Raw genomic sequence first — 120,000 nt, forward strand, 5'->3', positions numbered from 1 at the left:
GTGATGTCGTCCCAACCCCCGGGGAGTCGACCCAACCCCTTGCAGGTCCCTCCACCGGGATGTCGTCCCAACCTCGGCAGACCTCCACACCCACGATTAACCCTAACTTTAACCTCTTTGTCTTTTAGGTTATCGCCCCAGCCCTTGCAGGTTCCTTTCTTTTGTTCTCCTTCTTCTTCTTCTTCTTCTTCTTCTTCTTCTTCTTCTTCTTCTTCTTCTTCTTCTTCTTCTTCTTTTTTCGGTTTATTCTTTGTCTTGGGATGCTCGGCTTCAGTGGGGAATAGAAGGGTGGTTCTAAGGTTGAACAAATACAGGTTATATTATTAGTATGATTATTCTTCTTATTCTTATTTTTTTTGACAAAATGCTGTAGGGTCGTATATTTCGGGAGGTAGGGGTTGGTGTACGGGGTGACCGACCGGTTGGTGGAGCGGTAAGATTCGGGCCAAGGAGTCCTACTAGGTTGGGAACGCGGGAGACCGGGGTTCGAATCTCGGGTGGGATGAGGCTTCTTGTGGCTGGAAAAAGTTTTTTTGTAGGAGCTCCCTCCGGGGGGCGGAGTTAGTAGAGGAAAAGGGGAGGAGTCGGCTTTAGCACCGTGGGCGAGAAGGACGGGGTAAGGTGAAGAGTAGAGGGAGAAGGACCACGTGGGGGGTTGGATTTGGAATCGGCTCGGAGAGAAGCGGAGGTGAGATGAGACCAATTGAATGATGTATTATAATACAACGGTTATGTCATGTCATGTCATGTCAAATAGCGGGAGAAGTCGCCTTATAGTGCAACAGGGAGATGTCTATAGAGATATATATAAGGGGGAGGAGTCTGTCGTCACTAGGGCCGGTCAGGGATGGATGGCGCGGTTGTGTGCGGAAGATGTCTGGGGGCAAACGGCCAGGGGCCGGTGGGGAGATTGGCAGACGGGACACAGGCTGAGGTCTGATCAACCTGCGGCCGGCCGCCTCGGGTGAGGGCGTCTAGTGTTTGAAAGGCCGAAACGTCCGAGGATCCTGAGGTACACTACTGACGATGTGTCCTGAAATTGTGGGAGGGGTCGGACGGGAGGATGATAGTATAGTAGTTTTTTTAAAAAAAGAAAGAAAAGAAACAAATTGACGTTTGTACAGGGGACTTGCTGGCTTTGTTTGCCGGCTTGCTTGCTGGCTTGCTGGCTTGCTTGCCGGCTTGCTTGGCTTGACGGTCCTGATTGCTAATTGAAAGCAGGCTGGGCTCGGGGGAGGGGTGGAGCGGTCGCATGGCAGGGCCTCTCTCTTTGTCTCCTTTTCTCCTGGTTTGGTGTGTGTGTGTGTGTGTGTGTGTAGGTGTAGGTATGGGTGCATGTATATAGGTATGTGGGTATGCAGGTGTGTATGTAGGGATGTATGTGTATGTGTATGTGTATGTGTATGTGTGTATATATATGTGTGTATGTAGGTATGTATGTATGTGTGTATGTATGTATGTATGTGTATGTATGTATGTGTATATATATATATATACATATATGTGTGTAGATGTGTATGTGTGTATATAGATGTACATTTGTATAGAGATTTGTTCGGGAGGGGGGAATGACAACTTCTGGGGGAGCATTTAATAAAAGTATGCGTTGGAGGACTATGCTGTTGAGGGCTTCTTTCTTCCTAGACGGGAGTGAGGGAGTGAGGGAGGGAGGGAGCTTGCTGGGGATAGGAGTAGGCCAGAGTACAGGGGGAGATAGGTGACATGCACCTAGATAGACGGGGGGAGGGAGCAGCAGGACTGTAGCCAAGCAGGGAGCGGGTGGAGTAGAGGAGTCCTCTCCGGAGGAGGGCAGGGGGCAGGTATGGGGACCGGCGGGGGAGGAACGGAGACGCGGCAGGAGAGGGGGTGTCTGAGAGACATTCGACGGCCCGTGCCTTGCCCTCAGCTACTCTCTTCCGAAAGGCTTTCGAGCTGTGTAGGGGGAGTAGTTGTTGTATCTTCTACTTTACTTTACCTAACCCTAACCTAACCCTAACCCTAACCCTAACCCTAACCCTAACCCTAACCCTAACCCTAACCCCAACCATGGACAACCCACTACCTAAACCCAACCCTATCTTCCAGTAAGCAAACCCTCTGTCCCTAATACAAATGGTACTACCCTAACCAACATCTTACTCTAACCCCAACCATAGACCCCTCCCTAAACCAAACCCAAACCAAAATTACTCTCTATGACACTAACAGGACCACCCAACCCCACACCTTACCCTAAACCCAACCACAGACAACCCCCTATCAAAACCCAGCCTGCTCCGATTAGTCCAACAGCACATACTCTGAACCAACACCCGACTCCCCGTGATTGGACTTTCATCCAACCGCAACACATCCAGACAGAAACCATGTCACCCAAACCCTCCCTAATACGGTCGGATCTTAACGTTGATAAATGGAGTCCCACCCAGATGGGACATCTGAGTGACATGCGCCGGCCAGTGCCTTGCGAGTGGCTCTCCATCAACTGCAGAGTCGTTGGACAATGTGGGGAGAGTCACGTGATATATAACTAAGACCTAACCCTAACCCTAACCCTCGTTGGACAATGTGGGGAGAGTCACGTGATATATAACTAAGACCTAACCCTAACCCTAAACCCTAACCCTAACCCTAATACGGTCAGATCTTAACGCTGATAAATGATGTCCCACCCAGATGGGGCATCTGAGTGACATGCGCCGGCCACTGCCTTGCGAGTGGCTCTCCATCAACTGCAGAGTCGTTGGACAATGTGGGGAGAGTCACGTGATATATAACTAAGACCTAACCCTAAACCCTAACCCTAACCCTAAACCTAAACCTAACCCTAACCCCAACCGTAGACCCCTCCCTAAACCAAACCCAAACCAAAATTACTCTCTAATGACACTAACAGGACTACCCTACCCCACACCTTACCCTAAACCCAACCACAGACAACCCCCTATCAAAACCCAGCCGGTTCCGATTAGTCCAACAGCACATACTCTGAACCAACACCCGACTCCCCGTGATTGGACTTTCATCCAACCGCAACACATCCAGACAGAGACCCTGTCACCCAAACCCTCCCCTAAAACGGTCAAATCTTAACGCTGATAAATGGAGTCCCACCCAGATGGGGCATCTGAGTGATATGCGCCGGCCAGTGCCTTGCGAGTGGCTCTCCATCAACTGCAGAGTCGTTGGACAATGTGGGGAGAGTCACGTGATATATAACTAAGACCTAACCCTAACCCTAACCCAAGAGCAAAGGAAATTTCAGCTTTTGTAACACTGTCTGGGTTATATTCCTACTCAGTTATGCCTTTTGGGCTAAGGAATGCACCAGCGACATTTCACAGCTTGATGAACCCTATGGTGTTTGGACTTGAAGGTTGTGCAGTATACCTATACAGTGACATGTGGGAACAACATCTCGCTCGCATACATGCTCTGTTTGATCGCCTGACAGAGGCCTTGCTCACTGGAGGCTCGTTAATCTGGGCTCTACAGCACTTTCGAGTGTATGTAGGCTCGTCTGTTGTACCAGTTGAAGTTTATACTGACCATAACCCACTGGCTTTCCTAAACTCTCTACAGAATCCCAATCAATGCCTGATGCGTTGGTGCCTGTTTCTGCAGGCCTATCCACTAGTCATCCACCACATCAAGGGAAAGGACAATGTGGTAGCCGATGCACTGTCAAGAGCCTAAAAAACAGACCTGTAAACATCTTAACGTTCATGTAAGCAGGTGGATCCTTAATTACCATTAGTTTGACTGGGGAATGCTGTGGAGACAAGTAGTGGGGTCACAAAATGAGACATGTTCAAAACAAGATTTGGCTTACCAGTACAGCTGCAAGCCCGGCCGGATCACCTGCTCAAAATGCTTACTCACTCCAACCATCAGTTGCTTAACTCTGTCAGTGGGTTCTGCTCACAGTCAATAAGCCAATCAGTCGGTCGGTGAGCAAACCAGCCAGCCAACTTCAACTTTCAACATTTCTGAAAAAAGACCATGCTCTGCTGGGTCCAGCAGCCTTAACTCAGCTCATCGGGGCTAAGGGGTGAAAACTAAACATACTAAGAAATTCTCACTCATCATTGAATGCTGTAAATGACCTACAGAAATACAGTAAGTGGAACTGACAGTTACATACATGCTAGTGTTATGTTATAGCAAACTGTCTCATATTTGAGTGGGATCTGTCTTTTAGAGCAGATTAGGGGCGTGATTGCCTTCCTTCATTTTGAAGTGTGTTTACTTATATTAGCATTAATATAGACTTGTATTATATATACTTATATTAAATATATACTTATATTATTTAGACCCTGGGCAGCATTCCCTAGCTTGCTTGCTACTTCCTTTTAATTAAATAAATTTTTGCTACGAGTGATAACCAAATTACTTACAATTAAGAAACAACAAACTGTACCATATGAACTATTCTTTATTCACCTTTAGATAAATAATAATGGTATGTACATCACAAAAAAAGTTCTACAGTGAGGGCTAACTGTACCACCACAGGAAGTGACATCATATTCGTTGATCTACTGCACAGTTGGACTACTGAGACCCTATAAACCGACAACATAGATTGCATATCGGATTTCTCACCCCAATACCTTCCCTGTGATCATACACTTAAAAAACATAAAGTTAAAGTTTATTTGATTTTCATGGAAATATAATTTTATATGTGATAGAAGTTATAAGGATATACAGTTGTTTGGTGGTAGGGAGATACGTTTTTGTTTTTTCCATCTTGGAATAGTTGTTTCTGACATTTTTCCAATGTCACTTTCATTAAAGATTTTTTCCATTGTTCATGCTAGAAATCCATTGGTTGTGCGTCCAAATGCTCAGATGGTCAACGTCAATTACCTTTTGGCAAAAACAGCAAATCTTGTCAATGAACAATGTTTTCACCACGTATGCAAACGAAATGCTCACCACAGTCACACACACTCAGCCATGACACTACAGGAGAACACTAACAATGATGCAAGGGAACAATCATGGCTGACATGTCTGAAAAAACAAAAAACACTGAAAAATTTCATGTAACACTCAAGAACGTTTAAATAGATCACAGCACTACAAATTCTGATATATTCCGCAGCAGAGCAACAAAATCAATACAATACACTTGGTGCAGAGAAAATACGGTCATTTTTTTTTCTTCAGGACAAAATCTCCCACTTTTGTTTTTCCTTGAAACAGATGGGGGCAAACGTGGAGATCACCACACTCCCAACAAAGCACACATCATTTTGTTTGTTTACAGATTTTAAACAGAAAAAAACCAATGTCTCAATTCCAAAGGAGGTTAGACCAAACTATCGCATCATGCTTATGTTATTCTGCGGTATGCTGGGAGTAGGAACTAGTATTTATTATCATGTGTTTTGGTTTTTGTAGATCGTGAAGTTTCCTCTATTAGAGACAGCCTCGTTCTGTCGAGCAGACAAGGTTGCAGGCAGGTCACAGATTGTTCAGCAGACGGGTCGCTACATGCTGACTGGAGGACATGGGCACCATGTCTCGTACTTCTCTTTCCTTTTCCACCAGGCCAGACCTTTACTCCAAGCGCTGTGTGAAGTTTTCTGGGAAAAGTCCTCTTTGGGCGCTAACGCCGAGTGTTAACCAGTCGCTTTCTTTGATGCCTGTGAGCCAGCCGGCATCCTGCAGCAACAACAACAACAACAACAAAAATGGCCAATGGATCATGTGCATAAAGATCTCTGCAACCTTGCTTGAAGTAATGCACATTTTCAGACTTGTATGATAGCAAATCATGTGGGACTAACAGCAAATCAGTAAGGAAGCAAACCCGGGAGCTTCATATCTAGTATTGATATAGTTTGCTGGTCATGAATTTTGAATATTTCACATTTTATATCTGTTTTTAATGTCCACTCCAGTCTTTGCTTTGTGACATTTTTATTAAATACATAACTGTGGATGCTATACTGCCTTGGAAGTTAACTAGTGAGTTGATCTGAATGGGTGCAGTCAACAGTAGAATTGGGGCGTCAGCCTGGGAACACCAGAACCTTTACTGACCTGATCCTCTGCTAACGCAGTGGGAACCACCAGAACCACATCGCCTCTCTTCAGCTCCAGTTCATCTGAATTTGCAGCCTCAAAGTCATGCATTGTCTCCACCTATAGGAAAACAAACATAATCACCAGTTTTTAGGTGTTTTCTGCAGTAAAAATAAATAATAATTTACATAGGTAAAATCCTCAAGGCATTTTTTAACAAGATGAATTTGAAGTGTTCCTCTTAGCTTGGTTGGAACTGACCTTTGACCTTGAAGTGAATTAGGGAATGTCTTAGCAGTAATGTTACAGAATATGATGATATATATATGACGAGAATTTGATATAAGCACTGTTGGAAATGGAAACAGCCTTCTGGGAGTAACAAGGGAGTTCCGCCCCAGAAATAATCAGAACTTTGTTTATTTGTCTGGTTATTGAATTAATAAAGCAATTCTAAATTCAGACCAGATGAATGATTGAAATGTTTTGCTATCCAGCTCAGAGGTTCTACAAAAAATAAGGAACAATTTTCTCAGTGGTGAAAATCAAAATAAATCACAATAATCTTTGATCTCAAACAGAAACTCTCTGACATCGTTAAACTGTTGCACAGAATTATTTTCCTTTGCTAAAAACATGAAAAAATAGTTCAAAACCATCATCTCAAATGGAGTGGATGCCTTCCCAACTGTTGCAATAATTTTATATCAAACGTGTGACAGTGTGACGATCTCAGACACACCAGTGTCTGGGTTTATAGCGATTTATTTTACAATCTTTCAGAACCTGAGTTCCATTGAAACCTTGGAGCTCAATGTTTTGTCCACGGAATATAACCCAAATTTAAGACACCAAGAGAGAACGCCATAAGTTTGACTGGTTTCCAAGGCAACGTAACCCAACCTCACTGCTGGCAGCCGGCAGGCGATACCAACACACACAACTTGGACATGGGAGGAATTGCAATGTAATATCACACCCTCCAGTCTCTTTCTCTTTCTCATAACTCACATCAGTCAGTAACTGGACAGAGTTGTATTTCCATTCCGAGGTGAGCCGATAGATAGTATATTAACAGGTGTGTGTGTGTGTGTGACCCATGCACATCAGTGGATAGCCCAAAAGGTGCTAGTGATTTAATGAGAAAAAGTATCACTGCACTGCAAATTCACTCCACGAAAAGTATTTGGAGAAATAGTGAGTTTTCAGAAACAGTGGCTGAGCTCGACTGGTAAAATTCAGTGATGTCTGATGTGGCACAAAAGTAAAAAAGGGCAATACTCATAAAGCCTCTTAAAGAAGTCGGGCAGGACTGGGAACAGATTTCTTTTTGATATAGAATAAGGAGTCTCCCAGGAGTCTGTAAGAATAGATCAGGTATGAAATCAGGCCCAGTGTTTAAACATAATATTCTACAAGAAGAAATCATATGATATATTTTCAGTTACATTATTGCTCATATTGGTTTTCTGGATGATAATCCCGCAGTAAAATGTGTCCATTTCCGGCACTGGATATATGTGATGAGCAGGTGGGTAAACAGTCAGTCAGAAGACAGACAGAATAGAGTTCTGTTCCTATGACGACACTCACCTTGTACATGAAGCTATCAGGAAGCCCTGGCGCTCCAGAAGCCATGTCTTTTGCCACTTGGTTTTCTGGAGTCACTCCATTGTCGCTGATGGCGGTGGGGGAGATGATGTCAGCATCTCGGTCGTCATCGCCCTCGTTGCTGGAGGCGGGCTCAATCACTACCGAGGGGATAGGCATCTTTTCCTAGCGAAGACAACGAGCTATTAGAACTCACAATAATGATGAAAATAATATTAAAATAAACAGTTGTCCCTCCATAACTGTTCATCACAAATAAAACATCCAGAACATAATGATCCAGTTATTAGGTTCTGAAAAGAATCAAAGGCAATGTGCCTTCAAAGACCATGTGTCCATGTTGACATACATACATGGTATCAATATATATATATATATATATATATATGCCACTATATATATATATATATATATATTTATATGTATGTGTGTGTTATATATATATGAGGATATTTATATATCCTCCAAATGGATTAGTCTGCCTGTATCTACATCTATCTATATATCTATAACTCTATATCTCTACTCATGTAAAAACACTATTGTGTCTACATCACATTTGCTAAGGAAGCTGGTAGCTCTTTACTTAATTTAGAGTTTTACATCATAATAAACTACAGCACAGTACCGACTTTACAAAGAGCTTCACAAAAAAACAACAAAAAAACAACATGTGGTTAGGGTTAACCCTAACCCTAACCCTAACCCTAACCCGAACACAAATAAATAAAACAGAATAAATAAAAGGGATAAGAAGGAATAAAAAGAATACAAAACAGATTAAAATAAATCATTACATAAAGGTAAATCTAAATAGTTTTAAGAACAGATTGAAAACATGATAGTGATTTAGCCTGAGTTCGTCAGCTTTGCTTTATTATATCCTCCTTGTATATTATTCTGGGGGGAGGGCACTGAATCCCTGACCTCTGATCTCCAGGGAGCAATAGAAAAGTCCATCTTGCAGGGATCAATTCAGTATTATTACTACTAATACTAATTACCCTACAAAAATTTTTACTACAATATAATGGAATGCAGTGATTTTAACACTGATCAGACAAAACAAAGTTGTAAGAGACAACAAAGGAGTCATCACAGATAAACATGAATACACCAACTGTTGATAAAAATGATGAAAATGAACAACAGTTTATAGATTATATAGATAATTAATAGATTTCATAGGTTATTATAGATGATGGTTATTTTACATGAAGCGGAAAATGTGCCAGTGAATTCTTTGAGAGGTGCAGAAGTGTAATTCTGGCAAAACATGGCATGATTACACTTCTGAGCAACAAAACATATATTTTCCGCCTGTTACTGTGGCCCATGACTTTTTACATAGTTAATCAAATACATGGGAACTGCCCAGTACAAACACTGTTTCACTGTTAGCCTATGAGCAACCAGCTTGACAACTGTCCAGTACTTGTTTTGACTTGAGTATTTGCAGTATTTTGTGCCTTTTTGCAGACAATCCTTTTAATTTCTACGCTACAATTTTAATCTTTTTGGGCTGCATCTACTGAACATTTGCTGTGGCGTAAAGACATTTGTAAGCATAAGAGTGAAGACTGTGATTTACTGTAATGTTGGTGTACAGAATTAGCTTTTAAAACCATACCGATATGGATTTTGAGGTGTTTCAGTGCTAAGGGGACTTCCTCCATGTGGTTTACTAACCCATAAAGCACTAATTTCACATCTGCACGCAACATTTAATGCCAACAGAAAACATTAGTATACAACATGGCATTGCACAGAGAAATAAAGAATGAACAGAGAGGGAACGGGGGGAGGAAGAAGATGATGAAGAGGATGTTCGCTCCAGGATGGGAGTGAAGGGACAGACAGCTTTTCTCATGAAAAATTGTAAAACTTCGGATTCTCTTTACAATCTCACTTTCATTTTAAAATCAATGAAAAATGGGATAAGATATACATACATGAATAAATGAGTAAAAGTGTTTTTCATTACAGGACATGTTAAGTTCTTATCAGTCCCATTTTCTTTTAAGTGGAATGTTTACCAGTCAGTGACACTGATCACATTCAATGCGTTTAGCATTTTTCTATACAGCATTGAATAAATGCTGAAAAACTTTTGTCATTTTTCTGAAAGAAATAATGACACCCCCTCATCGACAGCACATCACCCCACATGGAAACATCCTGCAAACTGCAAGTCAAAGCTTCAGCCAGACAATCTCTTCATGTTAAGTTTCATCCCGCCTCCAAATCATTCATCCTATTGGGTTCAAGTGTCAAAAATCTTGGCTCCATTTTCAAAGATATTTCAAAGAGACGGTGGAGGAAGCGGGTTAGTCAAGCTTTAAGAAAAGCTTCAAACTCACAATTTGATCTGGGCTCTGGGGTTTCATATATTAAAAAAATACTATTTTGGTAAAGTCAGTTGTAGAAGGTCAGAGTTTCCATAATAATCCCATCGTAATAATGAGTTAATATATGAAATACATAAGAACAGGACCCTTAGGAAATTTACTGTACTTCAGTTAACAGAGCAGGAGACACTTTTACTATACATATGATTTACACTTTACACTTTACATCGAATATCATTATTAGCTATGCTATAATTACCTGCGACCACCATTATAGTTCTACACCCCATAGAACTATAATGGTCAGACACTAACCCATTTATTTTATAGGAAAAGGATTATGCACCTTCAAAGGAAGGGTGTGGTGTGGAGGAAATTCACTTGAAGCAATCACAATCCATCATGATAATTGCTTTGAATATTCAAATACCCTTACAACAGTTTATAACAGAACTATTTGTTTTCCTGTTGGTATAAAAGTTACCGGATTCATTCTTTATGATGTTTATGAGCAAAGATTCAAGTGAGGTGCTTCAGTAAATGACTGTGTGACATATGAAGGGAATGGGATCTCAGTCATCCGTTTACCAGAGTCTCTTCCTTAGGAGACTGTGTATCATCTGTCGGGGCCTGAGAACCAGACAAACATGTGTCATCACATGTCCACTAACCCTCTAACACCCCAGAAACTGAGCAGCAGTTAGAATGATAAATGTCAAATTATCATTCTCAGCATAGGAATAGGAACCAAAGTATGCATAATTACACCAAAAACATAATAATGGTTTTTACATTTGCAACTACATTTTTTGACTTTAGAAAATATTTTGAACGTTCCAAACAACTACAGCAAGATGCTACAGTTGCTACAGCAAGGGTTGGGGTTATGTTGGGTTAGAGAAGACATATATATATATATATATATATATATATATATATATAGTCAGCTAATTCTGGACATATACACACACACACACACACACACACACACACACATATATATATATACACATGTATATATTACCGAGGCCTCGTCCACCGGGCTTCCCCTCCTTTCCTCTGGAGTTGAAACTGATTCCTACGTACAAAGAATGGATTGACATGCAAAAGTTTTGAGGAAGAGACACCTGTTCATGCCTTAAAGGCAAGTATGTTCTTTGATCACACAAGTTTCAGTTCAATTTATGTCAAAGTTATGTTATGATACAATTCATATGCAGGCCCTGTAGGATGGTAGCTCAAAGGGGTTGTGGACAAAAGGTTTTTATTTTTTTAATTTATGTATCTATTTGCTGTTTGTGCACAGCAGTGTAAATGTGATGAAGTGTCTTCAGAGGGTGAAATGTTCATCCTGTGATCCAGTTTAAGGGAATCAGGACTTGGTAATAAATCCAAACTCTTACTAACCCTGGAGAACAATTCAGACAAATTACATTTTTGGAAAACACTGTTCCATAAAATGTCAAAATATTCAGTTGGTGAGATTTGTTGTCATAAACATAAACACACAACTTGTGTATTCCAGCTTTGTGTGAATCACACCTTGTGTTTCTTTGAGTGGCACCTAGTAACTACGCTTAGTCAGCTAAGTCTATACCTCTGTATAGTCATCAACAAATGAAATAGGTTTGTGAGCTTGTAAACTGACACATGACACTGGGTCATTATATGTATTTACCAGTGGAGCTGCTTCGCTGGGAGAAGCTTTGGCCTCTTCAGGGGGAATCTGTGCAGAGGGAGAAGTTACTGAAGTTACTGGAGGTAGGCAAAGCTTTTAGAGTCAAGTACTGAGTTAGCATTAAGAGATATTAGTCGTGCATTATCTATTGTGGATTAGTATTTAATATTTCATTAGTCATGGACATAATGGATTAAGATATTTGACACAGTTGGCTCTGCAGTCTGTACAGGGCTGCTAATCCCAAAACCTGTCTCACTGTGTCATCCAGGATTTAGCCTCATGCTGAACTCTGATGGCAAGGCTCTGTAACATTGGAACCACAGTAGTTTAAAATGCCACACATCTTTAAAATGTGGTTACATTAGCAAGTATTATTAAACCATTAAAATGTGGTTTAAACAGATGAGCAGCAAAACAAATACAATCTTGATGATGACCAAATTGTGAGGCTCAGAGCTGCACAAAAAATAAAACTACACATAAATAGACATTTCTTCTATTCAATGCGTCAAACAGTACAAGGCACAAACAATTAGAAAAAAACATGTGTCAACAGAAATGTGAGATAATAATGATTCAAATGAATGCATCTAGATTCTCTGATATGACTCCTGTTGTTATTCAGCATGCAGCCACTCTATCTGGAAACTATGGTGCTTAATGTACAATATACAGGTTACACCTGGACCCTTCTTGAACTAACATATCTTCTTACCCTTCTTAAACTTAAAAAAAAGAAAAATTCAACAAATGCTACTTATTCCTATTAAAAGTCTTAGCTGATGAAGACTGTGATGCACAGTTGGTTTCACTACTGTTGACAAAATGCACTATTACATTACATTATGTCATTTAGCAGACGCTTTTGTCCAAAGCGACTTACATTACTTCATTACTACATTACTTCATTACACATTTTTATGGCTACTCCTGGGCAGGTTTTTCTGTTAAAAATGTCAATTACCAGATGACATTTACTTACAAATTTTCACTCAATAAACTGACACACTGTTCCACTACTATGTTACAAATTAGTTTAGTATTACATGAACACTGAATGAAAGTTGGCACAAAGATTAAATCAGACTTCAGGAATAGGTCATGTAGCTGTTATGAAGCTCTTCATCAGGTGTTAAGAATATATTTTAAACCAAAATCATAAGTAATGCCAAAATAATGATAAAGTCAAAGGAAACATGACTGCTAACAGAAGAACTGCACAACAGAGCAGAACCTTAACGTTAACTTTATATCAGTGCGCTTGTTCAAAGGGGAGGAGCTACGTACCTCGTCGAGCTCCGCCCCCTCAGCGGCTGCGAACTCCACTGGAGACCCAACAGTGGACTTTGGAAAAGATTCACATCACATTTAATCATCTCATCTTGATATGTTTTCAAAATTATTAGTTACAGGAAGAACAATGAAAATTGAATCAAATGGATACCAGGGCATGTATGTGATGTAATGATGCATACGTTCTCAGTTTAAAAAAAACAGATATCACAATAGCCAGTATGATAAAATAAAATAAATGGATATTTAATATGAAGTCAACACAAACCGAAAAAAAAAACATGTCTATGATCAACAAAATCCAAGGATGCAAAGGAGAAACAGAATTATGATGCAGATGATAAGAATGATGGGCACTGTGATGATGAGGATGATGACGATGATGATGATGCCTATGATGTATAAGGCAATAACGACAATTATGATGATGATGATGAAGATGCAGAGATGATCACAGAGCTCTATGACAGCAGTGATCATGTCAGTCTGTGTCACAGTTGGATGTGATCAGGCCGACTCACAGCAGACTTCTCCTCCTTCGGGCTGCTGGGACTCTCTGCTGCCACAGCCTCACCAGCAGGAGGTGCTGCAGACTCTGCCGGGACGTCACCGGGCCCCGCTGGGACGTCCCCGGGCCCCGCTGGGACGTCCCCGGGCCCCGCTGGGACGTCCCAGGGCCCCGCCGGGACGTCCCCGGGCTCCGGGGGGGCAGCTTCTGTCTCTGAGGCTTTGGGGGCTTCGCTTGTTTCGGCTGCAGTGCTACTCTCATTCTTTCGCCACACAGGCAAGGAAAGATGGCAGTCAACCCAACGTTCATGCAGTAGTGTGTTTTGGTGGCAACACTCTCCAGTAAACACATTCAAAACACCTTAACAAGAGCTTCTACATGGCTAAATAGGCCATTCATGAATACTGATTCAGTTTGTTTTATGTTATACTCACGTAATTTATAGCAATATGTCACTTCATTGATTAAAAACAAGAGTTATAAACAGATAATGTCTGACAAAAGCTATAAAACACAAATTTTTATAGCTAATGTGCAGCTGTTTCAGTTAAAAATGGCAAGTGTGAGGAGGACTTTTGCACTGAAATTTTCACACAAATAGACACTGTTCCACTGCTGCCATGTCACAAATGACATAATTATTACATGGACACTTTATGGAAGCTTACATGAGAAATGAATTACCATTCATAAATCGTACCAAATAAATTATGAAGCTCTTTTTCAGTTGTTATGAATATGTGAGCCAAAATCTGACTACTTACATTTATAAAAAAAAAAAAAAAAGATAAAAGATTGACATTTTCTAGAAAACAATTCAGGTAAACGAATCATAGATCAAAGACAAAAATCACAAACATATACATAAAGTACACCTAAACAACCATCACACATCATGTGTTCATGTCAGCCATAATAAACCATCACATATAATGTACTGAAATTGTAAACTCACCATCTTATCAAAATCAGCAAAAAATGATGGAGCAGCTGCATCCTTTAGAGAGCATGTTTAAAAAATACAGGAAGAGAGGTAAAGTCACAAATAACAGTCACAACATAGAATTACATTATATTTGGTAACCACAGGCCAGAGGAAAAAAAAATAGGTGAACAGTAATAATGGGAGATATTGTGAACGTGTGCTAGTGAGGGGCTGAAGATGTGATATACACTTAGCAATAAGCTTTATTCCCACTGTAAGATACTGCATTTCTGAGAAAATGTTATTAATACAGTAGTAAGTAAATTCTTGTTTTCAGCCGTTCAGCCTGTTTGTGAATAAGAAGGAGCTGTGAGAAGAGAGAGTTCCTGCTCAAGTTCAGTCAGTTTCCTCTTTGGCCAATAAGACCATCTGAACTCAGATGAGCCCCGGCTGTTCCCTACCTACTGCAGGCAGGCTGAACAGTAAAACAGCAGCTAATAATATAAAAATTACATTTAACTAAAAAACAAAACTAACAATAATAAAATACGTGGAGGCCAGGTAAGATTGGAGTGATCCTATAGCTAAAAGATGGAGTGAATCTCCTAGCCATTGTAATCAATGCAACTTCATCTTTTGCCCATACCTAAAGCAAAAGTGTTATTAGAATAATAGTGAAAATGTCAACATCTTTAAAACTTACAGGTAACATCAAATGGATTGGAAATTTGTATTAACATTTTATCTTTACAATAGGTGGAAATTCAAATTTTGTATGAACAAATTACCTGCGAAAATCCGTTAAATGCATTGGTCACCTAAATCAAATTGCAGAGACACAAATTAGCATTTGAAGCCTTTCTGCAAGATGAGTCTGAAATGTGTTGCAAAAATGGATTTATGGCATTTATGAAAATGAAACTATGGAATGGACAAGCAGACAAAGCAAGCAAGAGGAGAGACAGGAGGAGAGGGGCTGGGGTTCTGCTGAGTGTCAGGATCCAGGTGGGGTGCAGGATAACTATTTTCATTTTTTTGTTGTTCAATCCGTGGGAGGGTAAAAAAAAGGAAAAGGGGATTTATTTGTTCTAGTCTACTCTATGCTACTCTACTACATAGAAAAGGGGAGGAAGTCAAGTACCTCTTCCTTTTCTGTATCTAGCTCTTGGTACAACTTTCCAAATCTCCGGTTTGCAGCCTCATCTTCGGACATGTCTGAATTTTCAGGGTCTTTGTGAATTCTGCGGATGTTTACTTCTTTCACTCCTTCTGCAGCTGTGCCAGAGAAGGAGGCAAAGTCTCCTTGTCTGACTGAAGAGAAGAAGCCACTGCTGTCACTAACTTCCTGCCAGGACCCAGTGTCGGTGGCAGCAACTGCTGTCTCTGAAGAGGATGCTGGGAAACTGATGGCAAAAGGGTCTGCTCCCCACCCTGTCCCTCCTTCCTCAGTTACTTGAGCAAAGGGATCTGCAGTGAAATCAACCACAAGCCCGCCTTGTCCTGGGGTCTCATCAAATTGATCCAATTTAAAACCACCTCCATCTCCAAGCTGTGTTTCTGCAAAGGGATCTGATAGGACTCCATCCCCCTGGATTTCAACACAAGGACTTGGCTCAAATCTCTTTCCCCCACCTCCCTCTTGTGTTTCAGCAAAGGGATCTGATGTAAATACACTTTCCTCTCCTGCCCCCTGAGCTTCTGCAAAAGGATCTTTCTCAAACCCACCTCCCCCGTGAATGTCCATAAAAGGATCAGTGTCAAATCCTCCTCCCCCAGGAATTTCTGCAGAGCGATTAGATGGGGTCCCTGTTAAGGTGTCAGTTGCACTTTGTTTTCCAGGTGTCTCTTGTTGAGCTGAAGGATTAAGGATTGAGTTATCAGTATTGGTCAGTTGCTCTGGTGCATCCTTCTCTGGTAGGGCTTGCTCTACTATTTGAGACCAACCTGCTGCAAAGGCATCATTTTCAAACTCTGCATCATTAACCCCCAAATCTGCAAAGCCTGCATGGGTAAGTGCACCGTATGACAGCTCAGTAGCAGTTACTGGGGTGTTCTCTTCATAGGCAAGTTCATCATCAGCACTAGCCCAGCCGCCGCCCTGGCCTCCATCACCCCATTCTTCAGCAGTCTCATATTCTGAACCAGAACCATCTGGAGACCTGGAACACTTGTATCCTCTATCCTCTGTAGTGTCCTCAATCTGCTCACCATGCTCATTGGTGAATATTAGCCCTGGAGTGGACTTCCGCCGATCCTCCCACCCTGCCTCATCTCCCTCTGAATCTGCCTGTTCTGTCCAATGTCTACCTGCACCCGCCTCCCCATCCTCTGACACTGCCTCAGCTGGCCACTGTCCTTCCACCTGCTGTATGGCTTTGTCACCCCCCACTGCAGAAGAATCAAGGTTGGGGTTAGTTTGGGAGTTCGGGTCCCAGTCGCTAACCTCATCTCCAGCTGCTGTGGCTGCCTCACTGTCCTGTGGCTGTGGGGCCGTGGTTGCATCCCCTGCTTGCTGCCAACCATCTGCCGGGGTCGAGGCCTGAGCCTCGTCCTGCCCTGCAGGAGGGGCCTCGGTAGCGGCTCCCTCCGGAGCCACTGAGGCAGTGTCTCCATTTGCTGTCCCTGAGCCGAAGTCAGCAGACCAGTCAGCAACGAAGCCAGCGTCTGTGGCCTGCTTGGGAAATGCAGGGAATGTAGGGTTAAAGTTGGGAGCCTCAGCACCGCCGCCCCCTTCCTCAACACCCATAGTACTCAGGGACCCAGAGTCCGACTGGAAGGCCAGTGCATGCAGGTAAGATAAACAAAATTATAGAGTGTTTATTGTGAGACAAAGACAGTAAAATTGACAGGAATGAATTAAGAATACAAGTGTATAAAGAACGGTCAAATGTGACTAATTTGTGGCAAATGAAGTGGACAACTGCTGTGATAGAAGTGTGTTAATACATCATGTACTGTAGAGCATGAACATTCTCATCATGGAAAGTGAGTTCAAAGTAATCAAATGTTCTTAATCAGTATACTACTTAGTCTTTGTGATGGTAGTACTGATAAACTGGTGATTTACAAAGCAGCTGTGCATTGTGATGTTTACTTACAGGCTGTGCTGGTTGAGCATTTGCCTAAAAGCAAAAGACAAAACAAGCTGTGATATAAGATGATTAATATGTGCAGAGGCTAAGCAGTAAAATACAGTATTTAAAAGAATACTAGATAAGTATATAGGCCATTTGATTTACCTCTAATCATTTTCAATAAAAGCAACAAATAGCTTTGTTTTCATTTAGGTAACTTCATTATTTCTGAGGGTGTCAGTAAACTTTGAGTCATCAATATTCAGTGCAAACACAGCAGCATATGATTGCCTCTGTTGTCTGCAATATGTGTCTTATGAAAGGCATTGATCAATCCATGCATCTGATATAGCTATCCCTTGTGCTATTAAGGGTGAGTGCCTATAGAGAGAGCAGGGGCCTCATGTATAAAACCTTGCATGGATTCCACACTAAAAGGCTACGTAAGCAGAAGTCTGAAAACCTGCATACGGAAAAAAATATTGTGATGTATAAAAGTTACGTACGCCCTCCAGTGTGGCAGTTTTCCTTATTAAATCTCAATCAACTTGAAATTGTGCGCATGTGAACGAGCATTTACTCCCACCCTGGTAACTCCCACAGCCATAAATGGTTAATGAAACACCCTCCATGAATATTGATATGCATCTAAATGTACTTGTCATTCCATTCTCTTTGTATGAGAAAATGGCGAAGTCGTAATTAGTGGCATTATGCCAGAAAAAGAGGGTGACACCGATATGACATCAGAGCGAGATGAGACTGCGGGCAGCTTTATCCTAAATGTGCCTTTTCTGTTTTGAAAGAGTGAACATAACCACGCATTCAACATTTCACACTCTTGTTTGACTTATAAAATGCATAACAGACTTAAGAACAGACTTGACAAGTGTTTTATTTTCATTTTCTGACTCGGGGTATCAGACAGATCGGTGCAATCCGTGGTGAAGAGCTGGCTGAAGAGGACGCTGCCATAACGCATCATTACGCACCATCATTGCAAGCCCTTTAATAACCTGTGACAGTCAGTCCAGTTGCTTATCATCTGGAGGTTATCCCAATTAAATGGCACACGAAACTTATGAAATGTGTCGCTATGCACATATGATTCAGTAAAAATCCACCACCAGCACCACCTCTTTCCATTAACAACATCCCCCTGTCTGTCCTGCCTAAAATCAAAGTGCTGGGACTCTCCATCCAGCACGACCTCAGGTGGAGTGACCAGGTAAACACAATGACGGCAAACGCTAGCAGGAAGCTTTTCCTTCTCAAGCGCATCAAGCGTTTCTCCATCTGACCTACGAGCCATTTATATCGGCTACATTAGACCAGTGCTGGAGTATGCAGTCCCTGCTTGGCATCCTGATCTCACCCAAGCCTTGTCCACCCAGTTGCAGCGTGTGCAAAAGAGGGCATGTCGCATCATCCTGGGAGCATCTTACACCAGCTACCAGCAAGCCCTAAACACCCTAGACATCCCCCTTCTTGAGAAGAGGAGGGAGCAGATCTGCCTGAAATTTGCTCTTTCACTGCAGTCCTCCCACTCCTTTGACTGGCTCCCCCCACCTAGAGAACAAATATCTGGACGCACCAAACTTAACACCCCGCTGGCTGGAACAGGATTCTTCCATCCCCTAGCTCACAAGACTCATCAACAACTATACACCATAGTTTTCACTCCTCTCACTTTCCCCTTCTTTTCCCCCAGACTACTGATATTACTACAGCATTCTAGAATCCCTTCTCCATAGGATTTGCTCTAGATCTGGCCTGACCCTGTTTACATTTCATTGTAGATTGCATATGCTACTACTTTCGCAATTACTGAAATGTATTTTTATCTCCCTGCTGTTTTGATATACTATATGTATGTAAATTGGTGTGTAATTTCAGTCTGTAAATGACTGCAAAGCACTAATAAAAAGCTACTACTACTACTACTACTTATGAGGCCGTATTGACAGTTTGTTACAAATAAGGAGGTGTGCTGTTTGGGTTAACTTGACAGTGTGTAGTCTAAGGCAACAAATACATGATTAAGGTCTGATGGTCCTCTGGGATCTTATTACTAGAGGTCTGTAATTTGATCCTATGGAGCATAAAGAGACGATTGAAAGCGTCATAATAACATTTTACTTGATTTCACTGCTTGGCCATCAGAGTCTCCATTTCACAGCGTGTCCAAAATGTGTGTACGGATGGGTCAGATTTACCATAGCGGTGCGCACTTTCTCACGTCAAGTTTATTTTTAATAAATTCCGAAATGTGTGTGGTAAGTGCCGTGCGCAACTTTTGAGCCTGGTGTTGTGCGTATGCAACGTTTATACATGAGGCTCCGGGCTTGGATAGTAGAGGAGAGGAAAGGGAAGGAGGGAGGGAGAGTGAGAGCAGGTGTGTCATCCCTCATCCCCCACAACCTGATTGCATGTTATGTTAAGTCATAATCCAAAGTCTGTCCAAGCCACTTATATGTCAGCCTATGACTTGATCATTGTCATTGTATGTTTCTGATTGATGTTCATGGTGAAATTAGTTGAACATTGACCATATCTGGCACCAATTCTTCTTAGGTTCATTTTATTTAGGAGGGAAGCTGACTTCACAGCCTTGGTCAACTCAACATCTTTATTGATTACTATGCAATTGCAAATGAATAGTTCTGATTGTCTGACCAAGCGGAGTCTTTCCATGCGACTGCTTAGGTAGAATAGGTAGTTTCAAATCGCAATAGCAATGTGTTGTTTGTCTCACAAGCCTATAAATACAACACATATACAACATGCATATACGCATATATATATAGTTTTTCAAGAAACATATTTACTATACTTATATATACAGCACATTTCATATTTAGTAACCCATATTTAAGTAATAAATCAAAACTGATAGTGTTAAGTCTGTAAGTAACAACTTAGTAAATCTATACATGTAAGTAATCCATACTCTCTCATACTTTCCAATTGTTTCTATTTTTCTTGATTTTGTTTTTTATTAGTGGGCTTGCTGCAAGCGAGTAATTACAAATTATAACCACATACACAATCATTGATGGAATGTTCAGAGAGACAGACAGATTCTCACTGACCGAGTCTTTAGCAGATACACACACACACACACACACACACACACAGCTACTGGTACATAAACATCGCACAAAAAGTTCGGAACTTTGTGTTTGGTAGATGATTTCTCTGTTGTAACAATGCTTCTTGGCAATACATTTTATACCGTTGGAAAGCCTGTTTATTTCCCTTTTAAATGGAGCCTCATTTGTAAGGAACATGCATTTGTGGGATGAGCAGCACAGCTGAGTATGTGGGTTGCGCTCATGTAAAATTTGCCAAATCTTCTCTGCCAATGCCAAACAGCTTATTCTGCTGTTGCTATTGACTCTTGTTTGGTGTTGTTTGGTGGATTGGATGATTGAAGTCTATCAGTAACAAGGAAGAAACAAGACATATTGGCAATTTTACAATTTATTCATTTAACAGTCAGGAGCCTCAGTAGCGTGTGGAAGAACCATACACAGCCACAACAGCCTGGCACCTCCTCCTCATGCTGGTCACCAGCCTGGTCACACACTGCTGTGGGATGGCATTCCACTCCTCAACCAGGATTTGTCGCAAGTCAGCCAACGTGGTTGTGTCGGTCACTCTAGCACGAACAGAACGCCCAAGCTGATCCCATAAGTGTTCAATTGGGTTGAGGTCAGGACTGTTGGCAGGCCATTCCATTCTCTCTACTCCCAAATTCTGGAGGTAGTCTCTGATAAACCCCGCTCTGTGGGGGCGAGCGTTGTCGTCTTGGAGGATGGAGTTCGGTCCCAGACTGTGGAGATATGGGATTGCCACTGGTTGCGGAATCTCATCTCGATATCTCTCTGCATTGAGATCGCCTCCAATGATGACAAGCCTCGTTTTTCCAGTGATGGAGATGCCGCCCCACACCATCACACTGCCTCCACCAAAAGGTGTTACTCTATCGGTGCAGCAATCAGCAGAGCGTTCTCCCCGTCTTCTCCACACTGTGACCCTACGATCCAACTTCCGTAGGCAGAATCTAGACTCATCGCTGAACATAACGTTCCTCCACATGTTCAGGTTCCAGTGCAGGTGCCAATCAGGCACCTGATTGTCAGCACCTGGGGGTACCGGAAGCTCAAAACAAGAGTCAATAGCAACAGCAGGATAAGCTGTTTGGCACTGGCAGAGAAGATTTGGCAAATTTTTCATGAGCGCAACCCACATACTCAGCTGTGCTGCTCATCCCACAAATGCATGTTCCTTACAAATGAGGCACCATTTAAAAGGGAAATAAACAGGCTTTCCAACGATATAAAATGTATTGCCAAGAAGCATTGTTACAACAGAGAAATAATCTACCAAACACAAAGTTCCGAACTTTTTGTTTGATGTTTATATAGTACCAGTACCTTTACTAGTACATGTATAATCGTCCACAGACACACACACACAGCTAGAATCGCCCTAGCAACCACTTAGTACACCCTAGCAACCACCTAGAAATGCCCTAGCAACCACCTAGTACACCCTAATAACCACCTAGAAACACCCTAGCAACCAAGTTGAAACACCCTAGCAACCACCTAGAAGTGCCGTAGTAACCACCTAGAAACACCCTAGCAACCACCTAGAACTCCCTAGCAACCAAGTTGAAACATCCTAGCAACCACCTAGAAGTGTCCTAGCAACCACCTAGAAATACCCTGGTGCTCTACAGCAAGCCCACGCATTTTCTCCAGGAAATGTATTCTAGTTATTTTTATTATTACTGTTTTTATTGCTTATTTTAAATTGTTTGTGTGCTTATATTCAATTTTCTTTTCCCCTGCTAAATCCTTTTACTTTGCTGCTACATAATATATCAATAAAGATAAATAAAGTTTAATTTTTATTTTCTCTTATATTTTGCCTTTATTAGTTTCTTTGACTTAGTAAGTAATAATGCTGTAATCCACACTTTTCCCATGTTACCATGTTTTGTTATATTCTTAGTTACTGCATATTCAGTTTTATTTTTCTTTGCTGCATTGTATTACTATTTTCTGCTGGAACAACCCAATTTCTCCAAGGGGAATTAAAGTTTCATCCCTTATATTTGGTTGGACAGTATATTACTACCTATTCCTGCTACTATAGCTATGCCATCATGTAATACATAAACACATATCCTTGTCATGAGATGGATTTCCATACTTGACTGCCAAATTAATTGTGATAATGAATTATAATTCAAGCAATAACACATGACAATTAAAACTACAAACATCAAGCTGCTTTGTGCTTTCATTTAGGATGATTTGAGAGGTTTTGGGAGACAATTTGTGCGAATCCTTAAAGAGGAGAAATATCCCATTTAACAGAAAGCACAACACATGGGGGCTGATGTAGAGGTAACTGCTACATATTTTAGCAGTGTAGTAGAATTATAATTAATGCACTGTTTGACAATCCCAAACATACTACGGCTTGTTTTCAATATTTTATTACCTGCATGGTATTGGCATATAGCTACAATTACTTTTCTTTTCTTCTTTTCTTTTACCACTAACCCAAGACATTGTATTTAAAATGACATGTATGTGAAGGGGAAGGCCTTGAGACTCTCGAGTTGACTTAAATCCTTTTTTGTGCATCAAGACTAATTCCATTTACAATGAGATTTTCAGTTAGGAATGACAGTAAGATATTACACTATACAGAGAGATGAACTGTTTAGTGAATTCCCCAACAAAATTTGGTTTTGTAGTTGAAAAATAGAACATGTCAAGGAACATGACTACTTACCGACCACATATCCCAAGGCAGGGCTGTCTGGAGGGGCAAAGAAAACATGGTAAATATGGTAAAAATAGGAAATTCTATCCCAGGCCCTGGGATTACTGACAAGCTGGTTCTACCTCTAGTCAATGGTCCCACCACTAGCGAGTAGTCCCACTCCTCCTGAATGGTCTCATCTCAAGAGTACAAGAGTAACCCCACCCCCCCACCTATTCAGTGAATGGTGTGTGGTACGTCCCTTAATGATTGCTATGACACCTAGTGAATTTTACCACCCCTAGTGAATGCTGAATGGCCCCACCCCAAATGCATGGTGTATGGTTCAACCCCTGGTAAGTTGTGAATAACCTCATCCCTGGTGAATGGTAACTGACACCACCCCTAGTTAATAGTCCCGCCCCCAGTTAATGCCCCTTGAGCTGACTGGGACCTGTGGTATTGGTGACACACTCTCATCCGGTTGGAAAGCATCAAAGTCCAGGTCGAGGAGAGATTCTCCTGGTCTTTCATTGGGCTACAGACAAAAGATTCCCAAACATGGCTTGGTTACAACATCCTGTACAATTATGCAATGCTGATTAATTTAAGATGAAGCTGATCAAAATAAAAATCAGGAGTCCACTAACCTGTGATGGTGAGGGTGCTGGTAAGAATTCACCTCCAAACAGATCAATGATCTGCTCCTGTGCCACCTCCTTGGTAGGTGTGACCTTGGGTGGTGGAGGCACCGGTGGTCCCTTTTTTAGCTGGATGAAGACAGAAGGATCCATTAGCAAGTAAACTCTCCAAACCAGACCTATCAGATTCTATTAGACAGTTTCTCTAATCTTCAAAATCAAGAACGTGAGTGAACACTCTGTAGGACTGTTCTATTAGTAGAATTAAATTACAAGAGGAGGATACTGTATCTATCAGGGATGTTTTGTATCTCTCACTAACACAGAGGACACTAGCCAATTCATCTACAACTCTACAGGAAGACCAATAACACCTGGTGACACTAGGTCTGATGGGTGGTTTCTAGGGGAAAACAGGAAACATGCTACTGCTGTAAAGGTTGGTTACAATTAATGGTATATATACTGTATATATATATATATATATATATATATATATATGACAACTAGAAACTTTCAATTGTTTCAAGAAATCAGATATTGGCAAGAACACAGCTGGTACTAAAGAGATACAGTACCACAAACCAAATGTGACATGGTTACTTACCATGGTACAACACAACAAATGAGCAGGAAGGGGAAAGACACAGTATGATTTCACTTAACATAAAATGTGTACATACATATTTGTCCAAATTCATTTGACAAACAGGTCAATATCTAAGGCTCACACTGAAAAATGAAGCATCTCGTTAGTTCAGGCAGGGCACGGACGTCACGTTGCTAGTCATCTACCAGCTGATCGCCATGCACACCAATCATAATCCATTCTCATAACAAGGCGGCCTATTTAAATGGCCTCCTCCTACACTGATTCCTGCTTCACAACTGCTGCACACTCTGCTGCTTGGTAAAGCTTTACCTCCACCTCCCCAGCCTCCACCTGTTATAGTCTATGCAGTCGAGCCCATGGTGGCTCTTAACTGTCAACACTGCTGAGTGTTGCTGCTCTGACTCTGCTCTGTATTCTCCAATGGGGGATTTGCATGGCGCCCCTGCTGTACCTTCAGCATGCTGCTTGGTAAGCAGGGAGCTGCTAGAGCAGGGCCATATCCGCCAAACCCTGTATTACCATTAGTTGCAATTAATGGTTTTATCTTGTGACTAAAGTGTTCCTGACTGAACCAAATCTCATGACCTGCAAAATCAAATGGAATGGGCACAAAGCGATATCCCACTCTCAAATATATATTTTACTATGTACAATTATCCACTCAAAAATACTGGTGTTACATACTCACTCACCACATGACAAAGACAAAGAACAAAATATTGGTGTCACATATTCACTCACCAAATAAAACAGACAAAAGAAGTGTGCAGCAAAGAAAAACAGCCATGAAAAGTTAATGTAAAGTTGAAGGAAACTTCCCCACCCCCTTTTAAGTAAGTTCCAATTAAATTGAAACTAAACAGGACACAACTAATTTCATTAGTAGGCTATTAGTCTTTCTCCACCAGGATTAAAAGTGCAGAGTGGGCGGTACAGAATGAACATCCACAACTAGCCCCTTTGTGTCTAATTATGGTATGAGGGAAGATGAAACTTTAGATGTTACAATTACAGTTACAATTACAATTTCCCATTTGGCAGACGCTTTTATCCAAAGCAACGTACACATGAGATTTTCATACAACACAAGCAAGGTTCTAGTCAGGAGAGAACAACGAGAGTAAGTGCCATAAAGCTAAGTTCTGGTCCAACAGGACATAGGTGCTACGAGGCAGTGCTATGAGGCAGTGCTATGAGGCAATGCATAGAGTGCATAGAGGCAAATAAAGATCTGGTTTTTTTGGGGTTTTTTTGTTTGGTTTGGTTACACGGTCCATTAGGTGAGAAGGTGTTCGCTAAAGAGCTGGGTCTTTAGCCTTTTCTTAAAGATTGAGAGGGACTCAATCAGATCGAATGGAGTTTGGTAATTCCTTCCACCACCGGGGAACCACAGAAGAAGAGTCTGGATAGAGACTTAGGGCCTTGCTGTGGTGGCTGTTGTGGGTGAGAATCAAGGACTTGAACTTGATGCGGGTGACTGGGAGCCAGTGGAGGGAGATGAACAGCGGAGTGACATGTGCTCTTTTGGGCCGGGTGAAGACCAGACGCGCCGCCGCGTTCTGGATCATCTGCTAAAACTTTTAAAATCTGCTGGCAATGAATTCAATTCAATTTTATTTTCAATATCCATTTAAAGAACATGCATGTTTGGTAGCAACCTATTGGCTAGGGTTGTGGACAGGGCACAGGGGTTAGGCCTGCGTAGGATGGTTTGGAACAAAAAAAAAAATAGAATCACATACAAAAAATGACTTATTCCAAGATCTAAAGGGGATGAGTTAATTACTACTACTACTGCAAGGTTTACTACTTCTCATACAATGCAAGGTATCCACTGTCATGGGCAAGGAGCATTGTCAAGTGGGCAGTTGGGAGTGGTTGGAGAAGGCAATTCTGGCTCAACATAAGGGCATAACCTTGGCATCACTATGGTACCATCCCAGACTACCTGGTGCCTTGGATTATATTATTATTAGATGTTCATTGCTAGAATTTTACATAAGAGGCTCAATATTATTAATGGGCTCTGTCTTCCATTTTGTTTGGCATAATTCAACTCTTACCACTGGGAGAGGCAAGCTCAGCAATAGACCATGGTAGCATCATAACATTAAGATAATCTGTGAAATTTTTGACAGTAAGATTTTACCATATGAACTGCTTAAGGGCAAATTTGGCCTAACAGATTCTTTCTTTCTAACATATGCACAACTGTCTGCCATCATTAGTAGAAAACACAAAGAGGGTGCTGTGCCTGCCTCTTGCCATGCAACCTCATTACGAAGCACTGTTTCTTGTATTTATAGAGCTATGTGTCTGGATGCACACAAGGCTTAAGCCCAATGTCCACCAGATGCGGTACGGCTCCGGCACGGAAGCCGTGCGTGTGCCGGAACAGACTCGCACCCATGTGAATTAACGCTGCGATGTCCACCGGGTGCCGATGTGTTGCGGTAGCGGCACGGAAGCCGTCCGGAACCTGCACAGCAGTTTCTGCCACTCCGTTCTTTTTCTGCGTCTGGTCTATTTTTGCCAGATCCGCTTGAGTCTGACAAGCATGAAAATGCACTTTATTGACTTGCGGGTGATGCATACAACTCAATCAAACACGTGCGGTGTACATTGCCTTCCGTTCCGGAGCCGTTCCGATCCCGTACCGTATCTGGTGGACATTGGGCTTTATACTTCCATCCAGGTAGCTTGGGAACAGAACCTTAATACATCACTTACCACTTCTCAGTGGACTTCTATATGGAGGTCTGGCTTTTCTTCATCCAAATTTGTTCGATACAAGATCATTCAATATAATATTTTATGTAGAGCATATATTACTCCTGTCAGACTAGCAAAGATGACTGGAAATGCTTCTGATTTGTGCTGGCATAATTGTGGAAGTCATGGTTCATTAATTAATTTGTTATGGGAAGCCCCGCTGTAAAATCTTTATGGTTAGAAGTGCATGGCCTTGATGTCAGAGATTCTAGATGTTGATCTTCCTCTATGCCCTACTGTATGTATTTTGGGTAAAAAACTTGACAGTATAGATAGCCCCATGATTATGCTCCAATGGGCACTAGGTTGCCTCTCAGTCAAGAGAATGATCCTTCTCAACTGGAAGCTATGAAAGCCAGCATGCTTCTTAAGGGACTCATGGCTGGAGGATTACATGGACTTGTTAAACATGGAGAGAGCAGCCTACTTACTGAAAGACTTTGATAAGTCACTGGGACATTATTAGGAGAACCTTGAGCTGAGTCTAATACCCCTCTTGCATTTGGGCCTATTGGGTTGCATGCACGTAGGTATGTGCATGTATGCGTCTATGTGCATGTGCATATGCATATACATATGTGTAGGGGTATGAGTAGGTGTATGTGTAAATGCATATGTCTGTGTATGTGTACATATATGTATGCAGGTGTATGTGTGTATATGTACATGTGGATATCATATTATAGGACAGAAAATATGTCATGTCAAAAACAAAAAAGATTTAAGACTACCTGGGATGGGGATTTGGGCCGTGGTGGGCCTGGTGAAACAGGCCGGAGCATGTGGTTGGAGCTGGCATCTGGACTCTCAGGTGGAGTCTCATCGTCTGGTGGCGATGGGGTTCTAGCAAGCCGCAGCGGTCCAGAATCACTGAGAGATGGGATATAAACAACATGAATAAACTAGAAAAACAGTTCCTACAGAAACTGTGTGGGCTTGCTGTAAGCAGTTGGAAGTATATGAATACTTAAGTTAGACAGGATGTTAGACATGTCAGTCAGTTGGGTAGGTGGTACATTTTTATCATTTTATAGGTTTTAAAACATCTCGCCACAAGGACTATAGTTGAAAATTAGCCAGCTGGCTAACATTAGCACATTTACAGAAATGTTAATTAATGTGTGTTGTCCTTATAAATAAATAAACAAACAAACAAACAGTTAGACAGTTGATCAGTTAGACAATTGGCTAGTTAGTTGGCTAGACAGGTTAGATAGTTAGACATGTGCAGTTAAATAGGTGAGTAATAGACAGCTCAGTCAGTTAGACAGGTGTTCAGTTATACAGGTAAGTATTTAGATAGCTGAATCAGTTAGACAGGTGATGAGTTAGACAGGTAGTTAACTCAGTCAGACAGGGGTCAGTAAGACAGGTGATTTGTTAGACAGGTTGTTGCTAGGATGTAAAAGGTGATTGCTGGGGTGTTTGCATGTGGTTGCTAGAGGGTTTCTATATGGTTACTAGGGTTTAATAGGTGGTAGCTACGGTGGTTCTAGGCAGTTGCGAAGGTGCGCTACGTGGTTGCTAGGGTGTTCCATAGTGGTTGCTAGGGTGTTTCAAGGTGGTTGCTAAGGTGTACTAAGTGGTTGCTAGGGTGTTTGCAAATGGTTGTTAGGGTGTTTTTTTTAAGTGGTTCTAAGGTTTTGCAATCACAGGACAGCCCATAATAACACTGCACAGCCCATAACAACCATAGGACATCCCATAATAATCAGTGTTGGTTAATCAGTTAGACAGGTGGATAGTTAGACAGGTTAGTCAGACAGATGGTCAGTTAGACAAATGGGCAGTTAGACAGGTTGTCAGTTAGACAAGTGGTCAGTTAGACAGAGAGGTTGTCAGTTAGACAGGTGGTCAGTTAGACAGACAGGTTGGCAGTTAGACAGACAGGTGGTCAGTTAGACAGGTGGTCAGTTAGACAGGTTGTCAGTTAGACAGACAGGTTGTCAGTTAGACAGACAGGTGGTCAGTCAGACAGGTGGTCAGTTAGACAGGTGGTCAGTTAGACAGACAGGTGGTCAGCTAGACAGGTGGTCAGTTAGACAGACAGGTGGTCAGTTAGACAGGTGGTCAGTTAGACAGACAGGTGGTCAGTTAGACAGGTGGTCAGTTAGACAGACAGTTTATCAGTTAGACTTGCTTGCAGCAAGCCCACTAATTACATGACATCAATCTCTGGATCATTATTTTCCTCTCTAGTTGAAGATCTGCTGTATGTCTCATACTTCATATCGACTGTATAAATGACAGTCAACATGATTCTTTTCAGATATGGGGGAAACTCAGAAAATGGGGGGAAGATTTTAGAGAAAAAACAGTACAGAAGGAATGGAAGAAGAATAGAAGGGTTCCATTCTGATCCACAGAAGAAGATCATTCCATTGAACTGATGTGTTCTGCAACTCATTCACAGCTCAGAAACAGTGCAGAACAATGCAACAAGCTAGTTTTGGCATGGACAAAAGTACAGTGAATATCCAGTAATTGATTACTTAGAGACATACATTTATGATAATGAGGAGATTGCTGAAGTAAACTACTACATTACTGATGAACCTTCAGGTGAGGTGCTGCTATTGTCGATCTGATGGTCCCACGGAAAAACTACACAGTGACTGTTCCTATCAACAGAGCTAACAGGATTATTAATTGACGATAAACTTCAAACAGTAAGCTATATTTACATGCTAAAGGCTAACTAGCCACTTACCGCTTCATTCTGTCAGAGGAATACATGTAAATGCCGAAGAGACAGAGCCATGCATACATGTATTAACCAATAATATTAGGTATGTATACATTATATCTAAGAAAAAAATGAACATGCTTCAGGCACTTCAAAGATTCCACAGGATTTAATTTCCTTCATCTTGAGAATTTGTAACTAAAGGCTCATTAAACAACAGAAAATATTTTGGAAAACTGTAGAAAAATATTACTCTTCTAATTGGGTTGAATTTCCTGGTGAGATTACAGGCAAGATTTGATTTTAGCAACAGTTTGCAAAGGAAATTGAGAGTGGACTGTAGATTGAAAGGTTAATTCACATAGTGGAGGTACTAACCTCGGTGCTCCTTGGATGGTGAACATTTTGTCAGAATGCTGCTCGCCAAGCTTGGTCATCACTTCATATAGCTGCTTGCAGAGCTAGAAAGGCAGCGGAAAAGAATAGAGAAATAAGGTAATAACTTTCAGAAGCAAGTTGACATGATTTGTGGCACTGTTAATACATAATACAAAAATTGTAAAAAAAAATGTGCATTCTCTGGGTTGTGTCAAACATAGCTCTGTAGTCAGATGTATCAGCAAAATACCACTGGTACTCATTCCACTCATATGATGGTAATGGATGTTCCTGATAAGATTGGCATTAACAGATTCTGACTCTGAAGGCACTGCTACACATTATTTCCAAAATACTGGCCACCAGAGGCAATCCCAGAGGGAATCAACAGAGTAGCTTCAATTGAGTATCTTAGACTTAAAAGTGTGCTAAATGGGGAGCTAATATTTCAGGGCCTTATACACCACTGTCATGGATTAGTTCATGAGAGGAAACTGTCCTAGGCCGATGCTGACACATTGGCCTAGGATTGTCAGGAGGCAAAGATAAGACATCCAGAAACAGTGACTGGTTTCCATGGTTTCCTCAGACCAACAATCAAAGCCTGTAGCCTGGAGTAGGTGACTGTCACTGAACATTGTCTTTCTTCCTGTATGACCTTCCCAATTATTGAGAACAACAAAACTAATTAAAACGGTCACAGACAGTAAAAAGAAATGTGAAAATAGTTGAGCAAATTGAATTGAGCAAAGCATGAATGAGGATTAAGAAATATAAATATTCATCTGTCCTTAGGATTGCTTGTGGAAGTGGCTTTCAGTGACAGTTCATTTAAGAATGAATGTTTTCTTTCCTTTCATGAAATGTCAACAGAAATGGACTAACCCTAACCCAGAACCCTAACCTCCTCACCAGAGAGATCTCACGATGGAACTTGGCTTCCAGGTTTGTGACGTTCTTGAACGTGTTGACGTAGAATCCAACCCGGCTACAGAATGGAGTAGAGAAGGAGGAGTTATTACGGTAACATACTGGGTGTCTTAAAAGCAGGTGTACATTTTTATATGCATTATTAATACTCATTGTATTATTACATTTTTTCCTGTTTTCCAGCTACACCTATCATTTACAGACTATTGAATGTTGAATTATTTTGTTAAAATGAAGTTAAAAATTAAAAGATTAATACAGCTTTGATTTCATTATTAAAAATGTATACCTACTTTTAAAAAAATACTGTACTTTCACCAACAACACTCATTAAGATCATTGTGACTCAAATTAAGAGCAGATTCAGTTTTTAAACGTATGTCAGTGAATATTTGACAAGCTGATAGGCAAAGAATATGAGGCTAAAGTAATAGATAGTTCAGCTCAATATATCAATCATTCATTTGAATGATACCTGACAGTGAATGAATTGAATTAGTTTGACAGTAGAACTGATTTGAAATTTCAAATAATAAATTGCCCTTGGACTGTGCCTTGTGCATCTAAGCAAACAAGCGTGTTAAAGAAAAAATATAATTGAAGACACCAAATCTTACGTTAGGACAAAGACAGTTGTTATCTGCCTAACTTAATCAACCACAGTCACAACAATTTCACATTCTTAAAATTCCTTGTTCATTCATTCTTTGTCGTCATTACAACACCAAACATACCACCTGGAGCAAGTGCGATACTGAACAATTCCTTCAGTGAGTTCGCATAAATTTATTTGCTAGTGTCTCAGTACTGGACATCTTTCATTCGGACTTGTAGCACCCAATAATGTAATAATTTCCTGAAAATGTAATAACGCCTGAAAATGTAATAAAAGTTGCACTTAACTTGATCGAAAATGTAATAAAACCCAATAATGTAATAACTTCACCAATAATGTAATAAAATATCCTGACTGATATTGTAATAACATTTTACCGATAATTTAAAAAAAAATTTTTTTTATTTAACCTTTATTTAACCAGGTCGATCCCATTGAGATACAATGACCTCTTTTTCAAGGGAAGCCTGGCCAAGACAGCAGCCTAAGAAACATTAAAACTGCAACAATTAAAAACAAACAACACCAACTCACACAACAAAATAAATAAAATACATGCTAGATATAAGCAACAGGATTAAGAATTTACATTAAAACAACAAGTGCGATATGTAGCTGCTACAAAATCTCTCATACGGTTTTTAAAAGTTCCAAGAGTGATGAGTTCCTTTAGATTCAATGTGTTCTGCAGTGAGTTCCAGGCATCAGGTGCAGAGTACTTAAAACAGTGCTTCCCAAATTCAAAACGAACCGTTGGCACGTTTAATAAGTACAAATCATTGGAACGTAAACATAACGTAACGAATGTAATGTAATACCTTTCAATATAATAAAGCCCAATAATGTAATAACTTGACCAATAATGTAATAATGATATTGTAATAGCATTTTTATGTTTATTTTTATATTTCATGTTTGTGTAGCTAGTGCTGGAGGTATTTTCAGTTTAGCTCCACTAGAGCTCCACCTAGTGGCCAAAATGTTTGGCTGTTTGTTATATTATTTTGACTTAATGAGGAACACGCAGAACGACAATCTCAATTGTCATAAAATACTATGTCATTTCGAAGCAGAAAGTGTCATAACATATCAGTATGACAGTATATGTCAACTGACCACTATGTCACTTGACATAGAGGATGATGTCAATTTGACATTGAAAGTGACATAATAACCCTTTATGACCATGTGGAACAAACATTTATGACTGGTTATGTATGTTTATGTCAGGTGTCATGTAGTGCGTATGTAGGTGTTATGAATACTTATGTATACCTCCTTCAAAGGAAGTGTTACTGAAAGTTGTATTGTTGGATTGTGGTTGTTTTCATGAGGCAGTGTTTTATTGGAAATCCGTGGTATAGAGAGTGAAAAGGAAGGTTTAGGGAACAGTTACCTGGCTCCCCAGTGCTGCTCAGAAGCTTATCTGACCTGGAATGGTCTCCCAAGGAGGAAGTCCATCACCCACTCAATAAGACCACGATGTAGTTTCTGCCCATGTGCATATGGCTGTATGGAGCTCGAAGTCTGCACTTTAACCTAATAGTCATTCTTTAATTTCAAATCCAATGTATATAACATTCTTAAATTCTTAAAACACAAAATGTAGAACTCTGGACTGAAAATGAACATCATCAGTTTTGAAAAAAAAAAGACCCACCTCAAAGGTATTACATTATCGATAAAAATGTTATTACAATATCAGTCAGGACATTTTATTACATTATTGGTCAAGTTATTACATTATTGGGTTTTATTATATTGAAAGGTATTACATTATCGGTAAAATGTTATTACAATATCAGTCAGGACATTTTATTACATTATTGGTCAAGTTATTACATTATTGGGTTTTATTACATTTTCGATCAAGTTAAGTGCAATTTTTATTACATTTTCAGGCGTTATTACGTTTTCATTATCATTATCATTATTGGGTGCTACAAGCCTATTTAAGAGGGATGCAAAAATGGACTGTGATGTGATTAAGTCTTCCACCCACAGAGGGCGCATGTTTATCAATACCATCAGTACTGATAGGAGAGGAAGCCAGTTGGAGCCACAGATGGCAGGTGGGATGAGCCAAAGTCAAGTGCATACAGAGGAAGCAGCATTATGGATAACTAGATGTGTACTTCTTTCAACCTTTGAAGAAACAACAAGTGGTGAATGATGGCGAAAAGCCAACGTAATGTCAGAAGTGTGCAGTTAACGTTGTAATGTCACAGGCAGGGATCTTTCTAGCTGGTAGTGAGCTATCACTAGACAGTCAGGAGAAAGCACACTGACCTAACACAGCAATGCCCAAATACGCACCATACAAAGGCTACACCATATGACCTTACACATGTCGAGTACAAGGTTTCCTGAAAAATATTGATTCCATTACCTTTATTTTTATTGATTCCATTACTTTTAGTTATTTTTCATATGGAAGAGAGGAGGTGGGAGCAAAGCAAACAAGGACAAATAGAAATGTATTTTTGTTCCTAGACAAGTTTTAACATGAGTGAGTTAACCCATCACAAGATATTGAGGGAAGTCACTTGACATTGTTCCATGTACATGTACCCCATATCTGAGTAAATTGATAGGATTTTGTATGTTCTAGTTACACATCTGAACTCTGTTCATTTATTGGATGTTCTAATTTGACAGCTTTGCCAATGGAGTTGGATGGGGGTGATGTTTTCGCCCCATTCTGTCTGTTTGTCTGTTAGCAGGATAACTCAAAAAGTTATGAATGGATTTGCATGAAACTTTGTGGAAAGATTGGTTATAGGGAAAGGGAGAAGTGATTAATTGTTCATACCAACAGGCCAAACGGGGGTGTGGTAGTGGGCATGGGTTCTCACAAAAAGGAATATAACTTAACAACGAATTCACGTAACACCATCAAACTTTGTGGCCAATCAGCAGACAGAAGATGAGGTAAACCCTCCGTTATTGGACCAATCAAATGACATGGAGGAACTGGAGAGCTCATTTCCAATTTAGACATAGCTGCCAATTTTTCCAAAAGTTGATCCAGTGGTAGAAGGGCAGCCTTAATGGCCATGAACAAATATAGAGCTGATTAGTCACACAGTGTTGCAATAATCAGCTAAAATGCTTAGAAGTGGCTAGAATTTGAACAGGCATGCTTCCCATTTCAGGTACAGTCATGAAAAAGTGTGCATCTCCTGATGTGAAACTTGTTGTTTATGGGACAAGGAAGAAATTGTTCAAATATGTCAAAAGAAAAAAAGAGGGGAAAAAATCTAACATTTTGGAAAAAAAAAAAAACATGTGTACATGTCTGATTTATCATTATTATTTGCCCTTAGGGCAAATGAAAAAAACACGGCTGTGGTAACATGGAGTGGTAACCACGGCAACGTGGTAACCATATAGTACCATAACAGCATTGGATTGAGTGAAATATTTACTTGAACATTCACTCATTTCTCAGAGGACCTGGACTGTTGTGATCAAAAGAATTTATCAAGAGATGGTGCTTAACTAACTTTAAGATAAGATAGCACGTTATTAATCCCCTTGGGGAAATTCAGGATCAATTCAATTAATTTACTCACTACTCAATATAAGAGCAGAAACAGCTAACATTAATGTTATTTTGGTGGTAATGCATTGTACAGGTTGGACTTCAGGCACATACCCACACATCAGTCCGGGCTACAGGTCGTCAGATTGAGTTTATGGTATGTGTGACCAATTTTCATCAGTGTTAATTCTTCAAAACTATATGTAGGATATTGTCTGTGGAGATGAAAATTACCCGCAGGTATGACTCATAGGTTTCAGCTTTTTTAAGTAAATATGTAGCCTGCAGCCAAATATCCTTAGAGGAAATATATAATAATAGAGGAAGACAATGTGTGGTTATTTTTCATCCTAACCTCGGTACATGTATCCCTTTACACAGGATAACTCTTTTCGTTGCAAGTAAGCAAAACACAACCACAGAACCTCAAATTCCAGTACAAAGTCTAAGCTGTAACTTCACAAAATTAAACCATTAGTATAAAACATGCCATTACATCTCAGAATCGAATGGGCAAATGAATCATACATTTTCATGCATGGCTAAGTTTATAGTTCATTCAATGGAAATACAACTGATTGCTCAATTGACATAAATCAATGTTGTCACTTGTTCTAGACAGACCAACAATGTACCTTCTTAACATTCCATTCCATAAAGTAATCAAAGGCCAAATTAGGTTTATTTGTCAAAAACCATGAGAGTGTGTAACAGACTGATAGCACAGAAGTATGAACAGCTATGTGCAAAGAGATCATGCCAGCTAAAAATAAGCTCCTGCTATTCCCATAACAGAGTGTAGCCTGAAGATAGAGGACTCTGACAAAGATAAAGACTCTGCTTGGTTACATCACATTTGGCCTGCTGCTGCTCAGCATGACTTGGGAAAACACAACACACACACACACACACACACACACACACACACACACACACACACGCACACACACACACGCACACACACACACACACACACACACGCACACACCACATGCTGTAGCCCAGTGTATATAGAAACATGTTATCAAACTCGCACATTTCTGCACATTCAGTTACTCATGATGCTGCTACACAAAAGATATTATTCCCTATCAGCCTATAAAATGGCATAATATATAGTGGCATGCAAGTAATTTGATGGCTGCTCATCAGAACACTCACCTGTCCCAAAGAGTGGGTAGTTCGTCCTGTAGACCAACGTTCAGTTCATCAAAAACTTTCTGGGCCTTTTTCAACTCTTCCTCTGCCTGGGAAGTAAAATCAAGTATACTAAACAAATGTCACTGCTGTCTCAGTCAAACAACAGTAGTGTATTGTAGAAACAACCTTTGTTCTGGAACTTCTTATAATACACAATATTAATAATCTAATAATAATATTATACACCCTCAGGTAGGGTTGGGCCGGTTTCCGGTTTAACCAGTTTCATATGACATATAAGCTTACACCGGTATAATTTTGTACACACCGGCATTTGTCATCATGAGCTGGTCTTGCATATTTAAAAGTAGCCTATGCCTACATGCACCAATGCTAAACATATTAACCTGTATTGCATTAACGAGATAACATGATAAATACAATATGTTCATTATAAAAGGAGATAATTTTGTACCCTTAAAATTGTACCCTTTCACACACTAATCTCTACTGCTTTTGTTGCTAAGCAACGCAGGACATGCACTAATGTTTCTTTACACTGTTCAGCTGTTAGAGTAACTAAACCCCAAAGCCAAATCTGTGGTGAAGCCTGACATCTAACAGTGAAAAGTAGGGTACTGAACTGGCTATCTGCTTTTGGCTGATCTACCGGGAGGATCTGAGGGTCCGGTTAGATGCATCACGGTGAAACAAGTCTAAGGGGGGTAGACAGGGCAGTGGTGACCAGGGGCCACCCCAACCCTCACCTCAGTCCTGACATGACATTACCCACAGCCTGCCCCTGCCCTCTGGGGTTTTGTGCATCATGGGAATTCTGTGTTCTCCCTTTCGGCATATAACAAGCCCCCCAGCCCCTTCATCAGGTGTATTGATGCGGTCCTGTGACCTCTGAGCACAAATCAACCAATCATTGATGTAGTTCAGGATCCTGAGATCCTGCTGCCGCAGAGGAGCAGTGTCATCTCCTTAAGCACTTTGAGCTGCATTTCTTGTATGAAAGGTGCTATACAAATAAAGTTTATTATTATTATTATGTATCGGTGTCATTGCCACACTTCCAGAGTCTGAGGCTACGCATCAACACAAAAAAGTGCAGGCTGCAGCCCGCACAGACCACCCAGTTTCTAGGCATGTGGTTGGATGCCAGAGCTAGGTTGGTGACACTGACACAGGAGAGGAAGGAATCCCTCAAAGTCTGCCTCTCTCATTTCTGGCTGGGAAACAAGGTCACTTGGAGGCTTTGTCTATGCCTCTTGGGCCTTATGCGGCATCAGTACAAGTGGTGCCATTGGCTCTTATGCACATGGGTCCGGTACAGAGGTGTCTATTGCACCTGGGGCTTTGCCAACAGAGACACCTGCAGACCAGGGTGTTGGTCACCAAGAGGTTGTGTGTGGCCTTGAGGTGGTAGAAGATCCCAGCCAACATTTCAAAGGGAGGTATAGTTGGTCCAGTGCTGCGTCACCAGGTGGTCTCTGCGGATGCATCACTGGAGTATGGAATGTCCTAGAGCTGAGGGCCATTCACCTGGCCCTTCAGCACTTTTTACCAAGCCTGCACGGCCATCCTGCTTGTAAGAATGTACAGCACAGTGGCAGCAGCTTATGTCAACAGGCAAGGGGGCTTGGCTCCCCAAGGTGGCACACAAGCTGTGGACGTGGGCATGCACACAATTTCTGTTACTCAGAGCCATGCATTTGCCAACGCAGGTGAATCAGGGAGCAGACCTGCTCTCCTGGGGAGGCCCGAGCCCAGGGGAATGGAGGTTCCACATGGAGGTGATCAAGGAAATCTGGCTTTGTTTCAGCAGGGCAGTGGCCAACCTGTTTGCGCACAATGCCCACTGTACTTCTCCATGGGGAGAGATGACCCACCCCCCAAGGCATCAATGCCATGGCACACCAGTGGCCTCAGGGACTGTTGTATGCTTTCCCCCACTCAGTCTTCTTCTAACCCTGTTGTAAAGAGGAGGGAGGAGGAGGTGAGGTTGATCCTGGTGGATCCGAATTAGCCACAGATGATGTGGTTCTCAGGGGTTGCACCCCTCTTGGACGGGAGGCCATGGGAACTTCCGGTTCGTTGGGACCTTCTGAGTCAGGCACAGGGAGCCCTGTTCCATCCCTCTCCACGGGCTCAAACTCTGGGCCTGGCCCCTGAGAGGGCCAGTCTGTTGGCCATGGGGCTCACGCAGTCAGTGGTTCAGACCATGCAGGGTGCTTGAGGACCATTAACAAGAGCAGCATATTCATATTACTGGGAAATCTTTGAATCATGGTGCAGGGCTAGCCAAGTTGATGCACTGACATGTACAACTCGAGACGTGCTCCAGTATCTGCAGGGGCTACTTGATGCAGGTAAATATAGCTAACATGTCACAGTTTAATCCAGTTGATTACAAAACACTAGAAGAAGTTGTGTTGCATCTAAAGTTTTCTACCTGCTGCCTTGATAGTCTACCGACAAGCCTTTTTAAGAATGTTTTTGATTGTATTGCATCAGATTTACTGCAGATAGTCAACAGGTCCCTTTTATCAGGTGATTTCCCTAAGGCCTTGAAAACTGCAGTTATTAAGCCTCTTCTGAAAAAGAATGATCTTGATGCCTCAATAATTAGTAATTACAGGCCCATATCAAATCTGCCGTTTTTAAATAAAATAATTGAAAAGGTTGTCTTCCTACAACTTAACAGTTACCTAACCTCCAACAATGCTCTCGATATCTTCCAATCAGGATTTCAGTCCCACCACAGCACTGAGACCGCTCTAGTAAAGGTTTTAAATGACGTTTGTTTTAATACGGACTGCGGAAAAATCTCAGTTCTAGTTTTATTGGACCTTAGTGCTGCATTTGATACAGTAGACATTTGATACAGTAGACCATGACTTACTGGTAGGCAGACTGGAAAAATGGGTAGGGTTGTCTGGCACAGTCCTAAACTGGTTTAAATCTTACTTACAAGACAGAGACTACTTTGTATCTATTGGTAACTGCGTATCTGAGTGAACAAAAATGGCATGTGGAGTTCCCCAGGGGTCGAACCTTGGGCCTCTTCTGTTCAATCTCTACATGCTGCCACTAGCTCAAATTATGCAAAACAACAGTATTTCCTATCATAATTATGTAGATAACACTCAGATCTACATAGCTTTATTAACAGATGACTATGGTCCAATAGACTAAATAAACTGAAATTATTGTTTTTGGAGCCAGAGAAGGAGAGACTTAAAGTCAATGCTCACCTTGAATCCCTCTCACTGGAGACTAAAAACCAAGTCAGAAATCTTGGTGTAGTTATGGACTTCAACAGCCACATCAAGACAATTACAAAATCTGCCTACTATCACCTTAAAAATATTGCAAGAATTAAAGAATTCATGTCCAAGCAGGACCTTGAAAAACTTGTTCATGCATTTATTTTTAGTAGGCTTGACTACTGTAACAGAGTCTTTACAGGTCTCTCTAAAAAAGCTCTTAGAGAACTTCAGTTCATCCAGACTGCTGCTGCTAGGGTTCGAACCAGGACTGAGAACATGGACCACATCACTCCAGTGCTGAGATCACTGCACTGGCTTCCTGTGTGCCAAAGAATTGAGTTTAAAATTCTGTTGCATGTTTATAAATCACTAAATGGTTTAGGACCAAAATACATTTCTGATCTCCTTCAGTGTTATGAACCTGCCAGACCCCTCAGGTCTTCAGGTGCTGCTCTGCTTACTGTTCCCAGGGTCAGAACAAAACATGGAGAAGCAGCTTTTAGTTTTTACGCTCCAACAAATTTCCAGAAAATCTGAGGTCTGCCTCCACTTTAGAATCATTTAAATCAGGGCTTAAAACTTTTCTGTTCGCCAGGGCTTTTTAAGAAATTTAGGGCAACACTCATCTGCACTGGAATTTTTATTTATTTTTATCTTTTACATTTTCTTTTAAATGTGATTATAATGCACTTTTCACTTCTCTAATCTTCTTGCACTTATTGTCTTTTTATCTCTCTTTATCTTTATTTATGTAAAGCACTTTGAATTACCGTTGTGTATGAAATGTGCTATATAAATAAACTTGCCTTGCCTTGCCTCACCTTCAACCCTTAGGGGCATGGTGGCAGCAATCAAGGTTGCTCGTGTAGGCAGTATTAGGCTTACTGAGGGTGGCTGCAGCCTCATCTCACAGTTTCTGAAAGGCACTCAGAGGCGTACACCCTGCAGTAGGAGGCTGGCCATCCCAACATGGGACTTAGATTGTGTGCTGGCTGCCTTACGATAGGGAGGCCTTCGAGCATCTGGAGTCAGTGACCGTTTGTGACCAGTGGTTGTCACTAAATGTTGCAGCTAAAAGAGAGATGATGCAGGGGTAATCTTGCGTCCGAATCCAGAATTCCTGCTGAAGGTGCTCTCGGACTTTCACCTGAATCAATCAGTGGAGTTGCAATCCCTCTGCCCCGCCTGGCAAGGTCAGGTGAGGAAGATCAAGTTTGGTCATGGTTTTGTCTGGTCAGAGCCCTGAAGGTTTACATACAGCAGACAGAGGCATTTTGGTAAATGGACCAGTTGTTTGTTTGCTTTATGTCCCAGTGCCTGGGTGCGCCAGTGTCAAAATCTAGTCTCACTGGGTTGTGGAAACAATCCAGCAGGTGTACAAAGTAACTGGTGCACCAGCACCAGTGGGAGTGAGGGCACACTCCACATGGGGCGTAGCAACCTCCTGAGCCTTGCGGTGAGGTGCCACCCTCTCAGAGATTTGTGCAGCTGCTACATGGTCATGTCCATCTACTTTTGTCAGATTTTATTGCTTGAATGTAACTGCTGGCACCTCCTTTGGGGAACGGATGCTGGGTGCCACTATGCATCTCCCTGGCCCGTCTTGGCCCGGCCAGGGAGATGTCTTATATCCCTGTCAGTTGGCCTAGCAGGGGGCAGGCCATCTGAGCGGCCTCTATCCTTTCACACCCAACCTTAGCATCTTGCAGGGTTGGCTATGCTTTAGGCTGCGCCTAGCACCTGAGCATAGGGAAGTGATACACAGAGTCTGGCGGTATCACCAGCCAATGGATGTGTAAGGTGTATATTTGTATGATAGTGTTTCAGAGGGTTTTTTGTTTTGACGCACACTTGCATTTGTTTAGAGCACTCTTGTGGCGGGGACATCTCATTCAAATACCATGGCCCAGTAATCGTTGGGAGTACTTGAGGAGCTACATCTGCTTTGTCTCCTGGGTCTCCTACGGTTTTGTCTTACAGGGTCCCTGTACATATGGAATATGTAACTGTGTGGAGACTCAATACAATAGAGAATGTTTGGTTACATTATAACCTTGGTTCTCTGAGTGAAGAGACTATCTTGCCAGGTCAACGCCGCTTGGGAACCTGTTCCAATGAGTACATGCACACCTGGGCTTAATATACCTGTCCATGGCCCACTTAGTAGTGTGTCTTAAAGAGATATCCATGTCAACTTCCCCAGTGGGGTCAGTCCCCGTACATATGGAATATGTCACTGTCTGGAGAGACAGTCTCTTCACCCAGAGAATTAAGGTTACAATGTAACCAAACATTCTTCTATGTAGAAGCCAACTCTCTGCGGCCAGAAGTCTGGCTGAGGAGAGCAGCTTATATGACAGAAGGGAAGGTAACCTCACTGCTTCAAGTTAGGCATGTTTGACAGACTGGGCAAAACGCATGGCACTAGTTTTATCTTTGATTGTCATCGTGATTTATGTTTTTGCTTTTAAGTAAGATGGTTTCTAGGAGTCCCTTGGGTATTTTATTGTTTTTTTCCTCACATCACTTATGTTTTATCACTGTGTACTTAAATAATGAACTCAAAGCAACTCTTAATGGAGTCAAGTGGTAAATACCAATGACAACTAACCTTTATCATCTTGCGATCATTTCTCATTCCAGAAGCTTGCAGGGTTTCCATGTGGTGGCGAGCGCTGTCATAGTCAATGAGCTTCCGGCTCCTCTTGGACACCCGAGTCTGACAGAGAAACAATCAATTAATCAATCAGATTAAGCTTTCAGATTCAACAATCAGGAATTCTATCAGCGCTATCAATGTGACTAGCAAGTTACAGAATCAAATTTAAAATGTCAAGTTTTTCCAAAGTGGCACCTTGAGGTCTGGAAACTGCTGGAGGTACGCATCCAGGTTGAGGAGAGTTGAGTCTACTAGTTTGTTATGGAAGTCTTCCCATAATGCATCACAGTCCTACAGAAAAACACACAACCCAAATTTTGTTAAAGCTACACCCTGTAACTTTGCATTTTGCCTGTGACGTCACCAATCCACAAAAACAGTTGGCTAAATGAAGGTAAACATGTTCAAGCCAGGTAACTGTGGCATTTTTTAATTTATGGTCATTAATGATAATGTGGCCAAACAAATGTCAAAATAGGTATCTTACTAAAACTACAAATGAGTGGTTGGTGCTGAAAAATAATATTACTCTGAAAAAATCATTTCTAAAGAAAACTTGCTAGCCACCCTAGGCTAATGATGTTACCACTGCCGTGTAAACAGGATTAAATAAAGATACATGAATCACCAACAATATAGCTATATAGCTAGGATCCAATATTTATTCCATTCTATTGCTTCTTGCCAGGTTGACTCTGCAATGCTATGGAAACATTACCCCTATTGCTAATGTTTGAAAGATAACTCTACAGCAAAGGAGATGGGAGTAAAACAGCAGCAAAAAGCTATAACATATATTGCCTGTCTGCCACAGATATAGGCTATATTTATTTGAAAATGACAACCAATGATTGTGTGTCTAATTAAGACAGGTCTCCAGTGATAAGGCCCAAGGACAGACTGCACATCCACAACATCTGGAGACGTTGAGATTGTGGACTTTACACTGCACCTTACTACCTCAAGTATAATACCTGTTGAGAGGGAAGAATGGAATACTAAATCGTGCCTCTGACCCTGTGTGTTCTGTGCAGCTGTTTTCTCCCCTTCCTCTGTACGTGTGTGTGTGTCTGGTTGTGTTGTGTGTGTGTGTGTGTGTGCGTGTGTGTGTGTGTACGCGGCTTCCTCTCTCTCCTCTCTCTGACTCCAGGTCAGTCTCTACCTGGCAGTGACGGGTGCTGCCCTGGCTCTTCATCGTCAGTGCCGCCCTGCTCTTCCCTGCTCTTCCCTGCTGCTGTTCTCACCTGGAGGCTGAATTTCGGCTGCTGCCCTCCTTTCACTGAATTTTTAGCGCTGGCCTCACCCCCCCCCCCTCTCATCGCCGCATGCTGCCTCTCTTTCTTTTTGTCTCTCTCTGTTTTCTCCTGTCATTATTGTTGCCCATGACTCTGTCAATGTTTTGCCCGGCACCTACTGCATGCTAAGCCGTCCCGGGGGCGGGGGGGATCCCTATGCCTCAGCCCACCCAAGGTTTCTTCCAAGTTTTCCTACTAAGATTTTTCTTGGGATTTTTCCTTGTGTGCATCAGGGTCTAAGGCTGGGGTGCCGGGTAGGTTAGGCTGTAGAATAGGTAGATTGTTTGTCTTGCTAAAATCTGCTCTTGCCTACCTTGTGTTTTGTTCACCGTTGATTGTATTTAGTTAGATCTAGCTAGACACATTCTCTGTAAAGTCCTCTGAAACATGCTTGTGATATAAATAAACAAACTTGACGTGGAACACAATACCAGTGCACATAAGAGAGTGTAGCACTTTATCTGCCTTTACATTAAAAAGTATGGTTGAAAGAAAATTAATCATGTAGACACTGAATAAATTCTTTGCACATTCTGAATGACTGATATGTACCTGTGTTTTAAGAGACAATTCTAATTCTAAGAGCTATGTACTTACTAATATATAGTATATAATATATAGTAAATATATGCAGTGTTGGGGGTACGCTACAAAAGTAACGCGTTACAGGTAATATACTATTTTTAGCAGTAACGAAGTAATATAATGCGTTACTAATAGGATTTTGGTAATATTATTACAGTTACTATGTCAAGTAACGCGTTACCACCCGAAACACACCGCGCGCCAGACCGCCACCGGCAGAAAGTCAAACCAAACCAGGAAGAAAACAGACGCAGTTTGAATGCAGACTAGTTGCTTAGATTGAACAGTGCGAAGCTAATCAATATGGCAGATAGTACTAAGATGGAAGACAAGACTGTAACTGCTGAAGCCTCTGCAAAACAAAACAAGAACCTTTAACAGAAGAGGCTAAAACAGTTAAGAGGGAGAGGGAGGGCAGCGCGAGACCCGGAGCGCCTGGTAGCCCCGCGGATCGATCGGCGTGAAGTTCCCGTTCCCCGGCCCCCCGGGGAACGGGACTCTGGTCACCGAAGCCCGGGAGCCCGACGGACCCATCGGCGCTGAGCGCTAGTTCTATAAGAGGCTAAAAGAGCTACGAAGGAGCGTGACAAAGCACAGGGTTAGACCGACCAGAGCTAACCGCGACCGGGGGTTCACTCGTCGGAGAGCTAGATGAGCTGAAGAGGTTTAAGACCGACACCGAGCTGCTTTCTTTCTCCTAGTACACATGTAAGTGAAATACCAATAAGCGTCTCAAATTGTGTTACCGAAGCTCTTAACTGGCGGTGTCGTACTTCTGCAGTTATTTTGGTGAAAGTAACGCAAAAGTAGTATAATAAGTAACGAGTTACTCTACACAGACAGTAATATTGTAAAGTAACTTTCAAATGAAAGTAACTAGTAATATGTAATATATTACATTTTGAAAGTAACTTGCCCAACACTGAATATATGGTGTTGATATCTGTGATATATATACACATTGCAAGAGTGTTGTAAATTGGTAAGACCCGTGTTTATATGTGTATATATTCATTATCAGATGAAATATTCTATGTCTCTCTTATGCAGTCTTCACTCTCTACCCTAAGGCCCAGGGACCAGATGATAATTAGCTTAAAATTAGCTAACTCTGGTGTAATATGTTATTATGCATGGTCCCTGTTTAAAAAAACCCAAAAAGAATAAATAAATAAATGTGCTTTGCATTTCTGTCGTAATTTCTTTTCTATTTGTGCATTGAAATTTCTATGTGATGTTTGTTGTGTTGGCCGGTCGGTCGGTTGGTTGACTGGCCGACGAACCGACCGACAAAGTGATCCATAGACAATGGCAATGATAAAGTCGAACACAAACAAAAGCATGTTACTATTTACAAAAGAATCAGTATTCATATTGCACATGCTGGTACATCTGACAGGGCCCACTCCAAATTGTGCTCCATTTGCTTGTTGTAATCAGGTCATATCCTCAGACAAAGATGAGAAAACAAAAAACATTCGACTTTGTACCATTTTTTTCAAATCACATACTACTCAAACACACATTCAATAGTTAGTTAGCTCCACATGCTAAAACACCCATATGAACTAAAATGCAGCCATCAACAAAGCTCTAAAAATAGTATTTGTTTCAGAACATTTGATGCAAGTAGAGACAGAGTTCAAAAGATGTCTGTAGCCACGCATATGGTAGCTATTGTTAGTGCAATGAGTGCTAACTAGCATTGGCTATGCTAGGCAAACATTAATAAAGAAGCCTGTGGAGTTGTTTTCTGCAGCTTTAGCAACTCTCTCTGTGGCAGCTCAACTTCACCACATAGAGAGATGCTAAACAGACATAGAACCAGCAATACTATGTGGGGGTCTCTGCTGTAAGGCTAACAACATACCCTTATGGTAAGTGCACTAACAACACTACAGCTAATATGCACACTGCTAATAATGATTGAAAACCAAAGTTTAAGAACTAAAGATTTTTTTACCTGTACATTAAGAAAGAACTTAGATTTAGATCCATGGATATTGTTTCAAGCCAATAAGGGAAAAACGGGGAAAGGGAGGGAAAGAAAGAAAGAAAAGAATCAAACAAAAAAGAAAGGGGCATGTGACACTGACCTTGCCAATAGTCATGACGTCATCCTTGCCATGCCAGTCTGGTTCGTAGACTTCATGAAGAGACTCTGTCAGGTTTATGGAGGCCTGCTGCATTCCTGTAGGGCACAGCACTAGCGTTAGGGTTAGCCTGGCACATAAATGTAAGACACAGATTCAGGGTTAGCCTGCTGCATCACCATAAGAGATAGCACAACTGTTTGTACCCTCAACCCATCTTATGTCAAAAATGAATTTATTCCCCAAACAGCTAATATCTCATCTATATTTTACACAGCACACCATACAGTCACTGAAGGACTCTACTGTGCTGGAACTGCTTCTATCTTTTCAGTCCCTAGACCTATTTGCTATTCTTTTCAGTCCTCATCCTCCCTGACACATCTACTGTTCTCTTTGTTTTTCATCCTCCTAGACCTATTTACTGCTCTCTTTGATCCTCTCTTTTGTCCTGATCTCCAAAGACTTATCCATTGCCTTTGACACTGTCCACCAGATGCACCTCATCAACCTTGCTGACCCGGGTCTCTCTGGATTTGCTTTCTCATGGTTTGCCCTCTACCTGTATGACAGCACTTATCAGGTATCATATAGAGGAACTCAGTCTTCACAGCGCACCCTCTCCACCGGGAGCGTCCCAGGGCTCAGGGTCCCCTCCTCTTCTTTTTCTACACTACACTGGGCCCTATCATCACATTCACCAACTTCTGCCATTGCTATGCTGATGAAGCTAAACTATTTTTCTTTGCCATCCTCTGACATCCAGGTCAGAAGAGCGTATCTCTGCTTGCCTCACTGACATCTCCGATTGGATGTCGGCCTACCACCTCAAATCACAACAAGACTGAGCAGCTCCTTTCCCCTGGTATGCCCAGAATGTTAAGCTTGGTGTGGCTCTAGACAACCAATTGCTATGTAAGGCCTGAACTGCAGCTACAACCAAATCCTGCAGATTTCAAGTTCAAGGTTATATAGCCCTTTATCACGTGCATGCATTTACAGAGAATGAAACTAACTAGATCTAACTTATCAATAATCAACCATAGAACAGAATGATATAGGACAAACATCAGGAAAAACACAAGACACACAAAAGCAATCTACAACATCAGTTGAATCAGACGCTTCCTCCCAAGGGACCAAGGACTTGCTCAGCTACTTTCAAGGATACCTCCAAACCATGGTCCAGTCCTACACCCCATACCCCCAGGCCATGGCCCTACACCCCCATACCTCCAGGTCATGGGCCTACACCCCCATACCTCCAGACCATGGTCAAGTCCTACACCCCCATACCTCCAGACCATGGTCCAGTCCTACACCCCATACCTCCAGACCATGGTCCAGTCCTACACCCCATACCTCCAGACCATGGTCCAGTCCTACACCCCATACCTTCAAACTCCAGTCACAACACTAGAGTCACTCCCCATCTTCCATTGTAGGCTGAAAACTGATCTCTTCAAGAAGTACCTTATAACTCCCTGTCCCACCTAAATCTCATCTCCTGCTCCGATATCTTCTGCTAATATTTGCTCTAATATGCTCTTGTCTATCCTTAGCTCTTATTTCTAATATTTATTGTTTATTTTCTCCCCTAACACTCCTCTATTAACACGATCATACAAGGGTCACAGCAATAGATTGTCCCATCTATTGCCTGGCGGTTGTTGCTCTGAGCCTTGACCTCCTCACTATTACTATTGGTTGCTTGTAATGACTATTGGGAACTTTGGTAAAGAGTCTTAGCTGAATGCCTAAATGCACAGTATTCTGTTTATATGTGTGTTGGGGTTTACCTTTAATGGCAGCCATGTAGGCCTTCATCTCCCTCTGTAGCCTGGAGCCCTCTGACTGACAGGGGAGACACACATTAATGGTTGACCTCTCTCTCTCTCTCTCTCTCTCTCTCTCTCTCTCTCTCTCTCTCTCTCTCTCTGTCTCTCTCTCTCTCTGTCTCTCTCTCTCTCTCTCTCTCTCTCTCTCTCTCTCTCTCTCTCTCTGTGTTTCTCTCTCTCTCTCACACACACACACACACACAGACTTAACAGAACACTGGTCCTAAATTTGAGGTTCAAATAACAAAATGACACATAAGTGACACATTAATTTCTGTGTTAAGGGTAAGGAATATAGATCAGGGTTACACGCAGAGAGGAGGAGACAGCAGTTGACTGTTTCCATCTGTTTTAATCAGATTAAAAGAGGTGTTCTTACCTCCTGTCTCTTGAAGTTGATGACAACTTGTTCAAACTGCTCATCTTTTGTCTCATCTGCCTTCCCAAGCTTCTGTAGCACCTGCAAACAAAATTATATAGGGTTAGAATTTTTGACATGCAACAGTTATAATTTCTGCTTTCCCATCATAGAACGTCATTTCTAAACAAGCACAGATCCTGTACAGACCCACAGCACGTGTGTTCAATTCTATGCACTGAAGCAATGTGACATAGTTAAATGACCTAATTCCACTAACTTTACTTAAATACCACAAGGTAATAATAAAATAAGATAAGATTGCACTTTATTGATCCCCTTGGGGAAATTCAGGTGACACAGCAGCAATTGATGGCCAATACTAAAGAAGTAAAGTATGTAGTACAGGAAATAAAGAAATAAAGGAAATAGCTACTAACATAGAATAAAGGTAGTGAACATAATATACAACAATAGAGACAATGATGATGAGAGGGGTTCTCCAGGATAGAGTTTATCTTTCCCCTCATCCTCCTCTCTGCCACTGCCTCCAGACTGTCCAGTTTGAGTCCAACAACAGAGCTGGCCTGTTATTACCTACCCTTAAACTTTGTAGGGCAGCAGATGTCGAGTTACTGTTTACAAACACGTTACTAACACTGGAGAGTTTGCTACTGGTCTGCTGATCTGTGCATCATCAAATGACAGACATGACGTGATGCGCACATCAGAGAGTGATTTAGATCAATACACAGACCAACTTTTGACTTTGTGCCTCTGTATGGGAAACACTGCATGTCACAGTCAAAGACACCCAGAGACCATCTCATGAAGCGACAGATGACTGACTGCCTGCCTGACCTGAATCTGTCTTGTGATGCCCTCGGCTGCGCCGTGGGAAAAAGACACCTACTTAGATTTACAGTTTACTGGTAAAATTGCTCCAATAGCAGAGGATAAGTAGAGCCAGTGGCGTAACTACTGCCAGTGCAGCCAGTGCAGTTGCACCGGGGCCCAGAGCTCCAAAGGGCCTTCCAAGGCATCTGGTGGGTCCATATCCTCCTGATGGGCGTCCAATTAGTTAGAACAGTCACTGAGACTGTATAATATACTACCAATAACCCATACTAACCACACAGACCTACAGGCCTCTCTTTTTGGAGTTGTCTGCGCTGTGATAGATATGCCTTCTAAAGCATGATGGAGAAGGTGGTAGTGCACGTGTGTGCATGTGGGCAAGGGTCCAACAAAAACATTTGCACTGGGGCCCATCATTAACGTGTTATGTCACTGAGTACAGCATTCTTATAACTTAGTTAACTTAGTTCCAAGTCAGTGGTGACAGCTGCCCATCATGGCACCAGATACCAGGCCCTGAGAGTCCTGGGCTGGCACTTGTAAGTGTTGCTGAACATTGGGTTAAGACAGTGTAAGTTAGCACTAATCACTGCTTAAATATCAGATCTTATCTATCTCTACAGTTGCTTAAAGGTCCCATATCATGTAAAACCTTCCCTTCCGTCTTTCATTGCTATGCAACTGGTACGCACTCTATCAGTTGAGCCACTGGGGCGCCCACCCTCCATGGCCTAATTTAACTAAGAGAATTGCAATAACGGTAGCAAAGGAAAGTTAGCTTGGTAGCTAACATCACAACTTAAAAGAATGCTAGCTAACGATAGTCAACCCCTCTATCGTTTACAAAGAAACTGCAGCTCTAACAGCAAACAGAGTTGAAGCAACAGTTAGCCAACCTCTCCACATAGCCTCAGCTGTTTCATTAAATTAACTCGATGGACATTAAGACAAGGAAAGAAACTGTGCTCAAACATGGACTGCGATGACTCACTTCTATGTTTTGGTTTTTCTGCCACTTGAAGCAGAGAGAGACATCTAGTGGGAATTTGGGCTCTGATTGGTCGATTGACAGCCAATCATGCTGCTGGACAACTTTGCCCACAAAAAAGGACAACCTACACCAAACCCAACATATTGAAGATTGCCTCAGTGGCTCGCTTAAAATGTCTGGAGTAATTCAACCCCTCACCATCTTCTACATATTCTACAGATCAAGATCAAGTATAACCTGTGGCAAAGCAAAACATTATACTTGATCCCAGTAGACAAAAGCAGCATCGAATCTCTAACAGTTTGTAACCATCGATAGTAATATAGAAACAATCCAATGAAGCAATGGAGTCACGTTAAGGATACATTAGAAGCACATTTAACACAGAATTTGAAAAACACACAAAAAACACTTAACTAAATGCTATGCAATTAAGCCAGTTGCCCCAAGAGCAGGTGGCACAGTGGCTCAGTGGTTAGTGCTGTCGCCTCGCAGCAAGAAGGTCGTGTGTTTCTGTGTGGAGTTTGCATATAAATAAACTAGACTAGACTAGACTAGACTAGAGCAGCAACCCAGAAGTCTGTATCCAGCCATTTAATTGGCTATTGAGTAGTTGCAGGGTTTTCTTCCTTTTCCTTAGCTCAACATTTCACCAGCATTTCAACGACAGAGTCAGGTCATTGAAGGGTCATTGTTGTCCATCAGAACAGGTTTGTACAAACCATCTACAATCAAAGGGCTGTTCCACAAAGCGAGATTACCAGTTAAACCAGGCTTATTTTAAAGGGAATTTGGTCCCACAAAGAAGGTTTAAATAAACCTGAGCTAAATTACCAAAGAAACTTATCCTTGCAGACTAGCAGGGTCCCAGTCAGACTAACTTCAGGCTTAACCAGGGTAACATTCCTTTGACCTGACTAAAAACGTGACGTTTTTTCCAAAGTTCTGCTTTGGTCCCTCAAGTCGAACGAGTCTAATTTAGGTTGCAAAATAAGATAGCTCTTTTCAGACTTTCTAACATAATAATAAACTTTAGTACAGCACTTTCCGAAACATGTGCTTACAGAAAGGCAAAAACAAGAAAATTGTACAGACAAACCAGTAAATAAAGACAAAAAAGAAGCATAGTATGAATAGAGCCATTACAAAAAGGCTATTCCATAAAAATATTTTTGACAACACCACGATCATGGGTCTCATCACTAATGGTGACAAGTCTGCCTGCAGAGATGAGGTCAGCGCCCTGGCAGGATGGTGCCAGGACAACAACCTCTCCCTCAATGTCAGCAAAATGAAGGAGATGATTGTGGACTACAGGAGGTTGCAAGGGAGTGGGCACACCCCCATACATATCGTAGGGGCTGCAGTGGAGCAGGTCTGCAGCTTCAAATCCTCAGAGTTTACATCACGGATGATCTAACCTGGTCCCTGCACACGGACAAGGTGGTCAGAACTGCCTGCCGATGCCTCTTCTTCCTAAGGAGGCTGAGGAAATTTGGTATGGCCGCTCACATACTCACAAACTTCTACAGGTGCATCATTGAGGACATCCTGTCCGGCTGCATCACCGCCTGGTATGGCAGTTGCTCTGCCCATGACCGCAAAGCTCTCCAGAGGGTGGTGAGAACAGCTGAGCACATCACCGCCAGAGAGCTCCCATCACTACAGGACACTTACCAGAGACGCTGCCTGCCCAAGGCTCGCAGGATCACTAGGGACTGTAGCCACCCAGACAACTAACTCTTTTCTGGCTTTGTTACTGGCCATGATTTAGCCTTTTTTCATTATAACATTTTCATTCATCATACTATTTGATGAACAGCTGCTGCTCTGCGGCTCTCTCTTTAGGTCTCTTTCTATTCCATTGTGAATCGATGCGATCCATGCTTGATATCTTGGGTGTGTGTTTTAAAGCCGTGAACATGCAATTATTTTGACTGTTCAAACCAGGCTTGGCTTTGTGGAACAGCTAAATTCCAGATCAATTAGGTTAACTTAACTCAACTAAGGATTTTCATATTAAGCCTTGGTTTTCTTAGTCTTCTTTGACGGCCTTAAGGAAGATGGTTTTATATCCCATGTGAAAGAGAGTGCCTCTCTCTGAACAGAGCACCTGTTTAGGTTAGGGTTACCCAGACACCTGGATTCCTACAGACCAGTTCATTATATGCGCTGACAGCCACAACCAATGAGATTGCAGCAGGGTGGTTTGACTGACATGAGAGCACAAGGACAGCCAGGGAATCAGGGAGAGAGATTTTATTTGAATTTCCACCAGTTCTCTAAGATAGTAAACCGGTCTGCCCCACTTTTCTGCCCCTTCTGCCCCACTAATCACTTAGAAATTACAAAATAAACTGAAAGATCACCTCCTTCTTCATTGCATTTACTGACATGTCCAACAGGTCAAACTATTGATGGGAACACCAAGGTGTCAGTTCAAGCCTCTGAACGGTCTCACTGTGTTTCACCCAGAAACACAATCCAACAGACAGCCTGCCTATTAAATATTGACATGGCTGAACCACTCCCTAGCCAAACAGTCCTAACAACCATAGCCAGACTACTAAACATCACAGCAATGTTGGCTAACAAAATGCTGCTGCTGCTTCACAACTTAGACATGCTAGTTGATTTTAGCATGTGTACTAAATCGAGCTCTGTTGTCTGACACTACATGTTTCCAGTGTGGAGGAAGCTTTATGGACAACAATAAAAGTTGGGACACATTTCTTCATTCCTAAGATCGACCAAATCTACCTTTTCCTGAAAAGTTAATTGAGCGTGAAGGTATACTCCGCCCAAAGTGCTACAAGTTTGATACTGCCTTCTCTGACTAGTCAACAATATCATCATGTTAGCTCTTAATTTACTATCAAGATGGCTTTCTGTCTGTTCAAAGCTAATCTGAAGGAAGTGGAGCAGGTGGCAGAATGTTATCTGCTCAACACACATGCTTCAACTTGGCAAGTGACAAAATGTTAAATTCTTAGTTCCAGCTTAGTTTCCATAGTTTCAAAGTAACATTAGTGTTTTGATCCTGTGTTTTGTAGAAAGGTAGTCCTATTTCCATTGAAACAAGTGACAATTTATGTCTCCTCTGTCTCAGTGTGAAGCTCTTCTCACCTTACACCTTTTCATCCACCTTAGATAAATGCTGAGCAATAAAAAACAAACTTGGTGGTGGGGAAATGATGTGTTCAGCCATTTGAAGGAACAGTGGTAAATGGATCCTTTAGCCTACTTACCAAACATGTGATCCAAGGTAACTGCTCATATGTCTGCCCAGCTCTACACAAGCAGATATTGGCCTATTCAGCCATAATTAAAAATAGATGAATACATAAATAAATAAATCTATTAATAAATACAAAACTAAACAAGCGGCACTTGAGTTTCTTAATGTCCCACCATGATATATTAAACATAAGTTATGATGAGGTTATTAATCAAGCTAATTAATGCATTATCAAATACTTCTATGTCAACATACTGTCTTGTATTGATATGAATGTCTTAAAAAATTAAGTATTTTCAAGAAAATCTGTTTTCCTTATTAACATGCAGATTTATGCAGCAAATTGCTCCAAAATCATATTCCGTTCATCTACTCTATAGAGGAAACCAGACAGACAGACACACACACATCGCAGTGACTATTTTAAAGGAGACGGCCTTCACCCGAATATGTTCGGCACGCGGATGTTATCGGCTAACTTTTTTTATTGCCTTTGCCATCCTCATGCTGCTGTGTCGGTCTGCAAATGATGTCCCCTGACCCCACGTCCTTCTGTGAATAGCGATGGTTCCACCAACGCTCAGAAGCTCTCTCAAATAGGGCCTGGTCTTTCGCTTTCGCTCCCAATCACCCCACTTCCCCGGATTTATAATATACCGATACACTTGAGTACTAGAAAAACCGGAAAGGCTCAATGGTTGGTGGGCCTGCCAGCCCGTCATTGCTGCCAACCTAGACAATTTGATCCACATATCTGCTCTCAGTCCAACCAAGCAAGCAAGTCCAACCAGTCCAACTCTTATTGAACTTTCCCCAATGGACTGCAACTTTTTCAGCTCTTCCAGGTCTTCGGGGGGGGGGGGGTTTAAGTGTGGCCTGTCCTGTGCTCTGTGCCCTTATTTATAGACCGCCTGAGCGGAACATGGAATTTTTAACTTAATTTTCTGATTTCCTATCTACTATTATGCCTACAGCTGAACGCATTTTGATTTTTGGTGACTTTAATATCCATGTTTGCTGCCCATCCAAACCACTTGTCAACGACTTCATGAATTTAGTTGATTCATTTAATTTTGTTCAGTGTGTGAGAGGCCCTACACATGACCATGGTCATACTCTAGACCTGGTTCTGTCTTCGGGATTTCCCATGGGTAACATTGAAACAGTCAATGTTTGCCTATCTGACCACAGGGCAGTTGTGTTTGATGTCCCTCTACCTCATCAGAGTCTCATGCCGAATACTTTTAATCGTTGCTCACCTTCTATCAACCCTTCCACTCCCACGCAATTCTCAGCTGCCTTTGCTGCTTCCCCTCATTGGTATATTAGAGGACCCCCCAACCAACTAAGTACGGAGGAGCTGATCACTATTCAACACCACCTGCTCAACTATCCTTGACTCCATTGCCCCCCTTAAGCTTAAAAAGCCCAAGCCTAAAAACCAGCCCTGGCTAAATAACACCATGCAGGCTCTTAGAAGAGAATGTAGAGACTTCCGGTTGGCTACAGAGCGTGAGTTGGTGTGTTTAAAACCCTCAGAAACTCAATTCATAGATATCAAAGTCGATTTTATTAAGAATATGAAAGGGGGGAATAAAGTAAAAGGCAAAGGGATACAGGATAAACCGGGGAAAGATCTAAATCGTGTAGATCAACCCGAAGATGACGTGCGGGGAGCAGAAGGCCAACATGGCGATGAGTCAGCAGCGGGAACAGAACGCACAGGACTTGAAACTATAAGTAAGCAGATTAGGGAACTCAAATCAGATCTAAAACAAGACCTCATAATGTTCAAAGAAGAAATCAAACGTGATATGAGAGAAGAGTTCGTCGAGTTCAAGCAAGACATTAATCAGCAGCTTATGACCAATATGCAAGCCATACAGGAGCAAAATGTGAAAATGGACGAGATGGCAACGCGAATCGATTAACTAGAAACATGGAGTGCAGAGGCTAATGTTGCCCTTCAACAAACGTTACAGGATCAGCAGAAACTGGAGGACAAGTTGAATGACTTAGAATCAAGAGCCAGACGAAATAATCTGCCTATTCATGGTGTACCAGAGGGCGGATCAAGGACGGAGTTTGTGGATAAGTTGTTCCGAACTGAACTCAAACTTTCCGGCAACATTGGTCTACAGATACGACGCGCCCATAGAGCCCTGGCACAGAAACCGAGCCCCACCTCGCCTCCGAGGTCTATTATAGTCAACTTTCAGCAATACAGCACCAAAGAGATGATTATCCAAAAAGCATGGCGACAGAAAATCACAATTGGAGAGAAACAGCTGTATTTCGATCATGACTATACAACCACGGTTCTACAACAGCGCAAGGCGTACGTCAACATTAAAAAGGCTCTCAGAGAAAAAGGCATCCGTTTCCAGACGCCCTTCAATAAGATGCGTATCCACTGGGACAGCGGTGTGCAGGTGTATGGCAGTGCATGGGCAGCAGCGCAGGAGCTCCGGCAGCGGGGGTACAGCGTGAAGGAGCCAGAGAGGCCGACCGGCAGAAGACACCTGCCGAGCATCTCCAGCGGAGCGCATCGTGGCGGCGAGCGGGACCACACGCAGGTTTGGATACGGCCAGACGGGCTAAAGAACGCCTACAAGAATTTCAGTGACAGACACCGCAATGAACAGTATGGTTATATAAGAACAGATGTTAAATATCCTGTCCTCTATATGTAAGTATCCATACGCCGACTGATAGGGAGAATGGGAGTTCATTACTGCCAACGAACTCGCACTCTAGTATGTGTGGAACAGCCTGCAGGAGGGGGCCCTTTCTCTATGGGAGGTTTCCCCCTTCAACTCAAAACTGGAGAATGTTCTTCAGACTTTGGAGGTCTTTATTTTATAGTTCCAATGCTTAAAATGAGCAGTTCTAAGTTGGTTGTTATGTTACAGTTATTTTTTCCTAAGATTTCTAAGGTTAGCTTGTGGGAGCATAAAGACGCAAGATTTTTTCAGTTTAGTTATGATGCAACCTGAACAGGTAAATCTAATGTCCTTAAATGTTAATGGATTGGGAAATCCAATTAAAAGAGCAAAAGTAATGGCCAAATTCAAAAGGGAGAAGGTACATATAATTTTTCTGCAAGAAACCCATCTCTCTCGACAAGAACATGAGAAATTAAAACAATTTGGATATAAAAATACTTACTATAATTCATACGTACAAAGTCATAGAAGAGGGGTTGCCATTCTTATAGCTAATAAGATTAAATTTGATTCCTATAAAGAAATAAAAGATAAGAAGGGCAGATATGTCATTGTAAAGGGAAAACTTGAAAAAAATATAGTAACCTTGATAAATGTATATTCCAGATAGTGACAAGTATTTCTTCAAATCATTGTTTGATGTAATTGCATTGGAAGCTGCAGGTATTTGCATATGTGGTGGAGACTTTAACGTAGTATTAAATCAGAAGCTGGACACAACTAGTTTAAAGAAAAATAAGAACAAGTTAACAAATTTAATCAACACAGCCTGGGAAGATATTGGCTTTTTTGAGGTTTGGAGGTATGCTCATCCACTCGACAGGAATTATACTCACTATTCGGCTCCACACTCAATGTACTCCAGGATAGATTATTTCTTTATGCAAAAAGGAGACTGTTACAGGATGAAGGAATGTAGAATTGTGGTATTATTGGATTATTGGATTATTAGAGAACATACAACATTTGAGGACACAGATTAATGATATACTAGAGCAAGAAATTGAGAAAAAGGCACGATTTTTGAAGCAGGCATATTACGAATTAGGTCCTAAAGCAGCCAAATTACTTGCGAAAACAACAGTACCATTTATAAAATACAGGACCCAGAAACAAATCACTTGAAATATCATCCAGAAGAAATAGAAACCATTTTCTTAAACTATTACAACAACTATATACAGAAACATCTGCAACTAAAGTGGAAGTAATGAAAAACTTTCTTAGTGAATTAGATTTACCTTGTATTGGCAAAAGACATACTAATTTAATTACAGCAGAAATTACACTAGAAGAAATTAAGAATGCAACTGGCAATTCAAAATCAAGTAAGACCCCAGGTAGTGATGGTTTTCCATCAGAGTGGTATCAAATCTTCAAAAAAGAGCTATCTCCCCTTCTGCTGAAAACATTCAATTGGATTAAAGATGAAGGTAAACTCCCCCCATCATGGAAAGAGGCAATCATTACAGTAATCCCAAAAGAGGGAAAAGATAGGGAATATAGCAGTAATTACAGGCCTATTTTAATTCTCAATGTTGATTACAAACTGTACCCATCAATTATTGCAAAAAGACTAGAGAAACTTCTCCTAGAATTAATTGATGAAGACCAAACAGGATTTGTTAAAAACCGTCAAACACATGACAATATTAGAAGGACCTTACATTTGATAGATAAAATACAAAAGGAAAATAAAGCTACGGTATTACTAAGTCTTGACGCAGAAAAGGCTTTTGATCGAGTCAATTGGGAATTCCTTTATCAAACTTTAGAGAGATTTGGCTTTGACAAACAATCAGTTGAATGTATTAAAACACTTTATCAACAGCCAATAGCTAGAATAAAAGTGAATGGGTCGTTGTCTCCAGCAATCACATTGGAAAGAGGAACTAGACAAGGCTGCTGTCTCAGTCCCACATTATTTGCTATTTATATTGAACCACTGGCCCAGGCAATTCGTCAGCATGAAGAACTACAAGGCATTAAAATAGGACCTAAAGATCATTTAATTAGCTTATTTGCAGATGATGTCATGATCTAATTAACAGATCCTGAAGTCTCCCTTCCTATATTGATGGGAGTTCTAGAAGACTTTAACTACTATGCAGGTCATAAACTAAATATTACAAAGACACAACTTCTAGCATTTAATTATATTCCTTCAGAGGAAATCAAACATGGATATGTCTTGAGGTGGGACATGAAATCAATAAGATATTTGGGGGTGAATATTGTAAAAAAATCAAAGTAAGTTATATGAGGTAAACTATAATCCGATTATCCAAAACATTAGAAAAGATATTGAGAGATGGTCTACCTACCCATTAGATTTTGGTAGTAGGATTAGCATAATTAAGATGAATATTTTGCCAAGACTGTTGTATCTATTCCAAGCTTTGCCAGTAGAGGTCCCACAGAACCAGTTTATAGCCTGGGATAAACTTATTTCTAGATTTATTTGGGATGGAAAGAGACCGAAAGTAAGATACACAACACTTCAGTTGGCCAAGCATAAAGGAGGAATGGCACTCCCAAGTTTAAAGAATTATTTTTACGCAGCCCAGTTTCGACCCGTTTCGACCCGTTTTGTTGGTGTAATGATAATTATTTTGCTAGATGGAAGGACATTGAAACATATGTAGAGGGTTATCAGATTCAGTCGGTTTTAGGTGAAAAAGAAATTCCCCCTTTAGTTAAAAGTAAGATAGACTCAATAACCTCTGGTACACTAGAGTTATGGTTCAATTTTGTTAGGCAATTCAAACTAAGGACAGACCAGAAAGTACTCAGATGGATAGCCTTTGACACTCAATTCAAACCAGGAGAAAATTATGCCATATTCAAGCAGTGGGCAATAAAAGGTATTACAGCAATAGGTACAGTAATAGAAAACAAGGAATTACAGAGTTTCCAAACATTAAAAGACAAGTTTGCCCTTCAAAATCGGGATTTGTTTAGGTACATACAATTCAGGGATTATTACAATAAGGAAGTAAAGATGAACAGTCCACAAGAGATAAACTCAGTTTTAAAAGTCATGATTGATGCTTATAGGCCTAATAGTAATTGTACCAAAGTAATCTCCATGTTTTATGAAAGTCTAATGGAATGTAAAGGCAATTCAACTTTCAACATGTGAAACCAAAGTGGGAAAACGAATTCCACCCAACATACCTCCACAAGCTCACACCAATGGAGGGAGTTTAACTGAAAAAATTTGGTTCATTTTTTTATTACACCTAAAATCCAAAGTAAAAGATCTTTAACACACCAGCCCTGTTGGAGACAATGTGGTTGTTTAAACGCACACCACACATTTTTTGGAGATGTGAAAAATTTAAATCATTTTGGGAAAATGTACATTCAGTTCTGATTAGTGTGCTTGGATACGAGATTCCGTTGTCATGTACTATCTTGTACTTGGGCCACATTGCACCAGTAATACTAGAGAGGGATCGATGCTTGGTTAAGATACTCCTTACAGCAGCTAGGAAAGCCATAACTAGAAGCTGGTATAAACCTGAGTCTCCTAAGCAGAACCAGTGATTGGACATCATACAGGAAATATGGACTATGGAAAGATTGACTTGTGTGCTAGGTTTGAGGAAAGATTTGTTTGCGAAGAGATGGCAGAAGTGGATACTTTACCTAGAGAAATTATAAGGACACTGACTCACATCTTGTGTGTGCATTCTAAGTGTAAGGCAGCTACTGAAATTTTCTTTTCTTTTTCTTTCTGTATTAATGTGTCCTCCCACAAGCTCTGTTTTTTTTTTCATTTCAATTTGTTCAATTAATTTTTTATTCCAGTTGATATTTCTATCTTGACTCGTGAATGTGTATATTTGTTGTACCCTGAAAATCCAATAAAGATTAAAGTTTAAAAAAAAGAAGAGAATGTAGAAAAGCAGAGCGGAAATGGAAAAGCAATAAATTGCAAATTTTCTGACATCTTAAAAGAAAATCTCAGTAGATATCAGCAGCAGTTAAAACTGCAAGATCTCAATATTTTTCTGATATCATCTCCAAACACTCACATAAGCCCAGAGTCCTGTTCTCCACTTTAAACTCTCTCATTTGTGAACAATTTCTAGCTTTCTTTGTCAGTAAGGTTCAGAGCATTAGGTCACACATCATACCCCCTCCACAGGACCTCTCTATCACATAGCTAATAGTGCTGCCCTAAGCCACTTTGAACCAATTTCTCTTCCCTACTTGATAGAAATTGTTTCTCAGATGAGACTTACTACCTGCCCCAGTGATATTATGCCATCTAAACTCCTCAAACAAACCCTGGACTCTGTATGCCCCAGTATTTTCTCTATTATCAATAATTGTTGACTGGCACTGTTTTAAACAGGCAATGGTGCATCCACTCCTTAAAAAGCCCAACCTTACAACAGTTAGTTCCGGTCGAGTAATTTGATTGGACAAGAGGCATTCGATGAGTGCTGATATGCAGTATAACAGCACTGGGACACTGTACTGTATATCACTCCGCTTCACAGGTGTTCTAATGTAACCTTGATTAGGCTGCGTTCACACATAGCGTTTTTTTGTGTGGAGAAAGCTGCCTGGAGCTTCTTGTGAGGAGAAATAAAAAGCAGATCACGACAACGTCATCTGACGTTAGCTGAGTAGCTGGCTAGCTAACCAGCTGGTTAGCACTTCTAGCAGACAATACAGTGCTGTGCAACAAACAAATGCTTACCAGATATTCCGAGTACACGTCTACACAAAACTCCAACTTAATTCGCACCTAGCGACAGCGCAAATATGGATACATTTGACCTTGATTATGAACGGTCGGCCGAGGGGGAAGATTGGGAAGAAAATAAGCTGAGATCGTCTGTGCTAACCTCAAAGTAGCATGGATTTTTTAAAAGATATTATATATTATATTATATATTTAAGATATTTATTTATTAATATATTTCTAATGATGTCAGATTCTGTCCTCCATATTTAACTACCTTCTTGAATTATACCTGCTATGGAACAAATTAAAGTGTGCTAAATATGTTTGTTTCTAGAGCCATGAAAGTGCAACCACACCACACATAAATGTATGGTGTGGTTACCAAGACAAATCCCGCTACACTTATTAAACTTGTCAGATAAAGTGGTTCTGTTCCTATTTTCCATTTGTTAACACTCTGGAAAGAGCCTTTCCTCATAGCTTCATGAATGCTACATGTAATAGTCAACATTATACAACATAATAACATAATACAAGCTAAGTTTATGTTTCAAGGTTACATCAAATGTCCTAGTTACTGTGTATGTAATAATACTGAAATGAGCCTGCCATGTGGTTGGCATAACCATGTGGTTATATGAAAATTAATTAACTAAATTACACCAAATTTATTAAATCCTGGCTTGAATGTTTCCAGTGATGAACACATGTTTTACAAGGACTGCTCACTTCTACTACAGGAAGTTAACCAGTGAACAGAACTGGTAAACAACAAGGCGAGACTAAATTTATCTGAGTAATTGCCCCTGTAAGGAGGAAATTGTTGGGCTTATTAATAGGGCTTGCTTTCTCCACAGCAGCTGATTTGTGTATGTGTGTGTGTGTGTGTGTGTCTCCACTGAAAAGGCCTCTGCATCTAGTGAGCTGACTGTGCACAGACTGTTACATATGTTACGTAATGTAGAGAAACAGCCTGATTAGACTGAGCTGATTCAGTGAAAAGGAACTGAAACCAAACTACCAGAATGATCTAAGAAGAAACTGTGTGTTCCTGGTGAGCTATTCAGGTCCATCCTGGTTGTTACTTATTGTGATTAAAAAATCATCTTTATTTTGATAACGTTACCTGATCTACAAGAGTCTACAATTCACTATGTACATAGCCTATTGCATGTCAGTCCTAACGATATATACTACCTAATACTATCTATACTAACCACACTAAATAAGATAAGATGCACTTTATCGATCCCCTATAGGGGAAATTTGGGTGTCACAGCAGTAATGTACAGTACAGTAGCAGATTTGCAGAAATGTCAAGGGTTGAAGTTCTAGTGCAGGTTATGGGTGAGGGGGAGGGTCCTAACAGTAAGTACTCTCCATACTGTAAACTGCTATTACCTAGTGTTTAGTACATACACAGTGCTGTACTTGAACTTGAACTTTGTCCTGCTTGGGGATTTTAATAGACTTGATCTGTCTGACCTGTGGTAGACCACCCTAGGTAGATTACTGTCACAGATAGTCAAAGACACAAGAGGCTATGCTATCCTCGACATGATTGTGACCAACATAGGTGATCTCTATATGCGCCCCTCCATCCTTCCACCAATAGGATGCAGTGATCATAATTCTGTTCTGTGGACCTCCAAAGCTGCTCCATCTGAAGACAAAGTGAGGAAGAAACAGACCAGACCTCTTAGAGATTGTGACATGTTTAACTTTGGTAAATGGGCCACGTTACATTCTTGGTTTTGAAGCGTATTAAGCCAAAGATGCAACCACCAAGGCTGATGATTTCGACCAGACACTTACCAGTGCAGTCCAGACCTACTACTCTGACAATGTTGCTCGACTTAAGTCTGCCAATCCCAGGCGATGGCACCAAGAGGTCATGGCCATGGCTAATGTGAAGACAGCTGAGCGAGTAATTAGTGTACCTGCAACTGAGGACATTGAGACAACTGCAAATATTATAATACAATGTTTTACTGAGATATCATGTTGGCAAAGCACAGTACTCAGTACCACCCAGCTACCATCCTTTCTGCCCACCATCCCAGTATGGGATGTCTACAAAAGCCTATAGGCTGTCAAAGTCAGCAAAGCACCTGGCACAGATTTAATCCCCCAGAAAGTCTTGAAGGAGTTTGCTTGTGAGATCAGTGCTCCTCTTTGCCATTTCCTAAATTCCTCCTTTAAGGCAGGCTGCGTCCCTAAACGGTGGAAAGAGGCAGTGGTTATCCCCATCCCCAAAGCCGTTACATTTACAGCAGTTAAGACCCATTTCCTTGACTTCCCAGTTTGCAAAAATGATGAAAACTTTGCTCTCCAGTGGGTTCTCAAGGACATCTCATTTGACCCCAGAAAGCTTGGGAGTTTGAAGGGCAAATCAACCATCCATGCCCTTGTCAAATTAGTTGACTGTTTAAAAACACAGACAAACCTGGCTCTGTCTGTTCACTGGTAACTACCGATTTGAGTAAGGCCTTTAACCATAACATAATCAACAAGATCCTGACCATGGGAGTGAGGCCTGAACTAGTCCCTTGGATTTGTGACTTTTGTGGTGCCTTATCGGAATGGGAGTACCTCACATGTGGGGTGGCCCAAGAAGCCCTCCTTGGACCTATCCTCTTCCTTGCCCTTGGTGCCCGTAACCCACTCTGGAAGTACATTGATGACATCAACCCGCTGGAGTCCAGACAGTGGCAGCAGCCCTGTTCCACCCAGGATTGGCTCAATGAGCTAAATATCTGGTCCACCCAAAATAACATCCCATGTCGCCATGCACATATTCAGTAAAAAGCCACCACCAGCACCACCTCTTTCCATTAACAACATCCCCGTGTCTATCCTGCCTAAAATCAAAGTGCTGGGCCTCTCCATCCAGCACGACCTCAGGTGGAGTGACCAGGTAAACACAATGACGGCAAGCGCTAGCAGGAAGCTTTTCCTTCTCAAGCGCATCAAGCGTTTCTCCATCTGACCTACGAGCCATTTATATCGGCTACATTAGACCAGTGCTGGAGTATGCAGTCCCTGCTTGGCATCCTGATCTCACCCAAGCCTTGTCCACCCAGTTGCAGCGTGTGCAAAAGAGGGCATGTCGCATCATCCTGGGAGCATCTTACACCAGCTACCAGCAAGCCCTAAACACCCTAGACATCCCCCTTCTTGAGAAGAGGAGGGAGCAGATCTGCCTGAAATTTGCTCTTTCACTGCAGTCCTCCCACTCCTTTGACTGGCTCCCCCCACCTAGAGAACAAATATCTGGACGCACCAAACTTAACACCCCGCTGGCTGGAACAGGACGTTACTACAATTCTCCCATCCCCTACCTCACAAGACTCATCAACAACCAAATATCATAGTTCAGTCCTTCCATTGATATTACCTCACTCCCTAATTCATACGATTTGCACTAGAACTGGTCTGACTACCCCGTTTACATTTCATTGTAGATTGTATATTTTTAATATTTCATACTATTCATTTTTATTTCTGTAGAAACAGATGGACAGAACTGGCTGTAGACACAGACAGACAGTAGAAACAGACTGACAGCTGAAACAGACTGAGTAGAAACAGACTGACTGTAGAAACAGACTGACAGCTGAAACAGACTGACAGACCTGGCTGTAGAAATAGACTGACAGTAGAAACAGACCAAGTAGAAACAGACTGATAGTAGAAACAGATGGAGAGTAGAAACAGACTGACAGTTGAAACAGCCCTAGTAGAAACAGACTGAGTAGAAACAGACTGACAGTAGAAACAGACTGACAATAGAAGCAGACTGACAGTTGAAACAGACCGAGTAGAAACAGACTGATAGTAGGAACAGACTGAGAGTAGAAGCAGACTGACAGTAGAAACAGACTGACAGTAGAAACAGACTGATAGTAGTAACAGACTGAGAGTAGAAGCAGACTGACAGTAGAAACAGACTGACAGTAGAAACAGACTGATAGTAGTAACAGACTGAGAGTAGAAACAGACTGACAGTAGAAACAGACTGATAGTAGGAACAGACTGACAGTAGAAGCAGACTGACAGACCTGACTGTATAAACCAGGTGTGTCAAACTGAAGGCCTGTCGGCCCGGCACCTCATTTTATGTGGCCCGTGAGAGCTTACAAAGAATATAATTTGCGCAATACAATTAAGGAAATAAGTTAAGGAAATATGGTGTCCATAAACTACATGTCCCAGAATGCATCCCGATTTTGTTATCCGCGCACCGAAGGCCTCTCCGCTAGATGTCAGTATAGGCTATATAGTGGCGCTCTAGCCGAGTGGTTGCAGCAGCTAGTAATGTTAATGTTAATAGTAGCAGCCAAAATGTCCAAGAAAAGAAAAGTTGACGCAGAGGGAAGGCAATTTAATGAGAGACGGGAAAGCGAATACATGTTTGTGCTTAATGGAGACAAGCTGGTATGTCTTATTAGTAACGAGGCAGTGGCAGTGCCAAAGGAATACAATTTACGGCGGCACTTTGACACCAAGCATGGAGCCAAGTATGCTAACCTTAGCCACCAAGAAAAGCATCAAAAAGTCCAAGAATTAAAAGGCAGTCTGCGTTCTCAACAGAATATGTTCACAAAAGCCACAGCAAAAAATGATGCAGCAGTGAAAGCCAGCTTTATTGTGGCGCAGCTAGCCATTTTTGTAGGAGGAGTGAAGGCGGACTTATCTGTCAGTGAGGAGCTCCTGGATGTGACAGCCATGCATGGGACGATGACGGGGAGGGACATCATCAATGCGGTGGAGAGGCCCGTGAGTAAAATTACCCTGGGACAAGTTGGTGGGGCTTACTACCGATGGGGCACCTGCAATGTGTGGCGAGAGAACTTGCTTGATTGGACTGGTGAAAGAGAAAATGAAAAAAAGTAACTGCCCCACACCCCTGATAGCTTACCATTGCATTATCCACCAAGAAGCTCTGTGTGGCAAGATCCTGGAACTGGATAACTTAATGACCACAGTCACGAAAATGGTGAACTTCATTCGGGCACGGGGCTTGAACCATCGTCAGTTCCAACTATTTTTGAAGGAGGTGCACACGGAACATGGAGATGTGCCATACCATACACAAGTCAGATGGTTGAGTCGGAGTGCAGTCCTCAAGCGATTTTTTGAGCTTCGGGAAGAAATTGCTCTTTTCATGCAGAATAAAGGAAAACCATTGCCCGAACTGTCAGATCCAAACTGGCTGTGTGATTTTGCCATGTTGTGCGACATAACAGAGCACCTCGCCCAACTGAACCAGAGGCTGCAGGGCCGCAAACATGTCATAACGGGGATGTACGACGCGATCACAGCTTTCCAGTTGAAATTGCGCCTATGGAAGTCTCAACTCCAACAGGACAGTCTTGCCCACTTTCCTGTCTGTCAAAGCATCTCAACCTCAGTCCCAGGTGCTTTTTCATGTGCTCGATTGGCTACCAAAGTGAACCTGCTGATTAATGAATTCAGTCAGCGCTTCTCTGACTTCAAAGCACAACACTCAACCTTTGCCATCTTTGCCAATCCTTTCACCACCGACGTCGACAGTGCACCACATCACGTTCAGATGGAGTTAATAGAGCTGCAATGCAACAGTAGCCTGAGAGCAAAGTTCCAGGATGCTACAATCAGGGACTTTTACCGTCTCCTCCCCCCTGCTTTGATGCCACAGCTCCGAGTTCAAGCTGCCCATGTCCTGTCCATGTTGGGAAGCACATACCTGTGCGAACAGATGTTTTCAATCATGAATCTGAACAAGACCAAGCACAGATCACGCATCAGCGATGACAACCTCCACGCTGTTTTACGGATTGCTACCGCAGAAGACCTAAAGCCAGATATCGACAGACTGACCTCAGGTAAACGGCATCAGTCATCTGGCCAGAAAACAAACAGGTAAGCATTTTAAAAACCTTCACGTATGCAATATCAATCAAGCTAGGTACAATGTAATATGTGTGCATTCTAATGGTTGTGCTTGTGTTTTGTTATGTTTTGTATTTGTTATTATGTGCAGGGATTGAGCCATGGATTAGGATGGTGTGTGATATCTAGGCTGATCACTTGGAGAGATCTACTTGGTGTGTCCAGGCAGCATCACTCTCACATCCCACTTCATCCACATCATGTCATGAGTAACCTGAACCAGAACCTGGTTACACAAACTGAAACAACCCTTATTGTTATTTTATTGGTATATTTCATTTTTTTTTATAAATTGTATAATAGTTGTACACTTGAATGTCTATTTGCAATTATTTTTCCTAGAATTCTGCTTTCAGAGCTAGTTATTAATTATCAAGTTATTACTAAAACCAATAATAATCAAATGCAGAGGCAATTATGTAATATGATAACAAGTAGATACATTTATAATAGTCTTACATTTACAACCGGCCCTTTGAGGGCAACCATAACGCTGATGTGGCCTGGGATGAAATTGAGTTTGACACCCCTGGTATAAACAGACTGACAGTAGAAACAGACTGACAGACCTGACTGTACAAACAGATTTACAGTAGAAGCAGACTGACAGTAGAAGCAGACTGACAGACCTGACTGTATAAACAGACTGACAGTAGAAACAGACTGACAGTCGAAGCAGACTGACTGTATAAACAGACTGACAGTAGAAACAGACTGACAGTCGAAGCAGACTGACTGTATAAACAGACTGACAGTAGAAACAGACTGACAGTTGAAACAGAGTAGAAACAGACTGATAGTAGAAACAGACTGAGTAGAAACAGACTGACAGTAGAAACAGACTTAGTAGAAACAGGCTGACAGACCTGACTGTATAAACAGATTGACAGTAGAAACAGACTGACAGTAGAAACAGACTGACAGTTGAAACAGACTGACAGTTGAAACAGAGTAGAAACAGACTGAGTAGAAACAGACTGAGTAGAAACAGGCTGACAGACCTGACTGTATAAACAGACTGAGAGTAGAAACAGACTGAGAGTGGAAACAGACTGAGTAGAAACAGACTGACAGTAGAAACAGACCTGACAGTAGAAACACACTGACAGTAGAAACAGACTGAGTAGAAACAGACTGACAGTAGAAACAGACTGACTGTATAAACAGACCTGACTGTATAAACAGACTGACAGTAGAAGCAGACTGACAGACCTGACTGTATAAACAGACTGACAGTAAAAACAGACTGAGAGTAGAAACAGACTGAGTAGAAACAGACTGACAGTAGAAACAGATCTGACAGTAGAAACACACTGACAGTAGAAACAGACTGAGTAGAAACAGATTGACAGTAGAAACAGACTGACAGTAGAAACAGACTGACAGTTGAAACAGCCTGAGTAGAAACAGACTGAGAAGAAACAGACTGACAGTAGAAACAGACTGAGTAGAAACAGAGTGACAGTAGAAACAGACTGACAGTAGAAACAGACTGAGTAGAAACAGACTGACAGTAGAAACAGACTGACAGTTGAAACAGCCTGAGTAGAAAAAGACTGAGTAGAAACAGACTGACTATAGAAACAGACTGAGTGTAGAAACAGACTGAGTAGAAACAGACTGACAGTAGAAACAGACTGAGTAGAAACAGACTGACAGTAGAAACAGACTGACAGACTGAGTAGAAACAGACTGACAGTAGAAACAGACCTAACAGTAGAAACAGACTGAGTAGAAACAGACTGACAGTTGAAACAGCCCAAGTAGAAACAGACTGAGTAGAAACAGACTGACAGTTGAAACAGCCCAAGTAGAAACAGACTGACAGTAGAAACAGAATGAGTAGAAACAGACTGACAGTAGAAACAGACTGAGTAGAAACAGACTGACAGACCTGACTGTAGAAACAGACTGACAGTAGAAACAGACTGAGTAGAAACAGACTGACAGACCTGACTGTAGAAACAGACTGACAGTAGAAACAGACTGAGTAGAAACAGACTGACAGACCTGACTGTAGAAACAGTCTGACAGTAGAAACAGACTGAGTAGAAACAGACTGACAGTAGAAACAGACTGAGTAGAAACAGACTGACAGACCTGACTGTAGAAACAGTCTGACAGTAGAAACAGTCTGACAGTAGAAACAGACTGACTGTATAAACAGACAGAGTAGAAACAGACTGAGTAGAAACAGACTGACAGTAGAAACAGACTGAGTAGAAACAGACTGACAATAGAAACACACTGACAGTAGAAACAGACTGACAATAGAAACAGACTAACAGTAGAAACAGACTGAAAGTAGAAACAGACCTGAAAGTAGAAACAGTAGAAACAGACTAACAGTAGAAACAGACCTGAAAGTAGAAACAGTAGAAACACAGCAGAAATAGACCTGGCTCTGCTCAGACAGAGCCACACTTTCTTCTACAGTGTTCTACAGTATTCTACAGGATCTACAGTGTTCTACAGTGTTCTACAGTGTTCTACAGTGTTCTACAGTGTTTTACGGTATTCTACGGTATTCTACGGTGTTCTACAGTGTTTAACGGTATTCTACGGTATTCTACGGTGTTCTACAGTGTTCTACAGTATTCTACTGTGTTCTACAGTGTTCTAAAGTATTCTACTGTGTTCTACAGTGTTCTACAGTGTTCTACAGTGTTCTACAGTGTTCTACTGTATTCTACGGTGTTCTACAGTGTTCTACAGTGTTCTACTGTGTTTTACAGTGTTTTACAGTGTTCTACAGTGTTCTAAAGTATTCTACTGTGTTCTACAGTGTTCTACTGTGTTCTACAGTATTCTACTGTGTTCTACAGTGTTCTAAAGTATTCTACTGTGTTCTACAGTGTTCTACAGTGTTCTACAGTGTTCTACAGTGTTCTACTGTATTCTACGGTGTTCTACAGTGTTCTACAGTGTTCTACTGTGTTTTACAGTGTTTTACAGTGTTCTACAGTGTTCTAAAGTATTCTACTGTGTTCTACAGTGTTCTACTGTGTTCTACAGTGTTCTACAGTGTTCTACAGTGTTCTAAAGTATTCTACTGTGTTCTACAGTGTTCTACTGTGTTCTACAGTATTCTACTGTGTTCTACAGTGTTCTAAAGTATTCTACTGTGTTCTACAGTGTTCTACAGTGTTCTACAGTGTTCTACAGTGTTCTACTGTATTCTACGGTGTTCTACAGTGTTCTACAGTGTTCTACAGTGTTCTACAGGATCCACAGTGTTCTACAGTGTTTTACAGTATTCTACAGTGTTCTACAGTGTTCTACTGTATTCTATCGTATTCTACAGGATCTACAGTGTTCTACAGTGTTCTACAGTGTTCTACAGGATCTACAGTGTTCTACAGTGTTCTACAGTGTTCTACTGTGTTTTACAGTGTTCTACAGTGTTCTACAGTGTTCTACAGGATCCACAGTGTTCTACAGTGTTCTACAGTGTTCTACAGGATCTACAGTGTTCTACAGTGTTCTACAGTGTTCTACGGGATCTACAGTATTCTACAGTGTTCTACAGTGTTCTACTGTATTCTATCGTATTCTACAGGATCTACAGTGTTCTACAGGATCTACAGTGTTCTACAGTGTTCTACAGTGTTCTACTGTGTTTTACAGTGTTCTACAGTGTTCTACAGGATCCACAGTGTTCTACAGTGTTCTACAGTGTTCTACAGGATCTACAGTGTTCTACAGTGTTCTACAGTGTTCTACGGGATCTACAGTATTCTACAGTGTTCTACAGTGTTCTACTGTATTCTATCGTATTCTACAGGATCTACAGTGTTCTACAGTGTTCTACAGTGTTCTACAGGATCTACAGTGTTCTACAGTGTTCTACAGTGTTTTACGGTATTCTACAGGATCTACAGTGTTCTACAGTGTTCTACAGTGTTTTACGGTATTCTAAGGTGTTCTACAGTGTTCTACAGTGTTCTACAGGATCTACAGTGTTCTACAGTGTTCTACAGTGTTCTACAGTATTCTACAGGATCGACAGTGTTCTACAGTATTCTACTGTGTTCTACAGGATCTACAGTGTTCTACAGTGTTCTACTGTGTTCTACAGTATTCTACAGGATCTACAGTGTTCTACAGTATTCTACTGTGTTCTACAGGATCTACAGTGTTCTACAGTGTTCTACAGTGTTCTACAGGATCTACCGTGTTCTACAGTGTTCTACAGTGTTCTACAGTGTTTTACGGTATTCTACTGTGTTTTACAGTGTTCTACAGTGTTCTACAGGATCTACAGTATTCTACAGTGTTCTACAGTGTTCTACTGTATTCTATCGTATTCTACAGGATCTACAGTGTTCTACAGTGTTCTACAGTGTTCTACAGGATCTACAGTGTTCTACAGTGTTCTACTGTATTCTATCGTATTCTACAGGATCTACAGTGTTCTACAGTGTTCTACAGTGTTCTACAGGATCTACAGTGTTCTACAGTGTTCTACAGTGTTTTACGGTATTCTACAGGATCTACAGTGTTCTACAGTGTTCTACAGTGTTTTACGGTATTCTAAGGTGTTCTACAGTGTTCTACAGTGTTCTACAGGATCTACAGTGTTCTACAGTGTTCTACAGTGTTCTACAGTATTCTACAGGATCGACAGTGTTCTACAGTATTCTACTGTGTTCTACAGGATCTACAGTGTTCTACAGTGTTCTACTGTGTTCTACAGTATTCTACAGGATCTACAGTGTTCTACAGTATTCTACTGTGTTCTACAGGATCTACAGTGTTCTACAGTGTTCTACAGTGTTCTACAGGATCTACCGTGTTCTACAGTGTTCTACAGTGTTCTACAGTGTTTTACGGTATTCTACTGTGTTTTACAGTGTTCTACAGTGTTCTACAGGATCTACAGTGTTCTACAGTGTTCTACAGTGTTTTACGGTATTCTACTGTGTTTTACAGTGTTCTACAGTGTTCTACAGGATCTACAGTGTTCTACAGTATTCTACAGGATCGACAGTATTCTACAGTGTTCTACAGTATTCTACTGTGTTCTACAGGATCTACAGTGTTATACAGTGTTCTACTGTGTTCTACAGTATTCTACAGGATCTACAGTGTTCTACAGTATTCTACTGTGTTCTACAGGATCGACAGTATTCTACAGTGTTCTACAGTATTCTACTGTGTTCTACAGGATCTACAGTGTTATACAGTGTTCTACTGTGTTCTACTGTGTTCTACAGGATCTACAGTGTTCTACAGTATTCTACAGGATCTACAGTGTTCTACAGTGTTCTACAGGATGTTCGGTTTTCTACAGTATTCTACAGGATCTACAGTGTTCTACTGTATTCTACTGTGTTCTACAGTGTTCTACAGGATCTACAGTGTTCTACAGGATCTACAGTGTTCTACAGGATCTACAGTATTCTACTGTGTTCTACAGTATTCTACAGGATCTACAGTATTCTACAGGATCTACTGTATTCTACTGTGTTCTACAGTGTTCTACAGGATCTACAGTGTTCTACAGGATCTACAGTGTTCTACAGGATCTACAGTATTCTACTGTGTTCTACAGTATTCTACTGTGTTCTACAGTATTCTACAGGATCTACAGTATTCTACTGTATTCTACAGGATCTACAGTGTTCTACAGGATCTACTGTATTCTACAGGATCTACAGTGTTCTACAGGATCTACAGTATTCTACAGGATCTACAGGATCTACAGTGTTCTACAGTAAAACTGCTGTATATTGTTGAGGAGACAAATTACAGAACTACTAACAGCCTACTGTCTATTTTTCTTTGTGATCAGAAAATTGCAATTTTATATTGTTCAATTATTCTTATTGTAATTATTGCTACTTTTATTGATTATCACTGTTTTGCTAATTAAGTATCTAATACTGATAAACCTCATTTGAATTGAATTGAACAGTTATGTATATTTCTATCCAGCAGCCATGATCTACAGGCTTGATTCAGCCTGTTTCAGCACCATGGACAGCGTCACTGTAGCAACCGCTTGGTCAAATCAGTCTAATAAAGATTTTCCCTAAGATCAGTCTGTAAACAAACCAACAACAAACAAACAGACGCTTGTTATTTCCCCTGGATAAAATCTCATTTACTAGCAGCCTAACTAGTTTCTCTCCTCAGATAGATGAGTTTCTTACAAGGGGATATTAAAAGAAATGCAATCCTCTTACTGAGAGAGAGAGAGAGAGAGAGAGAGAGAGAGAGAGAGAGAGAGAGAGAGAGAGAGAGAGAGAAGAGAGGGAGAGAGCAGAGAAAGCAGAGACAGAGAGAGAGAGAACAGAGAGAGACAGCTAGTCTATTTTGCCTGAGGCTAAACTGCCTACATAGATGAAACATTAAATACATTTGATTGCAGATATTTTTGGTGATACGATGTTCTTCCATACTGTACTTACATACATCTATATAAACATGTATATATAAGTGTGTGTGTGTGTGTGTGTGTGTGTGTATATATATATATATGTGTGTGTGTGTGTGTGTGTGTGTGTGTGTGTGTGTGTGTGTGTGTATATATATATATATATATATATATATATACACACATACAGTATATATGATATATATCCCAAACAAAAATCACAAAACTCGAGTGCATTCTATTAGTGTTATTATATTCTTCCTTTGATAATTTCGCTCTTTAGCCTGAAATGTGTTTATTTGTTTTGTTTGTCTATAAATAACCAGCAGCAGAAAACAGACAACTGATCTGGAGTCAGAAAGGCCGTGACGCGGCAGACAGGCTTCCCCTTCTGCCGACCTTGGAGGAAAAATACACCTTAATAAAACTCCACCTGTCCGGTAAAACAGCAGATAAATTACAGAAGGTCATGACGGGCATCTGATGAGTAATATTTCGCTGCACGTGACATCATTCGGCGTAAGATGGACGTATTTCACTAAGATGTCTTACATTGAATCCACCGTGCGGTGTCTGTTCGCCTAACCCTTCCACTGAGGCCGAAACACGGTGTGACTAACCAAACCGAACCCTACGACTAACTAACTAAACCAAACCGCATGACTAACGAAACCCGACTAACGTCCCGTTCACCGAGCAGCAGGCAGGGAAACTGCACCAAATATCAGATTCAGCATCAGGAGCTGCAGCAGAGCCAGGCTGAAGGAAGCGAGCGGCCTGCAGCTCAGCATCCATCCGTCCTGCCTGCAGCCTCCTGCGGGCAGCGACAGCAGCACGGACCGCCGACTGGAAATATAATATCTAATACAAATAAACACACTGACCTTCTCCTGCGCCCTGTTCAGCCTCTTTTGGACGTTTTTTGCGAAAATTCCGGTCTTTATTTCAGCCATGGCTGCTGGATGTGAAACGGGATTAACGACGAGAGATCTGCTGACAGGAGGGGGGCGGGGGCGGGGGAGGGGGCGGGGCTTAAAGCCACAACACTCAACCAAACGGCTCGGATCTTATTTCACCGACAGGTTGACAAACTAAAACACATTTAAAACACAACACCCGTTTCCCGTTACTGCAGCCGTTTAGGCTGGACCACGAACTCTAAACATACACTGTGTTATATACTGTATCATATACTGTGTTATATACTGTATTATATATCATATATTGTATTATATACTGTTATATACTGTATTATATATCATATATTGTATTATATACTGTGTTATATACTGTATTATATATCATATATTGTATTATATACTGTGTTATATACTGTAACATATACTGTGTTATATACTGTAATATATATCATATACTGTTTTATATGCTATATCATATACTGTGTCATATACTGTATTATATATCATATACTGTTATATACTATATCATATACTGTGTTATATACTGTATTATATATCATATACTGTTATATACTATATCATATACTGTGTTATATACTGTATTATATATCATATACTGTGTTATATACTGTATTATATATCATATACTGTTATATACTATATCATATACTGTGTTATATACTGTATTATATATCATATACTGTTATATACTATATCATATAATGTGTTATATACTGTATCATATATCATATACTGTGTTATATACTGTATTATATACTATATCATATACTGTATTATATAGGCTACTGTTTTATATATTGCATCATATAGGCTACTGTACTGCCTCATATAGGCTACTGTATTATATACTGTATTATAGGTCCCATGGTAACAGCAGCTGTACTCTGCAGGTCTTCCACAGTAGTCTGTCCTATATGTATGGTGGCACTCAGTTTCCCCCCTGGGGGATTAATAAAGTATTTCATATCATATCGTACCGTATCATATCATATCATTTATTTACATCAAAAGGTTATCCATGGAGCCCAGCCCAATGTAATGGAGATTTAAAGAGTCATAGTCATTGTGGTGGAAAAAAAACAACTTTTTGTTTTGACTCTCGCCAAGATCGGGAGGTAGCTCGTTTCTCCCACACAGTAAGCAGGCTGACCAATATCATGCATGTGATAAACTGAAGCTTGAAAGTAAAATATCTATATCTAAATCTATACAATTACATCATATCACCATTTATTTCCATAGCTCAGTCCACCTAACAGCCATCTGTTCTGTCGGCTGAGAGACACACAGAGTTTGGAAGTTTCGGCGCATCAGCCGACGCTTCCCGGCGCTTCCCGGGGTCACGGTGCCGGCCAGGGCCGACAGCTGGGCGCCGATTTGTTTCCGGTGATCCGTCTGAGATTTCGGCGTCGGGACCCCCGCCGGGTTTTTCGGCACCGACGGGGATCGGATCGGGAGGATCGATACGGTCCGTGGGCGCGGTGGAGAGAGGAGACGGGACGCGCTGGAACAGCTGAGTTTTTACCGTTGTCTTAAATCTGAACGGCACAGAATCGGATATGAGACCGATCTGCCGGTCACCGGTCATGGATGATCAGCTGAAAACCAGCCGACCATCAATTTTGATGAGTTTCTCGTCAGCTTCCAGCAGACCTGAAGCCGCTAGCGATGACAACGCTGACACAGAAACGCTACTTTGGGGACTGGTTCCAAGGACCCTGCAGTATCACGCCTTCCAATTGGCTGTATCGGCTGTAGCTGGATTTGTGGTGTGTTCAAGCACAATAAATTATATTCGTTCATGAACATGCTTTAGAAACAGTGTAAAACAGCTATAAGCGATTTCCTCCTATAAAAAACATTGAATAGATTTTTGAAATCTGAGCTGGAACGCCATTCCCTCCCGACTTTTACTCCCGGAACGGCGTTCCCGTGCGTTCCCCCCCATTTCCACCACTGATCATATCATATCATATCATATCATATCGTATCGTATGGTATCGTATCATATGGTATGGTATGGTATGGTATGGTATCGAATGGTATCGTATCGTATTGTATCGTATCGCATCATATCATACCGTAACATAGCGTATCATATAATATTGTATTGTATCAAATCGTATCATATCATATCATATCATATCGTATCGTACCATATCATATCATATAATATTGTATCATATCATATGATATCATATCGTATCGTACCATATCATATAATATCGTATCATATTGTATAATATCGTATCATATTGTACCATATATTGAAGCTTACCTAGCGAGTTTCAGGAGCAGGACCACACCTCAACCGCGCCTCTTCCAGCGTCCCTTAAACACCATCCTAACCTTCTCTTCCCCTTTCGCTCTCGTATTCTGCGCTCCGTTCTCGTTTACGTGCGGAACGTTTGACAGCTCGCATACTGCCACACCAAGCCAAGCTAGGCATAGACCAGCATCGAAAAGTATACCAGACTTTACTCACCTCTCCTCTCCGGGGGTCCCGCCCGATGGATCACCCGTGCCTCAGCCCGCTCGACGACGACCTCTTCTTCCCGGCTCCGTCCGGTTCCGTCCATTCCGCTCAGGCCTTTCAGCAGGAAGATTCAACTCAACACCCAACAACCGACACTGAAAACCTCCTGGTTGTACCCGAGACCCCAGCAACCTCAATGGATGTCGGCAACACTCCAGAGAGTCAACCACACCATCGCTCAAAAATCCGGTCTCCTCCACCCAGAAGCTACAATCCCAGAACTCCATCCATCCGAGGAAGAGCCCTCCGGCGTAGCGAGAGAGCAACAAGCCCCCGCCACGCATCCTCAACCCCGACACGTTCCCCAGCTAGTCCGAGACACAGGCGAGATTCTCCGAATGCAGGTCCGGCTCCGCTCCGCTTCGAAGCCGGCGCTCTCACGCCCCGGCGAGGTCCCCCGACGATTCACTGCCGTCAACGATTCCGAGTGGACAGTGGTTCTACTCCAGAGAGAGTTAAAGGATAGAGGAATTCCCTACCACCGCTCCGATAACAAAGCAAAGTTATTCGAACGTTTTACAGCTTCCCGCCATACTCGATCCACCAAACAAACACAAAACCGTCTTCTTCCGGGTAGCGTCACCAGCAGCGGCGCAAGATGCGACGTCATCACGCACCAGCACTACGCTCCACAAAACCGGGGAACCCGGGGAATCAGTGCTACCAGCTCCAGGATATCAGCTTCTCACCCTACTATTCCCAGCCTCCTATAGCAGCGCCTGCCTCCAGTCAATGCCACTGGCACCGGGTTGCCAGTTGCTCACCCTTTTTCCCCCCATCTCAGCAGCTTCCTCCCTCAATGAACGCCTCCGGCACCGGGATGCCAGGTCCTCAGTCAACCCTTCCTCTCTCCTCTCAACAGCTTCCCCCCTCAGCGAACGCCACTGGCACCGGGATGCCAGCTCCACTCTTTACCTTTCCTTTCCTCTACCCTGCTCCGTCACAGCGCTCTTCCGGGTGACGTCATCACCCCAATGACAGGTCGCAACGTCAGCATTCCAGCTCAAAGGCAGCAAAAAGTGCGGCAAAAAAAGCAACAAATTGGATCACCAGCCAGACCACATAACACCAGGGTTTCAGCAACCATCTCCCGTCAATATCTTGCACAATCAGCCACGTCAGTTGGAGCGCCCGACACTGGAGTTCCAGGACCCTCCACCTCCCATCTAGGTTCTCATCACCAGCACCGACAGCCTACACCATCCAGGGCAAATGACACAACGCCCCCCGCCATCCAGTTCCAGCATTTGCAACAGCTCGCTCTAGCTGGGGCTTCCGGCACTGGGATGCCGGCACCCAGCTTTCCTCCACAGCTCTCGCTGCAGCAAGTTCCTGCTGCACCTAACTCCAGTCTCCTCTCTCAAACCATTCCAGCCCAGCAGGCAACCGTCAACTTCACCTTGCCTACGGCTAATCCTCCCATTCGTCCTCCTTACACCTTCGCCTCCTGTCCTTCTCCGGTTCCCGCTAATCTACGTAAACAAATCATCGATGGTAATTACACAGACCTCGCACTCCTTCTCATGCCTTCCCTCCACCAACCACCCGTCGATAGATTCCTCGATGGACATGAAGGCACCCTTCTCCGCCTGAAAGAGGGAACACCCACCCGTTCCAGAGAGCTTACACCCGCCGAGTTCACCTACGCCTTCTCTCTCTACAGAGACGTTCTTTGTTCACAATTTCCCACCCGCCGCCAGGAACTGTACGACTACATGGCCACCGTCCTTAATCTGGCCCTCCATTTTGGAGGCAACGGTTTCTACCAATATCACACCCACTTCGCCTCCGAAGCCGCCGCCCGCCTTCTGCAACTCAACGAGGCCACATACTGGGGCGTTCTCGACACAGAAACTTACTGTTGCATCTTCGCTGCCCGTGCAGCCCTTACGTGCCTTACGTGCATTTCCCCTCCCTCATCGCCACCTGCTTCCAGCCTGGTCACTCTGACTTTACACTCACTCTGGTTTTATCCGACCTCGGGGTTCCCCTGTCTGCAGAGAAAACGGAGGGCCCCTCCACATCCCTTGAGTTCCTCGGAATCACTCTTGACACAATTCTGTTTCAGGCTTCTCTCCCAGTCGAAAAGCTCAATCGAATCAGCCTTCTGATCTCCAATTTCCTGCTCGCCCCGTGCTGCTCCAAATGCCAATGTCTCTCCCTCCTAGGCCATCCCAACTTCGCCCTTCGCATCATTCCTCAAGGAAGGGCGGGCCTTTATCTCTCACCTGCTCTCCATCGCTTCTTCCGCCCCGTCTCTCTTGACCTCCATCTCCCGGGACAGTCCAAGCCGCGCCAAACTCCGTCTGTGGCTCAACCTCCTCGCCAACTGGAACGGGATCACCTTCTCTTATGATGACCATCTGACTCGCCCACATGACATCAATCTGTACACGGATGCCGCTCCTTCCGCCAGTTTTGGGGGTTTCTACAACGGAAGATGGTTCGCAGCAGAATGGCCCCGGAGCTCGCAAACGAATGCCAGGTCCACCGCTATTCCGTGGTCCTGCAAGGCCATCCTTATTTACTCAGACAACCTCGTAGTCGTTGACATAATCAACAAAGGACGCTCCAACTCTCCATCCATCATGCCGTTCATGCGCTACCTCTTCCGGCACTCCGTTACACACCAATATATTCTCCGTGCAGCCGATGTTCCCGGCCACTCCAACACCATCGACTTTCAACTCATAAATCCTGCCCTAATACCCCTGATCGTCGAATCCCAGAACTCCATCATCAACAGCCTATCACCCACAACCGTATCATCCTACTGGACAGCTTGGAAAGTTTCCGTCACTTTCACGTCCAGCATAACATAACCTTCCCGTCATTTGATCTCGTCACCCTGACTAGTTTAGGTGGAATACCATGGTGTCTTCTGAGAAATATGACAAGTCTGAAATGCAAGCGTGGCGGCGTGGGTCGAAGTGGATGGTTGAGGAGGTGAATTCAGAGCATCTGAAGAAGCGAGTAGTAATATGGCGTCTCCGAATCCAGACGAGTGGCTACTCGATTTTGGCTCCACCATCACCTCCGCCACGTACTCTCCTTGTCCGCCATTTCTCTCGTTCACTACTCCGGACACTCCTTCAGGATCGGAGCCGCCACTTCAGCCTCCCGCAATGGCATCCCCGAACACTTCATTCAACTCATGGGCCGTTGGTCCTCCCAAACATATCACCGCTACATCCGTTCAGATCTCAAAGATCTCATATCCGCCCAATCTTATCTCCTTAAGTAACTGGAGGTTTTTGGGGGTCCGTTGTGGCCCGGGCGCCGCGGTGGATTCCCTATGAAGCCTCCCCACAACGCATTCAGCTACCAGAAACCACGCTCATCAATCTTCCTTCAATAAATCATATAAATGCATCTTGTTGATGGTGTGGTCCTTGCTAGTGAAATATACTATTGTATCGTATCATATAATATATCGTATCATATCATATCATATCATATCGTAGCACATCGTATCATATCGTATCATATCATATAATATTGTATCATATCATATAATATCGTATCGTATCGTACCATATCATATAATATCGTATCATATTGTATAATATCATATCGTATTGTACCATATAATATAATATCGTATCGTATCATTATCATATCGTATCATATCATATCGTATCATATCATATCATATCATATCATATCATATCATATCATATATATCGTATCGTGTCATTACCATATTATATCAAACCATATCATATAATATCGTATCATATCATACCGTATCATACCGTATCATACTGTATGATACGATACGATACCGTATGGTATGGTATCGTATGGTATGGTATCATATCGTATCATATCATATATATCGTATCGTGTCATTACCATATTATATCGTACCATATCATATCATATCATACCGTATCATACTGTATGATACGATATGATACCGTATGGTATGGTATGGTATGGTATGGTATCATATCATATCATATCATATGTGACGACCCCGCCTCTTTTGGCTGTTGGGCTGGCTGCTTGTCTTGTCTTTGTGTTTAGTATTGCAGACGCCCAGTAGGTGTGGTCTGGTCGTCGTGGACTGGGAACACCTGGGCCCGGTGTTCCCAGTCCTATAAGAGCGCACCTCACTGGTTCCATGATGGGAGAGAAAGGGGAAACTCTGTTCCCTACTCTCCACACTCCCCATTCCTGTCTTTGTTTTTCCTTTAGCATACAACACTTCACTCACTATTAGGGGTGTAACGATACACTCAGCTCACGGTTCGATACAATGACGATATTTTTAACAAAGTTTAAATGGAAACAAATGACTGTAGAAGATTCTTTGCTTATTGTTTAGACATAAAATGTCAAAAAAACAACATTTTTAACTTGAAGTTTAACCTATTCCTACAGTTTCTTTTATAATGGTTTCTTTCTTTGTTATATATTTTTCAGTGCAAAAAGCAAATAATGCAATCTGTTGAATAAAATAAATCAGCTTTTAACAGCGGATGCAACAATGTAACAAAGTAAAAATACTAAATTACTGTGGGCTACTTAAGTAGGCTAAGATTTTCAAGTATCTGTACTTTACTCAAGTTTTTCTTTCACTGAAGACTTTTTACTTTTATTCACAACATTTCAAAAGAAAAATCTGTACTTTCTACTCACTACATTTTCAAAACAGACTCGTTACTCAAAATCATCAACTGATTTTCTATAAAATAATTATTTTCAGCATCAGACGGCTTCCATCCCGGAAGGGTTAGGGTTAGCTGATCAAGAGCCAGATGTGATCGGCTGCTTGTTCAGCAAAGAGACACCAAAAATTAGGGAAAGGGAGAGAGAGAGAAGCAACACGAAGAAGAGAGAGGCAACAAGAGAGAGAAGCAACAAGAGAGAGAAGCAACAAGAGAGAGAAGCAACACGAAGAAGAGAGAAGCAACAAGAGAGAGAAGCAACACGAAGAAGAGAGAAGCAACAAGAGAGAGAAGCAACACGAAGAAGAGAGAAGCAACAAGAGAGAGAAACAACAGGAAGAAGAGAGAAGCAACAAGAGAGAGAAGCAACAAGAGAGAGAAGCAACAAGAGAGAGAAACAACAGGAAGAAGAGAGAAGCAACAAGAGAGAGAAGCAACAAGAGAGAGAAGCAACAAGAGAGAGAGTCAACGTTAGTGAATTCAGCTGCTGGGGTTCAGGTTCCTGATCTGAGCTGCAGACTCTTTCTCATCTGGGATTCAGAGGAACAACAGAAAATTAAAGCTGCAAGCAGCCTGGCCAGGTATTCACAGCAGGCGACCGCCCGGTACGGCGACCGCCGTTTACCCGATCGTTCCAAAAAATGTATTTTTGTTCGGGCATGTCCCTGGACCACGCATACCAAATTTGGTGTCATTCGGACTTGCTGTTCCAGAGGAGAAGATTGTCGAAGGTTTTTCCAAATTTCCAAGATGGCGGAAAATCGGACCTTATGGGTCCCAATTTGAAATTTGTTCAGCAGACCAAATGACAGCTATATACCAAGTTTCAAGTGTCTAGGTCCAACGGGGCGGCCGGGAGGACCGTTTAAGTGTCGCCGCGTGTAATAGCGCCCCCTGTGGCCAAAATGCGTCAAAACCACTAACCAGTTTAGAACATTAGAAATTACTTTTAGAGAACGACTTTTACTTTAAGTAAATTTAAGTTCACATACTTTTATACTTGGATTAGTAAAGGATTTTAAATGGTACTTCAACTTCTACCAGAGTATATTTTTAAATGAGTATTTGCACTTTTACTTGAGTAGGGAATTTGTGTTCTTCTACCTCCTCTGCTGCTCTGGCTGTTACAGCGTCTCTTCTGTCTGAACCGGTCCTGAGTTCAGCCCGACAAAACGCAGCAAAACGTTTATTTAAACAGAAACGGTGGAGCTGAACTTCCTGTTGTGTTACGCAAGCGTTGCAACTACGGCAGCTGAGGAGGACATTCTTTCTTTCTTTAAATATGTGTTTAATACTATAAAATATGCTCGATGTTCCAGTCACTGCTCTCTCCGTCCAGACCAGCAGAAACATCCCAATGGACTGAAGGGTTTGTGGAAACTGCTTCCTCATTATAGTGATCCAACATTTGCCTCATTTGCATTTCAGGATGACAAGGCAAACATTTCAGGTGAAGGATAATCCACTTCTTACCTTCAGACTGTGTTACCATCTATATGAGCTAATTATGGCCTATCATTACTGCTGATCACTGTTGTTGTGATATGATATTGTAATATTTACCATTATATATTTAGAGGAGTAGAGTGGAGTAGAAAAGTTTATGAAAGTGTCACTCCACAATGGTACATACAATAGCAAAAGATACAAACATGTCTTATATGTCAAATACATGACGTTCAACCCGGAAACCGTAGCAAAACGGTGCACACCGTTTTCAGATTGAACGTGCCCCAGGTTAATCCATTTATGGACGATTGTGGGAGTGAACGTTAGGCTCCCGCGCATGCGCAGTTTCATGATGATTGAGGATTAGAAAACATAACAATGTGAAAATGTCAGCAGGGTTTTATAAATCTGAAGGAGAGACTACGCATGTTTCTACAGTTTATACAAGATCTCCAGTTGTATATATCTGGCCCCTCACTATGAAAACTCACATTCCCAGGATTCCTTGCGATGGCATTCAGATCATTTCCCTTCCGTATTGTGGTCGGACTTCACCGGTAACGTCAGTGTGCTCAAAAGCTTTGGAAAATACAAATTAATAAGGTAATTTCTGACGTTTAAAAAGTGCCAATCGCGCTGTTATTGGTCAGTAATATTTGCAGGTTGTCGTTTATGTTTCCAGCTTTCCTGATTAAGGCAAAATTGGTTTTGTGTTTACTGATAGCGTTAGCTAAGAAGCTAACGGTAAATAGATTGACAGTAGAAAATCCTGCTGTATTCCTGTTTGCTCTGATTGAACTCAGCTGCATGCTGTGACGAAATACATTTCATAGTCATGAACCTTATTTTATTAAAGGAAAAAGCTGAATTAATGAGTGGAGAAACATACGGGTGTACTGCATACTACAATTAAGCATTAGCATCCCATCATGCTTTGTGGCATGTGTAAAAACGCTGAGCATGCCCAGCTGACCTCGATCTGGATTAAGATGGCAAGAGGAAAAGATCTAAGTGACTTTGAAAAGCTTCAACAGACTCAACTGGCTCGAGTTTCCATGGAAACAGAGACTTCCGTGACGCTCGTGCGATAGAGCCACATGTGAGGACCAGGACCAGGACCGGTCTGGATCAGACAGTCAGACAGTCCATCCACAGAGAGACAGAGAGAGGAGAGACAGAGAGGGAGGAGAGCGGGTCGCAGTGCAGAAATCCATCAGTGGGGGGTCGGGGGGGGGGTGAGCTAGAGTTGCCAGTTGTAAGTTATGGGACAAGCCTTATTTGATAAGCTACCATCACTTGGTTCCATCTAAAGGTCTCCACATTTCTCCTGTTAGGGTTCAGGACTCTTTCTGATCATTTCTGTCTGTTTTGACTTACTGATCGCACCGGATGTTCAAATGAGCTGTTTCTGTTATGAAAAAGTATAGAAACGAGAGTACTAGTGCTCAGTTTATGGATGCAATAACTATGTTACCAACTATGAATGCAGAGACAGTTGATGTACTCCTGGATAACTTTAACTTGAAAATTTTGCATGTCATGGATGTTGTTGCACCGGTAAATGTCAAGAAAACTTTGAGCAAACAGAAGACACCGTGGAGAAATACATGATGGTAAAAGCACTGAAAAGAGAATGCAAGAAAGCCGAAAGTAAGTGGAGAAAAACCAAACTTCGAATCCACTACGACCTATATAAACAAAGCCTTTGTAGTTTTAACTATGAGTTATGCAGGGCAGGACAGCTACATTTTTCTAAGATGATTAACAGGAACATCAATAATACTCACACTCTATTTGCCATCGTTGACAAGCTCACAAACCCCCCAAAACAGATAACCCCAGAACTCCTTTCCACAGATCAAATCAAATCAAAACTATTAGAGTGACTATCAACGCCACACAGTCAGACAATAGAACTAACCAATCTCTACAGCCACCGAGAAACAATTTGACTATTATGTCACAATTTAATACTATTGACCAAAAAACCCTGGAGGAAACAGTTCGGCATCTGAAATCATCGACACGTTGTCTCGACACGCTGCCGTCTGACTTCTTTAAAACTAGTTTTAACTCGTAAAAATTGATTTGCAGCAAATAGTTAATGGCTCACTGCTATCAGGCACCTTCTCAAAGTCATTAGAAATAGCTGCCATTAAGCCACTCTTAAAAAAGAGAACTCTGGATACCTCTGTGTTAAACAACTATAGACCTGTCTCAAATCTTCCTTTTATAGCTAAGATCATTGAGAAAGTTGTTTTTAATTAACTCAGCAATTTTTTTAACTCAAGTGGTCATTTTGACAAATTTCAATCAGGCTTCCGACCTCACCGCAGTACTGAAACAGCTCTCATAAAAGTGTTAAATGACATACGGCTGAATACTGATTCAGGTAAAATATCAGTTCTGGTTTTATTAGATCTCAGTGCGGCATTTGACACTGCAGATCACAGAATATTGCTGGACAGGTTGGAAAATTGGTTTGGACTTTCCGGAGCAGTCCTTAATTGGTTCAGGTCTTATTTAGAAGGCCGGAGTTACTTTGTCACCACTGACAGTTATGAATCTGACAGAGTGGCTATGACATGTGGAATCCCCCAGGGATCAGTTCTCGGACCTCTTTTGTTTTTTAATCTTTACATGCTGCCTTTGGGTCGAATTCTACAGAACAACAACATTGATTACCATAATTACGCTGATGATACTCAGATATATCCGGCTCTTTCACCAGATGACTTCGGCCCAATAGACGCTCTGTGTCATTGTTTAGACCAGATAAATAATTGGATGGGCCAAAATTTTCTTCACTTAAATAAGGACAAAACAGAGATTATTGTGTTTGGTAACAAAGAGAATTAATATTAGTAAACAGCTCAACTCTCGGGCTCTAAAAACCAAAGACCAAGTCTGAAGACCTGAGCCTTCTATCATCTTAAAAGTACAGCCAGAATCAAGGTTTTGGTGTCCCACAATGACCAAGAGAAGCTCATCCATGCTTTTATTTCCAGTAGGGTGGACTACTGTAATGGTCTCTTAACTGGTCTCCCTAAAAAGACCATTAAACAGCTGCAGCTCATTCAGAATGCTGCTGCTAGAGTTTTATTCTGGACCAGGACCAGGAGAACAGAGCACATTACTCCAGTTTTAGTCACAGAATAGATTTTAAAGCGCTGCTACTAGTCTACAAATCACTGAATGGTCTTGGCCCAGAATACATCTCTGATATGCTTAAGGAATATAAACTGAGTAGGGCTCTTAGATCCATGGACTCAGGTCAGCTGGTAGAGCCCAGAGCCCAAACTAAACATGGTGAAGCAGCATTTATCTGTTATGCTGCAGGCAACTGGAACAAACTGCCAGAAGATCTTAGACGTGCCCCAAATGTAGCAATTTTTAAATCCAGGTTAAAAACATTTCTGTTTTCATGTGCCTACGATTGAGTCTAAGAGCTCTAAAACTTGCACTCTATTCCTACTGTACATTAAATCTGGAAGTAGACCTCCAGTCACTCCTGGTGGGGAAGTGACGTCTCGGGCTTATGGCTAGGCTCTACTGGCAGGTTTTTGTTCTACGGTTCTCTATTCGGTGTTCCAAAAGATATAAACATACAGTCGAGGCTACTTCCACTATGTTTTCTTTATTTTATTTTATGTACTTTGTATTTTCATTTTATTACTAATCTTTTAATTATATTACTCTCTTTTTAATTACTATTTTATGTACTTTGTACTTACTTTTAATTATATATGGATGTCCCTTTTTGCTTTTATGTATGTAAAGCACACTGAATTACCCCTGTGTACGAAATGTGCTACGTTCATATCGGAAGAGGGGCAACATTGGCGACCGATATCCGATATGCGAGAAAAGGCGTAAATCACGATATATCGGACGAACGCTACAACCAAACACTACACCGGCACATTTCACTGGTTAGGTCCTCCTGTGCCAATCAGTGAAATCAGCTGCTGGTGTAAAAACCTCTTGGGCCTCCATGGCTCACGGTCGAAGACCACAGTTCTACATTAGTAGGCCATCGTCTCAAACCGAAAGACCGAGACCCAACAATAATGAAATGTGTTCTCTGTTACAGACTGGCCAACCTTGGAGCCGGGACGGCCTCTCCGGAGGGGGAGGATGTTGTTAACCAAGCGGTCTCCATGGATACAAGCAGCTACTCCCAGTTCTCTCCGTCTCTGGCTGAAGACCGGGAGCCCGGCCTGAGCCGAGGCTCAGCAACACCAGAGGACAGGTATGGTTTTATCCGGAGACAAAGGACTAGTATTGGTAACGCTAGGCTCTCTAATCCAGAGGGCTGCATTCGGTTTCACAAAGCAGGTTTAAGTAAGTCCAAGCTAAGTTACCATGGAAACGTATCCTTCCAGACTAGCCTGGTCCAGTCTGGCTAGTTTTTCAGGCTTGGCTTCAACTCTGGTTTAACCGGGGTTTCAAACCTCCGACTCAACTGAAGCACAGCGTTTACCCCAAGGTTGTCCCTCCCCTCCAAGCTGACCCCCAAACTCCTCCCCCTTGATTCCTCCCTGTGCAACTGGACCCCGGACTACCTGACCAACAGACCCCAGACCGTCCGGTCGGGCAGCTGCACCTCCTCCAGCCTGACTCTGAGCCCCCTCCTTTACTCCCTCTTCCCCCACAGCTGTGTGCCTCTTCACAGTTCAAATTCCATTGTTAAATTTGCGGTTGACCCCGCAGTCGTGGGCCTGATTACCAACAACGATGAGGAGGGAGAAGGTCCAGCAGCTGGAGACAACCTCACCCTCAATATTAAGAAGACCAAAGAGCTCAAGCTGCAGACACACTCCAATCTGAATCAATGTCCCATTGAGAGTACCAGCTGTTTCCCACACACACACACCACCCAGTAACACCACACACACACACACACACACACACACACACACACACTAACACCCCCCCCCCCCCCCACACACACACACACACACACAGACCACCCACTAACACCCTACACACACAGACACACATCACTCACCCATTGTACTTCACTTACACCAGAGCTCCTCGGCTAAAATTTTTTATTTTTTTTTCTGGCAGAAGATGTACATAAATGATGAAGAAAGCCCAAATATTAAAGCTCAGCTGAATCCCGGAGTCGGGCTGTTCTTAGCCTCCTTACCAACCTGGAGTGGTGTTGGTAAAGTGTGATGGAGGAGGAGCTAGTGTCAGCTTTGCCTGTCAGGTGTTATGAATGAGATGTTTAACTGACACTGAAAACCTGGAGGTCATGGAATGTGAAAGTTGTACTTTTCCAAGCCTGGAATATTCCTGGAAGATTATGCATGTCCAAAATGGTCTGAAAGGTTCATGGACACAGTTGGTGTCAAGTTTGTCTGCTCTAGTTACCTTTGAAGGAATAGTTGCCAAATAAGTTTCTTGATTATTGTTGTACCTAGCCAACATAAAACATTTGGATGCTCAGATCAGCTATTTAACAAGAAATGTAAAATATGAGCTTATGTGCTGTCAAATATTGATCATGGAAATGTGTCATGGAAGTCGTGGAATTTAGAAATCAGAAATTTGCAGGAATCCTGCTGATCCTAGATCAGCCCATTTCTGACAGCTTGTCTCCATCATCTCTCCTGCAGTGATGAAGACCTTTACCGCGGAGCAGAGGACATAGAGGAGGAGAGGAAAGACAGAGACAAAACAGTTGGTGAGTAAGAATGACTGGGGGGGGGGGGGGGGGGGGGGGGGACTGCCAGACTAGAAGTGATGGGGAACTTTGGGATTCAGCATACTAGGACTTGTTGATGTGTCGTTCAGAGCCTAAAGCTCGTTTTACACAGCAGACCTGCTTGAAAACGAGTTCTCCAGCTGTAGTCTGTTCTGCACAGAACACCATGGGACAATTGGGCTTTTCTCTTTGGAGTGTGCTTATTTTAATATCAGTCATAAATTATGTTTTGGCCCATCCACGAATTCCCCACCATTGGAACAGCAGCTGCTAGCGCAGACAGGCAGCTTTAATCGTACACTATTATCGGCCTATAATTAAAGCCCACGTTTTTCTTCTAATGTGTCGTAAAACAATTTGATGCACACAGTCCACAGTAACCTATACCTAAAGAAAAACAGAACAGATGATCCATTAATAAAAACTTCATAAGCCACCATTGCTGACTGAAACTTGAAGCAGCAACTGTTAAAACATCGAAAGCAGTTCAACATTTGACACCGGAATCTATTTAACCTAGAGCCAATCAAGAGCCAATGCAATCAAGCCCTGAATAACATTATAGGCCAATTTGAACAGTAAGCCTAAGTAATAAATAATAATAAATAATAATAAAAAAATAGTAATAAATAAATACCCAGGTAGCGTCAGACAGGAACTCCTCATCTGCCTTCTCCCCTTCAGACAGCAGGAGAACAGACTGGAGGAAACCTCGGGCAGACTCATTCTGAGTTACCAGACATCAGTCGCTCATCTTGTCATTGTTTTTACTTTTTAAAGAAGAAGACTTGGAAGGTGTTGGATACCAACCAGTCCTTTTGTATTGCAGTTTCCAGACTGTGGGAAGGAGTGAGTGTTTCTGCCTCAGTAGATCTGCTGTCCTACAGTGACAGAGAATGGAGGGGCAACACGACCAAGAGTGTCCTCATCAAGAAGGTCTAACTACTTACATAACTATCACAGAGGTCTAAATGCTCAAATCAATTCACTTTGATTCAATTCAAAACTTTATTGTCCAGACTCTGGACAATAAAGTTGGACAGGGAATCAACACAAACTGCCCTCTAAGCTGGTGACCAGGGAGGATGGACTGGTCTTCCTCACCACATGCCTTTCAGGTTTCAGTTAGTTAGTCTTGCTCACACCACTAACCTTTACTAGCAGTAGCCTTTCTATTATCAATTATCTATCAAATCATTCTCATCATTAGAAAGGTGGAAATTCTCTCACCTACAGACCTGTAGTCCTATCTGTTAGCTTTGTGCTATATTAGGGTTAGCTTTGTGCCATGATAGGTTAGCTTTGTGCTATGATAGGTTAGCTTTGTGCTATGATAGGTTAGCTTTGTGCTATATTAGGGTTAGCTTTGTGCTATGATAGGTTAGCTTTGTGCTATGATAGGTTAGCTGTGTGCTATGAAACATTAGCTTTGTGCTATGAAACATTAGCTTTGTGCTATGATAGGTTAGTTTTGTGCTATATTAGGGCTAGATTTGTGCTATGATATGTTAGCTTTGTGCTATGTTAGGGCTGAGGTTCTGTTAGGGTTAGGGTCAGTTAATGTGGTTTCTGTGGTGTTGCAGGGTTACAGGTTGGTGGCCCAGAGGTTTGGGCGGCTATGCAAAGTTAGAGGAGACAACTACTGTGCCCTGAGGGCCACCCTCTTCCAGATCCTCAGCCAATCACAACGCCTGCCTCCCCGTCTCCGTGATATGGAGATCCAATCAGTAGGCACACACTTTGAGTTCATACTTGAATATAAATGTTTAAATAGTACTGGCTATATAAAAAAGCTAAAATGCCTAGTTCCATTGCTAGGCTGGGCCTTTATCCATTTCAGCAGTGGAAAGCTGCTGTCATTTGTTAGAGACAGGTATTTATTGGAAGTTTTACAGTTAATGGAACATGCTCATGCACTAAACAAGAATAACGGAGGTAGGCCTATGACTTTGTACCGTTTGTACAAATGCACCAAAAGATGGACATGTGTAGTTGTCTGATGTACAAAGAAATAGTCCTTTTTTCTTATCTGCTCCTCTGGTTAGTCAGCCTGAAATTGTAGCCTGACTGTCCTTCCCAGTATGTATGGATAAGGACTAGTATATGTGGATAAGGACTAGTATATGTGGATAAGGACGAGGAAAGACAAAGGAAACAAGTGAAGAAAGACTGCCTAATCTTCTCTGTTTGTTTTCTAGAGTCTCCATGCAGACAGGCATCTGATTAGACAATGGAAGTTTCCCTTTGGAAACAGGAAGCCCAGCACCACCCAAGGGACCGTGGCACAACTCCATGTATACCTGGACCTGCTCAGGGACCGGGTACATTTTCTACTGAAGAAATCCCTTCTTTATGGAAGACTACCTCAGTCTATCTAGTTGTCTTTTTTAGAATAAGTGCTACAGTAGAATAAGTGAACATTCCTCACGCATTAGTTGGGTAAGAAGCCAGATGGTTTAGAGTGATATGAGATCAAAAGTGCTGCAAGGTTAGTCAGGAAAAGTAAAGTACAAACATCCCTCCTATCAGCAGTTATGTTAAATCGATCAGCAAGTCTAGCTACTCTAGACTAGGAAAGGGCAGCAGGTGTAGCTGTGTTCTCGGCCCCTCTCCACACCAGACCTACAGTAGGTGGACGGACAAAACTGGAGAGAGAGCGGTGATGGAGCGGAGTCAGTCGTCTTGGGAAACATTGAGATGAGGAGATAACGGATAGAAATGAAACACTTGGTTAAGACAATTCTTGTTGTTTCTTACTGTGAAGTTACTGTATCTTTACTATCGCGTACAGCCCGACTGGCCCTGGCCCGCCCACAGTGTCATAGATAAGCGACCCATCAACCAAGTTGCTTGTGGTGTGTACTTTAGTCTTTGTGATTCTGAGTCTTAATGTGACGAAACTGCCGCTCTCGAAGAACTGTGGCTAAATATACTCAGCTAACAACTAGCGGATGTGCTCTGCTAATTAGTTGAATGTGCTGCAGGTGTGTCTGACTTACTCTGTCTCCTTGTCTGTCTAGTGGACAGCAGCAGTCCAGTCCAGTCCAGCAGAGAGGGAGGTTCTGGTCCAGCAGGTCTTCCAGGGACAGGAGGAGGAGTTTGGCCTCCTGGAGGCTGTGAAGTACCTCATGCTCCGGACGGCCTCAGAGATCCACGGCCTCCTAGAGATGGAGACACAGGAGGTCCCAGACTTCTCCTGGCTGCTGTTTGCTAGAGACTCCTCCAGTTCTCCCCAGGCCCTCTTCAGAAACCACCTCAGTCATGTTGGCTTCTCTGGAGGACTGGAGCAGGTAACGTGCCTGGAAACTTCAGTGTTAGTTTGCAAACTCGGGCAAACTCGCCAACGTAGCTTTTGCCTGAGGACGCAACTGTTATCTAAACCAATGATGGCGAAGGTTTTTGAGCCATGAATACATAATCAACCTAATGTTAAATAAGTTAAGATCCGACAAGACAGCTAAACCATTTTTTTCTGTCATTTGGGGACACCGTGAACTAGTAACATCCATTTTTGAGTGTTTTTGGTATGTTTCAGTGTAAAATCAGTCAAAATTGCAGTATGGTGTATCCTGTTGAAACACTGTCACCTCACTACTGGCTTTGTTTATGTTCTGATTTATTGGAATGAAGACATTTTTTCACTTTCATTGATTGAACGTTTTCTACAAGGACTGTCAGTCTGCAACAGCTAAACATGATACTGACATGGATTTTATGCATATATAGAGTTTATGTTGTTAATGTTTAAAGGATAAGGCTGGTGTTTTTTAATGTGTTTCTTACCGTCAACAAATTCTATGAAAAAAACAAAATCAGCGATGAATGTGTTTTGCCATTTGATTTGGTAATAACTACAACAGCCTGACTTTTCATGGTAACAGTTAGCGATTTTTAACATGTAAACTATGTCTTTGTGAGCTGAATTTAAAGGTTTTTAGCTTACAGTTGGAGCCAATGACTTCCGGGTTGAAGGCTAAAGGGAACGTGGGAAGTCAGAAAGTAACGGGAGGAGAGCAAACGCATTGATGATGTTATTTTCATAGGATTTGTTGACGGTAAGAAATGCATTAAAAAACACCAGCCTTATCCTTTAACAGTGAAGAAAAAACAGACAATTATTTTTTTTAGTTATGATGGTTTATCACATTTGCAAAAGTGTTAAGTCCAAAAAGTCAAAGATTGTGCTTTTGTTTGTTCAGGTGGAAATGTGCTTGCTGGGCTTTTCTGTGGAACACAGACTGCAGGTCTACCGACTGTACAAGGCCGACTCCCAGGAATTTATCACTTACTACCCCAGTGAACAGAAGGCAGATTGGCCGTGCCTGCCCCTCATAACAGAGGATGACAGACACTACAATGTCCCTGTGGAATAGTGACGCAAACTACCTTACCCAGAATGCTTCTGGTGCTTCCTGACAGACATGAAAGGATTCCTGTGAACAGGCTGTTAGGCCGAGGCAGAACTATCAGAATATTCCAGATTGTAACAGAATCTCATCTCAGGTTATTATTGCGCTATCAATTTAGTCTACTTCAATTGATTCTACTTCTGCCATAAGTCTACTTCTGCCATAAATACCTATAGTGATCTAGACTGAGTGTAATGTCAACTAGAAAATACTAAATATCTAGAGTTCTAGATATTGAGTGTAAAAGACTGTTGTTGATTTTGTGATTTAAGCAACACTGGTTTTGCTGTGAGACTCTTTTACAACTGACATCATTATGTGAACATTGGAATATAGCCTTTAGTAACAATATATGTTACCAGTGTTACTGTGTCCAATGCACTTTTTTAAAGAAACATTGCTGTGTAAGACAATAAGAACTGGAGTCCAAAGTGTTGAGATTTGCACTATAACTGTGACTTGATTAAAAGGCTTTGGACCAAAACGTCACATTACCTGATTGTTTTACTCACAGTAAACTTAAAGGAATAGTTCATCCAAAAATGAAAATTCTGTCATTATCTAGAAGATCGTCGGCATGCCAGTGGAAAGAGTTTCAATGCCAGCAAATATGGCATTGCAACTCTTTCTACTGCTATGCAGACGATCTTCGACTGTATATCTGTAAATCTCTTAACACTTCTTTAATTTAACTGCGTTCCAGTCCTTTAACTGTGTCTAAGAACCTTTTTAATGATTTTTTAAATCACCTCTTACAACATATTTTTACCATTAGGCTTTTATATAATTGTTTTTTGTCTATTTTATTCCTGTTGTATTTGCCTGTTTTATTTTTCTGTAACCCCATTTTTAATTACATTTTGGCATTTTTATTCTTCATCATATTGGCTTTTATTTATGATTGTTTTACTGTTGGTAAAGCATTTTGTAACTGTTTTGAAGTTCTATACAAATAAAGTTTCCTGTAACAATGTGGGATTTGATTTTGTTGCTGTGTCAGTAAAGATGCACCAGAGGGCGACAGAGTACTGGGCTGTAACTGAACTGCAGCATGGCACTATAAACAACAAGGTGCAGGATTTGCTCCTGTACAAATCTCACTATGTATTGTAGAAAGCGGGCTGAATTAGAGTACTTTATTTTTTTATTTTTACAACAGTCATGCTCTCTTCTTTACAGCAAAGCTCAGTGTGATTGTCCTGGTAAAGAAAACTCCTGTCAGTGGTGATAATAATCCTTATACTGTGAGAAACCAGTAGAAAACTGGTCAGCTCCCAGTAGAAACCAGTAGAAAATTGGGCAGCTCCCAGTAGAAACCAGTAGAAAACTGGGCAGCTCCCAGTAGAAACCAGTAGAAGACTGTTGTACTGGTCAGCTTCCAGTAGAGACGAGTAGAAGACTATGGGGCTCAATCATAAAACTTACCAGCAGGTTTAGCATGATGTTTTTTTATTATTTTTTTTTTTTTATTTAACCAGGCAGGTCAATTAAGAACAAATTCTTATTTACAATGACGGCCTAGCGAGAGGACAAAAGGACCTCTCGAAGGGTAAAGGGAAAAGGAAAGAAACTAAACAAAGAACAATCCAGATAAGACTATCAGACACAAATGTTCCACACATCGCAGAGGCAGAGAAACCCAACACAGTATGGGAACGAGGAAATAATCAAAACACACACCAAACAAACAATCAAATAAAATTACAAGTCATGCAAGTCATGTTAGGGGCAGATACCGTCACAGTGTTTCCTCATTCATAAACGTGAAATATCGGGAGGTTATTTCCATTACCGTTTTCCCCGTTCTTCCAACCCTTTTGATCATTTACATATTGGGAAAGCAAAAAATAACACCTGCTCTAGTCAGACAGTACATTGTAGAAATGAATGTTAACTAATGAAAACAAATATGAATTATTACAAAAATCAATAGATAGTCACATTGTGTCCTAGGGCATTAATTATCATTGGAAACGTGAAAATGTTTAATAAATACGACTCGCACACTGGCTTTGCAATTAGTAATTACTGCTCTGATTGCGATTGTAAACGGCAGTTTCCATCTGATTTGATTCAGTTTATCATGATAAAAAGAGAAGATGACCGTACACATGTCCCATAAACTTTTTAGCAGCTGCTGGAGTGAAGTAGAGCTGAAGTATTTAAGAAAGGCACATTGCTACCAATGCTCCCATATATTTATCTTAACAACGTTTTGATAGGTCTTCATCAGCTCACTATCACCACCAATCAATTTATAATTTCAGTAAGTGACATCATAAACATTCGGTTTATCCAGGAGGAGGAGAAGTTTTATCTGCCGTGCTAACGTGTCTCTGCTGCCCACTGACACACAGGCGGACAGGTGTTACATAATTAACATGTTGGTTTTGATTGGCTGTCACCTGGGCTACAGCTGAGCATAACACAGCGGTAATGTGGCTCTGTCACAGTATTCACGGGTGTGGTAAATTTATAAATCAGAGAAAATTACCATGGTGCAGATTTTGCATCTCGCTATTCTGTTACCACAGAGTTTTATGAATTAGCCCCTATGTTGTACTGGTCAGCTCCCAGTAGAAACCAGTAGAATATTGGTTAGCTCCCAGTAGAAACCAGTAGAATATTGGTTAGCTCCCAGTAGAAACCAGTAGAAGACTGTGTTCTACTGGTCAGCTTCCAGTAGAAACCAGTAGAATACTGGTCAGCTTTTTCGTCTTTAGACGATGCCGACGGTCCCAGGAGCAAGGCACCAAAAGGAGAGCATTCACTCTCCAAACTCCCCGGAGAGCCTTACTGTTCCATACTAGTTAGACCGACCAGAGGATGGTATAAAACAACACAATGCTATAATTTGTTTAGTCGTGTCAGCTGACTATAAGCTTCGCTCCCGTTGTGAAACAGATGAACAGCAGTGTTCAGTCTGATGCTTCCTCAGGGAAACAAAGCACAAAGCAGAAGGGATCAAGTCGAGTTCAAACTGGGAGTCGAGTTACATCCTAAACACTATAAATCTCCTTTCTGTACCAGAGCACGCTCTCATTGAAAATGATCTGGAAGACAAAAACCCTTCACTATACTGGCAACATAGCTATCAATAGGCTTATAAATATAACTAGAAAAGGCTAAATTTCCTAAAGAAAATTTAATTGTGCTTGCCGTCCACGCAACAGTCACTTTGAACCGGCCTTTGCTAGAGTGCCGCTAAATCGCGGGCATGGTATCGCCAGTGGTCTCTACGGTGTTTCTAGGTGATCGCTAGGGTGTTGCTAGGTGGTTGCTAGGGTGTTGCTAGGTGGTTGCTAGGGTGTCACTAGTGGTTGCTAGGTTACTAGGGAACAAAGACAATCCAAGGTAAAAATGAATTGTGTTTCCAGCATTTACGGTCACTGAGTTACAATCATTCAAAACTTAATAGGTCGCTTTAGCGCCCCCTATTGGCGAAATGACACAAAATCTTACAGGTCGGCTGAGACATGACATGTGCACAACTGTACCAAATTTGGATGGGATAGCATAATGCGTTCATGAGTTATACCAATTTGTAAATCATAGGCCCCGCCCACAACATGTCATCAAACTTTGGAAGCCCATAACATCAAAACGGTACGGAATATCAAAAAACGGCTCGATAACATTTGTGCAGGACAGTCCAGACATACTGTTTGTGAAATTTGGTGAAGATTGGACAAAATTCGTAGGACTAGTAGCGAAAAAACTGTTTTAAACAAAATTCAAAATTGCGGGGGAAACTTTCAGGCGGAAATGGGCGTGGCCTATATAAGTAGATGCGTATGGACCCAGGGAATCCAGGGAAAAAAGAATTTTGATTCTACAGGCTACGGTTCAAAAGTTGTGGACCAAAACATAAAAAGGGCTGTTATAGCGCCACCATTAGGTCAATTGGTGTAACTTTTTAGACCAGAGTAGAAGGGGACACTTTTGGCGCTTTTCCACTGCATGGTACCGGCTCGACTCGACTCGACTCGACTTTTTTGGTTTTCCACTGGCCAAGTACCAGGTACCAGGTACCATATTACGTAGTACCTGGTACTTTTTTTTGTAGCACCTCCGTCGAGGTTCCAAGTGAGCTGAGGCACCAAAAGGTGACCTGAAAACACTGCAGACCACTGATTGGTCAGATCGTCATCGCGACACGGGACGTATATGCTAACGTTAGCTAGCAGGCTAGCGGTTAGCTTACCCTCTTGCGTCGCCTTGAGCAGCCAGAGAGCTTCTGCTGTCTCGCTGCCTTCAGCCTCTTCTGAAATAAAATCTGTCTCCTTGCTGTGACTGACAGCCACACACCGAGAATCAAGAACACCATCGCTTCGATATCCTCCATTGTAGCTGTGTGTCGCGTTTCATGCAGCGTCGCTATGACGACCAGTTTGGGGGGTGGGGCACATTGAGGGGGTACTATCTGCAGTGGAAAACCAAAGTGGTACTACCAAAAGCGAGTAGAGTCGAGTCGAGGCAAGTTGAGCCGGTACTATGCGGTGGAAAGCGGCATTTGAACCCGTCCACCAAGTTTGGGAACTTTAGCTCTTACGGTTTCTGAGCTACAGCTGCTTCTTGAAAAGTCCCATTCAAGTGGGAAAAAATCGCACTTCATCGCGAATATCTCAAAAACCCCGCGACAAATGTCTTAGAAAAGTAATAGCACACTTCCCCTCAATAAGCCGCACGTTTTGATGTCTCACATGTCTATGCACTGTAAAAACTGTAGGAGTAGCGCGCACAAGTTTTGTGTGGAAGTATGTGAAACAATAACATTGTGCTTTGCCTACGGCAAGCACAATAATTAAGAGTATATATGAAAATCTGCTTATTTTGTCATGTAAAACCCCCAAATTATCTGTTGTAGCAATAGACAGATGTTGGCAGCAATTAAATATCACCAACACTGAAACACACCTAACAATACACCCAGATAAAATATACAATAAAAGGCAAATGTAATGCTATTAAGTGGTTAGTGTGACAGCTTTAAGCCAATTTAAGCAGGTAATAATGGACTTTTTTTTTTTTTTTACTTTATTGGCATGACATCTTAGCCTACAATTAAGATTATAATCCATAAATAAATAATTGATATAGATGCCATCATGTAAACAAGTAGGATACTACAGTAAAAACAAACATCTCTACACTTCAATCAACTTAAAATCCACAGTAGCCTATACAGATATGCAAATGAATTTCCCCTCTAGCGTTATATCGCTATGATTGTAACACTGGCCCCTTTCGAATTTGACAAAGACTAGACTCACTAAATACAAGAGCCAGTTGCGTTCAAAAGCACTGGGATACTTTTCTCAACACTCCACAACAATATGTCTGGTCTCGAACAAAGCTAGAGATTACCAGCTTTCCAAGGACAGTAAACGCACCACAAACACAGGCGGCCGAGACTGACAGAGCGCCTATGTGGGGAACTGATGGTCTTTGTCGCCATCTGTTGGCTGTGTCGAAGCACTGACATGAATGAGCTCGACCATTTAACTTTTTATAGCCTAGTAAGAAAAAATAGGGCTACACACCAGGGGCAATAACGGCAATAACGTTAAATGTATATATTGTGTGTGTTTGTTTTGACTTACCGCGGTCCCGCTGTCCCAAATGCACCAAGCCAGCTGATAAAAACTCCTCTGTAGAGTGTTAATATACAGAAGTCCATACATCCATCCTATATCCGTTCCAGCTCGCCCCGTCTCCTCCAACTATCCCCGTCTCCGCATCGAACCCCGGATCCAAGTCCCCGTTCGCCGGCTTCTCTCTCCGGCACTACCCTGCACTGATACCCCGGGTTAGCTTCAGTTAGCTCCGGATGCTAGCCCTGTTAGCTCTGGTGCCCCCGTTCGCCGGCTTCTCTCTCCGGCGCTGCCCTGCCACCGGGAGCACGGGCTGCACTGTACCCCGGGTTAGCTTCAGTTAGCTCCGGATGCTACCCCTGTTAACTATGGTACCCATCGGTGCCAAAAGCGCCGTTCGCCAGCGTCGAAACCCCCGCCGAAGTCTCGGCCGGACCACCGGAAACAATTCGGCATCGTCGAAACCCCTGCCGAAGTCTCGGCCGGACCGCCAGGAACAAAACGGCGCCCAGCAGCGTGCCACCGGGAAACCGGACCGCCCTGGGTTAGCTTCAGTTAGCTCCGGATGTTATCCCGGTTAGCTCTGGTACCCATCGGTGCCTAAAGCGCCGTTCGTCGGCGTCTAAATCCCAGCCGAAATCTCCGCCCGACCACCGGGAACAATTCGGCGTCCAGCTACCACCACTGGCCGCCAGCGTGCCACCGGGAAACTCCGGCAAGCGTCGGCAATGCACTCGGCGCAACAGAAACCTCCATGCTTGTCTGTGTCCATGCTTCCTCCATGCTTGTCTGCCCGCCACAGAACAGAGGGCCGTCAGGTGGACTGAGCTCGCGCATATGCATCGAAATAACTGGTGATATGATATAATTGTATAGATTCTACTTTAGCTTCAGATAGCTTCAGTTAGCTTCAGCTTACATGCAGGTCAGCCTGCTTGGAGAAACGGGCTCCCGATCTCAAGGCAAACAAGATGGCGGACAAAGGAAACTTAACTCTGTGATCCTATGATTGAGTCCCTCTGGTTCTCATCATTTTCAATGTGTGTGTATTGCGTCTAAAATGGCATTTAATCATTAATATCTCAAAAACCTTATTATGAATCTCTTAGAAAAGTAATAGCAACGTGCTACTCAATAAGCTGTAGGAGAAGTAGCGTCTAGAAATTTTGTGTGGAAAAATAATAAGTATGTGAGATAATAGTATTGTGCTTTGCCTACGGCAAGCACAATAATAATCAATATATAGGGGATATCAAAACCCTACTAACCCTTTCAACTATTCTACAATATACAATTCTATAAAGCCATTCCATATCATGTATACCATTCTATACAGCCAATATCTGCCATTCTTAACCCCTTTTATCTAAGGTTAAAGAAAAGGACGCTGATATATTTTATGAATAATTACTTTGAGAAGTTTGTCAGGTTTTCGAGCTTCTAATGAGCCTCTAAGTTTCTAATGACTGTCTCTACTGCTGATTCTAGTGACCGCTCAATTTTAATTATTTTAGATCATAGAGCAGCTTTTGACATTATTGACCATGCCGTTCTACTTGGCAGCACTTCTTAATAATAGAATAATAGAATTTCTCTGTTGAGGTAGGGAATTGCCTCATCTTGCTCAGCTCATCTTTTGTGTGGAGTCCCTCAGGGTTCAATCCTTGGCCCATTGTTTTTCTTCCTGCTTCGCCTTGGTCATATTATTTGTAACCATTGTTACGCAGATGCTATCCAAATATCTGTTCAGATAAAACCAGGCTTGTCTCTGATATCAGGTGCTGGACGTCACATGGCCGTGAGAAAGTTTCCGCTCTCAGCCAGAATTCTTTCTGTCATCTGCAATTAGTGCAAAATTCAGCCATTGGACTTTTAACCAAACAAAGAGTCAGGGTCATATGATTCCCATTCTGGTACCTATGCTAAATTATGAAGTCCACCAGTCTGTTTTTATTAAAAACTGTAAAACTAATTAAATCTAACTAGTCCCACATACTTACTATACATACTATAGACCTGCCCAAATAATTTGTGGGTTTTTTCATTTAATCAAAAATTGAGCCCAAAGCTCATCAAAATGTCTGACTGTAAATGGTACTGTCCACAGCCATGATTAATTGCTGCTTACTCGATGTCCAACCTTCATATAAAAAATAGAAAATATTTTCCTGTCTTGGTAGATACAATTTCAGTCTTCTATCTCAAAAACTGAATTTTTAAAAATTATTTTAATTCTGCCTTTATGGAAACCATTGTAGTCAATATAAAATAGGGCATCTTTAAACATCAATTATTCACTTATGGAGAATTCAATCCTTGTAAAAAAATTTTTTTTTACAGACATCTCTATGTTATCTTGATAAAGTACACAAATTCTCAGAATTTTATCTTGAAAACTGAATATTTGACACTTGTTTGAAATCTGCCTTTGTATGAATTGATAGATCTTATCATGCACCTTGCTGGTTGCCTCAGTCATAGTGTGACGCCTCTTCTCTTCAAACCACCAACAGATAGCTCAACAAGTTCATGACTTGCCCTTGCTGTCAAAGGTTGTGAGTTCAACTCCTGGGTGATGCTGAGTAAATGTGCTTCGTTTGCTGTGACTCTCTTTTTCCTCTTACGCGACATCTGCCGGCCCCGTCCATGACTGCTTGCAGTCCTAGTTATTATTATTATTCTCTGTGTATCCTGCAGTATGAGGGAAGAGGCAAAGAGATGAAACCATTCTATATAAAATCACTCAATATAATATTCTGTAAAAACTCTTTATACTGCCCTCAGCCCAGTATAAAGAACATATAATATTCTGTTTAAAGCCATATGCAGTGTGAAGGAACAGAGTCCCCAGGCTTTGGCTGAACACTGCTGGGATCAGATAACTGAACCAGTTCATCATAATAGGAACGCAGAGACGAACCATCTTCATCATATTACTGAAACAGACAGAACAGACAAAAGCCAGGGTGAACGAGAGGACACAGCAGGGAAAGAGGAGGAGAGAGAAGAAGACAAAAAGAGGAGATAGGAAGGTGAGGATGCTGCGGTAATATTTGGTGCGAGCAGCAGAGGGAGTCAGATCCTGTTTGCTTCATCTCTCTGTCTGTAAATCCACTCCATCTGTTCTGAACCAGGACTTGGCTGACTGGATTCTGGTTGTAACGACAAACTCTCTTTTTAGTCTAAAATTTATTCCAAACTGAATCTCTCCACATGAGCTGATGATGCTGCGCTGAGTCATCATTAAGACGCAGAGGAAGGATGTCCACGATGTGTGTGAGCAGACACATGCCTCTACTAGTGTGTGAAAATGTGACTGAGGGGGAATGTGTGTGTGTGTGTGTGTGTGTGTGGTATGAATGAATCAGGGAGACACTCTGCCTCTTCCTCCTCCTCTGTCGTGACGTTCATCAGTCAGGAAACACCACAAACAGTCCTGAAATATGAGGCAGGATTTTACTCAGTGTGAATTTCACCTGCTTGTGTGTGTGTGTGTGTGTATGTGTAGAAAGTAGGGGGCTGATGTTAGTGACTCACAAGAAGGGAAATACCTCTGTGGAGGGAGGGATTAAAGAGGGAGAGAGGTATAATTACAGTAAGAGGACAGAGAGAGAGCGAGAGAGAGAGAGGGAGTTCTCTGACCCTGCCCACTTGTACAAAGCCATTCAGCTCGACCAGAGAGCGAGCGCAGAGCCACCAGCCGGACCTGCAGCTCCAACCTGCTGCTGGACACAGGAGACTTCACAGGAGACTTCACAGGAGACTTCACAGGAGAACCAGACCAATACTGTTGACTAGTAAACTGCTGCTGATTATTAAACATTCCTGTAATTAAACATTACTGAACGGCCATCAGCTGAGTTCAGCTCAGTGAGAAAAGAAGAAGAGAAGAAGAAAAGAAGAAAAGAAGAGAAGAAGAGAAGACAGCAGTTGAACCTGAAGAAGGATTTTACTGCCAGCTGCTGAAACAGGAACCAGCTGCTTGGTTTGATCTGTTGCTGCATCCTGACCTACTGCTTTCTGCATCTTCTCAGCACCTTGACAGACATCAGAGGTTGTGTGTGTGTGTGTGTGTGTGTGTGTGTGAGAGAGTGAGTGTGTGAGAGAGAGAGAAAGAGAGTGAGTGTGTGTGAGAGAGAGAGAAAGAGAGTGAGTGTGTGTGAGAGAGAGAGAAAGAGAGAGAGGGGTTGTGTGTGTGTTAGTGTTCTCCCAGCATGGCCTCAGTGTGTCTTCTGGCTGCGGTCTTGTTTGCGGCGGCCGGTCTGCAGTCCGTCTTCTCGTCTCCGACTGCGTCTCCGACTCCGTCTCCGTCTGCGTCGCTCGACGAGGCGCCGCGGCCTCAGGAGGGGGCGTCGGCTTCCCCCTGTCCCTCGTGCGTTCTGGCTCAGATGAAGAGGAACTTCTCCTCTTCGGCGGTGGGACAGACCGACATGGTGGAGGCCGTGAAGCGCCACATCCTCAACATGCTGCACCTGAGCGCCCGGCCCAACCTCACCCAGCCGGTTCCCCGCGCCGCGCTGCTCAACGCCATCAAGAAGCTTCACGTCGGCCGCGTGTCCGAAGACGGCAGCGTGGACATCCAGGAGGAGGGGCGGGGCCTGGCGGACGCCACGCCTCCTGAACCGCCCGCCGAAATCATCACCTTCGCAGAGCCAGGTCAGTGTGTGTGTGTGTGTGTGTGTGTGTATTTTCCCAGTCTGAACCTCTACTGTCCACTGACTCTACTGACTCTACTGTCTACGGACTCTACTGACTCTACTGTCTACTGACTCTACTGTCCACTGACTCTACTGACTCTACTGTCTACGGACTCTACTGACTCTACTGACTCTACTGTCTACTGACTCTACTGACTCTACTGACTCTACTGACTCTACTGACTCTACTGTCTACGGACTCTATTGACTCTATTGACTCTACTGTCTACTGACTCTACGGACTCTACTGACTCTACTGTCTACGGACTCTACTGACTCTACTGACTCTACTGTCTACTGACTCTACTGACTCTACTGACTCTACTGTCTACGGACTCTACTGACTCTACTGACTCTACTGTCTACTGACTCTACTGACTCTACTGTCTACTGACTCTACTGACCCTAGTGTCTACTGACTCTACTGACTACTGACTCTACTGACTCTACTGTCTACTGACTCTACTGACCCTAGTGTCTACTGACTCTACTGACTACTGACTCTACTGACTCTACTGACTACTGACTCTACTGACTCTACTGTCTACTGACTCTACTGACCCTAGTGTCTACTGACTGTACGTTCTACTGACTGTACTGTCTACTGACTGATGATTCTAATGATTCTAGTGATCCGCTGACCCTGAATACCTCCAGCTTGTACAGGCTCATTGTCAGAACCAATCTGTACTCTGATCAAAAACACAAAGTTAATGTTTCATTTACATGGTTAAACAGGCAGAATCGATCAATACCAACACCAATAGTCATTATTCATTCTATTCCTTACGTTCAAATGACTTCTACGGTAAAGTGATAGCACCTGTTTTATTAGCTGTCCTGTCAGAATTTTGTTGCTAAGAAATGACCTGAGGACCACAAGCCTAACTTATTGTTATTAATTTAATAATGTTAGGTTATGTATGTCTTCAGCCATGTTCTTTAATAGCCACCATGGCTGCATCAGTGTGTTGGCTGAGTGAGAAGAGAGATCTATTTATCTGGGGTCCATGAATGGAAATGGGCTGGACATGCATGTGCGTGCATTAGTGAGTGTGATTTGAATGGGTTGGGGATCTTTCTAGGAAAGACTCAGTGGGGTGGAGGGATGCTGTTGAAATGACAAACTCTTTGAAACAATTAACTCCTCGGTGTCCCATAACCCCCTGCTGCTGCAGGAACTCAGACAGGCTTTGTGTTCGGAACAAACCTGGCATCCATGCTGGAGATTTGTTTGGTATGATGGCAGAATTCAGGACACCTCCAGCCTCCAATCTCTTGTCCTCTTGATGTAGAATGGACTTATTGGAGAAGTGCTGAAGAACATATGTACTGTATTTCCTTATTAACAATCCTATTTCTTTACTAATGTAACTGTTTTCTGAAAATGTGCTCATTTTGTTAGTAACACACCTAGTTCCACTTGCTTCCAAAGCACATAATTAAGGAGTGGAGTTAGATTTTCTACTCAGAGAGATGATGAAATAAAGTAACCACGAGGGAATAAAAAGTCTAAACTATAAATGGAATCTTTAATCGTGCTTCAAACAAATCAATCCCTCCTCTATCCTAACTAATAGATGAAATTATTGAAAAGACAAACCCTGATTGAATGGCAGAATTGTGGACAAGTCCATATCCACAGAGCGAGCAATGCTAACCGCTCAATAAAAGCAAGGAATAAGTGGCAAAGACACGTTTCCCAGCTTGGAGTCTCAACTGCTACCAGACATGGATCAAATAATATTTAGTGTTTCCTTTAACTCCAGATGGGAGAGTTTACTACATCAGGACAATCCAGATAGTGTCAAGAAAGTTGCCAATCATATAATAAATATCCTAAATGGCCTTTCATCATTTCTGGTGGAACATATGGCAAACCCCCACGTTATAACAAACGCTATGAATTATTTGCCAATGCCAATGTGACCCAGCGCGTCACTATAAGCAGCAGTGTGTGTCCAGTCCAGTGTTTTCTGGTTGGTGTGTCACTGTGGAAGGCTTCCTCTTCCTGAACAGGGTTCACTAACACCAATCCTGACCAACATGGCTCACTGTCATTAACCAGAACACGTACAATGTGAGGGACAGATTTTAGTAGGTGTTGATTTTTGGTGGTATTTCTATACAGAAGACATAAACGCTCCACATGTGACACTGTGGGGCTCGGAGGGTTAGAGAGCGTTGTGTGTGGTGAAGCAGCGCGTGACAAACACATTTTTTCTCAGCTTGTTTGCTTACATAAATGTGCATAATGGCTTTGCGCTATAAATAGTCTCCCCTTTGAGTGAAATCTTCAATTAAAAAGGCCCCTCAAAGGCCCGCCGAAATTAGGGGGACGGTAACGATGGGGGGGGGGGGGCATACCCACTGGTCTCAGGCCGTACATAATCACTTCATTCAGCCAAATATGGGCCCCAGTAATTACTCTGGGCTGCAGTGGTGGCTGAGGGGGCGGGGGGGGGGCAGATAGAGATGACAAAGAGAAAGAGAGGTAAATGGACACAGGAGAAGATGGGGGGGGGGGGGGGGGGGCTTGTTAACAACATTCCCTCTCTCCATCACTCTGAAACCAGGCCTTTCTTTTTTTAGCGTTGCTGCTCATATCGCACTGAATATATTTAGCGGCAGAAGCGGCACCATTCATGCTATTATGTTCAGGACATTTTTGTCCATTCATTCATATGATAGGAAGAGAAAGCAAAAAGACAGGAGGTGGGAAAGGGGGCAAGGGGAAGAACTGCATTCTAGCGGTGAAATGCTGAAGAAAGAGGTTCAGCCGCCAATTCAATTAAATTTGAATTGAAACGACAGCAGCAAGAAACAGAAGTTAGAGTTAGTCTGCCTTCCATTTCTTAATAAGTGTTCAGATCTGCTCCAGCTCAGCTCTCTTCTTCACAGACCAAGGCTAGCTGCTTCATTAGGAGTGGAGGCTTCATCTTCCGATGCCACCTGGCTGAGTTTATGTGAGAAGGTTTAGGGTTAGACAAACTGGATTCAACTAAGACACGGCAGTCATGTTGCTAAAATTGCCTTTTTCTTTGGTTTTGTTGTGATAGCAGGTGTTGCTGTTACAGAATAAATCTTTCAGAATCCATTTGGGGTTGAGACTGAAGGCTGAAGGTGAAGATGTGTTCTTGTGTACTTCAAATCCATAATTTCCCCAAAAGACATTGCATGTGTGTATTAAATCTTACAGAAAACAGTGTAGAACCGGCTATAGGTTGCCTTTTGTCTGTTGTGTTACTACTAAAGCATCAATAAATTCACAAAGACAAAGTGAACTGTTTATCTTCACACTCATATAGCCCATATCTCCACAGTTATGATCTGCTCCGAGAGTCTGAGGGACCGTGGGAAGTTTGAAAGAAGAAGAAGAAACATTACTCCTTCAAATAGCAGGGTTAGGAGAGAAGCTCCTTCATAGAGATGAGGGCAAAAAAGCTCTGAATAGAAAAGTTAAAGTACAGTAAGGAGCTCTGACATGTCTCATCATTACCTGGCTTCTTCCAAAGTAAATAGATCCCAGGTGAACCTGGTTCTGCCAGTCAAACCCAGCAGTCACAAACAGCAGACCTTGAATAAACAAAGTCTTTGCACATTTTGCCCAATGCACATTGGGCACAAAAGGCAACTTTCTTTAGAATTTTGTATTTATTTTTTATTGTACTTGAAACCATAACATTAAAGTGTTTTTTGTTGAGTCCGGTTGAGAACCACCTAGCTAAGAACATTCATGGAATAGTTTGTGTTTGACTGTATTTTGCTCTCTTTATCCTCTACCTAATTTCAACACAGCTGTGCCATACTACTGTATAAATGCGACTATCGCATGCTAATATACTAACATGCTAACATGCTAACTGTTTCTGTTTTTTCATGCACCAGGAGACTCTCCAACCACTGTGACCTTTGACATTTCAAAGGAGGGAACCAGCTCCTCTGTGGTGGAGCAAGCCAACGTTTGGATCTTCCTCAAGTTAGCGAAGGGAAACCGAGCCAAAGGCAAAGTGACCCTCCAGCTTCTTCAGCGCCATGAGCGCCAGGACCCGGCGGCGGACCCCAACGAAGCCCAGGAGGAGGAGTCTATTTCAGAGAAGATGGTGGATACCCGCCGCAGCGGCTGGCACACCCTGCCTGTCCAGCGCAGCGTCCAGGCTCTGCTGGACAGCGGCAAAAGCCTGTTGAACTTGCGGGTTTCCTGTCCGCTGTGCGGCGAGGCCGGAGCCACACCTGTCCTGATGCCGGCGGCTGGGGAACGAGCCAAAGAGAGGGAGCAGTCTCATCGGCCCTTCCTCATGGTGGCGCTCAGAGCGCGAGAGGAGCCGGACCACCGGCGGATCAAGCGAGGTCTGGAGTGCGATGGGAAAATCCGCATCTGCTGTAAGCGCCAGTTTTACGTTAACTTCAAGGACATCGGCTGGAACGACTGGATTATCGCCCCACCGGGTTACCATGCAAACTACTGTGAGGGAGACTGCCCAAATCACGTGGCGAGCATCACAGGCTCCTCCCTCTCTTTTCATTCCACGGTCATCAATCACTACCGCATGCGGGGCTACAGCCCGTTCCAGAGCATCAAGTCATGTTGCGTTCCTATGAGGCTGCGCGCCATGTCCATGCTCTACTACAACGAAGAGCAGAAGATCATTAAAAAGGACATTCAGAACATGATTGTAGAAGAGTGCGGCTGCTCATAAGACACTTTTTAAACAAACCACAAACTCTTAGACATGGAGGGACAGTGGACAGTCAGAATTGCCATGTCCCTTTAAAAACACTTGGTCTTCTACTTGTTGCCTGCCCGAGTCTAGCTGTTTGGTTAAAGTATCCGACAGGAGTCACGAAGTCAGCACAGTCTCTCTGGCACTTTCAGATAAAAAGAAGAGTTCCATAATATATTTATGTTTAGTGGTGAGTGAGAACCGGACTATGCATTGTATTTCTTGTGTGGAGTGACTCTTTTCCACATTGGAATGAGAACATCTAAACGACCTGAGAATACTATGCAATAGATGAAGTCTTACGATGTAATGTAAAATTTTCTTCATCTGTCCTGATTTGTATGTTTTGTCTCTATATTGTGTTCAAGGGATTCCTTTTTGATACAGTGTGTTCTGTTTTTGAAGGTTAAACTAAGTGTATAAAATCTCTGTTGAGATACTTGAAAGAAATTTGTTCGACCAGCTACTGGAGCCAAACATTATTATTATTATTACTACTATTAATATCATTATTACTTTTATTATTATTATTATTATTATTATTAGTAGTAGTAGTAGTAGTAGTAGTAGTAGTAGTAGTAGTAGTAGTAGTATTATTATTAGTATTACTATTAATAATAAATATCCTGAATGTTGAAATTTGCACTGTAAACAACATTCTTTTTTTGCTTCAGCCAGCAACTTTCCAACCAAGAACACGAGTTGTAAAGCTTCAGATTTTCCTGTCATTCAGAAGAATGCCAAAGACGGTTGGCTGTTTCATTTGGCCAGACAGTTTCCACAACACTAATGATGACAAAGATGTCAATTTAATATGAACGTATCATTCATGTTCTAAGTCTGATTGTGCCTCTTTGGGTCAATGCATCATTTACTGTTGATCAACGTCTCAAGAGACCGGCATGGAGATAATTTAATGTGGTCCAGTTTATCATTTGAGGGTTAGGGTTAGAAAAATACGCTGAAAAGTCAAAATCTTTCATAAGTATGGTTTTATCGCTTCATTGTAAATATATTAACTGTTGCCAACATTCTATAATTTATTTGCTGCATTTTTTTGCTTCCTCATTAAACATGTGTTATAAACTGTTAAAAACATTCTTTCATTTGGTCTTCTATGTTGTGAACACAGTGACTGTGATCCTAATCTTCCGAAAAACTCAGTACACTAAGACATTTTCATTGATCCCAACACTGAATTCAAGTCAAATTAGACTTTTCAGTGAGCTCATGACCTAAGGCAGCTGAATGATTCCAAGTTGAACAAATTACTCGATCATAGGTTAGGTTTGCCGTTTTCACAAAGATGATGCCATCAAAAGCTGATCCCAAGTCAGTTACTGCTGTTAATTCCAAAGTTGTCATGATCAGTGTTGGGCAAGTTACTGAAAATTAGTAATTAGTTACAGTTACTAGTTACTTCTCTCAAAAAGTAATTGAATTACTTTACCAATTACTGCATAATAAAAGTAATTAGTTACTAGGGAAAGTAACTTTTGCGTTACTTTTAAATGTCTGCTTCAATTCTCTTATTACACATAGCTATATTATTTTAGTGTTGCTGTGGCACAGTGTGGGACAAGACAACTGTCAAATTTGATCTATCATTGTACACATTATCACTATGATGAAAAGTAAGTAGTGGAACAATAAAACACAATAGATGTTTTGATAGGCGTATTTATTGTAGCCTAAGTCAGTGGTTCCCAACCTGGGGGTCCCGACCCCCACTAGGGGGCGCCAAAGCTCAGCGGGGGGGTCGCGAAGCCCTCTTGATTTTAAGGGTGTAGGAATTTTTATATATATATAAAATATACATGTCTCAGCATTATATTCATTTCTGTGAAGAAGACAACTACATTTAAGGGTTATTTTAGAAGTTTATTTAATTAGAAAAAAAAAATAAAGATATAAACTTTTTAAAAAATCTTGCGAGGATAAGGCCGTGTGTAGATGATTCACAGAGCTAAGCTAGCAGACCAAGCCGGCTTGGTGTATTACATTGCAATATCCACAGGAAATAATCTGTTCATAATTTTATAGGCTACAAATTGCTAATTTTACACAAACGTCCTGCAGGTATGAAGTTCACTAGGTTCATTGTACAGTTAATTCAGTACAGTTCTGTGCTGTTATTGTTTTTTATGCAAGGAATATAATGAAATATACATAAAGATATTTCAAAAGAAGTAGGCTACTTTTTCCCCTTTTTTGTAATTGTATGTGGGTGGGGGGGTGGTGGGGGTCGTCAGTGTATACAATGGTAAAACAGGGTTCCCTTAAGAAAAAGGTTGGGAACCACTGGCCTAAGTTACCGGACCGGTAGCAGTGTTGCCAACTCTTTTCCAAGGAAAGTAGCTATTGGCTGCTCAGATAGTCGCTAGAAGTCGCCAGATGATGTCATACGATAATTTGCATATCAATATATAATGCTGCACTTGTTATGCACGCCGCGGAGTAGCCCGTTTTACAGTTTTTCTTGATTGCTGCATTTCTTGAAATGATGCTCCATTTCCCAAAACTCTAAACACAAATGCATAACTGCACACTCATCTTCACAAACTTCAAACTTCCATGTCAAAACCAAACTCTCCACTCAAAACCATGTGATCTGACATCTAAACCAAACTTTGCCTTCAGACATCACACAAAAGCCATCAGATACACACACACTACAAAGCAGCCATGACACACTGCTGAGATCAATTCAAAACACTGCTGTAAAAACCTGTTACTGCAATGAATAATGGAGCTTATGGTTTTCCCCCAGAACAACCTCTTTACATGATGAACACAATATAAAGACACAACACATGTCTACATTTTCAACATTTTTAATTCCTCAATGTACTGTAGTAAAATAAACTGAAATTGAGTGAAAAAGTAAATGTACTGTAAAAATATGCAACTGATAAAGAACGTAGAATACAGTAAAATAATTTCCATGTATTTACCAATATAAACCAATGAAAAAAAACAAGTTTGTACATAAAGAAAGAAATCACATTTATTCTGCCTCAGCATCCAGAAACTATTTGTCCCCTTCCTCTTCCTCTTCCACCTCCTCTCCTGTGTCCTCTTCCTCTACCTTCAGGTCTTTGTGGATCCATTGTTCCAAAACAAATGAACTGACCCATGGCCCTTTTATCTATCTATCTATCTATCTATCTATCTATCTATCTATCTATCTATCTATCTATCTATCTATCTATCTATCTATCCTGAGGTTCTGATTGGTGTGTGAACAATTTTGACTCTTAGTGTTTGCACCTGGGGAATTGTGTGTTAATTGGGTTTGAGCTGTGATGACTTGAGTTAATGATACTGAATGCCAGAGCTTTCTAAATGAGCACATGGTGCAGCCAGTGATATATGAAGGGATTTGTGTGTAGAGTTTTTCAAAAAAGTTCAACAAATGTGAATCATGTGTGAAAACAGGGGAATAGTGTTTATAGTTTTGGGAAATGGGTTTGTCTTTTGGTAGATGGCGTCATGGTTTGGGATGTTTAGTTAATAGGCCCAGTTATAGTGTGTAAGTGATCGAGAAAAACTGTAATATAAGTGCTGACTCCGCCCACCCGGGCCAGTTTTGGCATACGCCGGTAACAATTACAAGCGGACCCTATCCTACAGCCCCTGCTCTCAGCAGAGGGAGGAAGTGCTGTGATCATCAGACTCTCTGGATCAGACAAGCAAGTAGAGAAAACCGGCATCAGCGAAACCAATTTATTGCCAAATGCTTTGGGATTCAACTCATTAACTTTGCTTCCCATGGTCAGAAAAAGTCTCCAGATTTGTCGCTAGTCGCTTTTGAGAAATAAAGTCTCAGGTCAGTCGGTCGTCTTTTGATTCACTCGCTCCACCGTAAAGTCGGATGATCATAAACCGGATAATCCAGTAACGAGTAATGAGCCCATTTAAATTTCAGTAATTGTAATTGTGTTATTAATTTGAAAAAGTAATTCGTTAATTACTAGTTACTGCCAAAAGTACTTTGTAACGCGTTATTCCCAACACTGGTCATGATACAAACATTCAGCAGCTAAAGTTTCTCTCCGATTTGATTTGAGCACAAGCTGAATGTTAGAAGAAGTTTAGAAGAAGGAAAGTCTGATACTAAACCACTGGATCCTCTGAGTGACCACAATAATGAAGGGAACTAAAAAAGATGTGAAGGTGTAATACATGGCTTTACGCTGATGTAGCAGGGAGGTAGAGTGTGTAATCCCTTTGATCAAAAAGACAAGACAGAAAACGATCCTGTTACACTGATGCTGCCTTAGTGGTTTACTTGGCAACCTTTAATGCTCAACTGGTCTTGTTCAGACATTCGATACCTGTAAGACCCGGGCACTCGTTTATCAACAGTGCGAACGTACAAATATGTACATATAAACCATGCGTACGACCATTTCCAAGCAAAGAGCGGGATTTATCAATTTGTACTTACTTGAGAAAATAAATTAAAGCACAGCTCTGACCTGCTGACACACAGAACCAAATGGCTGAGCAGGACAGGAACAGACATTCAGATGAACAGACCTTTTCATAATTAATACAAAAATGCTTCGGCTACAGCAGGTGAGACTAAAAGTGCATGTTGTACCAAACTAACTCTAACCCATAAACAACTTGGGCAGTGCATATTGTCCAAATATATTATCTACCATTAGGCATACTGACTTAAAATGACTAATTGCCATCATTTTGAATATTAATATAGGTGATGAAATTCAGGGTATTGGCAATCATAAAAGGCAACAATAAGACGGTGATCGTTGTGTGCGTAAAATGGCTCATCTTGCTTTGATGGAGGATTTGGAGCGTTATGCATGGAGCGTTTTCAGAGAGCGCACAAACGTTTTAACTGAAAGCGATGAGTGGTGACTCAGCAGATTTTGTTTTCTAAGGGTTTATTGGACCTCTGCCCCAACTTCCCCTTCAGGAAGGAGCTGTGGATGGATGGCTTATTGATTAGTGAAGATTCTACAATATTTTGATGTGCTAGGCTATAAAAAATTATAATTATTTATCACAGCAGGACTAGTTTTTGACATTGATTCATTATTGTCTGTGGAGCATTTTAATATTCCACCAAAGACTCTGAGAGCTTCATTACTTGTCATAGAGTGTCATAGAGTGTCAGAGTTTCATAGAGTGTCATAGAGTGTCATAGAGTGTCATAGAGTGTCATAGAGTGTCAGAGTGTCATAGAGTGTCATACAGTGTCATAGAGTGTCATAGAGTGTCATAGAGTGTCATAGAGTGTCAGAGTGTCATACAGTGTCATACAGTGTCATACAGTGTCATAGAGTGTCAGAGTGTCATACAGTGTCATACAGTGTCATACAGTGTCATAGAGTGTCAGAGTGTCATACAGTGTCATAGAGTGTCAGAGTGTCATACAGTGTCAGAGTGTCATACAGTGTCATAGAGTGTCACAGAGTGTCAGAGTGTCAGAGTGTCATACAGTGTCATAGAGTGTCAGAGTGTCATAGAGTGTCATAGAGTGTCAGAGTGTCATACAGTGTCATACAGTGTCATAGAGTGTCATAGAGTGTCATAGAGTGTCAGAGTGTCATACAGTGTCATACAGTGTCATAGAGTGTCAGAGTGTCATACAGTGTCATAGAGTGTCATAGAGTGTCAGAGTGTCATACAGTGTCATAGAGTGTCAGAGTGTCATAGAGTGTCAGAGTGTCATACAGTGTCATAGAGTGTCACAGAGTGTCAGAGTGTCATACAGTGTCATAGAGTGTCAGAGTGTCATAGAGTGTCAGAGTGTCATACAGTGTCATACAGTCATACTGTGTCATACAGTGTCAGAGTGTCATACAGTGTCATACAGTGTCAGAGTGTCAGAGTGTCATAGAGTGTCATACAGTCATACTGTGTCATACAGTGTCATACAGTGTCAGAGTGTCATACAGTGTCATACAGTGTCAGAGTGTCATAGAGTGTCAGAGTGTCATACAGTGTCATAGAGTGTCATAGTGTCATACAGTGTCAGAGTGTCATACAGTGTCATAGAGTGTCAGAGTGTCATACAGTGTCATACAGTGTCATACAGTGTCATAGAGTGTCAGAGTGTCATACAGTGTCATAGAGTGTCAGAGTGTCATACAGTGTCATAGAGTGTCATACAGTGTCATACAGTCATACTGTGTCATACAGTGTCAGAGTGTCATAGAGTGTCAGAGTGTCATACAGTGTCATAGAGTGTCAGAGTGTCATACAGTGTCATACAGTGTCATACAGTGTCATAGAGTGTCAGAGTGTCATACAGTGTCATAGAGTGTCAGAGTGTCATACAGTGTCATACAGTGTCATACAGTGTCATAGAGTGTCAGAGTGTCATACAGTGTCATAGAGTGTCAGAGTGTCATACAGTGTCATACAGTGTCATACAGTGTCATACAGTCATACTGTGTCATACAGTGTCAGAGTGTCATAGAGTGTCAGAGTGTCATACAGTGTCATACAGTGTCATACAGTGTCATACAGTGTCAGAGAGTGTCAGAGTGTCATAGAGTGTCAGAGTGTCATACAGTGTCAGAGTGTCATACAGTGTCATAGAGTGTCAGAGTGTCATACAGTGTCATACAGTGTCAGAGTGTCATAGAGTGTCAGAGTGTCATACAGTGTCATAGAGTGTCATAGTGTCATACAGTGTCAGAGTGTCATACAGTGCCATAGAGTGTCAGAGTGTCATACAGTGCCATAGAGTGTCAGAGTGTCATACAGTGTCATACAGTGTCAGAGTGTCATAGAGTGTCAGAGTGTCATACAGTGTCATAGAGTGTCATAGTGTCATACAGTGTCAGAGTGTCATACAGTGCCATAGAGTGTCAGAGTGTCATACAGTGTCATAGAGTGTCAGAGTGTCATAGAGTGTCAGAGTGTCATACAGTGCCATACAGTGTCATAGAGTGTCATAGAGTGTCTAGAGTGTCAGTGTCATATAGTGTCATACAGTGTCAGAGTGTCATAGAGTGTCATATAGTGTCATACAGTGTCAGAGTGTCATAGAGTGTCAGAGTGTCATACAGTGTCAGAGTGTCATAGAGTGTCAGTGTCATACAGTGTCATACAGCGTCATAGTGTCATACAGTGCCATAGAGCAGTTGTTCTCAAAGTGGGGTCCAGGGACCCCCAGGGGTCCTTGAGGGGGTTCCAGGGGGTCCCCAGCAAAAAGGGGAATAATTTATTTTCACTATAATTCCATCCATAAGTAACACAATGACAGAATGTATGACTATTTTGTAATGGGTTTCATACACTTTCTGTAATAAAACATCTAAAAGCAAAAATCTTATCAGATGGGGGACCCTGGGACAAAATCTCATCAAATGGGGGTCCGTGGTCTAATTTGTGTCAGTTTAGGGGTCCTTGACGTGAAAAAGTTTGAGAACCACTGAGTGTCTAGTGTCATAAAGTGTCATAGGGCTTCATAGGGTGTCACAGTGTCTCGTGTCATAGAGTGTCATAGCGTGTCATAGAGTGTCATAGGGTGTCATAGGGTGTCATAGAGTGTCTAGTGTCATAAAGTGTCATAGAGTGTCATAGCATGTCTAGTGTCATAAAGTGTCATAGAGTGTCATAGAGTGTCTAGTGTCATAAAGTGTCATAGGGTGTCATAGAGTGTCTAGTGTCATAAAGTGTCATAGAGTGTCATAGCGTGTCTAGTGTCATAAAGTGTCATAGAGTGTCATAGCATGTCTAGTGTCATAAAGTGTCATAGAGTGTCATAGCGTGTCTAGTGTCATAAAGTGTCATAGAGTGTCATAGAGTGTCTAGTGTCATAAAGTGTCATAGAGTGTCATAGCATGTCTAGTGTCATAAAGTGTCATAGAGTGTCATAGAGTGTCATAGAGTGTCATAGAGTGTCTAGTGTCATAAAGTGTCATAGAGTGTCATAGCGTGTCTAGTGTCATAAAGTGTCATAGGGTGTCATAGAGTGTCTAGTGTCATAAAGTGTCATAGGGCGTCATAGGGCGTCATAGTGTCTAGTGTCATAGAGTGTCATAGAGTGTCATAGAGTGTCATAGGGTGTCATAGAGTGTCTAGTGTCATAAAGTGTCATAGAGTGTCATAGCGTGTCTAGTGTCATAAAGTGTCATAGAGTGTCATAGAGTGTCATAGAGTGTCATAGAGTGTCTAGTGTCATAAAGTGTCATAGAGTGTCATAGCGTGTCATAGAGTGTCTAGTGTCATAAAGTGTCATAGGGCGTCATAGGGCGTCATAGTGTCTAGTGTCATAGAGTGTCATAGAGTGTCATAGAGTGTCATAGGGTGTCATAGAGTGTCTAGTGTCATAAAGTGTCATAGGGTGTCATAGAGTGTCTAGTGTCATAAAGTGTCATAGGGCGTCATAGGGCGTCATAGTGTCTAGTGTCATAGAGTGTCATAGAGTGTCATAGAGTGTCATAGGGTGTCATAGAGTGTCTAGTGTCATAAAGTGTCATAGAGTGTCATAGCGTGTCTAGTGTCATAAAGTGTCATAGAGTGTCTAGTATCATAAAGTGTCATAGGGTGTCATAAGGTGTCATAGGGTGTCATAGGGTGCCAGAGTGTCTAGTGTCATAGGGTGTCATAGTGTCCAGTAAAGGCCTATGACTTTTACTGGACACCAACCAATCAAAGAAGAGATGCCAGGCATCATTTGTGACAACAAATAGTGACATCACTGACATCGGATGACATGAATGTTACTCTGATGCAGCATGACTACACACACACACACACACACACACACACACACACACACAGAGGAAGAAGGCGGAGCCTGGGTGGAACTTAATAAATATTTCCCTCACCGTAACGCTGTCTCAGCATTAAGGAAGTCTGTGAAGATAAAAGTCTTTTTGCACCTGAATCTGTCATTCCTCTGCTGATCAATAGTTTTTGCAGCAGGGTGAATATCGGTTAGAGAGCAGAAGGCCTCACAGACTTCTGCACAGGTGATGTGTTGTTCTCAGGCTGAGAACAGTATCATGTCGGCGCTCCGCTATGCTTTCGCACTTCCACAAAGGGAGCGAGAGTGACGGGGAAACCCAACACTTGGCTCTTTGTTCACCGGTAAAAATTGGAGCGGCAGCCTACAGACTGCGAGGCTCCGGTGTTATCGCTCCTCTGCTTCCTTTCTCTCCTCCTCTCCCCTCTGACTCGCTGGTCGAGCTCACGGTGCGTGGCACATGAACCTTGTAAAGTTAAACCTTCGGAGGCCAAAGCAGCTGTGAGGACAAGAGAAACGGGACAGATAAGGACCGGCTGGCACAGCGATGCTCTTCAACTCCAAATCTGTTTGTTCGCTGACCTACAAACCCACCGCTGAGTCGACGAGTTGATTTAAGGAACACAAAGACTGCTTAGGCATGTGTGACAACCTGGTGCAGAACAAACACAATGCAGTCCTGGTTATTGGTGCACATCACTGTTTTCTAACTATCGATTGTAACAGATTCACTTCCTGTGCCTTTATGTGAGTCTAACACATACACACATACAGAAGTAATTAGCATTAAAATATAAAACATAACATCATCACAACAGATCAAAACAAAAAAACTAAACAAAAGCATGATAAACATCTAGTGTATTTACTCAAATGATGGCTGTAAAAGGTCAAAGGTTATGAGTATAACTTTTCCTTTGGTGTGTACCATTGATGTTTTTCACTACATCCTGTGTCCTGACCACTGCTCAGTGACTTTTGGAAATATAATGGGTTAAGGTTAATTTCCAAAACAGCTGAACAGATTGAGGCTCAGTGTTCTGCTCTCTGTCTCCGTCTCTGAACGGAGGTGAACCTGACTGCAGATCAACTTCACAAACAGCCACAGTTCATTACAGGTCTTTTCTAAAATGGGCACACTGTGTGCAAAGAGGAAAAAAGGGGGCGAACAGTGAAATACTGAATGGGAGGCTGGCGACGACAGATAATTAAGTAAATAAGGAAAGGATTGTGCAAACAGTCAAAGTGCGCAAAGCAGGAGGAAACTCGGCTGGAGAGAGAATGAAGCAGCGAGTGGAGCAATGTTTACAGAGTACAGACCAGCTTCAGTCTTTAGAGGAGAACAGTGGGGTCATTTTAGTTTCTCCTCTCTCTATTATAACAATAATAATAATAATAATAATAATGATAATAATAATAATAATAATAAACTTTATCCCCCATGAAAAGTCTGAACAAGCGATCAGAAGCTCCTGCTGTCTGTCCTGGTGCAGGTTTCAACAATACATTAAAAACTCTGGAGAGACAGAACACATCATGTTGAACAGATGATTTATAAATCCACTAACAGAGGACTTTAAAATCTGCTGTCTGAAGACCTTTCCTGAACATCACTGTGTTTTGTTCAGAATGGAGAAAGTGAAAAGAATCCCATTAAACTTGATAATCAGCTGCGTGATAAAGTAGAAAAGATAGAGTGAGCTTGTACTTCTGTTTTATTCTACTTTTATTTGTTGTGTTGTCATTGAGGTTAATGTGTAGACAAACAGCAAACACACAGCACCGACCAGACCAGACCAAACCAGACCAGACCAAACCAGACCAGACCACACCAGACCAGACCAAACCAGACCAGACCACACCAGACCAGACCAGACCAGACCAGACCAGACCACACCACACCAGACCAGACCAGACCAAACCAGACCACACCAGACCAGACCAAAACAAGCCAGACCAGACCAGACCAAACCAAACCAAACCAAACCAAACCAGACCAGACCAGACCAAACCAGACCAGACCAGACCAGACCAGACCAGACCAAACCAGACCAGACCAAACCAGACCAAACCCGACCAGATCACACCAGACCAAACCCGACCAGATCACACCAGACCAAACCAGACCAGACCAGACCAAACCAGACCAGACCAGACCAGACCAGACCAGACCAAACCAGACCAGACCACACCAGACCACACCAGACCAAACCCGATTAGACCAGACCAGACCAGACCAGACCAGACCAGACCAAACCAGACCAAAACAAACCAGACCAGACCAAACCAAACCAAACCAAACCAAACCAAACCAAACCAAACCAAACCAGACCACACCAGACCAGACCAGACCAGACCAGACCAGACCAGACCAGACCAGACCAGACCAGACCAGACCAAACCAAACCAGACCAGATCAAACCAGACCAAACCAGACCAGACCAGACCAAACCAGACCAAATCCGACCAGATCACACCAGACCAGACCAGACCAGACCAGACCAGACCAGACCACACCAGACCAGACTACACCAGACCACACCAGACCAAACTAGACCAGACCACACCAGACCACACTAGACCAGAACATCCATTTTACTGCCCCCCCCCCCCTCCTTGGGTCTATTAGAAAGTGAATATCTCCTTATTAACTCCTTATCTCCTTATCTCCTTTTTATCTCCTTATTAACTCCACTGCCCATTGATCATTTTCCTCCATCATGCTTTCATTACCCAAATTGTTTGGGGTGATTTCCTGTTCAAAGTGTCCTGCAGCTCTTCTCCTGCTCCACTTCATTATAACAACATTAACACTAACCCTAACCCTAACCCAAACCAAACCAAACCAAACCAAACCAGACCAGACCAGACCAGACCAGACCAGACCACACCTGTTCAAAGTGTCCTGCAGCTCTTCTCCTGCTCCACTTCATTATAACGACATTACTGCTTGTGATTAATGTTAATTCATATCTGCAGTACATCAGTCACAGTATGTAGCTCTGCCTGCTGT

At 42.0% G+C, this 120,000-nt stretch overlaps 3 protein-coding genes across 4 annotated transcripts; 2 read left to right on the forward strand and 1 right to left on the reverse strand.

The window, feature by feature from the left end:
• Positions 1 to 5,309: 5,309 nt before the first annotated feature.
• amph (amphiphysin) lies at positions 5,310 to 74,467 on the reverse strand. Its single transcript, XM_071534319.1, has 25 exons — positions 74,399 to 74,467; positions 48,708 to 48,788; positions 48,290 to 48,344; positions 46,494 to 46,588; positions 42,713 to 42,808; positions 42,470 to 42,577; positions 36,605 to 36,690; positions 31,266 to 31,341; positions 30,354 to 30,436; positions 28,021 to 28,159; positions 23,914 to 24,033; positions 23,718 to 23,801; positions 23,294 to 23,320; positions 18,958 to 18,963; positions 17,504 to 17,527; positions 16,849 to 17,076; positions 15,194 to 15,223; positions 14,436 to 14,477; positions 13,494 to 13,742; positions 12,967 to 13,023; positions 11,677 to 11,724; positions 11,023 to 11,076; positions 7,633 to 7,815; positions 6,058 to 6,159; positions 5,310 to 5,676 (listed from the first exon to the last, which is right to left on the reverse strand). Exons 1-25 carry the CDS (start codon positions 74,465 to 74,467, stop codon positions 5,572 to 5,574), a joined length of 2,247 nt encoding a protein of 748 aa, XP_071390420.1. The 3' UTR covers positions 5,310 to 5,571.
• Positions 74,468 to 83,519: 9,052 nt separating this feature from the next.
• On the forward strand, positions 83,520 to 94,174 carry otulinb (OTU deubiquitinase with linear linkage specificity b). Of its 2 annotated transcripts, none has more exons than XM_071534317.1 (8): positions 83,520 to 83,716; positions 87,207 to 87,365; positions 88,741 to 88,808; positions 89,659 to 89,678; positions 90,413 to 90,556; positions 91,028 to 91,150; positions 91,850 to 92,119; positions 93,029 to 94,174. In XM_071534317.1, exons 2-8 carry the CDS (start codon positions 87,274 to 87,276, stop codon positions 93,200 to 93,202), a joined length of 891 nt encoding a protein of 296 aa, XP_071390418.1. In that variant the 5' UTR covers positions 83,520 to 83,716; positions 87,207 to 87,273; the 3' UTR covers positions 93,203 to 94,174. The 2 variants fall into 2 exon arrangements, with proteins under 2 accessions (XP_071390418.1, XP_071390417.1); XM_071534316.1 differs by having other exon boundaries at positions 83,521 to 83,716; positions 89,659 to 89,765.
• Positions 94,175 to 103,136: 8,962 nt separating this feature from the next.
• inhbab (inhibin subunit beta Ab) lies at positions 103,137 to 108,229 on the forward strand. Its single transcript, XM_071534318.1, has 2 exons — positions 103,137 to 103,488; positions 107,418 to 108,229. The coding sequence occupies exons 1-2, from the start codon at positions 103,221 to 103,223 to the stop codon at positions 108,227 to 108,229; spliced, it is 1,080 nt and encodes a 359-aa protein (XP_071390419.1). The 5' UTR covers positions 103,137 to 103,220.
• The last annotated feature ends 11,771 nt before the right edge of the window (positions 108,230 to 120,000 follow it).

The sequence above is a fragment of the Centroberyx affinis genome, unplaced genomic scaffold, assembly GCF_046629955.1.
Source record: "Centroberyx affinis isolate AG114_WGS23_722 - 3 ecotype Tasmania unplaced genomic scaffold, CSIRO-AGI_Caff_v1 ptg002517l_1, whole genome shotgun sequence".
In the NCBI taxonomy this organism is placed as follows: Eukaryota; Metazoa; Chordata; class Actinopteri; order Beryciformes; family Berycidae; genus Centroberyx; species Centroberyx affinis.

What these genes read in the sequence shown, in the direction of transcription:
- amph (XM_071534319.1), bottom strand. Translation starts at nt 74,467, where the DNA reads ATGGCTGAAATAAAGACCGGAATTTTCGCAAAAAACGTCCAAAAGAGG. An exon ending in CTACATGGCTGCCATTAAAG is followed by an intron (nt 46,589 to 48,289) that starts GTAAACCCCAAC and finishes TGTGCCCTACAG; the next exon opens with GAATGCAGCAGGCCTCCATA. An exon ending in GTGTGTCACCAATACCACAG is followed by an intron (nt 23,321 to 23,717) that starts GTCCCAGTCAGC and finishes TTGCCCCTCCAG; the next exon opens with ACAGCCCTGCCTTGGGATAT.
- otulinb (XM_071534316.1), top strand. Translation starts at nt 87,274, where the DNA reads ATGGATACAAGCAGCTACTCCCAGTTCTCTCCGTCTCTGGCTGAAGAC. An exon ending in GTGATATGGAGATCCAATCA is followed by an intron (nt 90,557 to 91,027) that starts GTAGGCACACAC and finishes TTTGTTTTCTAG; the next exon opens with AGTCTCCATGCAGACAGGCA. An exon ending in TGGACCTGCTCAGGGACCGG is followed by an intron (nt 91,151 to 91,849) that starts GTACATTTTCTA and finishes TTGTCTGTCTAG; the next exon opens with TGGACAGCAGCAGTCCAGTC.
- inhbab (XM_071534318.1), top strand. Translation starts at nt 103,221, where the DNA reads ATGAAGAGGAACTTCTCCTCTTCGGCGGTGGGACAGACCGACATGGTG. An exon ending in CATCACCTTCGCAGAGCCAG is followed by an intron (nt 103,489 to 107,417) that starts GTCAGTGTGTGT and finishes TTCATGCACCAG; the next exon opens with GAGACTCTCCAACCACTGTG.